The sequence below is a fragment of the Prinia subflava genome, chromosome 18 (assembly GCF_021018805.1).
Source record: "Prinia subflava isolate CZ2003 ecotype Zambia chromosome 18, Cam_Psub_1.2, whole genome shotgun sequence".
Classification (NCBI taxonomy): Eukaryota; Metazoa; Chordata; class Aves; order Passeriformes; family Cisticolidae; genus Prinia; species Prinia subflava.
This window is the reverse complement of record NC_086264.1, coordinates 13,107,444-13,219,856: the sequence shown is the minus strand read 5'-3', so window position 1 is coordinate 13,219,856 and position 112,413 is coordinate 13,107,444. Positions and strand designations below refer to the sequence as shown.

General features: G+C 43.7%; 2 protein-coding genes across 9 annotated transcripts; both read right to left on the bottom strand.

Moving 5' to 3' along the window:
• Nucleotides 1-5,815: 5,815 nt before the first annotated feature.
• On the bottom strand, nucleotides 5,816-11,390 carry LOC134559784 (acrosin-like). Of its 4 annotated transcripts, none has more exons than XM_063414968.1 (6): nucleotides 9,785-11,390; nucleotides 9,279-9,366; nucleotides 8,085-8,291; nucleotides 7,476-7,741; nucleotides 7,097-7,242; nucleotides 5,816-6,642 (listed from the first exon to the last, which is right to left on the bottom strand). In XM_063414968.1, exons 2-6 carry the CDS (start codon nucleotides 9,281-9,283, stop codon nucleotides 6,010-6,012), a joined length of 1,257 nt encoding a protein of 418 aa, XP_063271038.1. In that variant the 5' UTR covers nucleotides 9,284-9,366; nucleotides 9,785-11,390; the 3' UTR covers nucleotides 5,816-6,009. The 4 variants fall into 4 exon arrangements, with proteins under 4 accessions (XP_063271038.1, XP_063271037.1, XP_063271039.1 ...); XM_063414967.1 differs by lacking the exon at nucleotides 9,279-9,366 and adding an exon at nucleotides 9,024-9,231; XM_063414969.1 differs by lacking the exon at nucleotides 9,279-9,366.
• Nucleotides 11,391-11,533: 143 nt separating this feature from the next.
• SLC10A7 (solute carrier family 10 member 7) lies at nucleotides 11,534-112,003 on the bottom strand. Of its 5 annotated transcripts, XM_063414973.1 has the most exons (13): nucleotides 110,350-110,671; nucleotides 109,238-109,387; nucleotides 106,919-107,001; nucleotides 103,975-104,111; nucleotides 102,008-102,083; nucleotides 77,980-78,018; nucleotides 43,406-43,441; nucleotides 40,531-40,614; nucleotides 32,996-33,161; nucleotides 32,479-32,530; nucleotides 30,898-30,971; nucleotides 18,320-18,465; nucleotides 11,534-15,097 (listed from the first exon to the last, which is right to left on the bottom strand). In XM_063414973.1, the coding sequence occupies exons 4-13, from the start codon at nucleotides 104,091-104,093 to the stop codon at nucleotides 15,053-15,055; spliced, it is 837 nt and encodes a 278-aa protein (XP_063271043.1). In that variant the 5' UTR covers nucleotides 104,094-104,111; nucleotides 106,919-107,001; nucleotides 109,238-109,387; nucleotides 110,350-110,671; the 3' UTR covers nucleotides 11,534-15,052. The 5 variants fall into 5 exon arrangements, 4 of the variants coding, with proteins under 4 accessions (XP_063271043.1, XP_063271041.1, XP_063271042.1 ...); XM_063414971.1 differs by lacking the exon at nucleotides 109,238-109,387 and having other exon boundaries at nucleotides 110,350-110,670; XM_063414972.1 differs by lacking the exons at nucleotides 77,980-78,018; nucleotides 109,238-109,387.
• Between the last annotated feature and the right edge of the window lie 410 nt (nucleotides 112,004-112,413).

The window sequence follows — 112,413 nt, the reverse complement described above, 5'->3', positions numbered from 1 at the left end:
GAAGCATGGACTGAGAAGTACCTTCCCAGGTCACTTTGGAGATGCCCTGCAAAAGCTGCATGGGAAGTTAACACATCCTTGTGTTCTGAGTTTGTGCAAACTTCTCTCTGACCGTGTGGTTTTCTGCAGGAGACCCCTAAAGCAACCCCTGGAAAACAGCATGATCCTGGACACCTCCTAAGAAGGAGAGGTGACAACAGCAAGGGTAAAGTTTTATTTTACTGCAGCTTTAAAAGAGCCAGAAATAGACTTGATCATGATCCTCTTGAGATGTACAATTTAGAACCTTTCAGAGAGCAGGACCTGACCCTTCTGGTGTCCTTTTCTAGGGTGGATCAGTTCAGAGCTAATCATTCCCAAGCCATGTAGTGGGGGACAAACCTACATTTTGGTGCTGGAGCCTAATTGACAGCCCACAGCAATGCCCCTGCACCAAGCAGATAATGACAGGACTGTGATGGCTCACCCAGCCCTCCTGGTGACACCTTGCCCTCTGTCAGGAGGGCCCTGTGCCCATCTCTGGATCTCTGGAGAGTCAGTCACAGCCCTGCTCTCACATCCTCTCTTACCCCTGACCTCAGAGCAGAGGTGGGACATGAGCTCTGCTCAGCTCCAGCACGATGCAGAGTGCAGCTTTTGCTACCAGGGCTTCCATTAGCACAGAAAGAGCTGATTTCTGACCACACTGCTGCACTGGGATCACTGACATTTGTGCTGCACACACAGACAAATTTTTACCAACTTCACTTCTAGGCCCAGTGAGCCCTGGGCAAAATAAATGAGTAAGAAAAGAAGTGTACTCACAAATGCAGCTTGCAGAGATGAGCTTGATGCTCTTAACCACTGCACTTTGAAGAGAAGGGCAACTGCACTGTAGCCCTTTGGTGCAGAGGAAACAAGGGCAGTGCTGTAATCAAAAAACAAAGTTTGGTTTAGGACTCAGAAGGATGCCAGGTGAATGGTTTTATATTTACTAATTGAGCTTATGCCCTACCTACTAGTAAGTCTCCAGGTTTTTAAGCACAAACCTAGACACAGTGGCTTTCCTCTGCCGTGTCATGTGCCTTAGAAAGAAATCATGTTTCTGTAACCCAGTGTAGCTGAACTGTGTAGTGACTAAAACAGACTGCATCCAAGTCATTGTTAATGCAGCCAAAAAAAAAAATCCTAATTAACTGAGAAAATAGGTCAACAAACTCTTAAATATTTAAACAACTATCACATATTATTTTAAAAAGTTTCTTCTGATGGCATAGCTGTTTATGAATAAATTACAAATACCTATGGCCTCTTTCACTGTCTCTCTAGGATTAAAGTTTCCAGACTGCTCTGGCTATAAAACCAGAACCTGCCTCTCCTCAGCTCTTTTCCTGCTTCTTCCTAGGCTGATGAGAGCAGGGGAAGGTGTTTGACACCTCAGGGAGGTGTTTGACAGGGGGAGTGGCACTTCAACAACATTCTGCCTTCTGCTAAATTGATGTGCTCCAGTATTATGAGTAGTAAGACCAGTAATGGTGAGATCTGAGGGACACAGCTCCTCTGAATTACTAATGAGTTTTGCTACTTTGTGGCTCTCCTGGCTGAGACCTAAAGCGCCTGTGTTTTATTCCTGACTTCTGAATGATGTTCCGTTTGTTGTAGTTGCCATGACAGGAGGAATGGAGGTCTTATATCTTCTTAAGGTTGTTAAAAACACAAGCACTTGTTAATTTATTATAAGGCAAATCACCCAGACATCCCCATTCTTAACTGACTTACCTTCTACAGAAATTAGCCTGTGCTCATGCTTGTAACAGATTTCTGGGAAAAAAAAAAAAAAAAGACAGAATTAGGAAAACAAAGGCACAAACCATTCTTTTTGCTGGAGAGACTTGCCTTGTTTCCCTCTCTAGGTGTTCTGCTGGAACTGGAGATCTCAGCTCCTCCAGGGCAGCTCAGCCTGCAGTCATCTGTGGCCCACACCAGGCTGTGACTTCATCCCTCAGCAAAGTGACATGATTTGGGGTCAGAAGTACTGAAAGCAGCTAATGCACACCTGTCCTGAGCCCATCTCCCCACCAGCCAAACAGGCATCAAACATAGTTTTGGCAGTAAAAATGTCTAGAGCTATTGCAATGCTTGAGCTATCATAACTCAGGAAAAAAAAATAGAAATAACAAAATGTAATGTGGAGAGGTTGCACTAAGCAAGAAAATTGATCCAAAGCTTGGACATCACAGACATTTCCTGCATAGGTTGAATTGTCACTAGTAAGCAAAAAAAGCCAGCCATGCACTGATTTGGCCAGCTCCAAAAAGGGTGAAAGACTCACAGGAGAAGCCCCAGCGCCCTGTGGGCCCAGCAGTCACGGTCAGCAGGGATGTGTGAGCTCAGACTCCCCCAGGTCAGCGTGGGATGCAGCCCCATTTCAGAGACCTGCCTGGCTGGCTTGGCCAGCCCTTTTGGCACAGCTACTCAGGACAACAAAAAGCAAGGAAGGCAAAGCAGCAAGGTCAGGAACCCGGAGAATAAAACATTCAGCAGATGCATGTGTTATTTATTCACTCAGATTTAAATAATAATGACAAATGCCTGTAAAAAAGAAAAGGAGATGCTCTAACAATCCCTGCAACATTCAGCTCCAAGAAGACATCTGCTTAGCAGCAAAAACAAATGACAGAGTAGCAGCCTGACCTGCAAAGCTGGTGAACAGCAGAACAGACCCTCACTCCTCCTGGCAAGCTGGACCCTCTCACTGCCCCTGCCAGGCCCTGAAGGCTCATTGAGTCCAGACAGCTCTACAGGGCTCCCTTCCTTCCTTGCCTTCCCTTCTCTCTCCTGCCAGCTCATCCAAGGCTAGGAGAGGGCAGAGAAGGACTTGGGGAGGCACAGCTTCTCCTGGATCAGGAGCTGCTCAGAGAGCTTTCCAAACTGCTCCCCCTTCCTTCACAGGCCTTGTCTCGGCAGCCCTCCTTCCTCATCAGTGTGTGTGTGACTCTCTCAATAAAACATTTTGCTACGTGATGTATGAAGGACCGTGTCTCAAACCACATTTTACTGTATATTTAAGTGCATGTTTTGCTGATTTACTACTGCTCTAGAGAACGTCTCCCTCCCTGAGCAGGGCAGGCCTGTAACAGATACATCAGCTCTGACTAATGATTATTAGTACATTCCAAGGTTATGTCCCACAATCAAATAATGTGTAGGAGGGAAGAGAGACTCCAGCTTACTCTGCTGAGGACAAAGATCACAGATAGTCTCTTTCAATCTTCAGATTGCAATATCCATTACAGATTGCCACCTTCTAATGTCAAAGTATAATTTGTTGTGGAGAAAATGTGTCGCTGCTCCAAAGGTGAGTCAAAGATCAGCCTGGCTGTATATCAGCACATGTTGATGCACATTAAGGACTGATGGCCAGGTACCAAGGACATCGGTGCAGAGGGAACGGCAGCAGACGTGACTTGCTGATCCTTCCTGTGCAAACACCCGGCCCGGAGTGGGAAAATATTTAACCCAGTCAAAGTGAGGTGTCACCAATAATTGCCAGTGTCTAAGGCAGCACCAACGCGACGTGTCAGAGCAGCGGCTGCCTGCAGCGGGCTCCGGGCAGGAATCGCACCGTACCTGCGTTCCCGGGCCGTCCTGCGGGCCCAGGCCGCGGGATCCGTCCTCCGAGATCCGAATTCGGGATCAGTCCCACGGGATCCATGCCCGGGATCCTTCCCCCGATCCGTGCCCGGGGACCCATCCCCGCGATCCCTCCCCGACACTCCCTCAGGGCAGCGCCGGCCCCGCTGCGCCGCCAGGGGGCAGCCTTGCCGCAGCGATGGCGGGGCCCGCGCTGAGGGCGGGGCTCGCGCTGAGGGCGGGGCTCGCGCTGAGGGCGGGGCTCGCGCTGAGGGCGGGGCTCGCGCTGAGGGCGGGGCTCGCGCTGAGGGCGGGGCCCGCGCTGAGGGCGGGGCTCGCGCTGAGGGCGGGCTCGCGCTGAGGGCGGGCTCGCGCTGAGGGCCGGGCCCAGCACGGCGGGAAGGTTCGGAACCCTGCTCTGCACTCACCTGAGGCGTTTCAGCTGACGTAGTTTATACCCTATCTTAATTAGCAAGCCATTACAGAGCATACACAGTTGTCCTCAGTGCTATTTTATATTCCCAACTGCAGTTTGTGGGGATTTTTCTTTTCTTCTAGAAATCCCCACACCAACGCTGCTGGGAAACAACAGGCAGGGTGTGTAAGCTGTCTCATGTCCCCTTCTCCCGACAGCTCCCTGCTAACGCAGCGGTTTGTGACAAGGCAAAGCAAACCCCTCTGCATTGCCAGCAGTGCCCCGTGCTCTGTGTGAGCCCAGGTGGCCCCAGCAGGTCACAGCCCTGGCCAGAGAGGGCTGAGGCAGCGCTGTCCTGCTGGGTGGTGCAAGCACAGGCTCCGAGAGCGCTGTTATTTCTCATTGGAAATATCTGCCTGGCACCTGGCATTTGGATGAGCAGTTCCAAGCTGCTGTGGGTGCTTGTGTCACGGTACTGTTACAGGCTTTTCCATCTCTGAGGAGGAGATGGTTGTGACATTTGCTTTGAGTGCAACTCTGAAGTCACTGGGTTCCTCTGGTTGAGAAGTATTTCTTCCTAATATCTATTCTAAACCTACCTTCACTTTAAAGCTATTCCTCCTTATCCCATTACTACTTGTCCCTCTCCAGCTTTACTTTGGCCCCTCTGTTTGCAGGGTTCCCAGAACTTCCTGCTAACAGAAATACCCTATGTGTCATCCTGGTCTCTTTGGGAGGTTCACTGCCACCCTGCTCTCTGCAGCTGCTTGCCAGCAGCCTCTTCCCAAAAAACACCCACTAGAGCACACTGCAGACAGCATGCACGTGTCCAGTGTGGTTACAGCCACGGCAGGCAAGCAGTGCAGCACAAGTCTAATATGCCAGAGGTACCCAAGCAGTGACATCCCTCCTGTGCAAAGCACAGGAAACGTGGGTGCAGCACAGCGCATGCTGCCCATGGCAGACACAGCAACAGCCTCTGGGAGCTCCCTGTCCTTGATCTACAAGGACTAGTGCTGTTCTGGGCCCATGCTGACAAGGGCAGTTGTGACACCTGGCATGCGAGGCCAAGGACACAGCCTGTGTCTGTGAGATTGGCTCCTGGATCCTCCCTTCTCCCTGTCTGCCCTGCTTACACATCCCCCTCATCTTCCTCGACTCCTCTCCTTCTCTGCCCTCCCTGCTCCCCCTGAATCCAAGGTTTGTCCTACCTGTGAACAGCCTTGGTGCTGCAGGTGCTGTTAGCTAGCTCACCTTGGCCTTCCATGGCATTACAGATGCACTTTCCTGGGTCCTTCTGCTCCTACCAGGTTCTTCTCCCCAGAATGACCCCATCTCTTCCTTCCAACATCTCTTAAGTGTGGCCACCTCACTCATCAATGTCCCTTTGCTACCTGTGAAATCTTGCTCTTCCTTAGGGCACTGTAGGTCCTGTCAGCTTCTCCCTGTCCTTGTGACAGTCAGCAATTTTGCTTGTCATGCTCTGGAGCGTCCCAGGCCTGCTCCATGAGCTAAGGCTTTTGCCAGGCCCTAGTCACCAGCCTGTCTGCCTCAATGTGTTCCCCCAAGGTGTCTGCATGTGGCACTGTCTTCTCCTGTCCTCTTCCTAGCCTTGATGTGCCAGTCTTCATCCTGTGGTGGCTCTGAGCACTCTCTGACCAGGCACAGTTCCAGCCCTCTGCAGTGACTCCCTTTCTGCCCAAGAGCTCTGGTGCAGCCTCATTTTGCAGGTTCTGGGCACGGAAGTCCTAGCCTTGCCCAGGAGACCAAATTGGACTGAAAGCATGGTTAACCACAAACATAGGCAACTTTATTACAGCAACTAAGTCAATATTAGCGTTTGCATACATGCAGAGGAGCACCGTGGGCAGGACAGAGCAGGCCTTTGGCACTGAGGCGGCCTTTGGATCAGCAGGCATTGCCTCAGCAGGAAACAGTCATCGTCCCATGCAACCTGCACTGCATCCTGTCCATTCTCCTGCTCAAACTGTAACTCCCTGTAGGCCCTTCAGGAGCTCCCGGATCCGAGAGAAGAATTCTATCAGCTTCTTGAGTGGAAACGGGCAGTTCTGATTCCCCTCCGCTGGTGCTGGTATCGAACTTGGCCTCTGAGTGGGAGTTGGTTGTGTCCATGGCCTCTGAGTGGGCCGTGTTGTTGGCCATGGCCTAGGAGCAGGGAGTGTTGTTTGCCATGGCATCTGAGTGGGCCGTGTTGTTGGCCATGGCCTCTGAGTGGGCCGTGTTGTTGGCCATGGCCTAGGAGCAGGGAGTGTTGTCGGCCGCGGGTTCTGACTGGGGGGTGGTCTTGGCCACGGATTCTGAGTAGGGGGTGGTCTTGGCCACGGCTTCTGAGTGGGGGGTGGTCTTGGCCATGGGGCGTTGGTATGATGAGTCCAGGGCTGTGAGGCGGTTGTATAATGACCCCATGCCCGAGATGCCTCTACGGATGGAGGCAGCTCCATCTGGACCAGGATCCAGTCATAGAAGTCCTGAACAGAGGTGTATATTCCAGGCCGTTGTGCTCTGGCGCAGCCTCTTCCCCAGCTGGTCACTCCAACAACCCAGAAGAAGTCAGCGCCGTTGTCTTTGCACATGAGTGGACCCCCACTGTCACCCTGCACAAGAGCACGGAGGATTAAGGCGGTGCTGGGTGGCCCGTCAGCACTGGGGCTGCCTCCTTCCCTTTCACAGCCCCTGCCAGAGCTGTATTCCCAGCAGAGCAAGGCTCTGCCCAGGTGCTGCAGCCTCCAGAAGCCTGGCTGGGAGCGGGCTGGGGGCCTGTGAAGTCAGGCTCTCTCTCAGCTCTGCACAGTGATCCTGGATGTTCAGAGGACAGATGTTCAACATTGGCATCTGGACCTCTGGGCTGCCAAGAGCACTAGCAGGGCGTTCTGGGCAGAGTGCCAGGAGATGGGGAATGGGCTAGGCCCTGGAGATTGGGAATGGGTGGAAGCCCCAGCAAGGACGGGAAGCCAGGGCTGAGAGAGTGACTGGCCAGGGAAAGCAGGGGCTGGCCTGTGTTGGGGTGGTGCTGCCTGCCCTGCTGAGGGACTCGTCACACACTCTTACCTGGCAGGTGTCGATGCCACCCTCCGGGTAGCCAGCACACAGGTTGTGTGAGTGGATGTCCCCGTCGTACCAGTGGCTGCTGTTGCACAACTGGACATTGATAAGGTGGACCTTGGCCTCCTGCAGGACATCACTTGATCTTTGAGCTGTGAGCAGAGAAAGGAATGAGGGCCCAGCAGCTTGCTGCCACTTTCCCCATCTGAGGGTGATCCCCTGTCCCAGGGCTTGGCTTTGCCTCTACAGAGGGGCTGGAGCTCTCTGTCCCTGCTATCTGCCTGTAGGGAGAGGGCAGCCTGACTCTGGCTTTGGCCTCTACTGTCACAAAGCCCATCTCATCTTCCCAGTGCATGGAGCCTGCCCTCCCTTTCTGGACACTCACATCTCGCAGTGGTGGCCCCCCAGCCAGCGACGTAGCAGGTGTCCAGCAGCTCCACGGCCAGCGCGCCGTCGGGCACGCAGGCCAGCTGGATGTAGGGCCCGCACTGCACGGGCTCGTTGAGCTCCAGCAGCGCGATGTCGTTGCTCTGGTCGGCGGGGCCGTACTCCTGGTGCAGCAGCAGCCGCTTGATGAGGCGCACCTCGGCGCCGGGGCCCGGCTCGCTCAGCTGCGTGGCCCCGATCAGCAGGCGCATGGCGCTGATGTTCCTGAGGGCACGGGAGAGAGCCGTGAGGGGAGCGGGGCCGGGAGCTGGCAGCCCAGCAGGGACCAGCCCTCTGCTTCTCAGGGCAGAGGGGAAGGCAGCACTGTGAAGGCAGTGACTGCTCTAGTGTCCCTCAGGCTCTGGCAATGTCAGCTAGAGGCTGCTAGGAAGTAGTGGCATGTGCCCAGTGGCATGTGCCCAGCCTTCTCCTAAGCAATTTCTCAGCTGGGGTCTGCATTGCCCAGGTACTGGGCACACTGCAAGGAAACGAGAAAGGACAAGCACGTGGCACTGCCGACAGGGCACCTGCTGATGTGGGGATGTCCCTGTCTCCTGTTCCTCCTTACCTGCTGTCGGCAAAGCAGTGGGCTGCTGTGAGGACCCACTGCACGCTGATGAGGGACCCTCCACACAGATGCCCCGTGCCTGCCACTGAGGGGTCCTGGATGCTGACCAGCCAGGGCCAGGCCCCTGCCTCGGCACTGGTGCCACCCACGACGCGGGTCATGCCTTCCTCATCATCAGAAGTCAAGAGCCGGACCCCACAGCTCCCCCTGCAAGTAGAAAGTCATTTCCACCCTGCTCCGTGGCTTGCTGCTGCTCCAGCAGAAGCTCCCCACAAGGCGTGCAGGGGCAGCAGGCCAGGGAAGGCTGTGGGGTGTGCGCCTGCCCACAAGGAACTGGCCTGGCCACAGAGGACAAGCGGGCCCTCTCCAGGAGCCCCAGAGTGCTGCCCAAGCTCCCTCCCAGAGCCACTTACTCGCAGGTGTTCCACGTGGCCTGCACGGGCCTGCACGTGGCCAGCAGCACGAGGAGGCACAGCAGCAGCAGCATGGCTGTCTGTGCTCGTGTCAGCTGCGGGAGCGAGGTCTGCGTGTGCAGCACAGCCGAGCCGCAGTGCCCGCAGTGCCCGCAGTGCCCGCAGTGCCCGCAGTGCCCGCAGCCCGGGCTGATGTCACAGAGCAGCTGGTTCCACGTTCCAGGCACCACGGGCTCTGGCACAGCGTGGAACTATAGAACGGTGTGGGTCAGAACGGACCCCAGCGATCACCCAGTTCCAGCCCCTGCCACGGGCAGGGCCCTCCCACAGCGGCCAGGCCGCACAGAGCCCCGTCCAGCTGGGCCACAGCTCCTCTGGGCAACTCGTGCCTCAGCACCCTCACAGCCGAGAATTTCTTCCTCATAGCTATTTCTAAACCTGCTGTCTTTCAGTTTGAAACCAATCCCTCTTTTTCTGCTGCTACTTGCTCTTACAAAAAGTCCCTCCCCAGCTTTTTTGTAGGCACCTCTGCTTGTGGGACGAGGGTGTGCAGGGCCTGCGGCACAGGGAAGTGCAGCACAAAAAGCTGATTTCTGCTTCCTCAAGCATCAGCTTGGAGAGCTGCCCTGCTTTCTTGGCTACAGGACAGGGTCTCTAGGAGAGCCTGGAGACCAGATGAGAGCATCATCCTGGTGATGACACCAGGTTCAGTTAGGGCAGCTAACTGGGAGAAGCTAAAATTAAAGGAAAAAAAAGGGGAAAAAGACATTTTATCACTTACTTCATCAAGCAGTGTTGACAAGAAGTGGCAAAACTACCCAGGGAAGGCAGCAGGAAATAAAACAATTCTGTGACAGCTTGGGTATGGTCTATGCAGCAGACAAAGGACAGAAACAGGAGAGGACTGCAGTCACAGGGCTAAGGAACAGAGGGAGCACAGAACTGCAAAAGCTTTTGTCAATGGGATTTCATACCCAATTATTGTCACAGGACCCTCAAATTTTATTTCCTGCATTTCTCCTGGCAGAAGGCCAGTTCTCACATGACCTCCATAATTTTTTAATCCTATCAATGAAATTGTCTTTCTTTCAAGGAAGCCCATTTCCCTCCCTTTCAAGACAGCTGATTCCCCTTAGCAGTTGGAATTGTTTCATAGGAAAACTGAATAGGAATAGCAAGTTTTCTCTCACAGAGATGAACCAGCACCAGCAAGCCAACATCTGCAAGTCTTTGATTTTAGCCCACCCACACAGGATGCCACGCAGAGGCTTTTTTCCTTTTTCTTACCTGGGTGTCAAATGGTTGTGCCAGGAGCAGTTTGGAGTGGGTGCTCAGGATCCTCAGGAGATGCACGGCCTCTTCCCTGGGCTGTCCCTCGGAGCACGGGTCACTGCCAGCTCCTAATCTCCAACCTGCTTCTGCCTGGGGCTAGCAACACAGCCAAAGTTCATCTGAACCCACCAGGCAGCCTAAGAATTCACAGGTTATTTCACTGCTTAACAGATCCAGGTGTTCCTATCAGCTCAGCAGGCCTCTTTTCTGCATGATAACTCCAAATAATTCCTTTGATTTACCTGCCCTCCCTGCCCCTGACTGTGGCCAGAAGGGTGCATGGCACAGAGCAAAGCCTGATTCAGCAGCAGCTACTGCTCATCTTCTTGTCACTCTGTAGGTCACTGGCTGGCAGAAATCTCTGTGGAAATGCATCTAAAAATATTTTGAAAACTTGGCCTCCACTGATGAGAAGATGCAGTGGTGACTCATGCTCCCATCAGCTCCACACCCGATTACTGCAGTCTGAGGGACTGAGAAGCTGCTGCTCCACTGAGACTGCAACTGGCTTAGGGGAGCAGCCGAGAGGCCTCACTGGCATTCTTGTTTCCAACACATCTCTCTTGTCCTTTTAATCACTAACAAATTTAATTTCACTCCTCACTGAAGACCTCACTCTCCACCTTCCTGGCAAGAGGAACAACCCAGAGGCTGCTTTCATGACCTCTGCTGCAGCTTTAGATGCCAGCACAAAGCAGCCTTGCCTGGAGCAATGCCTCCAACCTGCATCTCCCAGCACTGCTTCCTCTAGTCCTGCACAGCTCGTCCATGCAGCTCCAGAAGATTCCTTTCCAACCCACAGGGATGTTCAATGAGAATTTTAGAGGAACAGGACACATCCACTTGGAGGGATTTAAGTCAGAATGGCTCCTGGTAGAAGCTGCAGTGTAAAGATCACGAGCAATAATGTGGTTAAAGCCAGAGGACGACAGAGAGGAGAGTGGTTAAAGCAGGAGGATGGCAGAGAGGAGAGTGGTTAAAGCAGGAGGATGGCAGAGAGGAGAGTGGTTAAAGCAGGAGGATGGCAGAGAGGAGAGTGGTGAAAGCAGGAGGATGGCAGAGAGGAGAGTGGTTAAAGCAGGAGGATGGCAGAGAGGAGAGTGGTGAAAGCAGGAGGATGGCAGAGAGGAGAGTGGTTAAAGCCAGAGGATGGCAGAGAGGAGAGCACATCCCTCTCCTGACTGCTCTGACAGGACGCTGTCAGTTTGCTCTGAGACTGGGGCTACCCATGGAAAGAGGGACAAAAGAGAACGGGTTTGTGAGGCGCTGCCCAGGGCAGGCCATCAAATCCGAAGTCAGGGACTCTTCATTTCCTCTCACCGTGTGCTGCATTGTCCCCGAGCTTTGCTGGAATGATGGCAGGGCTCCTCAGACAGCTGCCCTGGGGAGCCTGCTCTGCACTGAACAGCCTCGCACTGGAGATGTGCAAGTGTAACCAAGGGCACAATTTAGTCTCTTGTCTATTTAACGTGTTTGCGAGTGGCTGCCTGTGTTCCTGGCACTTTATAATAATAGTAATATAAATGCATTTGGATTATAACCAAATGGAGACACTATGATTTAGCCCTTTACCGCGTTGTAATTCCCAAATGCATCAACATCTATTTAAGTGCAAAACAGTCTACAGTTTACAAATACAAAGCTGCGATTGTCTGCTGTAAAGCTTCTGTATGAGATTATGATTCAATACAAAACACAATTCGGTCTCTGAAATTTCATTTTTAATGGCAGAATAACATCAAAAAAAGTAGCTCTTTCTCCATATGTAGTCTTGCAAAAAAAAAAGTATCCCAGGGACTTGGCCCTTTCTAGTCATTTCTACATCTATAACTGCTCATCTCTTATGCACGTATGCACTCGCACATAAATCAGTGTGCTTGCAGACAGACCATATTTCATCTTGCCTCCTAACCTCCCGCTGTCAAGATATTTCCACAGAAAAATGTACACAAATAAAACTAACAGCTCCTTTTTCCCTGACTGCCAGAGTAATGCAGGGGACTGCTCCTGTAAAACCCAGCTCCTTCTGCTCTGTGAACAAGCACAACTGTGCAGCTTCTGCTGAGACTGCCTCTCCAGCACACAACCTGCTCACACTGACTAAAGGATCAACCAGGAAAACACAACCACATCTTTGATTTCAACTGCATTAAAAATTGTTTACCTTGATAAGTTACTGGAGTCATCAAAACCGTTTCAATTTAATGCACAAAAAGGGAAATAACACATTTGAGTAACTCAACGCCAAGTGCTAACACTGCCCATGACCTCTGAAGTGCTGTTTTATTGTTTGGGTGGGTTTTTTCTTCTGCTATCGTTAAATGGGATTATAGAGATGCAGAAATAGGAAGTGTTGATGAAAATCTTAATGTCGTAACATTCTCATTTGCCATCATTTCTGTCTGATTGTGTTTAATGTCAGTTAAATTTAAAGACAAGGATTTGAAATGATTCACAACTGTTCTAAGCCTTTACTGAAAACCTGGCTAGGTTCAATGCATTAATTTTCAATTGATGACAACTAGCAGTATTCAGAGGACTTTCTTTCCCCAAGTTCATAAAGTATTTCCAGACAGTTAATGGGCTTTTTTTTAAAGAAAAAAACCAAGCAAACAGTTTAAATGCTCACCCACAAAAGAATAAAACAGATAACAGAGGTAAAAATGTGACTTAGAGGCTAAATAATTTTATCATCTTGTTCTCCTTTTAACAAAATTGAATTCAAAATGATCCTGTTTATTAAAGACATATAACAAACCATAAAACAAACATCTTAACAGTCTTAACAGAATTGATGTGCACAATTCAGTTTCATTATGGATTTAAAATACGTATTTCAGTTTAGCTTGATACTCCCTTTAGACCAACACCTCCAACACTCGTACACAATATTTAATCTGCCCCAAAGCAATCAACAAAGACTTTGTAAAGACTAACAAAACTACATTGTAAAACAGCTTGAAATACTCTTAAATGTATGGAAAAAAACCCCAAACAAAGGATGTGTTCGATGGAATCTAAGCAAGTTGATGGAAGTACTGAAAGGCAGAGATTCAGTACAGAGGTAGCTCAGTAAGGGAACTTGCAGTGTTCTGACTATTTAGCACTGACACAACCACAGTCAGCTGCTGTCTGCTTGGACTCTCTGAATAAAGGGAACACTGCTCTGGGCCTGTCGTCTCACCATCCAAAACCAACAGGAAGGGTCCTCGATTTCAGTGGGATTGGGATAAGGTCTTTATATTCTCTGGAAATTCGGGTTTATGGAAGCAGAACAAAAAGAAACTGTCCTGAGTTTGGAAGCAATCCCCTGCTGCAAGTGGGGTTTTTAAACCCAGAGGAATTTTTTCCCATTTGGAACCAGTTACCACTTTGAATGCTCAAGGAAGTGGAACTGAGAATTTGGCCCAGGAAGTCTCCAGTTCCTCACAGGCCTGTGGGTGGCTCTGCCTGTGCTATCCAGGGATCACTGACCAAACTGAGCTCACTGCTCTGGGGACAGGGGCAGTGTCCTCAGCCCTCCCACAGGGACAGCCTGATCCCCTGCAGGGAAGGAAAGAGCTCAGAATTCATGTGCCACCTCCCCTACCTTTGTCACTGGTCCTTTTTTGGTGTGCCAGTTCTGAACGGGGTGAGGCTCTCTGCCCCCCACAGCTCCTCACACAGATGGAACAGGGAGTGGCCACCAGGTAAAGCACCGAGGATTGGAACCACATTACTCTGTTCCTGCTGTTCACAGGACTGAAGTAACAGACTAGGTAAACCAAGCACAATTATTTGTTTTAGTAAGGCAAAAAGATATGAATTTCACATGCCTGTTGTCACACAGAAGATCTGACAGCCTTGTCAGAGCTCCAGTAATCCACATTTGCTGGAGACTCTCTCCAAGTGTCTGCACTCACCGTTAGCTGCAGTGCTGACCACGACACACACGCGAGCTCTGCACTGATACCGAGCCCACATTGACCTATTCCCTCCTTATTTAAAGTTTTAATGCACGTTTGCCAGCACACTTTTTGCAGATGGGCACACCCCCAGTCTGGACTAGAGCACGTTTCAGGAATCTTCATCCCCCAGACAAGATGCAGTGCTGGCTGCATGTTTAAATATATTCCTGTGGTCCTTTCTCTTCAACATCTACAAATAGAATTTTGTATTCTTTTTTTCTATAAGCTTATTAGAAAGAGTAATACTATTTTTAAAAAAGTTGTGATTGATTGTCAAATGAGCTAGGATAGTTTCTGTTACTATAAGGATCCTTTAAATTAGCAAAAAAACCTCCAAAATTATCAACTTTCTTGTCCTCATAAGCTATTATTCATTACCAATGCAGCAATAGAGAAAACACAGCTTGGCTTACTACAATAAAGGCTCTGTTTCAGCATCCTAAATTCTCCGTGCAGGTCTCTGTGCACTGCACAGGGGAAAGGAAAAGAAAAAAGGGAAACCAGAAATTTGTGATCTTCAGGGGTAAATTATAAAAAGATCTCCTAGCTGCAAACACAAATACTTCACTCATAACCCAAGCACCAGACCATTTCTTTGAAGAAGCTTATGAGGCATTTAAGATATACAATGGCACAATATCATACAATGGAATTAAAAGAATTTTCTTGAGAAACCATTAACTTTGAAGGAATGTCTAGACAACTGTGTCAACAAATGCAAATAATTCATGCTTTTCAGCTTCTATCCATTGGATGGCCCCATGCTGAGTATACACAAACTCAGAAGAAAAAGGCATGTCACAGTCATATGACTAGGGAGTGTAACAGAGTCACACAGAAATTCAAGTCAATCTCAGAAAAACCCCTTCAGAAAGCTCTTCCCCAGGGTAAGCCAGCAGTGGGACAGGCTCCTGGTCATTTTGGCTAGTTTAAAACAGAGACTTGCAGCTGCTGCACCCTGGCTTCAAAGCAGGGGCACTGGAAGAACCAGCTGCCAGTCATGACCATTCACTCGGTTAGAAAAATAAACTAAGGACTCCAAAATACTGTACAACCTCTTAAAGAAACCAACAAGGTGGCTTCTGAAAACAATGCTTTTGCCAAAAATGCATCTGTAAGGCACTTAACAGGTATCTTTTAATATATATATAGATAGATATATATAAAAAAATAAAATATGCACTGAAGCAACATTCACAAACCCCAGGTGTGTCAGCTGTCCGTGTGTGCAGTATAGTACATATCTACATTCACTGTGACACAGCCGCCTCCACAGTCAGACCTTCACGGGGGCTTTGGGCTGCCTGGTTAGCTTCAGTGCCTGTGGACAGGAAACAAGACAGTCACTGTTTTATACCCTCAAAAGACAAGCAACAGCACAAGGGGAGATTCTCATTTACAAGGGGCAACAGAACACTTTGTGTGCCTCTGGGAGAGGAGTGGGTGTGCAGGTGATGGGCTGTGGGTTCTGAGGCGGTGTTTGTGTCTCCCACAGCCCATCACAGCCTCCCCCTGCACACAGAGCCTTGGCACAGGAACCACAGGGACTGTGCCTACAGGGAAAGAAGCACAGATGGCTCTCAGGTGCCTTTAAAAAGCAAAATTTGGACCCCACTGAAGCCACTCGTGGCACAGACAGGAGAGCCTCAGACCCCCTTGAGGAAAGACAGTGAGGAAAATTTTTGCCAACACCTTTGTGTCCCTGGCTGCCTTCCACAGGGCTCAAAGCCTGCTCAGAGGATAATCACTGCTGCAGGGGTGGATGCCAGGCACCTCTGATGTCTGTACCTTCCTTTCTGAGAAGAGTTAGAATGAGCCAAAGTCCATCAGTGCAGAGGTGATCTCAGGGGACACCTGACATCTCTGTAGCTCTATTCCTGCTGAGGAAGAAAGAACCCCTTTTTTTGTGACACGGGGCTGGGCAATCATGTGCTGAGCTGTTTGCTCAGTGTGTGGCAGCAGTGCAGCCCAGGGTCTGCTCCCAGCCTGCAGGACGCAGCCTCTCGCTCTAAGGACAGAACTGTGACCAGGCTGGGAGGTGTTGGGTCCTTACAGCCCTGTGGTCACTGCTGGTGAGCTCAGCACCAAAGGCTCTGTGCCTCCTGAGGTGGGACTGACTGGCCCAGGTGAGAGGGAATTCGAGAAATCAGCACATTCCTGAAATGTGGAACCTCCGTTTTTCTCCTGTCTTTTGGGTTTAGAGCCCTGACAGGCTGGTGTTTGTGTGACTTCTTGTTTCCAGCAGCTTGGCTAAACAGGCAATTTCCAGTCTGAGAGGTGCCTGACGGGGCTTCTTATTGTAGATATTAACCTTTAATATTGTACACTTAAAGCTTGTAAGCACCGCTTGAAAATCACTCCAGCACAAATGTAAACCCTTAAAAAAACCCCAAACCTTGAAAAATAAATGGGCTAGATTCTCTTCAGGAGCACCAGCATTTAACTATCGTTAAATCCAGCCCTTTGAGATTAGTCTTTGGGATATTATTCAGCAAGAGACTTTGGAGAGAGAGACATCATTCCACACTTTGTTTGGGGAAACAATTTTTTAACTTTGTAGTTTGGCAGATTCTGCTGCCATATTTACAAAGTAGAAATACCTTAGTGTAGATGAACCTCTAAATATTTAAATTCAATTTCATACAACCCGATCACATGTACTATCATAATTAAGTAAGAATGTCACTGCAGTTGAGTACTGTGACTGGATAACTGCCTCCCCCTGCAAGAGAGATGCCAAAATGAAGCCAAGGTGTTTGTAGAAAATAAACATCAAGGGTGATGATGACATGTTTATTTTCAAAGCAGGAGACCATTATCCAGTCACAACATTCACTTCTATTATACTTATTGCAACTGTACCAGACCCAAGCTCATTGATTTTTTTCAAAGAGTAATTAAAATAACATTTGTGAATAATACAGAAGACCAACTGAAGAAACTGCTGCAACAGAACAACAATCCCCCAAAGTGGCTCTACAGTGGCATTACAGTCTGCTCAGCACAGGAGGTTTATTTGATGCTTAATGAATAAGAAACTAGTGCTGGTGAACTGTAAATCTCTCCAGTGCTGAGTGACTGGAGTGATGCTCTGTTTAAGGGCTGTTTGAACTGGCAGCAGCTGACAGCAGCCCCCGAAGGCCATTACTGCCCTGAGAATCAGGGAGGGCTGCACCAGCTCCAGCCCCACGCCTGCTGGAGAAATCAGCATTGCAGGGGTTGTTCTGCCACCTGCAGCATGAACTTCAGGCTGTCCTTCTGCAGGAATAGCAGGGAATTTTCTTTATACCACCTGAAAAGTCTCCTGATAATTTCTGATTAAAAGAAAACCCATGATTTTCAGACTGATGGATAATTGCCACTGGATTCACAGATGTTCATTTTCAGATACTCAGACCAGTATATATTAACAAAGTCTGATTTCTAAACAGTTTCTGAAAACTGAGAGTTCCCTGCCTTTTACAGTTCAAGTAACACATGAAAATCACTGATTTGGGGAATTTTAGCATGCAAGACAGCAAGGTGACTTTAGGGGTGTGAAGCTGTAAAATGACAGCTGCTGGTTTTGCTGAGAATTGGAAATAGGAGTGTGATCAATAGAATTTCTCCACAGCTAAGTGGAGAACGCAGGGTGCTGATGGAGCTGGGCTTCCCACAGCAGGTCTCAGCCAGCACCAAAACTGGCTGCCAAAGGTTGCTGCAGCTTCTTCATCTTTATTATCTCAGAACATTAAAAGACAGCATTACAGTGGATTTCATGGACCAGCTTTTTGCAGGGTGGTTATTCTGAGGACCTGGCTAAAACCATGCAATTATTTCCCATAGATCACAGAATGGCTGTCAGATGTCAATACCTTCAATTTGTACTAATTTGAAATAAGCATAATTGAATATACTAAATTATTATATAGATATTTGCATATACCTAATTTGAAATGAGCATAATTTGAATGAGTGATGTTGATTCCAAACCCTCTGGGTTATAGTCTCTAATCCTACAAGTCATCCCATACTTTAATTTTGGCATGAAATGGGATGCCCCAGACTGCTGTAGGCTTCTTGCTATTGTCAAGGGTGACCCAAGTGGAAGGGAAGGAGAAAAAAAGTTTTCATCCTTCTTCAATCCAGCTCAGAAAGTGTCTTTATTTCACCTCACTTCCTCAGCTCCCATGCCAGCCAACACATCTTTGTCACTTCTCCATAAAGGAGATCCAAAGCTGTGATCATCAGTCAGAGAATGGATGGAGACATTCGTATGGACATATTCTGAATTCATAATTTAAATGAATTTGTATTTGAATTAACTGTAGAGGTCTAACTTCATGCTTTGAACTTTCCCAGAGTCTTTTCAATTCCCTTTTCAAGTGGGATAAAGTTCTGCACTTTTAATTTGATACTGCTGTGATTATCACTGTTATAGGGCAAGGAAGGGAATAGAAAAATCCCTCCCACAGAAGGAGCCCCAGGAGTTTAGGACACGTGTTTAGGTATTGCTCCCCTCACAATCCACTTGCCATTCTAAATCAAATCCAGCAATCCTTACCTTTTGCCTAGAAACCATCCAGGATTTTATCGTTGGTACCAACAGGCTGCCAAGAAGGATCTGAGCAGGATGATAGATGAGCAAAGGGACGGAAATTAAGGACAGGTGCTCATAACCTGCAAACACTATCTTCAGCATGGGAATCCCTGCAGGCAGAAAAACAGGAGACACACTCTCACCTCAGACTTTGAGCTCCAGATAAAAGCAAAGCATTTTATGCTGCACTGACATTTCACAAAAGAAAAAAATCCCAAAAATCCCAAAATGAACTGAAATGTTTTATACATTAAAAATCCAACCCAAACGAGCAAGAACGTGAAAACAAAAAATACACGGCAGAGAAAGTTCTGTGGCAGAAAGGGAGGAGGAGCAGGGAATGCCATAAAAGATCTTTTCTAATTTTGCTAATACTGCAGTAAATAAAACCTACTGCTGAAGGCTTGATACACAATCCATTCTGCACAGCTCTGAGCTGCTCATTCACTGCTCCCCTCACTGGGCTGCTCTGTGTTGGCACCAGTGCCCTCCACCAACCTGCCCAGCTCTGCCTGTGGCCTCTGCCACCTCCTGCTCCCCACTGCAGCAGGGTCACCCTGCCCCTGCACATTCCTTGCTCCTTGGAGCTGCTCCCCACTGCAGCAGGGTCACGCTGCCCCTGCAATCCCCCAGCTGGGAGCACCCAAAGGAGAGCCTGCCCTGCCCTGCCTGATGCACGAGACAGAAAATGTTCAGTCAGCTAGGTGGGCAGGAGGGAGGGATCCTGCCCACAGCCAGGCAGCAGCTGGAGGACAGAAGTTGCTGGGTGCTGGGAGAAGGGAGTGCTCAGGCCCAGAGATGGGCCATTTTCCCTAATTAGCACTCAGCAGTGCTAATTCTATCAGACATCTCCGTGCACAATCTTCCCGCTGGTGTGATATGTAAAATTAAGTTTCATTCCCTTTTGCAGTAACAAAACCAACTATGCCTACTTTGAGCACATTACCACTCAATATAATCTGTTTAAATCTTTGCTACCACACTGCACAGGTACAGGTGTGGGCAGAACCTGCAGCCAGCTCTGTCTTTCCTGCCCGGATATTTGCAGTGCTGCCAACAGGAGCAGCTGCGATGCCTCAGGAGCCTCCTGAGAATGCACCTTCTTTTCTCTTTCCTCTTAAATGCCACTCCAGGAATCCCCTGCCAGCGTCAGCCTTGAAGTGAGGCAGACTCCTCACAGTCTGCACAGCCACGGAGGGGTTTGGGTGGAAGGGACCTCAAGGACTGTCCCAGCTCCCTGCCACAGGAGCAGGCTGCTCCCACCCCACCCAGCCGGGCTCTGCCTGTCCCCTTTCTCAGCAATGATAAATAAAACTCTGAGCTTTGTGCCACATACCCTCCATTTCCCCGGGAGATGCTTCTGATCAGCCAAAGCTGTCGTATTTATGGAAGCCTTTCTTTATATCTCGGATAAACTCCCATTCTCAACACCATTTCAGGTTTCCTTTAATATAGTTGATGCCTCCCTATGTGAGCAAACATTTTATTTGTTGAATATTACCACTTTACACTGCCCCACTATTACTGACATGTGTCTAGGCTTGCTGAAACCTTCATGATATTCCCACAGCACCATTTCTTCTTCTTCTTCTTCTTCTTCTTAGCTTCACCCCATTTCACCACCAAAAATCTCATGCCTACGCTAGTAGCCTTTACCTATGTGTATATTTGCAGGGATGGATTAAATCAAATAAATAAAGGCTTCATTTCAGTATTATAATTCCCTTCAAAACAACATCACGGACCAATCACACAGTTGCTTATTATTAACACTAATTTCTGGGGCTTGGGAATAAATAGTATTTAGACAGAAATTAAATGGGCATTTGAATTATATTAAGGCATATAATTTACCTCATATGCCCATCATTCTGTTTTTGTAAACAGATTAAAGTCTTATTGCCTGTTCCTACATCTCAAATTGACCCTCGTAGGTCCTTTTCTGTTTTCCAACCACAGAAAAACACACCAGAGTCCCAAGCTGTGAACATGCTGTATTTCTGTTTGTAAGACAGTACCTGGTGTTTTGGCAGTGCAATTTCATCCACAGATCCAAAAACATTTTAGAAAGCTGAGGTGGGCTCCTACAGAGAATCAGAAACACTACAATGACCAGCCTAAGATCACACAGAAACTAATGGCACAGACTGAACAGAGTGCATCCAAAGTGACTGAGACATGCTTTAGGTAACTGTGCATTTTCTGAAAGAAAAAGAAGAAATTCCAGCCTAAAAGGTGAATTCTCTAGAGGAAAACTACTTTTGTAAACTAGGAAAAGAAAATGAAAGTTGTCAAATATAAATACAAAATACTATAATTAGCGTGACAATATAATTAGATCACTGGGTAGAGAGAGGTTTAATTTACAGCTTGTTTAAATACTTGTCACAACAATAGGTTCCTGGAAGCTACAGGAACCTATTGCACATTTAATGTGCAATTAAAGTTCCTATTAGTTACCAAGAAATGCTAACTCATGAAAAGAAGAAATAATAATCATTTTTGCAGGTAAGGACTAGTCTAATGGAAAGAAAAAAACCCCAACCTTGTTGCCTTTTTCTGCACTTTCTGATCTTTATAATTCAAACTTTGCCAGCTGCAACTCTCTCAGAAAATATTTCGTGACAGAGATCCCCATAGTGTAGTCACAAGTGCCTGTGTCAGTAACGTTACCACAAAGCTAAACCAAACAGGAGGAGTTGTATTTATTTTTAAAAATGCCATCTAAACTTTTTTAGTAGCAATATGCAGCAGCTGCAAGCATCAGTACGACTGCTAATGTTCTCAAAACATATAAACCCCATGCACACATCTCGTTAGGAAAACATGCTCTAATGGTTACTTTTACCTCTTTTCAAATGAAACACAGGAATAACTACATTTTTTCATATCTATATGATATATACAGCAGAGGGGAAAACACAAAGATCCTTCTACAGGTCTCCCTTTCCAACAAGATCATTGGTATTCCCAGATTTTACCCCAAATTTCCCTCTTCCCTTCTTTGGGTGTTTCTCCTACCAGTGCTCCCCATGGTCCCATTTTCCTCCTTGCTCTTTGGCCCTGCTATTCAGAGGATCTTTTTCTGTTTATGTTTTCTCCCTTCCTCCTTTTCCCCCCTGCACTCCCAAATGTTTCCTTCCCAAGACCTTTGATTTTACTCATTGCAGCCCTGTAAGTTTTGGGTACTTCCACTAAAATCCCTCAGCTCCACCAAGGCCACCAACATCACTGCAGCTGAGAGGAGCCAGGCCCGTGACAGGGAGCACGTTGCATTTTCTCCCTTTTTTGTGTCCTCACTCACTCTTTTTTGTTTTTTTCCACATTAAGCACTTGCAAACCTGAGGAAAGCAAAGGAAACGCTGTTCATCCATGACCCTCAACAGAGCACTGCTCCTGCAGGGCAGGAAAGCCCTCCCAGGAGTTCCAGTTTGGCTCGAGGTTACCAGCCCTGGCCAAAGGCCACTGCCCCTCCAAAAACCTGCTCAGCTCAAAGCTACTTCATCCCTGCCCCAGTCTGCACCAGTACAGCCCCCCACAACCTCCCCTTTCCCCTTTGCTGCTTGCACATTTCCTAAAAGGCCCGTGAAAATATTATGCTGCACTTCACTACACTTAGTTAACTGTAAAATAATAATAATAAAAAACCCTAAAAGATTTGAAGGTATTTTTAAGATAATTTAAATATAGGACTCTTTTCATCTAGCTATCACTGCAGTAATATAAATGAAGCAAATTAATTTTAATGCTCCAAGGTACTGATTCTGTGTCACTGTCACTGACAGGATCCAACCAGACTTTATGAGATGGCATTTGACTTTATGGAAGTGAGCACTGTGCACGCATTTACAATTTTACAGGGACTTTAAGCTGTCATGCTGAAAAATGTTTATAAAACATTAATCAAAAAATGCCTCTTTAATACAATGCATTGTCTGAAAGATGTTGGAAGGCACATATTGTAAATGGATTCTTTTTCTGACTAAAGTAATTTCTACCAAAAGCCTTTCCCCACTGCTGTACAAGTACACAGTGTGGAGAGATAAAGAGCACTTTCTCAGCACATTACTACCTGATCCAAACACTTGGGAAATCACTAATGTACAGCATGCCATATTTCCATGTCACACATGACACATTTGTCTAAAATTACCCAACAGAGTTTGACATTGCAGCACATTCCTTAGCAGAGCTTTCAACTGACATCTGCCAAGTAAGAACTTCAAGTGGCAGCTTTCTTCTTCTAACAAGCAAGTAAGAGTTTTCTTTTATCCTATGCCCATGATGGAAATGATAAAACAATAAGTACTGGAAATCAGGGGTTTTTTTCTGTTTTAATATGTTTATTTTATGCTTGCTGGATGTGTAGGCTCCCCTTAATGCACTGTTTCATCATTTGCTGTTTTCTATCACATTGCAATGGGTTCAGAGAATTTAACAGAATATTTTTATTACCACCAAAGCACAGGCCATTATCTCTCACACCCAAAGCTGAATTATTGCTCTACTTCACTGTATAGGTTTTTTCTCTTCAATGTCTCCAGAACAAACAATTTATCCTAAACCTTGATTGCCTACATTTCTGAAACACATTCCACATCACAAAACACTGCAGCATTTCTTCTGGGGAAAAGAGATTTGGGGCAAAACAACGGGGTCATGCTAGGGCTATGGAACCACCAGGCATTCAGGAATCAGAATGCCAAAAACCCTCACAAAGAGGCAGTGGAAACACTTGGAAGAAAAGCTTCAGCCTCTCAATTTTCACCTCTCCCTTGTACTTGCCAACGCATTTCAGAACCCTCAATTGCCTCAATCTTCAAGTGTAATACACAAAATGAATCAAGTGTATGATGGTGGCTTCCCTGATGCTCCCCACGCTGCTCTCCCTCTGAAGGATCTCTCAGGGACTGATGTGAGAGGAGCATTATTGGGCAAACAGCCATTTCTTTTCTCATCTGAGAAAAGGCCTGGAAAGAGGGAGATTTGCACTGAGCCTCTCCCAGACCAGGGGATTCTGAATTCATGCTGCAAACACAGAGCCAAATCAGCACCTGAAATCCACTGCCAAGTTTCAGAACAGCTCTGTGTGGAGCCCAGCGAGTGCACGGTGGGAAGGGCTGCTGAGAGTCAGGCAGAATTCCCCAATTTAAAGGGTTAGAAAAGAGTTGTTCATGCAGAGAGCTGCCAGAACAGCACGATACTGCTCATCTCACCTGAAAACTTCCTGAAGGGTCTCCCTGTTTCTTCCCAGGCACATCATTGCCGTGGTTGGTTCTGAGGAGGTGACACACACTGTGCCTGTCCCCAGTGAAGCCAGAGCAGGGACAGGAGCTTTGTGCCCTGTTCAGACTGTGCTATGACATAGGAGTCACGATAGGAGAAGAAGCTTTTGACAAACCAACTGGATTCTTTTTCCTTTTTCTTTTCCTGCCATCTCCTGCTCTAAAACTCTGTGGAGAGGGTTTTGTGCTTGCAGTGGCCGTGGCAGCTTTCAGAGCTGCTCCCTGTTCCAAACTCCCAAACTCTCCTGCAACAGGAGATTTCCAGATTTCGCTGCTGCTGTTGATTTCTCCAGTGTTTGCACCCAGTGCTGCAGAAGTGTCTGGAGTCAGCAGCTCAGACTGGCTGCCAGAAGGTGCACTGAGAGCAGCAAATACAGATACAACTCTCCCAGGGACACTCAACATCACCTTCAATAGTCACCAGCTTTAGTATGGGTGACACTTGTAGCCTCTGCCAGCTTGAGGTAAAAAAACCAACTTGAGTCATGTCCAAACAAGGATCTTCCCACGGGTAACCTGTCAGCTGTCTGCTGAATATAATGTAGTTTCTTAAAGCAGATAAATTAACTTTAACTGTTTTAGGTGGGGAGGCAGAGCTCCTGTGTCATTATCATTTTACAGATGGATATGTGTGTTTACTTTTTTTTATTTCATTATAAAGAGGTATGAGCTTGCTGTCATTAAAAACCTGCAGTCTGGTTTTTAGTGTCTGATCCAATTACGTGTGCTTCTGGAAAGACACACAACCAAATAAATAATTGGAGAGGTGCACCTCTGAAATGACAATTGTTATTCATCGATTTCTTTCTGCAAGTCGAGATTGAGGGATGTAAACTTCAAGTGAATGAGATCTCCTGGGTGAGATTCTTCAGTTCAAACACAGTAAACAACTGTTGTTCTCTGATGCACATTTTAGTACTGCTGCAGGCAAACTTTCTAAATATTAATAAAAAACCTATACAGATGAAAAGGAAGCCCTGGGAGCTGGTACAGAATTTCTTGCCACATTCTAGGTCTAATCAAAGAAACATATGTTGCAGGTCAGAAAGGAAAGGAGATTCCCTAATTTGCTCTAGTATTTCCCCTTCTGGAATCACAGAGAGGTCAAAATTGTCTAAACTGCAAGAGATTAAATGTACTAGACTGTGATACTCGTGGTTAAAAAAACCAAGGGAGGGCCAGGCATTCTGTGCAAGCAGGAAACTCACCCAGGTACAGAAACTTCTGTCCACATTTCAGTTTGCTAATATTCTGATACAGATACACACATCTCTATAAAACCTTGCACTATCTATATCCAGATGTACCTGGGGTGGCAGCTGCACTGGAAATAGGTAGCAGCATTTCCCAGGCATTTTGGGGGTCTACTGAGAAAGAAGACACGACAGTTCCTTGGTGATAACCTGACTGATAACACTGTAAGAACCAAATGCTGGCTCTAGAAAAGTGCCAAGCTAGGAGATGTGACTCACCTACCCACAAGAGAAGGATGCTATCATGAGAAAAGAGCAGCAGATCAAGATGCTTCTGTTCTCCCCACTGTCATCTCCTTTAACATAAATCCCTTGGTTCTTATTTTCCAGAATCACAGAGCTGAGGGAAAAACCCAGACAAGAACTTGCTGTTCCTTTCAAGCAAATGCTGGGCAAAGACTGAAGTGATGAGAAAAAGATTTCATTCTGCCCCAAAGAATCACTGCATCAAAACCAAAAAGAGGTTCCAGCAGTCCCTAATCGCACTCTGAGGGGTCTCAGAAGCAGAAATGGGGGCACTGAGGGGTCCAGGCACAGCCTGTAGTCACACTCCCTCTCTGAAGCATCCTCCTGCCATCAGCCTCCCCCTGCCCCGAGGGCAGCACCCACAGCTCCAGGCAGGAGTACCAGGATCATTTTTACTGCATCACCCTCTCACACACCTAGGGAAGGAACAGACTGAGAGCCTGTGAAGATACAAATGCAAATCCAGGCATTACCAACACGGAGAATTAGGACAGATGCAGTAACTCATCCTGACCAACACTCATGGGAAATTGTGGAGGTAAAAAACAGCACCCAAAGTCTTACTCTTGGAAACTTTCAGAGAGCACTTACCCAGGATTATTTTCTATATCTCCAAGTGAAAGGCAGAGAGCCTTGATGAATAACTGCCTTAGAGGAAAGTTCTGTGCCAGGAGCAGAGAAAAACCACTACACTCCCAAAATACCAGAGAATAGCCTGAATACTTGCTCAGGGCAACACACATGATTTTGCCATCTTACCTTTCTATTACAGAATGATTAAGAGATGCCTCCTTTTTAAAACCATCCACCTTTTATCTTAGCACAAGCTAGAACATTTTAGCATTTTTCTGTTTAAAGGAGGAAGGCGATTATCACCATACAATAAAAATAAATAAAATATTTCAATATATTATTTATCCTGAAAAACCTTACGAGGTGGTATCTGTAGAAAGCATGACAGAAAATCAGAGATAGCTGGGAGCAGGTAGGGGCTGGTTAATCCAGCCTGGGTGAGCCCCTCGCAGACATTCCCCTCTCAATCTGCTTCTGCACCACCTCAGGCCTTTCAGAATTGTTCAAGTTTAAGAACTGCTCAAGTACTTGAGCAGGAAGAGGCTGAGTATTAAAAAAACTAAATTTGAATTAAATTCAAACAAGACAAAAGAAAGTTGGCTTTTATATCTAGAATGAACTCTATTCTTGTATGAAAGTATTTGGTAGGCTAGAAACTTTGATTGCATTACTTGAAGAGTTTCATGGTGAGAGAACTGCTATGCTGCTGAATCCAAATGAGGAAAAATACATCCTCCATCACAAACAATAGCCTGATCTTATTATTAGGTAGGGTTATTTTCCTCTTTTGTTTTACCAATCTGCTGTTCATCCAGGATTAATACCTCCATTATTAATATTCATACCTCCAGTTTTAATATTTGCCCCTTCTGGCAGCCAAAATAGGTAACAGTACTTGGATTTTTGCTGATAAAATAATTTCACATAGTAAATACCAAGAATTAAAGCAAATAAATATATATTTTTTGATAATCCTGAATTTTCCTTTCAGAGTTGTAACTTCTACCCAGCAATTCAGTCTCTGAGAAAAATAAAATCACGTTCTGTATTTGCCTGCAACTTTTGTGTAAGTGCAAGCAACAACTGCAGTGTTTTTTTAAATGAGCCACAGTGATAGCTCTGCACTTCCTTGAGGCCTCTCCTCTCCTCCTCTCACTGAATGAACTCCAGGGAATGGCATCACGTCGGGCTTTCCAGATGGATTATGTGAAGCCATAGCTCAATGTCATTTTCAATAGCAAGGCTCATAATTAAAGGTCAAATAGTCACTTCATCTGCAATCAATCAATAGAAGAAGTACTAATACTAAGTACTAATCAATCAATGGCAAATGCACTAATAAAAGCCATGCATCAACTGTCTGCATATGTGTGTGCTCACATGTACCGTGCATATATGTGAGCAGGGGAAGGAGAGAGAGGGAACAACACGGGGGGGAAATGCCAGAGGCCATTGTGGATACTGCATTTATCTTGGCTTCCTTGCAAGTTTAAATCCTGCCTTACTCATTAGGTGAGATGCAAATAAACATTTATAAACATTGGTTTTCCTGCATGTGTGATGGGTGCATTGGAACCCCACCTCTGTGCAGAGGTACCCAGCCAAGGAACACAAAAACACCCACCCTGTGTGATTTGTCCTCACACAAACACCCCTGCACTCTGATCCTTGAGACAAAAAGTGTGTCAGCTGTTCTGTGTACAAAATAAACCCAGCATATGGGAACAGCCCTCATCCCTGTGCAGAGCAGGAACTTACTCATGGATGCAGCACTGGAAGTGGCAGTTGGCCTCATGAGCACGCCCTGCCTGGGAATTAGCTGGTTTCATAATATGGTGTGGGAGAAAGTGACTTACAAAAGTCTCCTCATGCCTCTTATTACCACTTCTAAAGCTTCAGAGCTGTCAGCTCCTCTCCCCCTTTAGCTGGTGCCACTCTCAGCTCCCCAGGGAACGGGCCAGGCGTACCTATGTGGAGTTTCACCTGCCAAGCTGAGAGAAATCAGTCTCAGAGCGAAAGAACAAGTGTTGGGGGTCATTTATACACTGCCACTGGAATCCTGAACACAAACAAAGCACAGCTCCAGCACGGGTGTGAAATGGGAGCCTGAGCCGTGTTTGTGCTTTCAGGCACTGCAGTGACAGAAGGAGAAGGAGAAGCTCTCTCCACCATAAGCTATCAGAAGATCTCTTTGCATGGTTTGTAACAAACACCTATGGACAAGCAGAAATGGGCCAGAACAAGAGTAAGGGCCAAAATGCCTGTGCTTGTCGTGTTTCTGCTGAGACCAGGGTGGACAGGGAAAGATTTAAGGGCATTCAGAAACAGCTAATCCTTAAAAATGAATTAGATCTACTCTGCTCCCACCTTCAGTGAAGGGAAAATGCTGCATGCTCTGGTTAACATAAGTGTTTACATCATCAGCTCAGGGGCATGCCTCATCATACCCCGGCTTTGTAGAACCCAATACTCCCTATTTTCATACAGATTGGGTTTTATACAGCTCCACATCATCTGGAACTGGTATGAACACCAAACAGAATGACATATCAGCGTTCCCAAACTCAGCCAGCTGGAATGGGACACACAGCAGGCACACCTGGGGCAGGTACAGGAGGAGCAGCACCCCAGGCTCACCAGGCACAGGCTCCCAGGGGGTTGCCAGAAGGAGCAGCATTTCCCCAGCCCTGTGCCAGGACGACTGGAAAGCAGTCTGCCCCAAAGCTGAGAAACGGCCCCACAGGCTCACCTGTGTCCCTTCCACCTGCACACCCAGACACGGGATATCTGCACTAGGGAGAAAAGGTGTCTGTGGCTGGGGAGAAGCTGCAGGAGGCACTGAAGGTGAGGTGGCCAAAGTATTTGAGCTGGTGTACTCGGGCAGAGGAAGCTGCAGGGTACAAAAGCTGGCTCATGAGGCTGTGCTAACAGGAGCAGTACCTTGGAATTGGGAAAATGAGAGCCAAAAGGTCAAGGGAGATAGGAAACCTCAAACCAAGTTCTTCTACAAATGAAAATAAAATAAAAAATTGAGAGTGTAGCAGAAGAAGAGAAGTGAACTGACTCAGCTGTGTGCACAGCCAGGTCAGGACAGGCTGCACAAGGGTGCTTGGTGGAGTGAGTAAAAGAAACCAACAGTCCTCATTTTCTGGGGGGTGATGGCAAGCCCCTTTAGGACTTAAATATTTAAGAAGGCTTTGTGCTTATTTTCTCAGTGTCATGGCAAGCTGGCAGAAATATTCAAGAGAGCATATATAAGACTATTCTCACCAGGGAGAGAAGGGGAAACCTGCACATTGGTGCAGTTAAACACAACCAGCTTCTCCAGCTTTCCCTCTGCAGTGTCCCAGCTGTGCCCTAGGTTCACACACACCTCCAAACAGAAGCACAGCACTGTGCTGTGACTTATGTGTGCACTGCTTTCCACAAATACAAATGTAGCTGTCCTGAATACAAGCTCGTTTATTAGGCCCAGCTCAGTTCCATAGAACATCTGGCTGGAAAAGACCAATGTCATTTAATCTGTGTTCTGCTCCAAGGCAGGATCAGCTCCAGCTATTTAATTCCCATCTGAGCCTTGTCTGCAGTGATAGGAGATTGAAGACATCAATAGGCAGCATATTCCAAAGCTGAACTGTTTTACACTAGACAGGTTTCCCTGATTGTTAGCTTAAATCATCATCACTGCACCAAAGTCCTTCCCTTTACAAAGTCCACTGTGGCAGAGTTACTTTCTTCCTTCCTTGCATCAGCCTTTCATGCATTTGAAGATCACTGCAGTATTTCAGTTACCTTCTCTCAACAGCCCCAAGTGCTTCAATGCACCTCTGGGGTCACCTTTCTGAGGTCTGTGATCATTCATGTCACTCTCCTCTGATCCCTTTCCAGTTAGTCCACATCATTTTTGAACTGTGGAGCCCAAAGCATTGTGCAAGTATCAGAAGCCATAAACTCTAAAGCCACACAACTTTTGGTACCTCTCTGTGACCCACAGGACCCTGTGTGGAAGGCAGGTGGGTTAGTTTGGCACGCTGAGTATTTGACAAAGCAATGGGGCTGTTACTCATTTCCTTGTTCTTTCTACTCTGTTAACATAATTTATTTAATGACTTGGTTCAATAGCATTCTACAAAATGAAGTTAAAACTCACTGATCTATAATTCCTTGTCCTCTCCTCATCTCCACTGCAAAAAGAGAGATTTTGTTTGACTTTTCCTTGTCTTCCAGGAACTCCTCCACTTCCCACAGACTTCCAGGGCACTTGCTAACTGCCCTGCAGCTCAGGCCTGGCTGAAGCAAAGAACCCTGAGGTGAGTGAGCTTCACTCCATCAAACCAACCTGGAAAATATCTAAGTCCCAGCCTGTTCTTGCCCTGTTCCAGGCTGTTCTTACCTTTGCCACTGACACTGGCTGTGCTCCTCCTGCACAGATACACTCTTGGAAAGATCCAGGTGTTCAGGCAGACATGCTTTACCAAACATCTGTATTTATAAAAACTGAAAACAGCCCAGGTGTGTCCCTGACTAAGCATGAGGCAGGAACCAGCAGCAATTGCCTGTGAGCTTTTCTCATTTAACCGTGTTTTGTGGATATCCTTCAGAACATTCTATTATCACTATGGGGTCATAAGTGACAAATCTCTCTATGATGTTTTGATAAAGGAATTCCAAGAAATAAAGCTATCCAAAGCAGCTGCAGCCTTCAACACATGCATTTTGCTCCTGTTAAGCAAAAGAGTATTGTCTATTTGTGATTTTTGATTACACAGCTTCCTTTGATTTTCACTGGTGCACCCCAGCTTTCAGATGTAAGATTTCACTGTCAAACTGGGCAGATACACCTCACAATCTCTCCAGAAACAAACCTGAAATTTTATCAGCATTGGATTAGGCAACAGAACAGAGTAAGAACAGAAAGAAAAATACAGCTTTCCACAAATGGGGTGGTCTTACTCTACAACCACTAAAGGCTCAGCTGAGAAGATTGTGTTCTGTGCCCTGTAGGAGGCATTTATTTCATCTGTGCAAGAATATTATCCTACCATTAGTATCATACTGGTAGCAATACTTGTCACACTAAACCCAAAAACATTTAAGCAGAAAAACCAGCAACTAAACCGATTTTTTTTGCAACACAGCATGAATGTTACTGTTGTTTTGCTCACAAGCTCATCCCCTGACTTACCCAGCGTGAGGGATTTGTGTGTGGAACAGAAGACAATAGCCACTGTGTCTGCTGGTGTGAAAGTAGAGTTACTCCTACAAAACAAAAGAGTTTTAATAACCTCTGATAGCAAAAACCTTCTTAAAACAGCATCTATCAAATTTGCTACTTTGAGGATCCATATACACGTTCACATCACTTTGATCAGTCTGGTGATAGAAATAATTCCACCCCTAAATGAACAGTAGTGTTTGATTCACTGTTTTTAGCAGAATTGTTTCTCTGTTGTGGCAAGCTCTCTAATGATTCCTGTATAAAGGAAAGGAATTTGGAAGGCATGGTGTGTAGGACACAGCTTTATTCCAGCCAAGTTTATTTTGTCAAACATGCAAAAATACCACAGCATTGGCCACTTGCCTCCCCAAAACAAGAGAGGACGACCTAGGATTTCTTTTCCTAGTGTGGAACAGTAACAAAATGCTCAGTTTGGACAATGTATTGAGTCTACACTAAGGAATTAGCTTCCACTTCAGAGAAAAACTACATCTAAGGCTTTAAACACTCGGACCAAGGGCAGGAGGGGTGGGAAAATGATATTTATATATACAGAGAGAGATGAGTGGCCAGTGGATCACTCTTTGGTCCAAATCAGGAGTAATTCTATTAGATTCTACATATCCATCTTACTGAGTTGGTCACTGCTTGAGGCATTTTAGATTTCACAGTTGGGGCATATCTTCCCCCCAGGTTAGGTCTAGCAGTTCAGAAGTTATTTAAAAATGCCTTTTAAGGCCAGGACATGATCTTGTCACAGAGATATTTTCTTGTGGCACTATGAAAAGCCTACGCAGCTCTAAGACACTGCACCCTTCTTTGTGATTCCCCCCCATGGATTTTGTATAATTTATACAAAGCATATGCCTGGATCTGCTGTACTGTGGCACTCCCCTTGCAGCAGAGTGCTGCTAAAACAAATCCTCAGCAATATCCTCAGTGAGAGGACAGCTGTGGCACTCCAAGCAGCACCAGTGGCCAACACCCTTCTCACAGCATCGGCTTTTGAGAAGTGAATGTATAACTGTCCTTCCTGGCTGATATTTTAAAAAAGAAAATAAAAAACCCTCAAAACCGCTCTACCAAACATTAGTTCAGGACAACTGACTTTTAAGAACCAGCATATAAATGTAACAAATTTGACATCTACAGAGAGGAGTGAATTGCCAGCCCAGCAAATGTATCTTGAGATGTAAGAAGTCACACTGAGTTCTCTCTCTCATATGTCATCAGCATGTCTGCAGGGCAAATTATACCTCCAGTGACATCTGTGCAAATCCATTTTATTCAGTGGATGAGGTAGAGCAGTGATTGATTGAGATTTAACAACTCTGTAATTAACACACAAGAAAGGACAGAATTCAGGTCCTGCTCTCTCAGCCTATGAAACTCTAACAGAAAATGCAGTAAGTGCAACACGAAATACCAAAATGAGGTCACCCCTATTCAGAAACCTGCCTTCACACATTTGAGTAAACTCTGTCACCCAAACCAAAGATATCACACAAAAGAAATACTCAAAGGTCGTGATTCAGCACATAAAATTACCTTGTGGAGAAGAGGAAAGTCAAAAACATGAAGCTCATCTGAATAGAAAATACTGAAAGAGAAACAAGCTAAAATCAGACCACAACAGTAATTATTGCCTTTTGTTCCCAGACTACAGAAACAAGGCTGGACCAAGCCAGGGAAATGCACTGACAGACAACCTTTAAAGAGTGCCTGGGAGAACGATCCAGATCATTATATCCAGGGAAGCCAGAATCAAAGTTCTGGCTGCACAAGCTCTTCCTGGGGTAACTCCTTTGAATCAGGCATTTCTCAACACGATGAATGGCACGGGCTGCACACCTCTGTCCTTACTGAGCTGACAATAAAATCTGCCAGACATGCTCTGGTTGCTGGGCATTTCGATTTGCTATTTTACAGGAGAAAGCACAGTGTGTAAGGATGAGCCAAATAAACATTCTCAGCCCTGGGTATATTAATCATGATCGTTCATGGGGACAGGAAGAGAAGTTGATCAGAGCTGTTTGCATTCAGCCCAGCTCAGGAATGAACTTACTGATGAACACGATCACAACCAGGCTGAATTTATCCAGGTCGATGTTGGGGTTGGCGAAGGTGTCGCAGAAGGTGGAGTAGATGATCATGAGGAGCACACAGCTGCTGATGGCACCGAAGGGAGGCTTCCTCCTCTCCAGCCAGTCCTTGCTGTACCTCCGGACAGTCTGGAACACACAAACCAACAGGTTGCCTCTTTTCCAGGGTGCGGGGAGCCAAGTTGGGCAGCACAAAGCGAATGTGACAGCGGAAAGACACAAAGAGAGGAGAGTAATTTGGATGACGGCCACAGCGGATTTCAAAGCTTCCCTGCCACACAACTCTTCTTCTGGGGAATTTAACATTTGTAGTGCAACTTCCACTGGGCGTCCATAATGAGAGTATATTTTCAAGTACATTCAAATCCATCCTTAATCATGCCAAATGTTCTTTGCTAGCTGTCACTGAGACATGCCCATTAAGCCTCCCCAAAGTTTATCTCCTCTGCTGATACTAATGGATGTATGTAATTATCACAGTCCCCTTTGCATCAACAGACAATTCCAAGTGCAACTTTGGGAATCTTAAAAATCTGACATCTTCAGGAATTTCATGACGGTAGATAATCGAAAGTGATCCATGGAACATTTTAATATTTAAATAGCTAGCGATGCACCAGAAGTTTTTAATTAAATTATAACTCAAGCTTGAAAAGCAAAAGTGCATGTGTTGTGGGAGTTTAAATAATTCAAACTCTGAATATCTGGAGTTTTTGTAAATCCAAAGACAAATGCCATTTGCACGCTTTTAGAATAGCAGAATTAACACATGAAAACAAGGAAACCTCCTGTACTTAGTGGAACTTCTGCACTTTCAGGAAACAGAATATGTAGCAGTTTTTCAAGATATTTTTAAAGAAACTACTATAAATTCTAAAGCAACCTCAACTTTCCAATGATGCTGAATACCACAGCACTAAGCCTCAGCAGATACAATGCATCTATTTTAGTCCTGCCTGGGGAGTCGCTTTCAGTTTTTCTGTTTACTTTATCGCTTTGAAAAAACTTTTTAAAGCTTTTATCATACAGCTGCAACTTGTGTTAATTTTTCAGCAATCGCATTATCTTGCCTAATTCCTCCTGAGGCCTCCTGATGTTCTCTGTTCCCTCTCTCTTTTGGAAATCACAGCCTGGGATCCTGAACCACTCCTGCCAAAGCTCCAGAGTGACCTTCCCTTAGAGGTGCCATCAGAAAACATCACCACCACTGGTTTGATAAGACAGAAAACATCACCACCACTGGTTTGATAACACAGAAAACATCACCACCACTGGTTTGATAACACAGAAAACATCACCACCGCTGGTTTGATAAGACAGAAAATCTTAGGGGTGTTCAAGAGTGACACCAGGGCATCATCAGCAACGCTGCCACAGGGTAGATTTAATACACAGAAAATCTTAGGGGTGTTCAAGAGTGATACCAGGGCATCATCACCAGTGCTACCACAGAGTAGATGTAATACACAGAAAATCTTAGGGGTGTTCAAGAGTGATACCAGGGCATCAACAGCAATGGTACCACAGGATAGTTTTAATAACACAGGAAATCTTAATGGTATTCAAGAGTAATACCAGGACATCATCAGCAGTGCTGCCACAGGGCAGGTTTATTACACAGAAAACCTTAGGAGTATTTAAGAGTGATACCAGGGCATCATCAGCAACGCTGCCACAGGGTAGATTTAATACACAGAAAATCTTAGAGGTGTTCCAATAATACCAGGGCATCATCAGCAGTGCTACCACAGATTAGGTTTGATAACACAGAAAATCTTAGAGGTGTTCCAGTGATACCAGGGCATCACCACCAGTGCTGCCCAGGACCCTTTCACAGAACAAATGCCAAAGCCAGGGGATGCACTGCTCTCTGTTTTCCTCTGTGCTTTCCTGCAGGGAGGCCGTGGGGCAGCTATCCCAGCCACCACAGCCACGAGTCTCACCAGGCACACACTGAAACTTTGGCACGTGGGCTTCGTGCCAAGCTCAGCAGCCTGGAGAGCAGCACTCACCTCCCAGCACAGGGGGCTTCCTGCTGAGGAAAAATAACAAACTTGCAGGAAAATATCTAAGGGGACGCTCAATGCCTTGGTGGAAACACTGAGCTTTAAAATGTCACACTTGCCAGATGTTAAAGAGGGAAAATAACAATAAATAGCAGGCCAGACTTCTGGAAGAGCCTCCAGTGGAGCTCCTTCAGCTGCTGGGTAGGAACAGGACACGGCATCGATGGAGAGACACAAGAAAGCAAAGACATGCAGAGAGCAGTGGGAAAGACATCTAACAGGAAATTCAGGTTAGCCTGAGCAAATTTGGGACTCTAAAGTCTTTCACTTCTAAAGTGAGTGGGTTTTTTTAAAGAGAGTTAAGGAAAAAAAAATCCTATTATCCCTTAAATTGTCATATTGGGGAAGAAGAAAAACTACTTAAAACTACTTAAGGCCATCTATTAATTTATGGTCCTTCCAGAAGATTTATACTGAAAGTAACAAGATGTTGAAAAAGAAAAGTGATGGTTCATTATGCCACGGTACAATTTCTAGTAGAAGTATTTAATACAAAAACTATAACCCTGTGCTTGTTCAGGCCCTAATTCTAACAGACATGACAATAACATAATACACATATTTATCCTTGACTGACATAGAAGAGAAAAATAAAACGTTTAAAAAATGAAATGGCAATTATTGCCTCATAATCTTCAACTGAGTGATGCCTTCTTTAAATACCCACCTCTGCCTAGCCTGGAATTTTTGTGAATCAGCAACCATAAATACCAGTACAGCTTCTTACTGCAAACTGAATTTTTAAAAAAAGTTCATAGTCAGACTCTGAAGAATTAAATTGTGGCTTTGGGAAATTATCTAATCAACCCAGTGTCATGCTAGATGTGCACAGAACACAGACAAAGACATCTTCTCTAACACAGAATCCCTTACATTTTGATCTTCTCACAATGTTCAACATAATCTCTAATTTCAGAGGTCAGTTCAGCCTATAATCACTGATTCAAGGTAACCTAAATTCTTGTATAACTTGAGGGGAGAAATACAACCCTACAGAAGCTCCTGTCAGCTGATTCACTTTGACTGCAAAACAATCCATTTGTTATTCATGCCTGGCAGAGTTGCTTCAGGACAAGGATGCTTTGAAAGCTTTTTTAATTCTTAACCCAATTCTATAACTTTTCTGGGTAAACACAGAACTACAAAAAAACCTCTGACTATCTGCGTGAAATAATGATAAATGGCACAAATACAATAAAGACAACACACATTCAGAGCCGGGGCTGAGGTACTGAAGCTTCATTTGTGTGAAATGCAGTGAGAGTCATATTTGAATGTTAATCTGAACTGCTGGGATCCAAAATAGCTGCATGGCACTGGTGGGAAAGAGCAAACAGGGGCTGCAGGGGTTTGTGGCAAGGTTTGGAGCAGAGCAGGCAACAGGAGAGGCTGCCACAGGCTCCCCTGTAGGCTCCACGGGAGGTTATTTATAAATAACCCCCATGATGAACAATGCTGATAAACTCACAGAAAAGTCAGACAATCAAAGAACAGGAATGTGTCCAGCAGGCAGCCACCTCCTGAAAACCACATTCTGCCAATCTCCAAAGGTTTTGGAAAGGCATCAGCTCAAATTTGCTTCAAAACACAGTTTCAGGCTCAAACTTTCCTCTTGCCCAGGATTTAATTTTTAACAACAAAGAAATGTAATTACACTTGAATTAACAGTAGTGTCCCCATTTCAATTGAGTTCTTCTACCAGAATAGTTGTATCCACAGTGTTTCTCCTCCAGACTGCTCTGTATCCTGCCATAACCTCCCCAAGCAAACGGGCTCCCTGCTCAAATGCTCATTTCACTCGACATCCTTGGGCACAGAACACGATCTGCCATTGCAGGAAAGCAGGTAAATAATGCTCACCTGCATTAGACCACACAGGCAAACAGCAGAAGGTGTGCTACAGAAAAACAATTCACTTCTGTGGCTGTGCCTTCAGAACAGCCACCCCGTGTGCCCAGAGAAAGCTGTCAGGAAAATACAGCTGGGCTCTTTCCACCTGTCTGCCCCAGCGCTGGACACACGAGTAAAAAATGCAGGGAGCAATGTAATTCATTAATGTTCATTATTAATTGAACTAAATAGGGCAAGGAGCTTCCCCCCTCCCACAACTTATATGGAATGGAATAATTTGTGACATTAGTCATGCAGTACATCTGCTAAAAATTATCTAGATCTAATTTATTTGTTTATTTAATCCAAGAAATGACAAAAAAACCCCAAAACAAACCCTCCCCCCCCCCACCAAAACCCAAAAACAAACGCACAAAAAAACCCCTAAAAACCAAAAAACCCCAAAACACCCAAACAAACAACCCAAGCCCCCAAACCCCAATGGAATAGATGGGAAGTCACCTTTTCTGTTTCCATTACACACAAGAGTGTCTACTGCTATTTACATCATTGTGTAAAACAGATTTTTCCTGATTCTACCAACTCCTTTGGACTGACCTCCTGTTTAACAGAATTTACACTGGTTTTACTGCACTTCTGCTCCTTTTGTTTATTGGTATCTTCTTCTAAACACCTGGGGCTTTACCATCCCCACAAGGAAACACCAAACAAGCTGAAACTCTGGATCATCACCACACCTAAACGCAGCAGTTACCTACCTTAATTTGTCTTCTAAGGTAAGATTCCTAACCCGTTCTTAATTAATGTTATTAGCACCTTCAGCAACAGACTTTTGCAATGAACTTAAAATAGCAAAATTTCCTTTTGAAAATCTTTGAGTCAGGCCAGATATTTTCAACAATACCTCGCTAGGCTTTTTAGTTTCAATTTCACTTACAGCTTGTATTGCAACGCAGCATCCTTTCAGACTTGTGTTTATAAACCCAGCTCCCAAATGCTGATAGGGCTCCTCTGGAACATTTTGGGCAACCATGCAGAAGGCACTTAAAATCCTTTACTTGTAGGACATCAAGATATTTTGTGTGTGTGACTAGGTTCAGTGAGGATTCCTGTACAACTGGTTTCATTTCATAGATTTGGGAAGAAGAACTGCACAGAATCATAACATTAATTTTAGCTTTAGTTAAGGTCTGTTTAATGTGAAGTGCCCACTTTAGGCTGGCAGACAAATTACCAATGGGGCAACTAGAGAATGCATGAATGATAATGTACAGACAAGCTTTTTATTATTTATTCATAGAAAACAGTGGGTTTTGGTGTGCTGCTTTGAAAAATGTTCAAACTAGTAGAATATAATGAAAGCACGGTGAAAATTCTATTTCATTAACATTTAATCATAAATCACTCTTTAATATAAAACATAAAATAAAAGTCTGTCATAAGCACTTAGGTGTAGGGAATGGAGAAAGTCTGCAAAAAGGGGAAAGGAAACATTGCAGTGGGTTTCACTGTTCCTGTTATCTGTCACTTCAGAAGGAAAAAATAAGCAAAGAAACAACAGTCTCCAGCTAAATCTCACAACTGGTCGTGACAAAACCACTGGGGTATTTCTCAAAATCTTACATTTGATGACTACAAGTATTACTAACACCTATGGACAGGGAAACAATGAGTGTAGGCAAATCACAACAGCTCGAGAGCAGCAATCTCACCCAGGACTCTGCTACCCAGATAAAAAATGATCAGAACTTCAAGCTGCCAGAGCAGATTCAGAAATCTTTTCCAAGAAATATCTATTACCGTGTTTATAGTACAATAAGTATTCTCAGATTCCCCTCAGATGTACACAGGAGTGATGCACAAAGAACAAGCTCTTACCCACTACAGATCTTCAAGGCCTACAGTAATGAGATCTTTATAAAATACTGGAGATTGTGTCCCTTTTCCAGACTCTTGTCAGAGGGGTCTGATTGGTCACTCCACAAATACAAATGCAGAATTATCCTATCAATACTGATTTGAGTATCAATCAGCAGAACATGTCTGCAGACACTGAGGACACAGGCCATGACATTTTCTAGGTTCTGCACGTCTCTGACACAGAACAGAGCCATTCTCCTTTCTGGGGACCGTCACCACCAGTGAGACTCGGTGCCTTTTTGCTCACACAGGACCTTCCCCCTCTCCTCCTCCTCCTCTTTCCCTCCCTGAAGAATGGGCCCCCCCTGAGCAGAGCCTGCACCTGCAGCCCTCTGCACACTGCAATGCCAGCAGCTGGAGGAGCACGTTCCACTCCTGTCAATAGTAGTCCTACACAGCTAAAAAACTGTTCAAAAACCAGTGGAAAATAAGCAACATTTACACTACTGTGGCTTCTTTCTTCCAGCCATCATCAAAAATTCTGACAAGCCAGCCAAGCAACCAAAACTCTTGCTACGTTTTGCCATAAAGCAAACAAAAAACCCCAAACAAAACAAATCTAAAAGCACCTTCTTATCTGCTCTGCTGATATCCCAGGGGCTGCTCAGCCAGCCAGCTCTGCAGCCTGCTCAGGAAATGAGTGTTTAGGCAACACAGGTTTTCCAGAGGCAGGGTTTTTAGGGAAAATAAAGCCCTTGGAGATCTCTTCCTTTAAGCAGCCTCCTGTTTTACTCTGGTTTGAGCATAAAGCCCCTGCTGATCACAGATGGGTGAGGAAGCTGAGGAGGAACCATCCTCCAAGCAGGCTGGTTCACCTTTGTACAGCTCTGCCCAATGCAGACAATGGATACAAACGCCTGCCCTTTCTGATCTGTACCCTTCATCTGCATTTCCTCTCCTCTACATCTCTGAACAGGCACAGTCAGGTGCAGTAACTTCAGACACAAAGTCTTTGTGCTTAGAGGAACGTGAGCTACTTTTGGTCTTACTGTTGTGGTTTCCCGCCATGACACGGGAGAAAAAATAACTGATATTAACATTTGTGAACAAGCAGACACCACAGAGACAAGGATCACAGGAAACCTTACATATGTAATTAATATTTTTTACATTCAGTGGAAGTTTTCTATCATATGCCATGAATAATAAGGCTTTGTGTGAACATATGAACCATGAGTATAAAGTTTAATATATTGAATAACAACTCACAAATATCTTCCACCCAGTGAAACATGATAGAGAATTCATGTAAAAACAGTTTGCAGTTGTGCAAATAAACCCCTTATTGCAAAGCACAAGCAAAATGGCTTGAGCAGCCTTAATTTTATGATTTCTTAACCTGTGATGGCTTAGCCTTTATATGTCTATTAACGCTGAGATTTTCTTATTCCTGTAATTACTAGTAGATAACACACTTGTGTTCTCCCAGCTCATTTGGGCTGGAATCTCCCCTCTGCTCAGCTCCCTCTGGCCCTGCACAGGCGCTGGATCCCAGCACAGACCAGTGTGGATCCAGGCAGCCCTGCAGCCTCTCCTCCCTGATTCTGGCCTGCACCGTCCCCAGGCTGCTCCTCTGTGGCAGCTCATCGGGCACTCTGTCTTTCAGAGAGCTCTCTTTATCTTCTTTATTTTAAATAAGAATGTATATTTAATAGACATACCTGTCCAATGATAAGAGGGACTACAACAGTCATGAACAGCTGCGAGAAAATGGATGTAAAAGGCACAGAGGAGGATGATCCAAGCTACAAAACAAAGGTACACCATTAACATTTTCTTAGTATCTGCACTTTTTCTTAGTATCTGCAAATTTCATACACAGACATCACACATTAATATGCATTTTATTTCACACATAAAAACTGGGAACTGTGTGCACTGGAAGTAGCTGCACACAGGTTTAATAGTTAAGTCACAATAAACATTTGGTGTTCCACAAAACAGAGCTAAACCAATCTCTGATTATTTTATAACCTGGGGTAATATTTCCATCAATATTCCTTTAATTGAAGACCTGCTACACATATATGCCAGGTAAATTATATAAGCATTTGTAGGATAGTCTAAAGAGACAGGGAGTGAATCCTCCTAACTAAACAGTTAGCTCAACTTACTTTACCATTTATACAAACATCAAGCAACACAAGTCAGTGTAGTTATTTCAATAAATAAATGAAAATAATGAAATAGTGAAGACACCATTCAAATGTTTTATTTCAGTGCTGTTAAAAAAGAGATATACTGGAAGTATATATCTATATGTGTGTGTGTGTATATAAGAGGTATATACCTATATATCCTCCAGTTCTGTTGTCAAATTAAAAAAAAAAAAATCAAAGTTTCACATTCAGAAGTATGGAAAAACAAAAGCTGACAATCTTGACTTCTTTTTTATTCCCTGCCCTGGGCAATGAGCCTGTGTATTTTGGGTTTCCCCTGTTACAGTGATCACAGATGCCTAATGCCCTTTGGGTTCCCCTATGACACATTAAATACCAAGCCAACCCAAACACACCTGTGGATTTTAAAGCCTTTTAGAGAGCTTTAAAAACAACCACAGGTATTCTTCATCTGAAATACACCAGGGCTGCTCCTCTGCTTAGCTGTGGTGCAGTGATCTGGGGTAATGCACAAAACAAGATCAAGTTTACAAGCCAGAAACACCCAGATGGGAATTAGATTATTACCCTTGGAGAGCTGGGATTTAAGGACTAGCATCCAAAAACCCTGCTGCAAACAAGGGGCTGACCAGCTGGAAAGACACAGACTGGTGAATACAGGGTAGTTGAGAACCATAAATATTATTTATCCATGAAAAAGGAAACTGTGATGTCCCAGAAGAAATAAATCAGTCGAGACAGGGGATACCAGAGACATTGCATGAGGCTGCACAAGCCCTCGGTGAAGCCAAGTGCAGGATTTGTATTACCTGGGCTGAAGGAGGAATTCACCTGGAGCAGGTGCACAAAACCCTTCAGATGAAGGGATTTGTGTTATGAATTTAATGAGTAGAACTGCATGGCTTGTTTAGCCTGGCTGACTGAAGGCTGGCAAAGGGGAGCCAGGGTGATAAACTTCAGAGAGGGGCTACTCAGATGTGTAACACTGGCAACAAACACAAATGGATTATACATCTTTAACCAGGACCTACTGAAAATTACTTCTCTGTTTATCAGAGGCACAAGTTTCTAGTACTGCAAGGGTGGAGGGAGAGAAAAATCCTTATTTTTAGCTTGGCTCATGCTCAGTTCTGGGTGAGTCAGGATGGGATTCTCCTGCTAGCCTGGCTCTGTGACCCTGTTAAAGATGTGTGGATAACTTCTACCCATGTTGAAGCAGGTCGTGTCCCTATTATTCTCTGTTACTTGTTCCAATTTAAATAACAAAGCCATAAAAGTGAATATGAAAAAAAGCAGTAAAATGATGAAGTAAATATTACACAGCAGTCATTGAGAAGTTCTAGTTAACTGCGAAGAGTTTGGATCAGATCAGAGAATTTTGTTTTCCCAACGATTAAAGAAGAAAGGAAACAGTGAGGTAAATAACCAGGTAGAAATAATGATGCACTTTAAATCTTCCACGTGAACGGGTTGATCTGTTAATAGCTAATGCACTGTGCTGCTGCCCCTGCCTTCCCCCACTGTAATCAGCCTTTTGTCACATACCAGTGAAATCCATTAGCTGCAACTTCCTTATCAACTTGCCAGGCTCTCCAGCTACTAAGATATTTGCATAATTAACGATTCGTTTGACTCTCATTTACCAACTGCTTGAGAAGAAAATCAAGGCAGAGTGTGTAGAAGTTCTGCTTAAAAACAAAAAAGTACTGACAGCTCCTTTCAATAAACAGATTTATCTGAATTAATGGGATTGGAGTAGACCTGGTTAAAAATCTGAGAAGCATCAACAACTTTTGGACCCATATTTTAATTTAAAGATTGGGAATACAAGTGAAAGCTCTTCAGCATTTAAATCAGCTTCTAATTGCACTTGCTTTATTTATTTCACTTTTCTCTGCTCTACTTGCACCGAATTTCCTTCACTTGTCCACTCATTTATCACCAGAGGAAACCCAGAGGAAAACTGGAGAGGTTCACAGGAAAGAAGGAAAATCCCCAAGCACCAAGAGTTCCCATCTGAGAAGGGATTTACCAAACACCACCTCCCCCCTGCCAAAGCCTCTCCATTGCACACTAACATCCCTGCCTCTATAAAACATGAAAATAAAGCTTTGTGTCCTCCCTTTCCTTCTGCCATGAGCTGCAGCATGCCAGGCCCTCACTAACAGGAATGAGCAGCATTGCATTAGTGATGCACAGGGCTCCAGTAACCTGCCTTGCCAACCTCTGCCACAAAAATACCCAAAAATACCTTAGCTGCCCTAAAGCAAGGCTCTGTTTATCTGAACAGTGCTTTTGCAGTTGTTCTTCTTCATTATTTATGCACTGTGAAAACCATCCCAACTTAGATCTTAAATATAATGGCTAATAGGTGTAGATTACCCAGTAAAAGATACATTAATTTCATGATACTTACAAAAAGCAAAAGCAGAAGTGGAGTTATAACAATGCCCTGGAAGAGACAAACAAAAAGTCTGTTAGTCAGGAGGCAGAATAATCTTTACTTTCTTACCCTAGTACATGGAAATACACAGACATCATTTAACATCACAGAAATTAAGTAACAGCCTCAACTTTGCTCTTCGCTGAGCGTGTTCTTTAACATTTATACAGCAATAATTTGTAAACTACAATCAGGACCAAGTACCTTTTTTTTTACCTTTTTGCACCTAAGCCCCTCTGTTCTAAAAGAAGCGATTTACAGAAACATGGATCATCTATTTTAAAAAAGACACATCCAAGCTCTCCCCTTGGTGTGCTGCATCTTAACTTCACTAAGCAGCTCCTCCTTAGGGGGAGGCTTGATCAAGTCCCAGGGCACCCAGTCCCAGCCCTCCTGTGAGCCAGAGCTGCCTCAACTGTGATGAATTAGGTGTCGTGAGTGTGTAATGTAAGCAGATATTCCCCAAGGAAAGGAGCTGAGATCTCAAAACTCATTTCACTTGATTAGACTTCATGTCTCCCTGGTAGAAGGCAAGTCTTTCATCTAATTTAATCACACAGGACCACCTCGGCTCTCCACATCCCCCAGGCAGATGCAAGCAAAAAGATTTGTTGTCTTCACTGACAAGGAGCAGGTTTAAAGCTGATGATTGGACAAAACAGAGGATTTTAAGTTTCATGAAAGCAAATCTTCGAATGAGTTGTTTGGGTTGGGAGTTAACATGACATGCATCACTTTCATAGCTGCAAATAGCAATTCCCCATCATCCTTCCATCTGACTTCAATATTTTATTATTGCTCAATAAAATGAGTCCATCATTTAATGCATGCTAATTCATAGAGCTGGCTCAGAACTTCCCTAGGCCAGGACTACTCCTCATCCAGATAGGTCACAACAACAGCTAGCTTTTCAGCTATCCACAAACTTTATTTTTAAAGGACAGGAGTCCAAAACATGCTCACATTTATCTAAAAGGGTGCTTATTTTAGGTTTTGTTTAGCTACAAGCAAAAACAACTGAACAAAAAAACCCCCAGTTGTCCCCTGCTTTTCACTTAAGCTTGAGTAACAGGGCTTTACTTCAACATCTTGGAAGTTAATGTAAAGAAAACCCTTAAACAACAAGTTTTGTATTTGCTTTCTGTGTCCACAAAAAAAATCACAGATCCAGACAGACCATCAGCCACAGAGAGTTCCTACTGTGCTCCTAAAACAAAATGCAACAAATAAATGCCACAAATTACAGCAGACAGGAAGGATCAGGGAGGCAACAGTTAAGCTGTGCAACTTGAAGGCTCTGCAGAATTTAAAAACATATTTCAAAATAAATAATACATGCCATCTCTGACTGCCCCACAGCCCAGCTATCCATAATAATTTATCTTTTTGCAAATGTCACAATTGAGATAGATCATAAAAGACTGAAAAAAAGAAGCAGAAGCAGGAAGAATTGCTTCAGGGAGTCACTCACTATTTACAGGAGGCCCAGACCAAAACGCAGGTAACAGCTATGAAGAAATATAGATGTTCAAGCACAGCAGCTGGAGAGGAAGAAACAAAGTTGAGGAAGGGAGGAGGCAGCAAGGGCTGAACTGACACTGGCACAGAGCAGGTGCAAAGGTAAAAATACAAAGCAAAACAACCTTTATCTTGTGGATAAATCAAGATGGTGCCTTCCTCCTAGGGATGGAGCTGGGATTTGCCACTTAATTACTTTAGGAGCTTGCCCATATTAACACAGTGGGCAACAGGCACTGCTCGTTCAAAGCATGTGCCACAAAAGGAAACTGCACCTCTGTGACAGTAACACTGCTTGTAATTCTGTAAATGGAGAGCAGGAGAATCCTCCTACACATCATAAAGAGATTCCTGGCTGAGCATGCTGCAAATCTAGCACTCAAAAGGTCAATTTTAGCAATTTGTTATTAAATTTTGCTACTAAACCCGGTGATCTTAATAAGCAGAAGTGGGTTTCCTGTTGCCTCGCCACAGAAAGGATTTACAAGGTTGAACTTCTCCATTTGCAACACACACGTAATTCCCTGGGAAGCTAAACAATTACCTGACAGAACAGACAAGTTCATTTTAAAAAATAGATGCTGTTGCTGAATCAGAGTAATTTGATGTTAATGTTTTATTTTGATAGGGAGTGCCAGTTTGAAAAACCACAGGGACTGAAACGACAGGGGCTTTTTCTCCAGTCAGTGGTGGTTTACAAGTGCAGGCAGAGCAGGATTTACTCGGGGAGGGAACCTCTGTTACCCACCCAGCTGGTGGAACTGCTAAAGAATAAACTAGGGGAGGTAAAGCCCAAAGTCTGATTCACTCAGAATAAACAAAATGTGGAAGAAAACAGTGACCCCAGAGCCCAGCTCAGGCTCCAGCAGAGGCTTCACAAAAATGAGAATATTCTGACACTGACACTGTAGCTGCTCTCTAAGATTGCAACTGGCTGAGAAGCACAAAGGAAGCTAAAAATTAAAATAAAGACGACCATTTCTAAGCCCATTGGACACTGAGACCATCAAGAGGAAAATGGATCTGAATTTTTCCCTTTTGCCTGCCTTGCTTTCCAGGCGAGCGCTGCCAGATACGCAGTGCATGGAGATAAACAGATTGTAGGTTAGCACTTGCAGCAAAAGTGAGCATCTGCCCTTGAGGATGCAAGGTCAGCACAGTTTTAGCATCTCCAGAGTCGGGGGGAGTGTTGGGCTTCCACTGCTGCCCACAATGGAGCAGAGTTGTAAAGTGACTGCCGTTTGCTATCTGCAGAAAAACTTTCAAGAAATCCATTTACACCTCTGATGTGAAAGACTGACCGAATATATTTCAATGATTTTAGTGGAAAGGGCAGGGAAAGAATCTCAGCCTGACATGAGACACTGATACAACACAGGAGTCTGAAGAGTCAGGTATTTGGAAATAGCTCCCTACAGTAAAGAGCATGAAACTGATTTTATTTAAGAGAGTTTAAGTATAGGTTTGTGTGTGCAAGCATGCACATATTTAATTATTTGCTTTGATGAGATAAAGTTGCTAAGAGGTTTTCTATAGGTTCCATCCAGTACAGCATTGCTGCAGAGCAGTGTTAAGAGGTGTTTATCCTCCCAAAGAATATATAAAACCAATTTGTGGAATTGGCTGCCAAACCAGACAGGGAAGGGAGGTCACCGAGTGAATTTGAAACTACAGTGGCAAATCATTAAGAATGAAATTATGCAAATAGGAAGAGGGAGGTGGGCACAGATCCAGAGGGACACATGGTAGGAGCCAGGTAGGGATTATTGTAATGAGGCATGAAATACGTGTGAAGTTTCCTTCCTTTCCTTCACCCACTGATTTCCCATGCAATTTTTCATTATTCTCACAGGTCACCAGTATGACACACATGTGGCAACTGCCAGTGAGAAAAACCTTCACCAAAGCCACGTCTGATCTGTCTAAAGAACAGGGCTAGAAAGGAAAAAGGGGTTTGTAGTAAAGGTGGAATACACAAATGTGTATTTTCTGATCTCAATTACCCATTCATGCTTAATGCTAGGGAGGTTCCTGAGTGCTTGCCTTTTGTTTTCCAGTTCAATTATTTGCAAAACAATTTCAAGTGTAAAACTCCTACTATACATTCCTCTTCTGCCAGCTACTCTAATGACATTGTTGGTTCTGAGAAGCTTACACTACTGCAATTATTCAAAATAAAGTATGTAATTTAGCTCTTTATGTCTTGTTCTATATGAAATGACTGTTCTGAAAGCTGGGGAGAACAAAGGCTTATGAACTGATGTTTTTATGATGCTTAATACACCCATTCTCCCCATAATAAATAACAGGATAATCTGAAAAGATATTGAAAATAGTATGAAGTTAAGTTCACACAATTTTGGTAACATGATAAATATTGTAGCCACCAAGATAACAAAGTACAATACAAAATCTAAAATACAGTTCAACCCTAGTTGAACCATAGTTCAACTATAATTATAAACAAACACCACAAGAATAGCTGGAACTCATCCAATGAAGTCAATATTAGACATTAACAATAAAACTGTGAAATTAGAAGCACTACTGCAAAATTTATCAGAGGGGGCAAAATAAACCAGATTTCATATCAACTGTGAGATTGTACAGAGGGCATTGTGAGTTGTTCCAGACATTGCACCACCTTTGTTCTGTGGTATTCATCTAGTGCCCCCAGCTGTGGGAATGGACATTAATGTGAAAAAAGAAAGAGTGATGACATGCTGTTAAAAAACTTACCAGCATCACATAACAGCAGAAATCAAAAGCATTTCCAGTATTTATTAATAATTACTATTTGCAGATGTTCCTCTTGCCTACATTATATAAGTGTGAAAAATGGAATCAAAAGGAATGTGAGCAGCCAGAGTTCAGTTCTCTCAACAAAACAGTTCAGAGACACAAGAAACACTGTGATCTGAACTACCAGCAGTAGCTCCTTTGTCACAGATGAGTGTAAAGAATAAAACCAAAAGGAGAGAACATTTTTTTCAGTGAGGTTAAGGGCTGAGTTTCTGCTATTGGATTAAGCGTTAAGCCAAGAATAAGAGAAGAGTATTTCAGAAAGTAAAACTAGAGATGAGCCCAGCTTGCCTGGCTTTCCCAGCAGAGGGCATCTCAAACACGTGAGAAATTTGTTTCTTACACAGCAGTAAGGACCCTGAAGTTCTACAGCAACTCCGAAAACTTCTTGTTGCTGCACAGGTGGCACAGCAGTGAAGCTGGAACAGCTGGAACAGGGCTGGAACAGCTGGAACAGGGCTGGAGCAGGGCTGGAGCAGCTGGAACAGGGCTGGAGCAGGGCTGGAGCAGCTGGAACAGGGCTGGAGCAGGGCTGGAGCAGGGCTGGAAAAGGGCTGGAGCAGGGCTGGAACAGCTGGAACAGGGCTGGAACAGGGCTGGAACAGGGCTGGAACAGGGCTGGAGCAGGGCTGGAGCAGGGCTGGAAAAGGGCTGGAGCAGGGCTGGAACAGCTCCTGCCACGGCCGGGGCCCGGGGCTGCTCCTGGCCACGCTCCCCAGAGCCGCAGCCTCTCCCTGCAGCCCCACAGCTCTGTGGGATGGGGATTCCAGCAGAGCCCGCTGGATTCCACCAGAGTCCTGTCCTGGGACAGGACCAAGCCACAGCCACCAAACCTGTAACACCTTCCTGCAGCTCCTTCCTGCCTCTCCCTTGTGCGAGGCATTGAACTCAGCTCATCTCCACTGAGTTCAAGGACACTGTCGGGCCTGCTGGAGCTACACTTTTCCCATTTCCTCTTCAGCTGCTTTTGCTGGTCATCACTCCTGGACTCCTGGCCTCAAGGCTTTCTTCCTCTTTTACCTTCCACCTCAATGGAGCCTTTTAAAACTTCATCCTATGCAAATATTTTTCCTAATTGCAGCTGATTAAAGCACTGTGTTCCTATTCAAACCATTTCTCATGGGGTGTCAGCAGAGACCAAGATCACTAAGGTATGTCAGGACAGGAGTTTGTACACTGGCATTAGATGGACCTTGGTTAGAGGAGGCATAAAAGTGAGAAAGGAACTTTTCAATCACACCCTTACTCTTTTCAGAGTGACCCCCTTGTCTCTGCAAAAGTCACTTGGACACAGTGCTGTGATTTCCAGCAGGTTCCACACCATGAGCATGACCTCGGTGGGGCTGGGAGGAAAGGCACAGAGCTTTAGGATTAGGGGGTCTGCAGCTGTAAGCACAGCCCTTCCTTGGAAAAGATTTAAGATATAATAAGGATATAATAAAGCTAATTACGTGTGTTGGCGTGTACTTCAAGTGCAAGGTATATTAGTGCAGAGTTAAGGATGTGCCACAGTTTCTCCTTTGTTTTATAGATAGAAAACAAAAATGCGGAAGCAGTAACAAATATATTGCATGAGAAAAGGTAATTTTTGACCAAGTTTTTAAGTCTGTTTTCTTGAAGAAGAAAGTTAAAAAGAATCTGAATTTCCCCTGTATTTGGATCCATGCCAGGTCACAGTTAAATCTTAATTTAGCCATTCCCAGCAAGGCATGGCAGCCTCAGCACCCCTGCTCCCACATGTGGCACTAGGACAGGATGGCACTAGATGGTGCTGTGGGACCTTCCAGGGAGAACAATCCTGATAAAACACAAGTTATTGTGTTGTTCAATTAGCCAGAGAGTTGATTCTGTATTTTGAGACACACTGAAGAGCACCAAGTCCTAACAAAAGCAACCAGGCCCACAGAAATGGAAGAAGACACGAAGTAAACGTTCTCTTTACTGGCAGTGCTTTTTGGAGTGGCTGAGTGCCACTCCTCCCTGCAAGGCTTCCTGCCTCCCCCTCCCAAAGGAAAGGGATGCTGGTTTTATGCTCTGCACCAGCCTTGCTTTAAAGGGCTCTGAACAGAACTGAAGCAGTCCCAAGCCACAGCTCCAACAGGCAAGGTCCCCACAAGAGCATTCCAGCACTCTTTGGGACTGGACCTCACCCCCCTGTAAAAGACACCATTTTATTCTGGTCAACGTTAAAAAAATTATTTTGACACAATAAGACTGGAATTAACAAAACTTTGAATTAACTAATCTGTGCATTTACTTTTCCTGCCATGATGGTCAGTTGTGTGAAAAAAACCTCAGAAGCATAAAGGACTGGTTACAGAAACCTGAGAGAAAAGCTATGGCAAATTCTAGAGAAATGAGCAGTTATAAACTGTTACCAAAATTGATTCTACTTATTTCTTTCTATAGCTTTCCATGTAATTGAAAACTACTCAAGTAGAACAGGTTCTGTATAAAGGCACCACCAATAGCTAAAGTAAAGCACATTTTGTTAACATAAACCCTATGTTTAAATAAATTGATCTCCTTCATTCTTCTTTAAGCCAAGAACCTCAAACAGTGCAAGTATAAACACCGTAAAACCCCTCCTTGACACATGCAAGAAAATAAAAATTTGATACAATGGGCAGGAGAGTTGTGCCAATAAAAACCTGTAAGGGTCAATTATGCATCAGTAGAAACAAAATATTTTCTCAGCATTGCAGAGGTTTCTTGGTACCCTGCCATTCAGAAACAGCACTTAAAACAAACATAATTCTCCACTCTCCCAATGTGGGTTTATCTGCAGTGTCCATTAAATGAGATACGATCCCCCCACCCCAAATCCAACCCACAGCATAGTCTGTCTGTAATTATTGTTATGAATTAGACAGGTTACATTGGCTTAATCAGAAAAATGTCTCAGCCAAAGCGTTACCTGCACTGTGTAAGGTGAGAAATGCCCTCCAGATCCCCCAGGGTCCCTCAGGATCATCTCCAAGCCTGCTGGAAAGTTAAGCTACTGCCAATTAGTTTGAGAGCAGTGAGCTCATACACTCCTTTTTATCTCCGTGCAAGTGCCCTGAACTGTTTAATAAAATGCAGGACAAAGCTCATTCAATGTTCCCACTGTATTCCCAGGTATGATTCCCACTCAGCACTGAGTGTTTCCAGACCCAACCCAAGAGCACAGCAGCCCCTGCACAGCCACGAGCCCCCAGCCCCAGGATGGAAATCCACAGTGCCCGTGCTCTGTGCAGCCCCAGTACAGAAATCCACAGTGCCCGTGCTCTGTGAGTCCCCAGTACAGAAATCCACAGTGCCTGTGCTCTGTGCAGCCCCAGTACAGAAATCCACAGTGCCCGTGCTCTGTGCAGCCCCAGTACAGAAATCCACAGTGCCCGTGCTCTGTGCAGCCCCAGTACAGAAATCCACAGTGCCCGTGCTCTGTGCAGCCCCAGTACAGAAATCCACAGTGCCCGTGCTCTGTGCAGCCCCAGTACAGAAATCCACAGTGCCCGTGCTCTGTGAGCCCCCAGACCCCAGTACAGAAATCCACAGTGCCTGTGCTCTGTGAGCCCCCAGGATGGAAATCCACAGTGCCTGTGCTCTGTGGAGCCCCAGTACAGAAATCCACAGTGCCCGTGCTCTGTGAGCCCCCAGTACAGAAATCCACAGTGCCCGTGCTCTGTGAGCCCCCAGTACAGAAATCCACAGTGCCTGTGCTCTGTGAGCCCCAGTACAGAAATCCACAGTGCCTGTGCTCTGTGAGCCCCAGTACAGAAATCCACAGTGCCCGTGCTCTGTGAGCCCCCAGACCCCAGTACAGAAATCCACAGTGCCTGTGCTCTGTGAGCCCCAGTACAGAAATCCACAGTGCCCGTGCTCTGTGAGCCCCAGTACAGAAATCCACAGTGCCCGTGCTCTGTGAGCCCCCAGACCCCAGTACAGAAATCCACAGTGCCTGTGCTCTGTGAGCCCCAGTACAGAAATCCACAGTGCCCGTGCTCTGTGGAGCCCCAGTACAGAAATCCACAGTGCCTGTGCTCTGTGGAGCCCCAGTACAGAAATCCACAGTGCCTGTGCTCTGTGCAGCCCCCAGACCCCAGTACAGAAATCCACAGTGCCCGTGCTCTGTGAGCCCCCAGACCCCAGTACAGAAATCCACAGTGCCCGTGCTCCGTGCTGCCTGCCCGGCCCCAGGTCATCAATAATGAATAGCAATGTACAGCTACAGCAGTGGCCTGTGTCAGGGGCTTGTCTGGGGTTTCAGAAAAGGAACAAAAACACAGCTCTGCCATTTGATTGTGGCTTCTTCTGCAAACGCAGGAAGGGCACAGCAAAGAGGTATTTAAAAATATAATATGATCAACCCTTTTTGTATGATATGAACCGTTTCCTCAGCCATATAGATCAGGAAATTATTTGCTTGCAATGCAACCAGCATTCTTCTAGGCCTGAAAATTCAACAATAATGTTGATTCTGAGCCCGGGGAGGAGAGGTGTTTTCCTATTTTAAGATAATGAATACATACTCAAGAGGAGTCAAATACCACAGTTTGCATAGAGGGGGAAAAGGATTTCTTTTCTTAGGAATCCAGCAAGTTCAGTATCAAATAAATTTTGTTCTTGAAGAAGAAACTTAATGCATGCACATATACACACAGTCAGGGAAAGCCATAGCATCATTAAAAAATAAGCAGATCCTCATGAATGGGCTAGAAAACATGAAGAAAAAGAATGGTACTTGTATTTATTATTTCTTTTCAAATGTTGCCAGATACATTTCTACAGACACTAGGACAGGTCTTACAGGAGTGATTATCTCACATTTTACAAACAGAACATTCCAGCTGGTACACCACAACCCACCCCCGGGGAGGGGGTTGGCAGACTACAAAATGTCTGCAGGACACACAAACTAAACTGACTGAAAATCCAGCAGTAAACCCAAATCTTCCTTGCTTTCTACATCTGCATGAATTCCAGAAAAAGTCCTGCATTAATATATTAATGAATAGAAACATTCACATCAGCAGTAGTGAGTACGTATTCTCCCCTTTGGAAGACTCAACTGAAGATGCTCCCTTGTCTTCAAAAAACCTGGAACTACACAAATTGAGGTAATTTACCTAAGATATGAAACTATATAAAAAAACCTGCCAACCTGGCATCAAAAGCAAGACATCTCTATTCACATTACATGGCCAGGCCTTCCAGAGAAAGCACATGATTTAAACACAACTGAGGAGAATCTTCAGCAAGCAGCAATCAATAACACAATTTAAGCAGCCCAGTCTGCCTCCTGACCTGACGTTATCTTGTGATAACTGTTTTTAATGGCTAGAGCTGGATATTACAGAACTCAGCTGAGCTCAAGTGTGCATAAATCGCTGAACGTTCATGCTTGAATATGTTATTAATGACTGTGAATAAGGAAAAAGGACCATAAACCACCTTGCTGTGGCAGATAATAAAATAACTGCCTCAAAATCGTAAGTACACACTCAGGTTAAAAAAACCCCCAAACCACAGAAATGTGATTCTGTTTAATCTGATTAAATTGAAATCATTTACTTACAAAAGAAACATTATCCTATTTAAAGAATTCCAAAATTATTTCATAGCAGAAAAAGTTGCTTCTCAATTCTAATTCCAGCATGACTACACTAAATATCTCCCATTTTGCCAATTCTGTACAGTCAGTAAAAAGTTCTTTTCTCCTGGTGACAAACTCTTTTTGTGTTTTTGTGAGTGCTCAGACACTGCTCCTCCAGCCCAAACACAGGTCTGGCAGCACAAAACTTCTGCCTGGTTTAGAATATCCCCAGGGAACACACAATCTACTCAGCACACATTTAAAGTGCTCAATATGCACATCTGCAACAAGAAAATTCTCATGTGGGGTAGAACGGGCCAAAAGCACTGCCAAGGCTGGGAGGTCACTATGGTTAGACCATTTGTGTACTCAAATTTACAAAAGCCTCAGCCCCTGGATCCGGAATAATTCTCATTCTGCAAGAAGAATATATTCCTTAAAAAGTGGAATCCCTTGTAATTAGTCACTTAAATGACACTTGACACACCTCACAGAGCCTCATCAGCTGAAGGGACACAACATATCCCCAAGGCCTTTGATTTTGGGATGGTCGTTCCCGAGCTGCAAGATCTCTAAAGACATTTTTTTTTTAACCACACTGTTTTCCTGAGAAAGCACTGAAGTAAAGAGTTGAAAGATTGCTTGCCAGACGCCTACTGGAGCTTTACATGCACACACACAAAAGATAAAACTGCTGAGTTATTTTTATATATTTTATGTAAGAGGGTTTTTCATCTGTAAATATTATACTTAAATTAACATTTCTTGTTTGCCTACAATCAAAAGCCTCTAACATCACAGATCACGACGAGGTGGCCTAGCAACCCACCCAGACAGACACAGGAAGTTCAGTCAGTCAGTAATAAAAAGCTTTGGCTGTCTGGCTTCAGGGAGAAGAAAATTGCTTGGATGATCACTTCAATATTCGACTAGGTGATGCACTATTTTATTCTTTCTGATAGCTGCAGTTTAAAAGAACTCCAAACAGGAAAATGTACATGTAAAGGCTGAGCAAAGATGTGGACTGAAGCTTTATTTTGTTCCAGATTCACACTTTTGATAGAGCCCAGGGAGCCAGAGAGAGAAGAAAGGAAACTGTCCCCAGAGCCTGACAGCAACAAAAGTGAAAACAGCTGCTGGAGTGGCAAATACCTGCAGAGTGCTCCAGGAGCAAGGGGCATCACTGCAGGCACTGCCAGCAGAACAAAACATGCTATCAAATCAGTCATCGCTGAATTGCTTATGGTGAAACACTGAAAATACACACGTACTTATCAAATCAGTCATTGTTTAATTGTTTATGGTGAGACATTGAAAATACATACATACTTATCAAATCAGTCATCGCTGAATTGCTTATGGTGAGTCACTGAAAATACATACATACTTATCAAATCAGTCATTGTTTAATTGTTTATGGTGAGACACTGAAAATACATACATACTTATCAAACCACAGTCATCATTGAATTGTTTATAGTGAGTCACTGAAAATACACACGTACTTATCAAACCACAGTCATCATTGAATTGTTTATCGTGAGTCAATGAAAATAAACACATACTTATCAAATCACGATCATCATTGAATTGTTTATAGTGAGTCTCTGAAAATGCACTATCATTCTACTCACCAGCAGATCTACATCTCCATTTACCTGTGGTAAATTCCCAGTGCTGCTCAGGAGGGGCCCGGGCCTGACCGCGCTGCTGGGCAGCCACAGCTCCTCCCAGAGAAAGGAGGCTTTGCCCCCAGCAGGAGGGTTTGTTTTTTAAAAGAGGTGTTGTCAGGGCTCAGGATTGTTTCTCCAGCCCTCTTCACTCTAATTCCGTCGAGACAGTAACAGTGCTAAACTCCGTGCTAATGAGAAGCTTTAAATTCTTCTCTCAACATGACTGACTTTTCCCTTCCCCAGTCTTCTTGAGGCTCATTCTTTTCTTTTTTGCCTCGCCTCAAAATCTTTTCCAAAAAGATGACAACTGTAACCCTTCAAGGAGCTGACTTCCAAGTACCTAACATTTAGGTCTGTACTCAGCAGGACACAGAGGCTCTCTGCATTTTTGTCACATGTATGTTTTTTCAGTAACTCCTGCTTAATCACGAGACCAAGAAACACCTAACTCCATTACTAAAAAACTCCCAAACTTAGCTCATCTTCAGTCCCTCACAACTACTGGCAACTCACTCAGACAATTGGCAAATAAATCTGCTTTGGTCATTTATCTAGCAAGCAGTGATTAACAAGATGAACATTTCCAGATTTGACAAGTAATTGCTGTATTAAATACCATAAGAGTACGTTTCTCAGAGCTTGATGGCCCATGCACAGAATTCTGATAATTAGCAGCAATAATCACTCTGGGTAAGTGACTATTCTCTTCCAAGGGTAACAGCATCTGCCTACATAAAGGGGGATTTCTGGCATATTCTCAAGGTCTTCTTTCCTGGGCTCTGCTGTCAGAACTCTCATTATGCACTGCACCTCCACTGCCCTGCATACTCCAGGTAATTAGCCTTGCACTAATCAGAGAGCATCTCTCATTGCTGCAAACACACAGGACACCGATTGTTCCTTAACCCTGAGCTTTCCTCTGCTCATTTCTCACAGAACTGACTCAGCGCTGGGTACCTTGAACTTCTCTTTCAATGCACACAATTCAGAGCTTTCCAAATAAAATCATTTCTGAGTATTTTGCTGGAAGCTGGATTTAAAGACATGAATTATCGATGTTTCAGCTAAAATGTATCCCCGATCTTTCCTTCTAATAGTTAAGAAAATAAAAGCTCCTCATATGTTTCTCTGTGACCATCCTCACATGCCTTTCTGCTAGAAAAATTGATCTCCTTAGATAAAAACTAATTTACACCTGTGATTTATTAAGACAAGAAACTGGTGTTTAGAAGGAAAAAGGCTGCAGTAAGTGTCTATGCTCTGACAAATGGCAAAAAATACAGCTGATTTCACAAATGAGTGCTCAATCAATGATGCACTGAGGCACACGACAAAGGGAAGTCAAAATCCATTACATTCAAGAACCTCCTTTAAATTCCACTTCAGTGCACTGACCCTGTTGCTCAATGCTAAAGACTTTACAAGGTTTTCGGAAACATTTAGAGAAGCTTTTGTTTTGGCATCCATTCAGCTGCACCTCACAATTAACACCGCCAGACTCCTCTCTAATCAATTATTCATTAAGATTGCTCGGTATCTTTGGAGCGCCTTAACTCCACATCAGAAGTGTGCAGGGGATGATACATCCGTGTGTACTTTGCAGAATAAAAGGCAGGCTCTAAGCAGGTTTAACATTAAATGAGAACAAGGCTAAAAGAAGCGAAATCAACACTTTTAGTCAAAGTTGAGCTTCAGGCGAGCTGCAGGCAGTGCACAGCGTGAGAGAATTTGGCTCCAGAAAGTGCCCAAGTGTTGACAGCTGAATGAGAGTTTGAAGGCTTAATGGTAAGAAATGTTCCTTACACTTTACTTACTCAGTTAACTACCCCTCTTCTCCAGCGCTGACAGCTGATGACACAAACCCACTCAATTCAAGTTTTACCAGTTGCTATACAAACATGTTTATTGTGGTTCCCATGGCTAGTATTTTTACCAAACACACAAAAAAGGCAGGAAATAATTTTCAGGTTATAACCATCAAATACAATTGTGCGGAGAAATTAGGAATGCAGAAAAACCTGAAAGCTACTCAAACTATAGAAAAACCCCAAATAATTGGAGCCTATTTCTACAACTATAACAACGTGTGTAAAATAAGCAATTATCAATTTATGCTATGGTACCACCTACTCTGCTAAACACATGTTGGTGAGGAAGATATTTGACCCCTTAACACAATTTAAGCACCTAGGTTAGGAAGGTTCTGTATTTAAAGCCCATGAGAGATCTAACTTGGGCTCTAAAGTTAGAAGGTGTAAATGGTTCTCCCCACAGCACACAGAAAAAACCCCTTTTATCCCCTATTATCACAGAATCCTTTAGGCTGGCTTTTATTCCTGTTCCACTTCCAGGGATTTCAGAGAACTTGGTTACTCAGAAATAATTATTTCAAGCAGAAATAAAGTATTGTATCTCCCAGCAAATACACTGATATTTCAACTGAGGTACAGTCTAGATCCTGACACAATTTCCTTTACTGTCCTGATTTGTTCTTTTTGTTCAGAGGTAGCACTTGCATGTTATCTCTGCTTTTCAAAGAGAAGATAATCATTTAGACTCATATGTAAATCCCATGTTCCTTCATGGGCTGTCACAGTAACAAATGACAGACTGTACAGTATGATCACTGAAAATAAAGTATCTTAAAAGAAAAAGAAAAGAGAACAGAACAGAACAAAACCCACACAGAAGCATTACATCTGTTTAGCACCAGAGGCCTGAGCACAAACTGCAGCTCTGCAGTGCCAAGCTCCCAGCACAGAGCCCCTGGGGCAGTTTGGTGTCAGAATTGCTGCTGAATTCTGTGCTCCAGGAGCAGCTCCCATGGTCTGGAGCACAGATCCGAGGGTCCCAGCCCTGTGCCCAGCCCTGTGCCCACCCTGTGCCCACCCTGTGCCCACCCTGTGCTCACCCCTGTGCTCACCCCTGTGCTCACCCCTGTGCTCACCCTGTGCCCACCCCTGTGCTCACCCCTGTGCCCACCCCTATGCCCACCCTGTGCTCACCCCTATGCCCACCCTGTGCTCACCCTGTGCCCACCCCTATGCCCACCCTGTGCTCACCCCTATGCCCACCCTGTGCTCACCCTGTGCCCACCCCTATGCCCACCCTGTGCTCACCCCTGTGCCCACCCTGTGCCCACCCCTGTGCTCACCCTGTGCTCACCCCTGTGCTCACCCCTGGGCTCACCCTGTGCTCACCCCTGGGCTCACCCTGGGCTCACCCCTGTGCTCACCCCTCTGCTCACCCCTGTGCTCACCCCGTGCTCACCCCTGTGCCCACCCCGTGCTCACCCCTCTGCTCACCCCTCTGCTCACCCCTCTGCCCACCCTGTGCTCACCCTGTGCTCACCCCGTGCTCACCCCGTGCCCACCCTGTGCCCACCCCGTGCCCACCCCCGTGCCCACCCTGCCTCGGGGTGCTCGTGAGCAGCGCTAAAAGGCAGCAACGCTCACGGCTGATCAGAGCAGCAGCTGAGCAGGGTTTAATCACCAAATCCAATAAGGAAACAAATGAGGCACAGCACAGGGGTGGGAAACAAAGGTACCTGGAAAATGGTAAACGAGCCACCCATTTATGGAAGATAAAAGCACTCTCAGAAACAATTTACAAAACAGTTTTCTTTTTACGCATTTAATAAACATTCTGTCAGAGTCAACGGAATATCAGAAGCTGGAAGTTAAAAAAAAAAATCAATTAAAATGAAGTCACAGGGAATGGTGGGGAATTGTTCCTGGCAGTTATTTGATATAGTATGGTTAATATTTCTAGTCAGGCAAATTAACAGTTTGGCTGCTGTAGACTTGCAGTCACACAATACAAAACCTCTGAGGACTTGTTCTAAAAATCACAGAAATATATGCATAAATACTGTCATATAGCTACATTTGAGATGTACACTAACAGTTAGTTACTACACAGACTCTAATACAAAGGAATTCTACACAGCCAAAACCAGCTGAAAAGAATGTCTGCATCTTAAAATAAAAGTAAAGAATACACCGTTCATCCCACAGGGTCCCATTTCACTTGTAAAAAATATTTTGAAAGCTCTTAAATAAAACTCAGTTTCTCTAGCCAACTGCATCAATAGCTGAGTTTGTCTTTAATACCACTGTGCTGTATAATTTGTCCTGTGCCACACTACTGGAGAAAACTCCAGCGAGGCAGTGTCACTTTGTTTCTGCAGGGAAACCACTGAGCTGCACAGCGACGCTCCAGGGGTCACATCGGGATGAAATTGTGCCCGGCTACTTTAAAATTACCTAATTTAAAATTACATGGGGCTACTTTAAAATTACCTAATTTAAAATTACATGGGGCTAGTGAGGAACACAACGGGAGGTTTGCAGACATCAGATAAACATCACTTTTTCTCTTCACTAGCCTGGTATAACGTAACTTGAATAACTACATAAATTAAGGTTTTCACTTTTCATACCTTTCCATGAATAAAGTAATTTATATTTGCAAGCAGAAGCTGTGTTTTCTTCCTATTCTTCAAGTAATTTGCTGTCTCTACTGGGCTGCCAAGTGTGGCCACAGAAAGAATCCATTTATCTTCCAGCTTGTCTTTATCACAGTGCTCTCTGCAAACACATTCCATCTCACAGGGATGGTGAAAGCACAGAAAGGCAACTTGATGCAAACTCGCCTTGCTCAGAGGATGAAAAGGGGAAGAACCAGGAGTGTTCCACAGGAGAGCTCTCGTTTATGTCTGAGCTGTACAAGGTGAATAACTCACTCTCAGCAGTGACAGAGCATCTGCCTGCAGACACCAGGAGTGGAACAGAGAACCTTCAGTTCAGGTGTTTGGACACCTGTGAGTCAGCAAGGAAAGGGAGTTTCAGTCCTGCCCACTCCTCAGAAAAGAAGATTTGTCCTGAGCCGTGGGCCCCTGGAGCCACAGCTCAGCTCGGATGCTTGGAGAAACCTTCGTCCCAGCTCTCCACCTGACACACAGGGTAATTCTGGATCAGAACACGGTGCTGGTGTCATGCTAGGGCTTTGCTCAGATTTCCTGAGCCTGGCACTCCCTATCAGTGACCTTCCCTTATCCTGCAGAGATCAGAATTACAGGTTTGTAATACACAACCCAGAGCCAGCCAGTGAAAAGCTTCCACGCCTTCAGGCTTTTAAGGTCTAAGGTAAAGTTATGAAAACTGAGCTGACAATACAGTGAAACAAAGGAAATGTATCAATAAAAACAGTTGTATTTGAACTAAAGAATGTGCAGAGTAAACCACCTTGATGTTGGCCTGAGGCACTTCAGGTATGTCATCCTTCCTGCCCTCTCACAGATCACACAAGGTATTTATGAGTTCTGTTAGCAACACACGCTCAAAACAGTGAGCACAGACTGAAAGGATCAGAAATGGTTTTTACAAGCACTGTGCTTCATTGTATCTTATTATTTAGTCATTAGTGGATAAAAAAACCCAAACAAAGCTATTATCTCAGCTTGCTCAGTGCCTCAGAAAGACTAAATGAGCACAAAACTGAGAAGTATCTCCCACCCCAGTAAGAGCATGAAAAATGTCAGAAGTAATGCAATGAAAAGAGCCACCTATTAAAATAACACCACCTCACAACTAGCTAACCTTGATTTAAATGAGCAAAATAATTTAGCAGAGAACAGTGCAGACTTGCTAACCTTCCATACCATGTTAACAGGTGGCAGAGCATTCTTCTTTGATGTTTGTTGTGAAGTCAAAGAACCTGTTCAATTATTCTTTCTTACATTTATATCCCCCTCTGCTATCAATAGCTTACATTAAAAACCAAACCCCCCCACATATTTTAACCTTATGAGATAAAGCCTGTCAGTGCACACAAGCATCATGTGACCTTTTTTAAAGTTATAATTGACATTACATGCTTTTGACTGCTAGATAGAGTTTTGTACAGAAGTTTTGTTTGCAAAATCAAGATATATAGCTGAAATTGTCATAAGGGATGTAGTTAAAGGAACAAATGGACAAAGCAGAGTAAGGACAGGTTACATACAGATGGCTTTTTTTTAACGGTACCATGAAAACAAATCCTCTTTTTTGTAGCAAAGCACCAACACATCTTTAAAGGGAATACTCTTTTTCAAAAAGCTTGAGCACAAGTTCTGTTTAATAACTTCCACAGCTATGGACAATTCATTAGGCTGCTGTGACTGAAACAGGCTAAAGAGCCCCTCTCCTTTCTGTTCAGTTTAGTATGCAAATGCTTGTCAAAGTGCCAGAGTGGCTGGGTGCACTGATTTTTCTACACTGCCAGTTAATCAGTCTCCTATTTCATCTGTATGCAACCTTCATACACACACACAGGAGAAACAAAACCTGAAAACACCCAGATAAGAGCTTACCTGAAAATTATCAGGGAAGACTCAGCACTAGAACAGTTATTTACGTTATTTGTTTTACAGCAGCCCTAAATGGTTAGACGAGCCAATGTGCAGTGAACTCATGTATTTATCAGGCAGCCTCTTCCTCCAAAGTCTATAAGCTGGCTTATGAGACACACATTAAAAAATCCCAGAGGACAGCAAAGGAAGCCAGGAGACAGAGAGATATATGATGGGGTTTGTCTGGTTTGTTGGTGCCCCCTCCCCCTGCTTTTTAATAAAGATCCCTGAAGAGTCACAGAAGTTGCAAGTGATGGCACGAAGTGAACAGGCACTCCTGTGTGCTCCTGGGCTCCAGAACAGAATGGATTCAGGAGATATTTACAGACAGAGTTCAAGGAATTGAGACAGAGATTTGTAAAGTGCACACCCAGAGCATTCAAAGCATTTAACACGAAATCACGTGTAACAGGCTGGCAGAGACAAAGGCAGCTTTAAACACCAAGTGTTATTGTTGTGCTGACTGCCACTGCTTGATCATCGGCATTTGATAAAGCTGGGTACTAGAAGGAGAAACAAAGAACACTCCATCTGTGTCACACGTATGCCACAGCTCGTATTAGCAATGAGAAATACAGAGAAGATTGTCCTTTATTCATATTTAGGGGATAAAAAGACCTGGCTGTAAATAAGTAAGGGTTGACAATTCTTCCACTCTGCTTCACTGAGCAGATAAGACAGAACAGAGCAGCACAGCCCACACTCAGCTGATCCATCACTGGTACCCACAAAGGGCTTTTCTCCCCTGATTTCTTACACAAAAAGCAGAAGAGTCCAGGCCCCATTTGATTCAGGTGCTCTAGAACACTTTTCTCTGGATTCTTCCTTGTAATATCCACACCTTTCAGAAGCATTACCGAGTCTTAGCTTTGCTATCAAACTGTGTGACAAATCTCACAGATATTCAACAATGAAACTGGAACCCTTAAACAGCTAAAAAAAAGGCAGTGTCAATAATAATTGAGTGCTACTTGTACCTCCATTTGGTACTACATCTATTTTATCTAAACTCTTAACTTCAGCATTTGAAAAGTAAGTGATTTCATGTAACTTCATCTTAAAAATATTTGCAGTTGTTCCATTCAAGCGAAAGGGCTTTGAAAGCAGTAACATTTCCCCAGCTGGAAGGTACTCATCCTATCTATAAAAATACAGAATATTGTGTACATGATTTGTTATTAGTACCAGGGAGGGAACCCAGTAGAATCATGAGAAGGACATTATCCTCCTCTCCTTTGGCCACAGTTAACCACCTTCTCTTCAGTCACACACGAGACCATCTCTAAAATGGATCACAGACGTGACTGAGCGGGGGAAATAAACTCCTGGTTTTTGTTTTAAAACTCAGCCATTTCACTCTTCTGGTCTGAAACACGGCCCAACAAACCAACATGTTGGCACCTTTTTTTGCAGCATGAGAGGAGCATAAAGCAGGGTTGTCACCTCTTAAACTGACTTTGTCACCAGAGAGGTCTGTGAGGAATTGCACCTCAGATTAAAAAAGAAGAAAAAAAAGAAAATATATCCCATTTTGCTGGATCACACTTTCCTTTTGAAAGTGCTGTTAAAAAAAACAACAAACCAAAACTGTCTGTAAAAAAACTCTGACAGTCACTGGACACAAACATTTGTCCTTCTGAGCACCCTGCTACTGTCTACCAAAAAATCCTGAGAACCTGGTTCACTAGAAGTGTGCCAATAACCACATTTAGGAAAATATATTTACTTGAAGCATAATCCCTCACAACTGCAGCATTTATAGCACATTTCTTGCTGTAAGCAGCAAAGAGAGAAGCTGAGTGATCTTGAGTGATTGCAGGCATCAGCAGAGAGCTGTGACCCACTGGGATGCCCTCACCAAGACACACAGAACTGCCAAACGCCCCTTTGGAGCCAGGACCCATCCTCCTGCCACATTTTCTCCAAACAAGGTTGGTTCCAAACTCATAACATTTCTTTTAAAAGCTCAAGTTTGCTTTTTGACTTGTGCTTGATGGTTTTTCACTTTTTGCAATTCCACTCCCCTGAACAACCCACAGAAATCAATGACCCTAAATTCATCTTGAAGTGACTCTGGTTTGACCATCCAGAGCATTCCATGAAAGATCTCTCCTCCAGCCATTTCACCACAGTTTAGGGCTGCACAAAACAATCCATGCACCCCTCAAGCCTCCTGCAGGAGCCCAGGAAAAGACCTGACTGTGCACCATAAAATCAGCAATGTCTGGCCCAAGAATCTGCAGTTACACTGACAAGAAAGGACAGACCTCAAACCTGCTCCCCAGCTCGGCTGTGAACAGTAGGATTCCTACCACACCTTTATTTAATGCTCACACCAGGGCTGTATCCAGCCCTGTCCCACTGCTAATTGCAGTACAACAACTCTGCTTTTGCTTCTCCACAATTAAAACAAAGCTTCACTTCCCATGTTAAAACAAGATTGCCAGCAGCAGAAGCCAAAGGAAAGAAAGATATCCCTAAACCACATAAAAACTAAAATGAAAGGGAAAGAAAAATCTTTAAACTGTCTCTTCTGCACAAGTGTTAAACTGATCTCTCAATTATTGATATCTTGCGATCTCGCTTTCTCGAGTGGCCACTAAACTGGAAGCTGCCCAGATCTTTATTTTTACTTCAAGACAACCGTCAATGAGAGGTCTCACAGCCTGGCTTGAAAAAAGTGAGCAGGCCCCTTGCAAAGCAAGTTTGCAATCCGGGACCACAAGCAGAATCACTGTTTTTCAATAGTGATTTCAACAGTGAACAGTAATTTAATCTGATTGAAACCTGGACCAAAGATAAAACCTACTCCTATTTAAAATCAACAGCCTCATATTAAAATGGCATTTATACTAGCATTTTAAGAGAAAAATGAAGCTTTTGTGAACAGGCTTGCTTAACATGGCAGTGAAATATTCAGTGTGAAGTACTTTTATCTTGTTACATAAAACAAATGCAACTTGTACAACATCACTTCAAATACGAAATTGCTATGAAAAAGAACATGTGAATGCGCCTATACAAATTCAGAAATAAAATAGAGTGAAAAATTCTATCTGCTGAAGTTACATATTAACTGAATAAAATTAACTGAATAAAAACTCTCTGTGGCAATGCTTCAGCAGCCTCACCAGTCAGCCCAGCAGCTGAGAAGGCTGGGGGGAGGAAGGAGAGATATTGTATAAAGTGAAAATACAAGTCTTCTCTTATAAAAGTCAATACATCATCTTAAGATGAAAAAAAATGGTCCCTAAACATCCGTAACTACAATCAGTAATTGTCATTAAAAGCTCTCATTATACAGGCTAGGTGTAATTAGAGCATCTTGCCCGCACAGGGTGCAGCACACAGAGAATGCTGGAAGGATTCATAAATTAGTGCCAAATCAGTCTCATTCCCAGCTACCAAACAATCTGCTGTGAACCAGAAAAATTCTATTTACACACATTAAGGCAAAGCCCACTGGCCTCTACAAAATTAGCCTAAACACAAAATGCAGTTATTTGAGGGACTCCCTATTTCATTATGTGTCCTAGGAATAAAGGGATAAAGTTTGCCATCAATAACGCTGAGCATATCTGCTGAACCCCGCAGATTCCAGGGCATTAATAATTTAAACTCTTATGGGAATTTTGTCATGGTGGAGATAGGACTTGTCTGCAAACGGAGCTCAGGGGATGTTCAGTGTGATCTATTCTAGTATACACACACAATTGCTACATTTATCATGATGCAGAGGAAAATTGTTCCTTCTTAAGGACTTCAGGAATGTTTCTTGTGTAATTTACACAACAAAAACTTTAGGCGTTTCTAATAAAAAAAAATCCCAGGACCTATAAAGATATTATTGTAAGAATTACACTGAAAGGCTTCTTCTCTCCCCCTCTCTATTATGATGTTTTCCACACATTATAAAATGGGATGGGAAGAAAGGAATCCAGCTCCTGAGAGTACTGTTGTCTCTGCAAGCTGCTGCTGCCAGCACAGACAGTGTAGGAGCTTATGACCTCAGAAATAAAACTGAGTGACTCAAAGCTTCATTCTGGTGCAAAGCCAATAGCTCTGTACCTAACACAGCCAGTTACACACACAACTGCTGGATGGCAGAGCAAAAATCCCCTTTTGCACATGTCAGCATGGAAAGAACAAACCCTTTTGAAATGGTGTTTGTGTAATACAGAGCAAATTCAGGCATTTCTACAGTAGCCAGTCTGAGGCAAACTCCAGGTATGGACACATCCACTCAAACATGATTTGAAATAATTAGACAAGAAAAACCTTCGTCTCACAACCAAGCCCTAATTCTTAGACTGCATTTTGCAGAAAAAAAAACTTTAAATACATTTCTGTGCACATGTTTTGGTGTGCCCACACTGTACCTTCACTGTGCCAGGCATGCACAGCCTGGTGTGCACCACAAATGTTCCCCTACAAAAATCAGGCACTGGTGTGCAGGAAAACACCTCAAAATAATCTTAATTTGCTAAATTGGCTATATTTCTATTGAAATAATATGAATATATAGGTGATCAGAAAGAACCTTAATGGCACAAGGAATGCCTCAACATGTTAGTCCAGCTGATTAGCTTCTCACCATGATTTAAAATAGTCCCTGTAAAACCTGGAGAACAGCATCCAAATCCTCTACAAGGTTATTGCCTGACTGCCCATGAAAACTGAACTCTGAGTTCAGTTCAAGTATTTTATCATGTAATGTCATAAAATAATTATTTTCTGTTGGGATATTTGTAAACAGGATCAGTCTGGATACTGGAATTCAAAAGTTTTTCACCGTAGCAGCTTTTACTTGGTGTTAACACCCCGAAGAGCTGTGTTCCCATCTCTGCATAAACCAGTTCTGCTAGAGCTGGCTCTCACATGATTATTTGGATGAGGCCTCCTGTGTTTCTGATAAAAAAAAGAAGCAGCCACAGAAGCAAGAACAACGGGGAGGCAGAGGATGCGTGGCAGTGGTGCAGGGGAATAAATCTGCAGAGGGTTGAGGTGGGTGCACCCTGCTGCTCAAACAGGAGCCCCGGCTCGGGGCTGCCTCAGGACAAGCCCGGTTCAGCCTGGGCCAGGACTTGCTGCTCTTCACTCTGCATGGAAGCCAGCCCAGTCCCCAGAGAGCTGCCCATCCTCTCTTCCTCATCCAGTGGATCATGTTAATGCAGACCTCCTGCTCTCCAGGGCTCTCCTGTCCCAAAACCCTGCTGTGCACAAAGCTCTCTTTAATCTGCTTGGACATGTCAGTGCTCCCTGATGTCTGATGGATCACTCCCTGCCAGTTCTCCAAAGAGAAAGAAACTTCTTACTCTGACAGGCTCGAACAAATCCATGGCCCATTGCCAAAACATTTACAGGCCAGCCTAGGGACAGCGAGCACCCCTGCAGGAAAACATTCACCTGCAAGTGCTGTTTCTCCCTGTTCCAGAGTGTTTGAACAGCTTTAGAAACAGATTGGTAAGATTGGAGTGGGGTTTTTGTACAGCCATGGCCCTTTACTGCTCCTACAGGAAAGCACAGTAACTATTTGGAAGAGGCTGTGGAGGGTTTTTAACAGCTTATAAAATAATACCAGCAGCAAATAAAACAAATTGTACCTCCTACCATATATTACAGACTTCATAGTTTCCTCTGTATTATTTGGTAACACTGGCTTGGGATGGGCTCACTCCAAGTTCAGCTGGCACCGGACTGTGCAGTTGTCTGAATCAGCATTACAATTTTCATCCCAAGAGTTAAGAGAAATCAGATTGAAAGATAAAAAAGGATCCAGCATAATGCTTTGTAAGCATTTATAGTGCAATAATTGTGCCACAGCTTCATGTAGTAGGACTCTCACAATATATTTTTCCAAATGTCTTAGGAGTGACACATTCCAATTTGACAGATATTCATGAATGAGGGGAGGAACATCCTCCCTTCCTCTGCTTTGGAGTAAGCAAACTGAAATGATAGTAATGATGAAATTCTAATTTAATTCTCTGACTAGAATACACATACACACTGACCGGATTTTAAACTGCAAGACAAAATGGGCCAGCCTTGCTGGGAAGCCCCCACTGGAGCTAGGAAGGGAGAGAGGGAAGAGGAAAAAGCAAAAGCATGCAGCAAAACCATACTTACACTTTTATTAACTGACTGAACTAGGCAGTAAGGCAGTGCTCTATAAATACCAGGCTTCATCTAGATTTTATTATTTAGCAAGCTGTTTGTGTTATAGTGATGCTCTTAGCTTGTATTTTAACTACCTACTAAAAATATGGAAAGCAATAGTAATAAATATATTTTATACATGAGTTCATGTACCAGTTCTTTGTGGGGACACCACACAGTCTGTGAAATGAATCTGTAGTCTGTTTGTTAATTGGCCTGCCAAGTCAGGGAGATGGACAGAAGCTGTTTCTCAAAGTCCATGACCACAAAATCCTTACCAAAATGCTAAAAAATGAGTTAAGGCTACAGTAGAATTGGCACAGTCATTTTGCTAAATGCTTCATTGCAGTGCATTATCCGTGTTACAAATGCACCAAGGGGCCTCTCTGGGGACTGAACACAACTTCTCATGATTCTGCACCCACTGCACAGAAGCACAAGACAGTGATCACCACTGAAGGAACAAAAACGTGTCTCTAAGCACCAGTTATCAGAAATAAGAAAGAAATTGAGCCATGTCTAGGTGCTTAAGGAAAACAGTGCAACCTCGGGGATTTATTTGTTCTTATGGGAAAAAAAAAGTACATGCATGTAAAAAACTTGGACCCATTTGTATCCTTTTGAAATTTCCAAAGACTGGTTTGCCAGCTGCATGCTGTCTGCTTTCCAGGACGCACTGGACACACTCTTGAATATCTGTTTCACTTATTACAACCAGGCTTTCACCATCTACAGAATATTTACAGAGCATGGACAAGTTCCTCCAGCCAGAGCAGAACTGCTGCCAATGCAAATACCATGCCCTGTGAGCTGATGGACAAAACAGTATTGTCTGTGTAAATAAACCACCAAAAACAAAACCCACAAAACAGACAAAAAACCGAAACCAAAGAGGCAGTTCTTGCATAACAGCATGCTTTTAGAACCAGCAGATCCAGGGACTGCTTCACAAATAAATCCTGCAAGGTTTCCCCTTCCCTTGCAGTCATTCCAGGTGACAAAGGCCAGCACCATGTGTCAGGTTTTGGGCTGTTTGAGGTGCCCAACTCCTCTAAGAGCAGTGCAGAGTGAGAACGGCACTGGCTGAGCACAGCCTCAGCCCTGCTCCTCCCTTTAAGAGACTCCGTCTTCCAATCCACTTCCAATTTTAATTTGTCCAAGAATTAGACCTCTTACAGATTGATTACTAGCTCCAGGCACCTGATAAGTCATGACAAAATTAAATTCACAGTCTAGTACAGTTTATTAGCAGGTTACTGAGCTGTTGGAGGAAAACACGCTCACTGCTCTCCCAGTGCCTTCCTGCCATGCCTCACACCACACACACAAGGCACTGCACCTCACGGAGCACAAGGTCTACACAAAAACTGTGAAGTCCAAAAAACACTGCCCAGCAAATTAACACCCTGTGTCACTGTGTGTGAAGGACCAGACTCAGATTTCCCAGTGTCTGCAGATTTGTACAGCAGCACTGCTGACATTGTCTCCCTCCTTTCCAGAAATTGTGTTTATCCACAGCTGTGTATTTGCACTGCACGCTCCTGTAAAACACCCAACTGGCAAAAAAGCTTCACTGTGGATTCACCTACCTGCACGATGTATTCTCTTTCCAAGCAGAACTCACAGAGGGAAGCAAATTCTGTCAGTAATATTCAAAAGATTACAGGGGGAAAGTGAAATCATAAATGCACAAGGACCTTCTTCCTAACTGCTGCTCTGTCTCACACAATAAAATTAATAATTTAGCTATCTGAAACTTCACATGTGCAGGGCACTGCAAGTAGACCAGTGGCATTTTCACTTCAAATTTATATAGTCTTTAGTCAGTGTACTTAATCTGCATTTCTAACACCTGCTTCAGTCAGCTGTGAAGTGCAATGTTATCTATAAAATCTTCTTTCATCTTTGTACTGTCCATCCAGCAAAGAAAAAAATTATGATAGCAGATAATTATTTGACTTATAAAAGGATATGAAACTTTTCACATGTTTTTTGATCACTGCTTGAAAGACAAGCTCCTGTATTTGCCATTCCATTTTATTAAAAGGTTGGAGTTTTTGTCTCAGTCCAGTTAAACACTCAATACCAACAGAGACATCCAAGGAACGTGTCCCATGTCGAGCTTTCAACACACTGGTTGAAAGACAAAAGATAATATGAAAAAACCAACCTTCATATGTCAATGTACAGAATTTTCCATCTGACACTTATATCTAATTTAGATATAAGTATAAATAGTTCTTGCACTTGTGAAGTTAAAAGTGGGAAGGTTTCAATCATTTGAAATCATTCATACACCCATTGCAGAGCGTACTGAGGCTGTCACAGATAAAATCAGATGTTCCTCTGCTCTGACCTTCCACCAGCTCTGGGGAAAGGACATCACATGAACATCCCTGCAACAACCGCAGTGACCAGGAAGGTACCATCACAAAATAATTGGGAAAGGAATTCTGTCATACAATCTTTTCTTAGGAAGTAGAAGCAACAAATGCAACTATTTACTTATCATTGTAGGGAGGTGATCAGGAGGAGGCGGGTGGGGAATTGGAATGAAGTGGAGGAAACACGATGCTGGGAAGTGCATTTGTTCACATGCCATGCCAAAGAAGGTGATAACCTGTATGAGCAAGCCCGAGCCTCACTACCTCCAAGATGGTTTGGATTTTGCTGGGCTGGTGTTTTGAAATGCCTTTTTTTTGTTGGGCATTTATGTTTATTTTTTGGCTTTACAGGAAGTTAAAATGAAAATTCTATGCTACTGACAGGACACTGTTAAAAGAAGCCAAATAATACAGATCATAAACTAAAGAATCCCTCCCTCCTCCACAGTCACTGGTCTTTTCAAATATGTGCCATTGAGGATGGAAGATTGTTCGGATACCTATAAAGATGATAAGGCAAAATAATAATGAATGGAGCCTCTCCACAACAACACAAGTACAGCTATTAAAAATAAAAAGAACTCATGAACTGCTCCTGGCTCATAGTGAAGGGTCATGATGGTTTCCCAAAACTGACTTTTATAAAACCAACAGTAAATAATAAACACAATTTCCAAAGGAAGCTCCAGTTTTATAACCATGCCTTGCTCGCTAGTTGAGTTAAAGACTCTGCGAGAGCTTTTGACCTAACCTCTGGCACCTCCACTAAGACAGTATTTGTCACCCTGACAGCAAGGGGAATGATTTCCAGCCCTCAGCTTCCAGCAATAATGACATCAGTCTTGTTTGCACCCCTAGAGACTGAGGACTGCTGAGGTTTGAACACTCAGATAGAGAAGAACCACAGGAAAAAAAATCCAGGCAGAGATTTAACCTGTTCTGGGCTAAAAATCACAAAGCTTAATAAATTGATGTGTTTAGGACATTAGCACCGCTTCTACCTGCTAATTAAATATCCCTGTTCCAAGGAAGGGATGAGCTCCCTCCACTGCCTCTCTTTTCTTAAGCAGCACTGAGGAAAGAACATTGCTCCATTTCAATCAGAAGCTGAAACTTTGGGGGAGAACATTAACAGCAGATTCTAAAAACATTTTCATTTCCTTTTGATGAATTTTTTAAAAGTGAGGGAGAAAATTACATATTTTGTGCATTTCCAAATGTGTCTGCAGGGAACATTTACCCTTAAATCAGGCCAAATGACTTCATGTTTGTGCACAACCACAGCCCTGGAGAAATGCAGAGGAATGCTTCTCCCAGCATTAAGAGATACTAGAGAGGGCAAAATAAAAACCAAATTGTCTTTCACACTGCCTCCCTTCTCAATTTCTCCTCGATGCACCAACCTACCTAACATAAAGAACCAATAAATTCAAACATTTGGTTCCCACAGACACAACTAAATTCTTGCAAGAATTTTAAATCTCTTCCTTTACAAATAAACTGTTCAAAGTTTTGTAGTGTACATTTTCACCTTTTTTTAAAAAAGCATGCATTTCTCCAAGTAGTTGTCAGAAACAAATAAAGCAGCTTCTCAATGCAAACATTCTTTAAAACTAATTTTAAGTGATGTGACACCATTCCATGATACAAAGTTCAATGATTTAACCAGAAGTCAGACACCTTGATCTTACCTTGTAACAGATTAGGGTGCAAGAAAAAAAAATCCTACCTGTCTGCTGTGATATGAGGAAGTGGGAAAAGCAGAATACACAAATATATTTCTCTTTAGAAAGGCTGCAGTTATGCACTTTTCGGCCTCAAAGATAATACAAAGAGATGTATTTAATGGCCTACTTATTGCTATCTTTAAACAAACTTTTTTTGGCAGAACTGACTGCTTGAGTCCCATGAGACTAAGCAAGATTAATTAAATGATCAGTAGCAAAAGCTAATGGGAAAACTGAGAAAGCCCCAAGACCAGCTACAGCCCACATAATTTCTGTGCATTTGACAGCTAATGGTTTCATTTTTTCTTATTAGGTAGATTTCAAGGCATTTTCCTCTTGGCTACTGTAAAAAAATTTAAAAATACAGGGACTAATCATTGGCCTTCTAGAGGACACTGTTTTCTGAGACCTTGACAGCTCATTTTCTTTCCTCTTGGTTACTGTTCCCTACCCTCCTTCCCTGGAACTTTCAAAGTTAACCAGCAGCAGTGTTTTTATTTGTTACTGGTTCTTTCTCTGTGCTGGCTCTGCAATCCCCACTGCCTTTAATGTCTTTTCAGACCAACTGTGCCACGGGTGAGCTCACAGTGGTGTTACAACACTCACATTTCCACATTTCCAGTTACCCCTCTGCCTCATTTCTCTCAATCCCTAGGGAGCCAGATCCCATTCACTTCTTTTGGAGTATTACACCTTTATACTTACTCTTTTTTATTTTTTAAAGGAGTTTAGCCTTAGTCATAGACAGACAGTTTTTAAATTATTATTTTATTTTCATTCTCATTCTCTCTGACACCCACGCTGTCAGTTTGGCTTTGGGAGTGAGAGAAATGACAAATAAAGGAATACTGGGATGGGTGCACATGCTTAGCAATCCCTCAAAATAATCATGTGTCAAGGCTCTTTTTAAAAGCCCCTGCTAAAGGTTGCCTTTCACAGGGAGCTTTGTTTTTCTGCTGTACTTGTACCAAATAGTACAAACTAACTAAAATTTAGGTATTCAACTGAGCCTGCCAACACTGGAAATTTAAGTACACAGTAAGAGTGAAGGCCTACACCCTTTGAAAAGTTACCTGGCAAACCTGGAAACAGCCAAGGATGGCCAATATTGTGTTGAGATTTCAGCTCCAGCCAGCAGAAATCAAAATGAGGATGTTAAATAACAACAAGAGAGCTGAGCACCAACCATGAAAAAGTTACAGTAAGGCAACAGAAGCGGCTGCCAAGGTGATTTAAATTCCATGGAATACAAACTTCTCCTGCCTGGTCCGTGCTGTCTGTCCTAAACACTGGCTGCTGCTGAGACCTGCCAGCCCTTCCACTCATGCAGAGCAGTCCTTGGAGGATAAGGTGCCCTCCCCAGAGGCTGACTGGGAGGGAGAACTCACCCAGGCCTTGCAGAGCTACCCCAGAGATGAGATCCGGAGCACAGAGCAGCAGCACCCCTGCACTGCCCACAGAGCAAGGGCAGATCCCAGCGAGGGCACTGGCTCACCACAAAGCAGCTCCACTCTGAAATTAAACAGGACTCAATCCAGAATTCAGCACCTGTTGTGAACAGACTTCCTGGCAAGGTTTCCTCATAAACAGCTAGCACAGTAAAAAGGGAATCCCCGAGGACTGCTCTGCCCCTTTTCATACTGCAGACACAATTAAAAGGGAACAAAGGGGTACACAAACATGTGCCTCATTTTAGAAAAATATTTACAATGTTTGTACTAGAAATACTTCAGGCAGATAAGGATATTTATCCTAGAAATAACTAAGATTCAAAAAAAAAGTGATAATAAAAAAAGCTCCAAATGAACCTAGACCATTCAACATCCATTAAGGTAAAATAAAGTAAATAAATTCAGCCAATTGGTTATTTCCATACGGTTGGATTTCTTTAAATAGTAATGAAATCATTGCTAAAAAATCCATTGTTATTAAAATAAAAAAGTTGGCTCAGCCTACCAAAATTAGATTTGTAAGTTGCTGGTCATTCCCATAATTAAATCTGTGTCACAAATTTGCAAGAAAAATGGACAGTATGACTAATGCATTTACTTGCAGCACTAGTGCTGTCAGGCTGTGTAAATCATTATGCCTGCTAAGGCAGACTAGATAAGAATTCCATACATTTTCATTAACCAGCTAAGCTTTGTGTGTATATGAGAAGCCAACTTTATTCTCTGCTAGCTCCAGCTTGCATTTGGAAGAGAATGTAAACAAAACCACTGGCCTTGATTTGCTGAGCCATGTGGCTGCTCCAGAAGTTATCTGAGCTTTTTGAACAGCATGAAGCAGCTCCCTCCCCTCTGAGAGATGGCCAGGTAAAAGAACAAGCTCATACACACTTAGTGTGGACAGAGGAGAGGAATGGAACGATGGGCACCTGAAATGGGTCTTGTTTCAGTTATTGTGTTTCAACAGAGAAAGAAAAGCTAATCTGAGACAGCACTGGAGGAAGTCTTAACCAACGCTCTGCTGTTTCTCAGGAGTGCAGCGGCCACCAGAGCAGGGGCCCTGGAATCCTTTCTTCTACTCCTGATTCTGTCACCACAGACCTGCAGATCCCAGGGACAGCTCTCTGTTCAAGCTGGAGCTGGTGGCTGTTCCTGTGAGCACACACCTGCAGATCCCAGAGACAGCTCTCTGTTCAAGCTGGAGCTGGTGGCTGTTCCTGTCACCACACACCTGCAGATCCCAGGGACAGCTCTCTGTTCAAGCTGGAGCTGGTGGCTGTTCCTGTGAGCACAGACCTGCAGATCCCAGGGACAGCTCTCTGTTCAAGCTGGAGCTGGTGGCTGTTCCTGTCACCACACACCTGCAGATCCCAGGGACAGCTCTCTGTCCAAGCTGGAGCTGGTGGCTGTTCCTGTCACCACACACCTGCAGATCCCAGGGACAGCTCTCTGTTCAAGGTGGAGCTGGTGGCTGTTCCTGTCACCACAGACCTGCAGATCCCAGGGACAGCTCTCTGTTCAAGGTGGAGCTGGTGGCTGTTCCTGTGAGCACAGACCTGCAGATCCCAGGGACAGCTCTCTGTTCAAGCTGGAGCTGGTGGCTGTTCCTGTCACCACACACCTGCAGATCCCAGGGACAGCTCTCTGTTCAAGGTGGAGCTGGTGGCTGTTCCTGTGAGCACAGACCTGCAGATCCCAGGGACAGCTCTCTGTTCAAGGTGGAGCTGGTGGCTGTTCCTGTCACACTAACTGCTGCCTTTCACACACATAACTCCAAGGCACAGCCAGCCTACACAGACTGGATATTCCTATGGGATTCCCCGCCCATTGTCTCAAGCACAAATGAGATTAATGAGAGGTGGAAGGATGAGACCAGACTGGTCCAGTCTGGCAGTGCAGAGCACTTGGTGAGGACAGAGTCCTGCAAGCCCCTCTCCCACACACTGGCGTTGCACTGGCACTGCTGAGTGCAGCTCTCAGCCAAGCACAGCCCCAGGGACAGCAGCACAGAGTCAAAGGAGCTGCACCAGCAGCAAAGGCCATGGCACAACCCTCAGCACGTTCTGCAGTCTCTTGCTTACTGTCTGTGCCTTGGACATGTGCTGGTATTTGTCCTCTTAGAGGCAGGACAGGAATGCTTAGGAAGCATGGCAGTGCATACAACCTTAATTTCAGCAGACCTACACTCAACACCCCAGGCAATTTCTTTAGCCTTTAGGTACAGAAGTCTCTTCTCCTCCAGGTGGAGGCAGCTAACTCAGTGCTTTCCATCTTAGCATGTGCGTGTAACTTAATGATAACCAGCCACACTGTCTGAGTAAAACACGACCAGATTACATTAAAACCCCATTAAGAGGAAAATCTGAAATCACTTCTTACATTCCACAATTATTGTAAACCAAACTGCTTAAATGAGGGGAGGAGATAATGATATTAACTACCCAACTCAGAGCAATCCTCTGTGGTATGAGCCTAAATATTCTCTTGGCTGAAATTTATGTAAATTGAATTCATCTATCGTTAGTTATTACTAATCTAGCTATATAAAAACACTTTTCTGTAACAATTAGTTTTTTCAAACACTGTGTTTTAATTAGACCTGGGACGTTATTAAACTAAGTCAATAAAATAAATATGTACAGTATCATTCCATGCACTGTTTTGCTTGTGTATTTTAGGAATATTATAGGAATATGGGCTTTGGTGGAGTTAAAAAGGAATTACTTTGTGGTTGGCTGGTAGTTTTAGTAAATCTCTTCACCAGTAAAAACACCCCCAGGTCCTTAATCTAAGTACATTTGTCATCAATATCATCAAGACATATTTGGCATTTCTACATTTTGTGTATCGCAAGAAGTTCCATTTCATCTGAATAAGCTGATCTCAGGATCATTCTAACATTATACTGAGCATTTTCCTGCAGACATTTTGTTCCACAACTTACTTGAATTTAACTTCTCGAGCACTATTTCCTAGTCTTAAGGGAATAAAAAACAAGAAGTTGTGGGGGCAGGAGAGCAATGAGCAGAGCACATCTTTCAGCCCTTTTAAATCAGCCTGTTTGACACTATCACACACAGGCACTGCCCACAGGGCACAAGCTGAAAAGAGAAACCCCTGTCCTGCCTTTGTCACGAGTGCCACAACCTGCCCGAGGTAAGACAAGGAACATTAAAAACCTCAGCCTTGCTGGGGTCAGAGCCTTCAAATGACCTCCAGGACACATGGGAGTGTCAGGCTTTGGTCACAAAGGGCTGTGACTCCATCTAAGCCTGCCCACGTACAGATCATCATTAGAACTCCTATGAAAAATGCAAATGTGATTTAGATTTATCATTAATTGAAGGTACAGGATACAGCTTCTCCACCCATAGCCAAATCCACAGTTAGGCACCAGTATAAACTGATGGATTCCCAAAACCACTTCCACCAGGGCCTTCCATTATCTTCTCAGGAACAAGCCAATTAATTCTACATTTTATACAACAGGTTTGACTTCAAACAAATATATATACACATATATACACACACACAAACATATTTGTATTTAATGCTTTGCCAGTTCTTCAAACTTCCTTTGTATTCACAGAAACCTCTTGAACTGAGAGCTGGAGACAGCAGAGAAACCAGGAGCTCATGCCAAGCAACGAGAGAAAATATCACACACAGACTTCAGAGTTTTTCCAACACTTCCACAGTTTGAGGAGGACTTAACAGGCAACAAAAAGAGGACAAGTATTTGGGAACTGATATTTTAAATATGTGAGTGGTCATCTATACCCCAAAAAAACTTACATCCACCCTCCCAACCTCAGCCTAGCCCCTCAAAAATTCAGCAGCACAAATTCAAAATGCCATGTGTGCAGTTCCATATAGTTAAGCCATTAAAAGTCAGCTTTTCATTTAAAACACCCAAAAAACAAGCCATGAATAAAAAGTGAGTTATTTTGTACTCGCAGTTTTGATTTCAATTTCCTAATCTGAATTCTTTTATCATTCATTCATTTTATCCATCACAGTGTAAAATGGGGACATAAGACTGGAGTCACAAACATACTTCTAAACATGCATCAATTTGAGTAAGAACAAATTCAAATATTGGCTGCCTAAATAAACAATCAGTCACAGTAGTTTGCCAACCCATAAAATATTTTTTTTATTTAATACTCATTAGTATCTCTCCAAACAACACATCAGTAAAAGAAATCTATTCTTCCTTTCCTCACAAACATATTTAGAGCTCTTTGCAGTGTCCCTTCCAATGTTTGTAACCATCAGGACCACAAATGGTGCTTTTGCTTCTGGAGGAACAGTTATATTTACAGCTGGATTGATCACTTCCCCATACCCAGCTATTTCAGTGTGCTCCTCAGAGACCTGAGTGGCTCCACTGACAGTAAAATATGCTAAACAAACGACAAGGCACTGAGTAAATTAGCATCTCCTCTCTGATCAGCTGGGTCATGTTTTCTTTTCACAATCCATGGCCTCTTGATAGAAAATAATGAGTATTTGATGGGCCTTATTAGAAAAATCAATATATTGATGCCCATGTCTGAAACATCTGCATAATAATAGATTCTGTTAACCCATTAAGGAGAAAATTAAGATGTGTTTACATGTTATTAATTTACCATGAGCAGAGAATTTATTCAGTACCTTTCTCAAGAGTTTAACAAAAAGAAAAGAAATTGCAATATCCATATTTAAGGGCATGGTGATGTAAACTGAAAGATTATTCAATTTTTTGCCAGCTGAATGGCAAAATTTCACCAACAATAATGCGAAAAAAATACAAACACACCAAGGATACTGTTAAAAATGAGACTATTAAAGCACTTGCTATAAATACTGTGTTACTTACCAAAAAACTTCCAAAAGCAGAATTAAATATAGCAGCTGCCTGGAGAGAAAAAAGGATAAATATCACCAATGGTAAAATAACTAGAGTGTGAGAACAAAATGTTCTCCCCCACCCACCGAGCGATTGGATTCTCCAAACACACACACAGAGCCCATCAGGCACTGCTCCAAACACTGCCTGTGACCCAGGAACTGATGGATTCTGGTTTGTGCATCCATAAATAACAGCTGGAATGGACAGCAGCAGCAGGAGAAAATCCTCGCTGACAGACTGAACAGGAATATCCTCCAGAATCACAAATATTCCACAGGAGCTCGGTCTCACTGCTCTAATGTGCCAAGAACATTTTTATATACTGATCTATTAACTAAAATAAACATTACCTGATTTAACTAAAATACTGCATTTTCATGCCCTTTGAACAATTTTAATGAAATATTCATCTGGTAAATAAACTACTTTAATAGCTCATTGTAATAAAGTATTGACAGAGAGAATTTCCTGTAGCTTGAGAAACAAATTTAAAATAGGAATAACAAAAGACCCAACCAAAAAACCCCACAATGACTCCATAGTTCTGAGGCCAAACTGTCATTACTTTTCACTCCACAGTCTTTTAACATAAGAAAATAAACAGTTTTGATAATGACTTAAGAAGTCTTTGTGCTTACCTAAACATCCAGGAAATACAAGGTAGCAGTATTATTTCTTAACATGAACTCATTAAATTCCAGGAAGTTCAAACTCGAGTCTTGCACTGCTCTCCCCATTTACCAAGAAAGAACAGAAACTCCTGTATGGAGCCAGTGTGATGATGAAAACCTCCCAGCACAGGGAAGAGGAAAGGGAAATCTACCATTTACGTGCTGATTTAAGTCAAATTAATCACCCTGGACCATGCAGCCACAGATTAACACCAAGAGGCTGCTGGTGATGTGAGCAAGTTTGAATAAAGTCCAAAAGCAGGGCGGGAGCAGTAGCTGAACCTGCCTTCTGCTCCATAAGAGGATGCAATGGAAATGAATGGGTAATGAGATCCTTGGCTCTAGAGAGCTCAGCTTTCTTATTCAAGTTCATCATTAATTCAAAGCTTTGATAATTTCATTAGATTCCTCCTCTGCTGGCCCTATCAATAAAAGATGGCACTGGACCACAGCTCCTCAGTGGCCCAAATACAAAAACAAATGCAAACCTTTGCTGACTTGCTTACTAACAGGGACAATGGCATATGGCACTCCATGTTGTGGAGGCAGCATCTGAATAGATCCAGCTAAATAAAACATTATAGTTGACAGTTGTAAACTACAGTAACATATTTCAACACCTCTTTCCCATCAGCCTTTCTTTTTTGAACGTAAAAAAAAAAAAAAGGCACAAGTCCAAACAGCTTCTCTTGCCAGAGATCATAGCTGAAAGGAAGCGTGAGTATTATAAACAATTCTTCAACAAGTGCGAATTAAATCAGGGTTTTCTACTCGTATTTGAAGCTGTGCAACTGATAATTTCATGTAGCAAGGTAAAAAAATCATTACACCCACCCCCACAAACCTGGGGCATGGCTACCAATCCTGATTTGGGGATCATCTAGAGATATGACATTATCTTCCTTAAAACAGGCTGCAATCCCACTGCCAGGAGAAATTCTGTATCTGTTAAGGAGAGATACTGGATGGTGGTATTTTGTCCATTATTATCAAACTCCTTTTATTCTTTCCTGATCCATCTGGAAGATACCTGGATTTTTAAAATGCTCTCAAGCATGTAACAGAGACTAAGACAACAATCTTGGACAAATGTTATGCTTCAGTTGCTTAGCCTGTCATAATTCACAACCACTTCCAGAGTACACTGGTTTACAATTTTTAACTCCCTTTCTCTGAAGTGTCAGAAATTATCCATAGCAGATGATTAAACACTCATTACAGGCAAAAGAAGAGAAAAAAATCAGGAAGGCTGCAAATTAAGATACAATCATCCATTTGCCTCAGTGAGGGAGGACTACATGTATCAATAACTCTATCTGCAGTTTTCTTTGTAAACACTTTCCCTGCAAAATAAATTCAGAAGTCATTTCTTCCCATACACACAAACCCAGGGCTTATATTTGTGACTCTGGTTCAGTTTAAACAAACTGAGTAACTGAAAGAGTAAACAGTAAACTGAATCAGCTGCTCCAATTTGTAATTAAACATACCTAGTAGCATAACCCTCTAGAATTTAAACACTTTGGTGCTTCCAACTCCCTTCTGTCAAAGGGATACATACCTCACAGGGCATTGTCAAAATTAATTCATTCCTGAAAAGCACTCTGAAATCCTTAGAGGAATGATGCAAATAAACATTAGTGCTGACACATGATACAGCCAGGCTCTTCATTTTCTATTTGAAACATTTATTAGTCACTATTATTGCATCACTTTTTTCAGTGCTTGCTCTTTTTGTGCTTCGACTGTCTGCAGTCAGCTTAAATGAAACAATAAAACATGAAAACATTTGCATGTGTTTATAATACTCCACGTTCAGATTTGCATGTGTTTGCAAACAATTGTTTACCACTAGCATGAGGGGAGAGCTCTTTATAAAATCCACAGTGAAGCCCTGTCAAAAGGAAAGTGCACAGACGTGTATTGAAATGCAAGGTCAGGCCACATTCAAAATCAACAATCAGACAAATTTTCTGTGTTTGTATCACCTCAAGAGATGTGACTGAAAGTCACTGCCAGGACTCTTAACAGGGCAAGTACAGCAGAGCAGGGCCAGCATCACGAGTTAACAATTGTACATATTAGCTCCATTACCAAATTCACTTATTATTGGCCAGGTACAGTTTCAGTGCACTCTGTACAGCACTGGGCTTGAGGGAATGCTCTGTGCTCCACATTGCCAGGGAGAATCCCAACTGAGAAATCCCAGGCCAGCTCTGGAGGACGCCTGTCAGGCAGCACTGGGCAGAAACTTCCCTCTTCTCACACCAGATCTAGCACAAAGCTTCAGCCCTTCCTCTCTAACCTTATCCTGGAATACATGTGTGGAAAACACTGCTAGGATTTCTACAGTGACAGCAGCAAGATCCAAGACAGTCCTCCCGGCAATAAAGGCTGGTAAAAGGTGGAAGAAAAAGGCAAAGCCACTGCCAGGGGCCTGAGCATTTCCCCCAGGTGTGGATCCAAATGCAGCAGCAAGTACAAACAAGTGAGCAGCAAATCAAACAAATGTGTTTAGAATTCAAGTATTAAATGCAGAACACACTCTGAGCTTTGCTCCATTGCCTTGGTTTTGGTACCAAGTTAAACTATCTTGGAATTTATTAGACTAGATATTGTTTTGTTAATAAGATCGCCAGCCTACATTAAACAGCAGGAAAAGACACCCTGGCCTCATTTGGAACACCTGGGTCAAGCAGCAACATTTTATCATTACCAGCGGGATTTCAAAGAAATTGTTATGCAAAACTAAACTGGAACTTTACTGCAGAGCACAGGAAAAAAAAAAAAAAAAGAGATTTTCTCAGCACTATGTGTGCCGCTTCAATAGCAGGACATTTGATTCTGGAGTGCCTTTGGCAGTCCTTAGGGACACAACCTCTCTAGATGTGTTTAAGGCTGTGCTCGCCCCCAGGCACCCACAGCTGGGGCAGCACACGCTATGGAACCAGAGTCACCCCTGCTCTGGGGAAAGGACCCTGCAGGGTCAGGGCCACAGATGCAGAGCAGTGACAGCAAAGAGCCCCTGCCCAGCCTGGCAGGGAGCGCTGGGCATCACAGAGCTGCTCTGTGTGCCTGCCACTCCCTGCAGGCACACCAGCACCAGGGCACCTACCACACACCACTGGCACACACAGCTCAAGGGCCTGCAGTGAGAATAATTATCCTGTTAACACACCAGGCACAGCGAAGAGGAAAGAAAAACCCAGAAGAGCAGAAAAGAGCTGTGGATAGACAAGGATTCTTGCAATTCTAGTGCAGAAGGACAGAGAACACAATGTGGTAGGATAACATTTTACAGCATCCATACTATTACTGAAAATTTTAATATAGGCATGTCTCCTATTGACAGAAGAAGAAAGGGAAAAAAATGAAAAGAGAGAGAGTGAAGAAAATGATGGAAATGGTTTGATCAAAAGCGACAGTAAAGGAAATTTTATGTACCCAAAGAGATCAGTGTAGCTCGAAAAGGTGGAAGAAGGCAGGATTGTCATTAGTAACTTGAAGGAGTTGGCAGAGTCCCTTTAAACAACTCCTTCAATCTCCTATTTAAAAATAAAATCTCATGTGTTAGCACAGCTCATGTCTTAACCGCTGTTTCCAATAACAAGATGTTACGTCTCTGTAGAAAGCTACTTGCCACAGCACTGTTACTGCAAACAGAATATAAATATACCTAATAAGGTTTAATCTGTGTTGCTGTTCATAACTATTCATCTGGGTTCAGACAGGAAATATATATATATATATTCAAGTTCCTGGTTTTGAGCACTAAATTGAATCAGGTGTCCTCCTCTCTTAAGAAAATTAAGTTGCTTTTGTGCAAGAGTGTTTTAATGAGAACAAAGCCTGCCGACATTGATGAATGGGAATGACACCAGAGAGAGCATGTAAGCAGGACAATATGTGCATGTTACAGTCTTACAGGCTATTTTTCACTGACTATCCTGAATGACTTCGCTGTTTCTTAAGGGGCCTATTAATCTCAAATTTAGTTATTACACAACGTTTATTTGAACATATATTCTGTGGATGATGACAGTTAATAAAGGAAATCTTTTACAAGCTGTATTTTTACATATTGTTCCAACTGCAGCTCCCAGTCATTCTACTGTATTGATGGAATAACCTGGTTATGATGCAGCTTTAAAAAAGGCACATATATTCAGATTCCTTTCTAAGCATATGGGGACTCTTAAATAACTGTTAAAATGCACATAAAAATCCTGCTCCAGCAGGGCAAAAATGAAAGAGGCAGTGTTAACTGCTCAGCCAAATCTCCAGAAGCCCAGTTGCCCCCTCCAAGGCAAAGCCTTTTTAACACTCCAGCATCATCTCTGGGAAACAAACAGGGTCTGGATTTGACTCTGGTGTATGCACACTGAATGAAAAGAAAGGCTTTTGTCATCAGAAAGGTCACAGGAATGAAGCCAGGAGGAAAGAACCGCTGTCAGGAGCTGGAATGTCCATTTTCACCCTGAAAGAACCAAGGTTTGGTCTCCTCAGGTACAGAGGAGGTGAGAGGTTCCGTGAGCAGTGCACAGTGCCTGACTAGCCCACGCCATCAGCTGCACAATGTCATCACTTTGTTCATAGTTTCTTTGCTTTATCCTAAATGGCAAAGATTTACCCACACCAGGTGCTCCTGTGGCTGTGGAGCAAACAAAACTCGTGTGATGTTCACAAGAGGAGCAGAAAAACCCCCATCCAGGCCACATTCAGAAACACAAAGGTAGCAACACAGAAAACCTGTGCAAAGCCTCATCTACTCCTCCAGGCTGCCAAGGTTAAGGGAGCCCTCCTCTTTCTAGAAACCGTGATCCTCTTCCTTTTGACAGAGAGAAGGGCTGTAAGCAGAGACAGCAACGCTCTCACCTCATCCTGGTGTGACAGTCACACCCCAAGCCCAGGAGCACCCTGAAAATCTAATTTAATTGTCCCATCCTCCTGTCAGCCCCAACTCAAACCACAAATCACTCTCACAGGACACAGAGCCTTCCCCTGTTGGCTCCCACGTCACACACCCCAACGGGGCACTGACCCGAGCACCTACAGTGGACTTGTGAATACCAGCATGAATAAACAGGGGCAGCTTCTCTTTTATTCCTCCTCTACTTAAAAACTGCAAATGCAAACACTGAGATGAGTGCCCAGTGCCAGTGTAAACCCTGGCACAAGCAGTGATTTAAAGCTGACAGGCTCCTTACAGCACAGCCTTTCTCATTGCAAATGCACTCGTGCATAAACACCAGGCCCCAGCACCTGACTCGGGCCTCCTCAAACTTCCTGTGGCTCTGACACACCAGAGAGCCCTGAGCTCCTGCAAAGGCATCCAGACAAACTTTTTGTGTGTGTTTTTCCCAGATGGAAAGCTCATTCTCTAATCAGGGAAAACAAGGTAACTTCTTCTCCCTTGTACTCACATATTGTGAAGTGGAAGCCTCAGCTGCCACTCACTTGGCCTGTGAAATGTGGTTAGAGGACAAAAGTTAAGAATTCAACCAGTCCCTGGCACTTTGGTGTCACAACTACCCACAAGCCTTATGCACATCATGCATTTCTCAGAGACTCCAGGTTTGTTACCTCGGCAGTGAAGACACTGGGTTTTACCCCAGAACAAACAGATTGCTGAACAATGATTTAATAAAGGAGGCTCAGCTGAGCGGCGGCAAAAAAATACTGCCAGCTTGTTCCTCTCTTATGGTCAAACACTTCAAAACTGTAAGAGACTTTCCAAAAAAAAGAAAGACTGTGGAAGGTATCCTCAAAGGGATACAGAGCAATAACAACCTCCCAAACATACTTTTATTTAAGTTCACATTTTCAGAGATCTTAAGCTGTGATAAAAACACTTAAAGGTCTCGTCCCCTGATTCTCCTGGAGACACATCATCCATAACATGATTAGAGGTCTGGTTAAACAATGCATCCCACAACTCCAAAGAGTATTACCTCCCTGTTGAAGTGAAATGAAAGCACAAGGCCACTTTTTAAAAGGTGCCCTTTGCATTAACTGTAAGGCTGTGCCTGCACCAGTATTTTTCTATAAATATCCCACTGTCAGGTTGCTTCCTGGGCAGTTAGTGGCAGAACCAGGCATTTTAACTGCTGTGCCTTCAGAACCAGCTCGGAATATCACTGTTATGAAATCCCTGGCGCTGCTGCCACTGACAGCAGCCTCACCATCAGCTGTGTAATGCCAGGAGATGGGAAACAACACCAGTGCAAGGAAGGCCACGGCATGGGGAGGCTGGCTGGAACAGCAGCTCTGGAAAACATAAATTAACTGTGGCCCTTTGCACAGATCCATGAATCCTGAGCTCTGGAGCGCGTGTCAGAATTTGTCATCTCATCAACAAACGTCCGTATTTCCAAGAAGGACAATTTGTTTTTTCTTAACCTAGCCCAAAGGTTAGGCTTTACCATAAGCCTGTATTATATGGTACTGGAAATTCCCTTTTTACGAGCCCAGCCAAAGCTCTGCACACTGCAGTATTGTGGCAGAGGTAGAGGAGGAAAAGGTGCATACAATAAGCAAGAGACCAACGTAACGGCCACTGCATGAAAGATAAAAAGGAACAATCTTGAGGCATGCAACTGCATTCTTTGGAATGCTGCTCAGCTACTTTCACCCTCTAGATTAGCAATTCACATTGCACAGAGTGAGAAAGTGCCTAAATGTGCATTTTTATATATTACATATCCCCAGAAAATGCCCAAGGAATTCAGCGGTGGATCAGTAACAACTGAAGGTCCAAGGTACTTTTCACTGACAACAAATTAACTACAGCACTGGTTAATTACCACCACCCTTCTTCAGAATCGTGCCCAAAACTTCTTTAAATTCTACTCAGATGGTTGCCCCCATTTTTCAAGCAGACTGCTACATCCTCTAATCTAAAGATGGTAGAAGGGGCTTCTCTTCCAGGCAGTGCAAGTATTGATACTCAAATGCCAAGCAAGTCTAGGTCAGGAACTTAATTTCACAATTGCTTGACAAGCAGCATGAGTACATCATGAACTACAAAGATGCTGAAACTGTTCTTTAGAATTTTCCTTCATATATGCATGTATTTGTTATGTAAACAACACAACATTGTCACCATCTTGTCAAATCAAATTTCAATTTGCTCTAACAGTGTAACAAATGTATTCCTGTAATCTGTATCTATATCTGACTCTCCAAGTACCAACAAAATTCAGAGTGATATACTTATCTACAATACATAAAAGAATCATATCACCACTGTAAGCTGTAGTGCAGCAATATAGCGGCAAAGCATGAAACAGTAATCAAAGTCCTGAAAAATACACCATTGTCAGCACTGCACACTGGTACCAGTGTATTACAGCACCTCGGCTTCACATAAATCAACCTAAGTGCCTGCTTTGGTAAGCACTTCAAATTCACTGTACATCAGCATTAGGGGGTAATGCACCAAGAAACAAATCAGGGAACGGGACTTGTAAATAACAACTCAATTAGCAGATTTATACGACTCATTTCCTAATAAACCTTCTACCCACACCTACGTGCAAACCCTCCCAGAGCCTCCCCCCTCATTTGCATCTCTGTGCAGCCCCTCTGCCCTTTCAATCACGGAGTGTATTAGTGCACTGTCAGAGCAAAGCAGCTCCTGCCCAGGGGACCCAGCTGGGATGGCGAGGGCAGAGGCTCCGGCATTACCATAATAATCCAACTGCGCTCGCAGCCCTCGGGCACTCGGCACACCGGGCAGCGCCAGGCGGCCGGATCGCATCCCCGCCCGTCAACCTGTGGCACCCGGCCCGGCTCCTGCCAAGCCCCGTCCCCATCGCCCTCCCAAAAAAGGCACGTGTCTGTTTGCCAGCCCTCAGCCTGCCTGCTGCACATCCTTATTTACCCCTTATTTACCCCATTGGAATGCACCCTGCTGCAGCTCCCTGCCCTCTAACCTCAGCAAACGCCAGGGATTGGAACTGCTGCTGCCACCAGCACCCAGAGCTGGGGACAAGAATTCAGACACAGAGCACTGCTCTCCAGATCCAACCCTCAGCCCCATCTATCATCCCCTGGATTCTTCCTGAAAGAAAGAGCAGGGAAAACCAAGGAGGCAGAGACGTGCCGTGGTTATTTCTGTGCTGTGCCATCCAAGGAAACCAGACTAGGGCGGGCTCGCTTGTTCTGGCTGGGGTTTGGGATGTGCAGGATTTTCTGCAGCAAAGTTATTTCACCACCTTTGGTACAAGGCTGCCACCCCACAGGACACAGCCACTGAGTAAGGAACAGAGCCCAGAACAGGACTTGGGTGTGCACACATACCTGTTATTTCCAAGAATCACTGTAATGCTCATTTCAGACACAAGATCTATGAAATGGTCCCATTTAAAGAAGGCTTAGACTTGTACTATCCTTCCCAACCAACATTTCTTAACACCTAAAAAATATTCCTACATTTCAAATGTTTTTTGTAGCACACAACTCAGAATATTAATTTGCACATACCCTCTTATTAAGCCCTTAAAAATATAGTGTATTTTACTTACTATGCAGTGTATTTCAGTCCAATTCTATAAAAACCCTTTATTTACAGTTGTACAAAGTACTTAACAAAAAGAAAAATAAACACACTTGCCAGTAAAACCAGTATTTTCCTCATATTGTACAAGACAACCTCAGAGACTACTAGGAGAAAAGCTTTTGGTTCTAATATAAGTTTTATTCTCATTAAAACATACATATTCTTTAATTACCCTTAACAATGGAAGGCACAACAGAAATGTAATACAGTCTTGTTAAAATAATGTTTCGCAGACTGTGCAAAGCCCAATTTACTTGATCACTTGTGAAGCAAAATTTCCCTAACCTCATTAATTTTCATTAATCTAGCCCTCTCAAAGAAGGAAATATTCAGCAGCAAATGTGCACTTTATTTTAAATGCTCAGTTGTTATATTATCAGTACAAAGAAGTGTTAAGCACAGTAATCCATGTCACAATAGCCTGTCAGAGAAAGACCACAGGAAACAACATTAGCTATGTAATTTAAATATTTTAGAAAGCAATCTTTAGGCAAGTTCTGCCTATTACTATTCCTCAAATACATAACACTAACAAAAAGTATACATTATGAAAACCGTGTCACACGTTAAAAACATTTGCTTACAAGCAGTTAATTTTCCCAGCGCAGAGGTTCTTTTGTGACTCGTTAGCAGCACGGCCCTCTGAGCTGGGGAGGGGGCACGGTTAAAACAGCCCCTGGCCCTGAATTTCTGCTGGGTCACAGGGGCACCAATAAAACACAGCATCACCCAGGGCTTTGCTAAGTACCTTGGATGGGCAGGACACTGCTTGTGCAGCCACAAGATATATATATATATATTCCTGTGCCTTGATTTAGAGTGTTATGATCTGCAGTTCAGAGAGGAAGGGCTTTGTCAAGCAGCTTCTGATCCTTCCGTCATCTCTTCTCCCATCACTGCTGGCATAAAACTGAATAGCGCTTGGAAAATTCACTACAGCTTTTCTCCTGCCCACAGACCATGCCCTGTAGCAGCCTGGCTTTGCCACACAAATCCACTACACTTGTATAAGGTATTTACACCTATTTCTGAGTCCACTCTTTGCTCTAAAGCCAGTTTTCTGTAAATCCAAATAAAGAATTGCTTTACAGGTCCTCATGACATTTCGTGGTACAGAAATGTGCCACAAAGCAGGGGACAACTACTTGCAGAAGGTATCAGTAATTTCACCAGTTCCAAACTCCAAGTACTTGTTTAATAACAACTGCATCTCATAACTTCACCTCTCAACATAAAAAGTTGTTGGCATGTGAGAAGAAGTAGCTCTGCACTGCTTTTCTCTGCTCCTGCACTGCACTGGAATCTCCCACATCACCTCAGATCCAGTCACCTTTTAACTTAAACTGGTGAGGCGGCACTAGTGATCAAAACACGTGGATTTTACCAGCCTGAAAACACAGGGAGATGGCTGTGCCTCCACTTCTATAAACTCATCTAGAATTTGCTGACTGTGTCACGCTCTTGCTAGTCAGCAGTAGTGGGATGGCTTCCAAGAGCTCTGGGCGGGTAACAAGAGAATGAACAAGGAATTCTGTTTCAGATGCTGCAAATCCATCCAGCAGGGCTCTCCCCAGAACCTCATCTCGGGATTCCCCACCCTCCTGGGAAGCTCCCTGCTGCCTGTGTGGGGTAACCCAAGGGGAGGCACTTTCACACCCACTGCCTTTGCAGACACAGCTCCATGCACACCTGGATTTCACCTGTCCCAGTCCTGACTGCAGCCTTCAGCAGAGCAGTGCAGACAAACCAAACTGCTGCAACGCCTCCCAAGGGAATGGTGGAGAAGGAAAAGCAGGAAAAACGCAGCCCACAAGGGCTGAGCAAAACAGAACTGGAATGTTACAGAGACCTCATTTCTTCATGTCAGGATAGCCAGGCAGGATCTTTTGGGCAGCAGGCAGCTGCCAAGCACAGAATGCTTGTGCCTGGATTATGGCATATGAATGCAAAAAAGATCTAAAATCCAGGGTGCCAGCATGCTTATGAAAACAGCCACTGCCTGCAGAGCCCTCCTGTGCAGCTCCCTGCCCCAGCACCTCTGTCTCCATCCTGTTCACACTACAAACCTCACTGAAATGTTCAGACAATGATCCTCTATACCTGCTATAGGTTAAATACCCCTGGTTCACCAGAAAGCTTTTCCCTCCCGTTTCTTTAGATGGTGATTTGTTTTAAACAAAGCTCTGGGAGTGCAGCTGGACAGGAATGGGGACAATGGAGCAGCAGCCATGGCTGTGTTGGAAGATGCAGGCAGATCCTGTCACCCACCTGTGACAGAAGGGAAAGTACAAAAAACCACAACAGACTCTCAGGCAGGTCAGCTTTTGGGGCTTCTTGCTCAAATAAAATGGTCTGAAGTGAGACTGTCAAGACAGAGACAGACAAATCAATTCAAGCCTTTAAAGCACTCCAGGGATCTTTTCTTCACTTACTGCTCACTCCAAAATGCCTGTTAGAATGGTTAAACACCTGAAATACAGACATTAACCACACACAAACTTAGTGTGACCAGAAACCAGACTGCACACACAGCATTTGCCACACATAATATTGTATAATGTTAAAGACCATGATTTCTAGTGATCAGAAAAAACAACAGGTATCTCTGATGACTATACATTATTATTTAAAAGTCAGAAAATTGTTCTGTCTTCAATTCTATAACAACACAGAATGTTATTACTTAGTAAAATAGATACCAAACTCACAACCTTCCTATTTCCACCTGAGGATAAAAAAAGAGAAGCACAGAAGGCCACAATCAGGTTTTCCTCTCTCTTTTCTCTCTCTAGGAGTCACTCATTCCTAAAGCACTACCAGAATTCAGAGTCAGCACTTAGTCTCAGTTTGTTATTTCAAAATGTATAACACAGACAACTGTCAATCACTAAAAATATTAATTACCATTTAATTAGAAATACCAGTAAGGGGGAAAGCAATAATATGCAGACATCCCATCCCTGAAATTAGATACTAATTCATTTTAGATTATTAGGAAGCAATAAGCTAAAATCACCGCCCTGACAAGTTAACTATCATTATTGACACAATTCTGGATAAGAATGACACCAGCCCAAAGGATGGCACAGTAAACAAAGAAAAATCATGCTCACTTCTGACATTTACAAAGGACCACGATAAAAAACATCTCAATGAGTTACACAATTTTGCTATTATTAGAGTATTTAATTTACTTTAAAAAAAATCTTTAACTAACATGTAATGGTACCAAAAAGAACAAATAGTTCTTACAGACAGGACTGTACTGGCAAGAAAATTTAACCAACAAAAGGGTTAATTAGGGATACAAATTTTCTCAGACTGTTAATAATGGGAATGACACATAGTGTGTGCCCATCAGTAATTCTCAGGTATCTTTGATCTGCAGCCCCCAGCGATTGCTGTTGCCTACCATGGCCTGGCCTCTGGGACTGGCTCAGAACCAGACATCTGGCTACTTTGTTGTTTTAGACTAATCTCATCCCAGGAGAGCCCAAGAAATGACACCAGGCAAGGAGGGTCCTGGCAAGGGAAAAAACATTACGGTATCAGCAGATTTTTTGAGTGGACTAGAGTATCAAAATTGTCTGCAAATTTCTATAGGGATGCCAGGGCCTCTCAGCTCTCCAGCACAGAACACCAGAACGTACATGATCCTGTCTTAAGGAACTGGTAATCTCTTTGGAGAAGCTAATGAATGATAATCCAAGCAAGAACATGTGACAAAGGCAAACAGAAATTTTAAAAAAAACAAAACAAAACAAAAACAAAAAAACAAAAAACAAAAAAACAAAACAAAACAAAACAAAAAAAACAAAAACAAAAAAAAACAAAAAAAAAAAACAACAACAAAAAAAAAACAACCAACCCAAACAAACAAAAAATAACCCTCAAAAAAACCTTTAACGAACGGGTGGATTTAATGAAAATTTTATTGAAAGACCAAGACATGCTGCATGATCAAACAATGTTTTTCAAAGCCTGTTAAAAATTACCCCAACACCTCAAACACTCTATTTCTGAGTCATTTGTAGGTTTTGGCTGCCAGCAGTGTTATCCCTGAAGAATGACCCCTGACCACTGCAGCACATCCAGCTGAGTGCCCGGCTGGCTGCTCTGGCCTTAGAGCCCCTCTCCATCCACAGGGTCAAACGGGCAGCACACACGGACAAAGGAGGGTTTAAACCCAAAGCCAAAGGCAGGTTTAAGTCCAGCTTAACAGGTTGCACCAGGGCAACATACACTGGTTTTATGCTCTCTGTAGGTAACACGTGCTGAACAAATGTTTGTCTTAAAAGCTTTGCTGTGATATCAGCCTGTTAGAGTTTAATTCATGACTTCTGTGACTGCTGAATCTTCCAAGCAGCTATGATGTTTCACACAACAGAAACGAGAAAAGTCATAAAATATTCCATACCATCACAGTAAAAACTTGTATTGGACTTATCAACACAGTGTCTACTGCAGAACAATCCAGACTGAAGCGTAACAACAAAAGTGCTCTAAGGCAGAACAGGTCAAACGAAGGCGTTTTTAAAAAGTGACTTTATTGGTGAGTTGGCATCAATATAAGTAACAGAAGAATGAAGTGCAAACTAAGCAGAATTTTAATTTTTTTATTTATGCACTGTAGATACCAAATACCTTCTGTCTTCACCAGCCATAGAATTCAAATAGGGTGCATCCCACACAGCTGCCTTTCCTCTGCTCCTTTTAAATCAACAGTAAACAAAACTCCACAAAACCCCACGTTATCTACTTCACAAAAACACACAGAAAAAGGCAGTCAAAAAGCAAAGAAATCTCTCACGAATTCTACATCTCAATTATAGTAAATTCACACTACATCCATGGTCTAATGAACATCTCTCATAGTGCCTAAAGGCCCATTTTTGTAAGACTGTGTTCAATACTGCAGTTACAGCCTAGACACAGGTACTGCAGCCTTATTCCAAGGCCACCACCAGGACCCCAACAGCAAATGAGCAAATGCTCCAGAACATAAATACTCCTCTGTTTAAGTATTGCTTTCTGTTCTGTGGGCATCCAAGCATCAGTGGCTAATGCTGCCTGGCACTGTCTATTATGAAATTACAGCTCTTCAGTGAGGTTTTCTAAGAGTGGATAAAGCTCCCCTCAGCCCTTCTCCAAAAGCTCCACAGCTGCAAGCACAAAGCACTGCAGCATGACAGGAACGCCAAGATGTCCACACAAAAGCAGATCAAATATTAAACACTCCAGAGAAAAGGGTCTTCAAACAAAATCATGTTAACACTTCTCATAATTTGGGAATGGAATAGTTCCCATTTTTCTGTCATTACAGTGGAACAGAGAGAGGAAAAGCCATTCTGGACATGAGTAACACCACCATGAACAGGAACTCCTCCAAGAACCGAGTTGGCCTCCACCAAAAAGGTTTAATGAGTAATATTTTAAATGGCACACAGCTCAAGCATTGATCTCACTGCAGAACCATTAATCCCCCCTAAGCACTGAATCCTAACTAGGATTCAACCCACATATTTGAAATGCTGTCTGTATAATCTGTACAACTGGTACACGTTCCCTCCTCTTTCCCAGTCCAGGGCATTTAACAGTACAGCTCTGTAGTTCTGACTGCTGACTACATGTATGCTATGCCCTTTTCCTTGGTTTAGGTATTTTATTTCTGTGTTTACTTCCTGTCTGTATGAACAAACCCAGGAGAAAACATCCATAAACCACTTTGATTAAACTCTCCTGGGTTTTGGAGGCTGCCTTTGCCTCCAGTGAAAGCCAGAGGAATTGGCTTCTGAATGCAGATGGAAGAACTACACACTTCCTGCACTGGGCAAAGCTCTGCTCCTTATCTTGTGATTGCACAGTTTGTCAGCTAATAAAATGATTTTACAGTCCTCTAATACCTGCATAAGGAGATAGCAGAGGGAAAGCTCAGTGATGTTTCCTGAGGAACACACTTCCTAGAGATAAGTAGGGACTTATCTGACTTCAAGGGAATGACATAAACTTAGCCCATAAAGAGAGCTCCATCTCTAGAAGCATTTTCAGCATGAGCAATACTGATGCTTGTTTTTACTTCTCTATTTTAAAATTACAGGCAGTTTCGGTTATTTGAAATAATGACTGTATTTTCAAAAAGACAGTATTTAACCTGAGAATACAGTGGATAAAAATGCAGTGCTCTACTTATTTATGCATCTGCTGGGCATTTATGTCAGCTGCACACTTTTGCACGAGGACACCAATTACAGCCTCTGGGATCCACCTACCAGAAACCACACAGATCCAGTTTTCCTTTGTGACTCTCACCTGCACTGATCCAGCCCACTGCCTTGAGTTCAACAGAGGAATATCAGATTTACCCCAGGATAAAAGAGAAGGATCATGCCCAAGTTTCCAGGTACCTTCACCAGCAGCACAGGTGTTCTTTTGCTGGCAGCAGCTGGCACGTGCTAATTGGAAGGAAAAGCCAATTCAACTATTTCTAGTTTCGTAAAAACATCTAAGAAATTAGATGGTTCAGAATAAAGTCTCAGCATGTTACAATATGTTCCACAGGAGGAAATAACCTTAAAAAATTAAATTTTCCATTGCCTTGCATCACACAATTTAGAAGGAAATTGAAGCCTGAAAGACAGGAAATCTCTTTAAAATCTGCTTGTATGGCAGATCTGCATTAGGCTGCATAAAAATATTAAGAGTATTTAAAGACACTCTTGCCTGCCACTGCTGAGAAACCAAACAAAAACACCCACAAGCTGATAAAGCAAGCATGAACACAGCCTGGAAGTGTTCTAAATGAGCCATCCACCTCACAAGATACTGTGTGATACATTAGCATGACAAGTATGAGCGTAAAATCCTCTTGCAAGTGGGAAGCACTGCCTGAAATTAAAACCAGACAGTCAGGGAAACAGAAGACTACTACAGATTTACACTGTGTTTTATACTAGCAGGGAAGATGACACAGAGCATGCTGCAACTGGCTGATGATTTGGAAGAGGAGAGGGATTAAAATCAGCCTGATCACTTTGAGATATGACAGAATGCTCACACATGGTGCACAAGGGCTTATGTCATGCAGAAATACCAGGGGGGAAGAACTGGGAGGGTGCTGAGCACAACTGTGCTGCTACAACAGTGAGGAGGGTTTTACACACTTTAAACACAAACAGGCACATCTGAATCCTGATCGCAGAGAGAGCACAGCTCTCACCAAGTACCTCAGTTATAAAGTATCCTTATGTCCATATTTACATAAAACAAAGTTACACACAATTCCTGCACAGGCTAGCATTTTAAATTTGTATCCATGTATACATTGTTACCTATAGAACTGAGGTTACAGTTATATAATACATATAATTAAATAGTCTAAATTTCAAGAGAACTGCATTGTAATGATGAGGAATCAACTCAAACAAAGAAATCAAGGTTACAAGGTAGTATTTTGTGGTTATTTGCAGAAGAGATGAGATAAAACCCTGAGTTTTATCTACTGGGAGTTTCAGGAAGGTGCATTTTTGGTGATGGGTTGTTTAATGCTCATCTTTCAAGTGCAGCCCATCACTGGCAGATTTCACCACCAGTCCCGAGTGCAGGCACAGAGTTCAGGCTCTGCTCTTGGGCAGGTTCCCGCTGCTCATTGGTACCACTGGGATGCGTGTACACACACAGAGTTTAGCAAAACAGAACAGTGTTGAATCAACAGACAAATGAATATCTCTTTCCACCGACAGAATAACAATCTGGGTCTCTAAGAACCTCAGCTCTACTTATGCTTTTCTGTCTGTTTCCCTTCACCATTTGTTCTTTGTGATTTATGTGAGCTATCAGCAGATAAGGACATGCATGCACATGTGCTTTGATGGATTCATTAAGATCACTCAGGTTTACTAAATTATCTTCCTACGGAGGGATTATTATTATTATTAAATAGCCTGTGTGCAATGGCAGAGACTGACACATCTGAAAATTTAGGATTTTTTTTTTAAAGTCTTTACAATATAATTTAAATTAAATTTTTTCCCCCTTTGCCAAGGTTGAAATAAAGTCATAACAGTAGCAATGATTACAGCCATTCTGATCTTCCGTATCCGGATTCCAGGCTGTAAACTCAATAATGTGGAAACCTCAGTGAGTGTTTCACACCCCAGTATGATGTCTCAGAAATAACTTTTCAGACTCCATTATGTCCGCCATGAAGTTGATCTTTCACCTCTAGTGAAAATCCTCTTACAACTATAATTCTAAAGTTAATGATGAGAGATTTCATTTGCTTTCCAAGCACAGATAAAACCTTTTTGAAATACACTCTCACTGCCATGACCTTGGTCTATGACTTAAGAGTTCACCACATGTAATAATTTACTCTGTCCCACAGGGCTCATTGAGATTTCCTTTTAAAAGGTTTTGGATATGCAGCTGGAGCACTCACACAGCGTGCCTCAAGTATACATCCCCATATAGATTACAGATTTTTACAACCATACCATTAAAGATCATTTAAAAATGTAACAAAAAAATTGGTCTAACTAAGCAGAGTCATCCACACACTGGAAATTCAACACTTTGGGAATCCTGGTGCAATAATGCACAATATGTGCTAGAACAGGGAGTTACAAAATTTCACTACAGTAACACACACAAACTGGCAAACTAATTGAGGAAATGCACTGTTGCTCCCACCTTAGCAGCTCACACACAGTTCAGTTCAAGGCCAGTAATTCTCTCTTTAGCTCGTAATTACCAGAATGACTGCATCAGCCTACCTGGTTAGCTGAGCTCTGAAATGTTCAGTTAAAAATGCTCCCTTTGCATACACAATGCATTTCATACAGCACTCACTGCTAAATAAAGGAAGCTCCTGCACAGTCTAACTTCACACTGAATTAACCTGCAGAACAAGACAAATTCAAACCACCTTTCTGTAAAAGGCCACTTTTGTCAAGCGTGAGAGCGAGACTCTCCTGTCCTGGCATCTTTATGCCACAAACAGCTTTCAGGGTCAGTGACTGTGCCACAGCAGACAAAAATCAGACAGTGCTGGCCTCCCAGCCAGGCACTGCACAACAGCACCAGCAGAGCCTCTAAAACACTCCCACAAAGTCACATCCAGGACAGCTGTGGCTGTAAAAACACAGGGCTGTGAGGATTCCAGGGAGCCTCCACCACAGCCCAGCTCAGTGCAATTTAAACACCGTTTTACAGTGCTCTAGATGAAGGCAGAACTGCCACAGGGGAAGGCTGAACATACCCAGGACTGCAAGTTCTGTTTTACACATCTGAACTGCACAGCTCTAAGAGTCCTGTCCTTCCCTACTCTCCTGCACTGCCAGGAGTTTTTCCACTGGACACCTTACGAGCCATAGGAAAGACCCTCAGTCAGTGGTAATGGCAACGAGGGCCAAAATTAAATCTTACCCCATGTCAACCACTGACACCTTGGGTTGGTAAATCAGCTGCTTTTCAAGGTGCTGGAGAATCTGAAACTCTGTACAAAGTGAAGAGCTTGGAGCTGAAGTGGGGATTTCACACACCTCTGTTAGCCCGGATTTGCTCTGCTGAATTAAGAGCAGAGCTGCGTGCCTTTGAAAATCCCCTTCCCTCTCAACCAGTGGGTTTGTTACAACTGCTACTGATAAACAAAAGGAGATCAGTGAGAGAATTAAAAACCTCAAAGACTCCCACTTGCTTTGGGTTACAGACTTGGGAGGATCTGAGGAACTCGAGATAGCTAATGGAGCTGCACGACTGGAACACATTACAGAGATAAAATTCATATTGTAAGTAATAATTTGGGCTCCTCCTATGCATCGATGGATATAAAATGCACTCACCACTCAGGGAAGGAAAAGACCCGAAATATCAATAAATAGTTCAATAAAAACCATCTGCTCAAAGCACAGCAACCATAAAAGAAAAGTAAACTCTTAGGATACATCAAAAATCAGATTGCAATACTAGAATAGAGTGAGTGAATTTCATACCACAACAGGTCCTATGTACATACAAAGGTAATTCTTTGTATTTTACAGGTGGAGTACAGGCATCTTGCCCTCCAACCCTCATACACTTTTAAAGTGAATTCAGTGTAGTATCTAATAGTAGAATTATTTAATTTTCATTTAAAATTGTTTAATCTGTGTAGGCAGACAAAATTTACTACTTAGGAAAGAAAAAAAAGAATCATGATAATGCTTTTCCTTTTACATTATCACATTTCAAAACAACAGAATTAAATTATTTACCCTTTCATAAACAAACACTGGACACATGAATATTTTAAGTGCAATCTGGAAATCAAATTTTAGACAACACTACTGACTTAGAGAAGAAAAACTACATTATAAAAGACAACTAAACACCATGACACATTTAGTTTCTTTGAAGATCTTAAACAATTTTGTTTCCCAATGTTCATGTGTTACCTTCCAAGGGTGAACACTCATGGTACACTGGTGCATCAGTGAATGAATCACAAACCATTAGAGCTTGCACTTCTTTTTATTCATTTTATTTTGTTTTCTAAAAGGTTAATGTACATGTATATACAGTTCAAAGAACTTCAGATATTTTTAGAGAAATCAATATCTTTCCTGTGGCTTTACAGTAGTGTTAGAGTTCACTTTTTCTTTATTTCTACTAAAAAAAAAATCCAAAAAAACACAGAGACAAACAAAGGAATTTTCCAGTCTTCATTTCTCAGAAACTACCCATGTGTTATGTTTTTCAAAATACCATTTAAAACTATTGCATATTATTTGTTGGCTAATTTTTGCTGCTCTCCCTTGACTCTTTCCCAGATAGCTGTGGACCTTGCAAATTTGTACTCAGTTTTATGTTCTATATCTGCTTCAAAAAACAAATCTAAAAATCAATAATAGAACTATTTCTTTACTTTATGCCTTATTTCACGAACACCTTTCTGGCTTTCTTTATTGTAGCCTATTTGTCTTGCATATGCAGCTCCTTGTTTTACAAAAGGGCATAACAGAGCCACAGTAAAGTTGAAAAAAAAATTAAAACATAAGATCACATTGATGAAGAGGATTTGTACAACCCATAGCTCAACTGAACAATAACAAAAAACCCTCAGTGGTTGTGTGGTGTATGAGATAGCAAAATAGCCAAAGTATTCCTCAACAAAATGAGCTGTCTGCAACGATTTATCTGTACAATTCCATCACAGCTCCTGCCTGTTATGTTACACTTTTCAAAAGCATGTCATTAAGCTGCCATAAAAGTCATCACAAATTGCTTTTTCTCCCAAACTGATAATAGACTTATAGATCTAATTTTCAATCTCTTTTCTTCATTACTTTGATTCTTAAGGAGAGTATGACATTTGCTGTCTGAATACTTTGTAGTAATATCTGGCATCTCTACAGCACTTCTGTCTCAGTATCTCTGAGCTTTTAATAGATTTGTCTTCACAGTGCCCTGAAATGTTGACATATTTATTTGTCTCTATTGCAGACTTTTGAAGAAATTATTTTTATAATTTCACCGAAAAACTACAAGACTTGTTGAAAAAAAAAATGACACAACAAAGCCTTGGGTGCTGTGTCAAGTTACACCATTAAAATCCTGACCCTTCACAGTACAACAGCAAAGAACAAATGTGAGACCTTCTGCTTTTCATTCCAATTGTTTTAGCTTCATGGACCGTCCTCTACACAAAACTGACTGACTGTCAGAAACAACTAAATAATTGAGAAAACATCAACAAATTAAAAATCAGATTTTGATTCTTATGGAGATCCCTCCTCATTTATCACCAGTCAAGACATGAACCTTTTTTTTATTCATAGAGGGCTTTGTATGTATCAGACTAACATTCAGTGCCTGAAAGTGGCTTTGCTAATGAACTAAGAGTATTTGTGACAAAAGCCAGGAACAGGCTGCTTTAGAAAGATGCTTGCAGGGTTAATGAAAGTAAAATAGGAAAAGACAACAGGAGCAATGATGGACAATCAGGGTGAGGGAGAAACAGAGAGAAGAAAGAAAGTCTCCCTTTTATTATCTCACAACCAAATTTTCTAATTATGCAGCAAAACCCACCACCCAAGTAGCCTCTAATGATGTGGGTCACTTTCTAAGCACTTGACCAAATACTTAATTACCCAATAAAATATAGATCTCAGACCAGACTTTTTCAGCACTGATCTTCAAACACTTCACAAATGTGCCATGATGCATCACAGCCAACCCCAGAGACACAATAACTCACTCTGTTTTACCCAAATGATGACAGAGCTAAAAACAGAGACCGTGTTTGCCCAGCCCAGATGCACTGCTTCCACCATGACCAGGACCTGATATTTCTCAGAGAATAATCCACATTCAAACTGACAAGTAACAGTCACTTCTACTCAGACAAAGAAATCTCAACCCCTCTACACTGTCCTAACACAGGCAACCACCACAGCTCTGAAGTGCTGGGTTTTGAGCCATGCAAAGAGGTGTTCAGAGCAGTTACTGAGGGTGTGCCTGCACTCTGCAGCAGCAGGACCCTTCTCACACTAATTAGCTCACGTGCAGCTTCCTTGCTCTATTCCTTCTCAGCAAGCTCATTTATCTCCATATTACATTATGCAGTGTAGATACATCCTCAGACAAATCAATTTCTCTAGGTAAGGGATAAGGCAAAAAGCAGTTTAAGAAGCATTATTATGAACAAATGCTCTCACAGTGTAACCATTTGTATTTCCAGTTGACTCCCAGGTTTAAATTCTTCATCTATCAGAATGGATTCAAACCAAAATGGGAAAAAATGCAGTGTTCTGCTTAAATCAGAAAAAGAAATACATCAGTAACAGCTCAGGTGAAGTGCAGCAAGGAGAGATGTGAGACTGTTTTTCTCCCTTAGCATGAGGGATGTGATTTGCTGATCTTCAGAAGAAAAATTAGTCTGAACGAGAAAGAAACATCAAATTCCAAACATATGCTTGCATTTGGAAACCTGCTCAGGTTTGGCAATAACTCTGCCACACGCTTTGACTACACTGAGCTCTTTAAAGGAGTTTTTCCTTTACAGACTCTCTTTGAGCCTGACTGGGAGCCCTCAGTTCCCAAGACCCAGTTCTGCTGTCAGTAACTATCTGTAGAACTCACTACCAGGCAGACATCTTTACATTCCTCCAATGCCAGTTTGGCACAGAAGAATCAGAGTTTAAAGCTTACCTTTCTGTTCCATGGTTTGTACAATCATGTAATAGGAAACAACCATTTTTCAGCTGGTGTAAAATGCACACGCCCTCACCACCCCTGAAGGACATCACCATAAAAAAGTGCATTTTAATGGTCAAGAAACTGAAGTCCCTCTTTTCCTCCTGCACACTGTATTACACTGCTTTAACTAACCAATCTCAGTGTAGTTTGTTCCAGAGGATCTTCACCCTGCTCAAAGGATAGCACCAACAGTGCTGAATGAGCACTCACTCCATACCTCATTTAATCCTCACTGTGTGGGATCCTGCTGTAATTTACAGCATCTACATGCAGAATCCTAACTGGAAAACCTCTCATTTCTCTGCTGATCACCATTAGGTACTTGAATTATTTCTTTATACTAACTACTCCCCACACCCCCATCAGACAGTTTGATGGTTCTCTTTCCAAGGTAGCAAACTGGCAGACAGTGACGTGCATCAGGATTGCCCATAATTAGAGATGGTTGACTTGAAATGCTTTGGGTCTCTCTTCAGAGGATAAAGCAATTAAACAGCACTTTGTCAGTACAAAGTACAACTTCAATCTCTTCCAGGCTAGCATGTGTTTTCAAAGCTGACATTAATCGGTCCCAAGAGCCTGAACTCAGAAAATGAGAAGTTCACAACTAATGGCCGTATTTAAAACGTGTGGTTGGAGTGAACCACCCAACCTCACACTGGAGCTCTGTGGCTGAATTAAGATCTGCCTTTAACCCTTCAGAACAGCACCCAGCAGCCCTAGGTGTAAATCCCACCTGTCAATGTTAATTCCCTCCTTTCTTCACCTACCAGGTCTCCGCCACTTTCAGCAGCTATGAGGAAGCAAAACTAAAGGAAACAAGCTCATTAATTAGCACAGCTGGATTAATTTCCTAAATGCCATTGAGCTGGCCTTCCTGAAAACAGCAAGAGCTGTGTGGAGAAATAAAGAGTCTGAAATTATACCAGAATATGCCATTTTACAGCAGAAATTTATCACGACCAAACAGAGTTTACACCAACAACTTCCACTCCAGCATTTCCTGTCTGTTGAGAACTTTGCATTGCATCACCACGTTCCCTGAATTTTCACTTCATGCATTCTCAAATAACAATTTAAGATTTAAATCCATGTTTGTATTGCCACATCACTTGCTACGTTTGCAGCTTCAAACTTGAGAAATTCCTGCTACAGGGCTTCTTAATACTGAACACATCCAAAGAATCCTTGCAAGGGCACGACTTCACTGCAATCTATTGGTCCATGCAATAGCAACAACACAGCACAAGAACATCACAGTGAAGCAACCACCAGAAATCTCTCAACTCTAATTTCTATCAGAAGCCCCTATATCACCTCAGAAAAGTGAGTTTCTTTCAGTTTCACCAATGCCAGCACATAATATATCACTATTTTTCTTCTTTGACACCAAGACAATCCAAGCACTAATTCCAGAATGCTTTACAAACCACACCAGCATCACATTTCTGTCTGTGCTTTGCCACTTGCGTTCACCATAAATAAAAACTTGTTTGAAAGCCTGTTTAAAAAAGCCAAAATGCAAACTCACCTCATTCCCACCAACAGCTTTGGTTAAAATCACAGCAGAAGACACAGGAGGTGGCATGCAGCCCACTGTCTGCAAGCTGGAAACAACAAAAACAATGTTACATTCCATATAGGAGGCCAAACTAAGCAACCTACAGCCTTAAAATACCAAACAGCTGAGTGGAAACTTCTCACCTGAGCAGTGCAATCAGTTGCCAAGCAGTTACAGCCCTGCACAGGACGGGCACTGCTGCTGGCAGCATTTCTGTGCCATCTCTCACCACGTGGAGAGTCATGTCACCGTGTAAAAGCACAAACACTCAGTGACACCACTCCCCATCTGCAGCACTGCAGCTCTCATTCACAAAGGTCTCTACACATCTATCACAGACTTCCAGATAAAATCGCCTGACTGCCATCAAATCATCAACAGCTTTCTCTTACACTTTAGAAATCCAAGATACTTTTTTATTATTGTCTTCTCTCTGAAGAAAAGCTGTGTTGACTTGGAAGGAACAGTAATGCATGGAATAAAATAAATTGTAAAATCCCCAGATGTGCTGAATCTACATATGATTTCAAGTATTGGAGCTTGAGATTGTGATTCAGAACCATCAATTACTAGTGGTGAACTGCTTTGCATTCGTAACTATGTCAGCAGAACCCCTGAGAAAGGCAGTGTCAAAAAGCTGCAGCAAACAGAAGTATTAAATCCAGGCACCAGGGTGCACATTACAGTGCAATTGATATTCTGGAAATACACAAAAAAGCTTAAAGAGAAGAAACAGGTAAGTGACAATGACAGTATTCCCTTTGTCAGCTACAGGCACTGTGGGAAAGGAAGAGGCAACCAACGTAATATTATATAAATCCAACCACAAGTTGTCAATGCAAAACATGGTCAGCTAACAAAAAAATTAACTTTTAAGATCCTTGGGAGGATGTCAGTTTCTCCTCTATTTTATACATTTCAAAATAATTGCAAAGCAACAAACCTTATTTTCCTTTGAAGAATACCCTGTACTACAAACAGCTAAATGTAAATGATCACACAGCAATCTTGTTACTTCCTTGCTTTACTGACCCTGTTAAGCAAAAGAGTGTTAACTTTTATTGATGTTGTCTCAATGTCACCTTCTCACCATCATCTGGACCAACCCACATTGGATGGAGCACCAGGAGAAGCCTCTTACAAACAGAATGAAATGCTCCTTTAGGTTTAGGCCTTGTAGAAACATAAGCATGAGCAGCTTTTTCATTAAACTTTTAAGACAAGGAACTCCCCAAGCAATGCTTCACCAAGCAGTAAGAAACAATGGGGGTTCTTTCAGTAGTTTTCTGAAATAATTGATTTTTACATCCAAACATTCCAGTATACCTGCGTGGCACTAAGTATTGACCTCCCACTGAAAAAAAACCCTTTTAACTTTTTTTTATTTCACACAGCACCTATCCCTAGTACACCATCAACGCAGCTTTGCACACTGGCAGTGTCCACCCAAGATTTAAAACACAGTTTTCATGGTAACTCAGCTTCTGCTCATCACAAGGTTCTTGTCCTGCAAAAACTTTACTCTTTTTCCTCCCATAATTTAGCTGGAAGCAGATCCTGAACCCACTCAATGCCAACTACTTAAAAACAGAAGACCAGCATGTGGCACACACAATATTTATTCACTGATGTATGCTTTTTCTTCAGTATTCCTTGTCTTTCCTCCCCACCTCCCTTGAGACCCAGCACAGCACTTCAGCTGGTTTGTGAAAAAGAAAACTAACCTGGTGCAGCTGCCCTGCACATCAGACTGTCCAGCCTTCCTAAAAATGAGCCCAGGTTCCTGAAGGGATGACCCTGTGCATGCACTTTGTGCAGAAGCACAAAGAACAACCAGCAAAATCTGTTCACAATACAACAAAACACCAGTTGCAGGATAAGCAGCCCTTTAGGACAACAGCTACAAATATATTTCACTGCATTATGGTTAAACATACCCTTTTAAAAGCCATTCGTTTATAGGTGTGATTGATAAGAGCTGAAGAAAGACCCATATTGCTGTTGGGAAGAACACAAGTGTAAAAAGCTGGACAAAAAGGTGCAGTTTCACATGCATCAAAGCACTTGTCAGCTCCTGCAAAAGAAAAGAAGAGAGGAAGTTGCAGTCATAACAGCTGAGGCAAGATCACGTTTGTGCTTTTAAAACTGGGAGCAGCTTTACAATACAAAAGGAGTGCATGTCAAAAAGCACCTGTAGGGATCATCTGATCTCCTCTTGAATAATGAAGCACATCCAGACAACATAAAAGCTGTCTGCTCCTGGGCATTTTTCCACAGAATTGTCCACCACTTCAATGAGAGTGCAGCTCTCAGAACACAGCTTTTCAGCAGGCAGCCTTAGCACTTTGTCACGGCTTCAAAACCTGTGTTAACTGCACTGATGGCTGTTTACTCTACTGACTTTTGATATCAAGAGGCATGAAAACTTGTCATGAGCACAGGAATTCAGGTTCCTCTGTCTAAAGAGAGCCACAAAGTGTGATTCTCATTTATACTGGGGGAAAAAAAGGATGTTTATGGATGTTTGTATTACCAAGCTTTCATTTGTGGTGTTGGGGTTTTTTAATGTTTGTTATTTTTTTCCTTAAAAGCAAAGTAATCTGTAGCAGACTTTGATTATTTATTGTATCAACAGATAGGAAATCAATAGGAAAAAAAAATTGACTGATGAAGAATAACAAAGAAAGAACACCAAGACTATAAAAAGCTAGAAACTGTTAAGTCATAAATTTCAGAGAAATAAATGTAAAGCACCACTGGAGACTCAGAAAACAACAAAGAAAAATTTAATTTTATATAGTGTAAGAGCACTCCAGAGAGGTGATCAAGTACCCTTAAAGAAAAAAATCTCTTCAGCTCACTCTGTGTCTCTCAGTCTGTGCCTTTTCAGGCACTTCAAGGACCTTTACACAGGTTTTTGAGTACAAGGAAAGAGCCTTGCACATTTCAACTCACTTCAAACCTTGCAGACTGAGAATAAAAATTCCTCCTCCTTTCACAGTAACTCACACTCTTTTCAAGTAAGCAGTGCAAAAGAACTGATGGCACTCATTCAAAATGTAATTTGCTGGGATTCTCCAGCTGATGCTCCAGATGCATTAAACATCTTTATCTAGATCTCACGTACAGAAGCACCCTTTCAATTTCATATTTTTACAACTGGAAAGTGCCTCAAAACCAGAGGGTTTCAAGAAGATTCTGTTGTAACTTCCAGGGAGCAAGGAAGGTGATACTACACAGCCAACCTACTGCGTGGAGGGATGCTGTATTCATGGAACAAAATCTTTGCAGATCTAAATCACCACTCTTGAAAATGTCTCCAGTGATTGCCTTTGAGAACAGTAACAGTTATTCAGAATAGTTATTAGTATAAAAGTATGCCCTAGACTGGATGATCACAGGACAAACGCTGAGGAAACAGCCTTCACCCTCTTAAACAATTTACAAGGGTCGTCCAAAAATACATCAGGCACCTCAAAAACAGTTGGTGGAAGCTGCCAGCTCTGGCTCTGTCCCTGCACCCCAGACAGAACAGGTCACCTTGTGTTCCCCAGCATTTCACACCCCTCAGGGAGCTCATCCCAGCCCCTCCTGCCTGCTGTGGGTCCCTGCTGCCACCCAGCCCCGGCCGGACCCCTCTGAGCAAACACCCACACAGAGCAAGCAGTGTTCTCAGTGCTTGCCAAACTCCTCCTTGGAATGGATAACTCAAGGATTGATTTAATTTCTGGGGCCCTACGGGAGGCATTTGCTTTAAAAGAGCAAGCTAGCCAGCCACTGCAAACTGAAATAGCATTATATTAAGGTGGAATCAAATGTTCTTGTCAAGGGAACACAGAGTATTTCTACAAATGTGAGAGGACCTTGGTCACCTCTGGTTCTGGAAGTGTAACAAGGCTATGCACAGACAGGCTTTCCTTGAATGCTGCCAATTATTCTGTAAAATGCTTTCTGAACATGTTAGCAAAATATTTTGAGCATGCACTTACACAGGAGATTAAATCAGAAGTGTAACCTTAAAAGAGCATCAGTTATTTCTGAGTTTGTCAGATTAATCAGAAGGTCTCTGTTAACACTTATAAACTTTCCATCCTGTCATAAGGTACAGCAAACACTAGTTTCCATCTAACTAAGACATTATCTCAGGTAGAACAGCTGATACACAGGTCAAGAACAAATAAAGCCAAAAGCAGAAGCCATATACTTTGCAATCCAATAAAAAAGGCATATTGAGTAATAACACGAACTTTAGGATGTACCTTAAACAACTAAAACTAAAACATGCCTCAGAGTATTTTAATAAAAACACGACCTGGCCACCTAACACATGTAAGGATTGTTTTCAATGTACACTTAAGAAAGTAATAGCACAAGGTAAAAGGTGAGAAATTATTTTCTTCCTCTGTGTTCTACCCCACGGCAGAAATTCAGGAAAGGCCTAGCTTCTTCACAAAGCTGGATAACAGCACCAGCCCCAACTGCTGCTCCCAAAACAATCTGAGATCAGCTACCTGCACAGAAACATCAGCTCCTGTACTGATTTACATCAGTATATTGCTTTTGGTACCACAGATGGAAAAAAGTGATGCAAGTTCAAGGTAAGACATGGCACACTGCCCAAAATACTGTCAGTCACTTCACCTCAGTGGGTGACATTTATTCACACTATCCTTCTCTCCAGCACCTTTGTTACTCTGTGAAGCATTTCCTGAAATTGAGGAGGGTTATTCCTTAAACACCTAAGAAGATAAACACATTTATCTTCTCTTGCTAGCCATCCTCCCAGCACCACCACCACTGCAGTTACATTCAAATCTGATCAAAAGGAACACAAAAATCTTTAGAGCGTAACAGGAACAAAGCAATGAGAAGTTACTGTACCTCGGTCTTTAAGGAGAGTCCACTGTTAAAGAATATAGCTGAAACGGCAATGTAAGTTATGGTAATTTCTGGTTTCAAGGGTCCTAAAAAATACAGACATAGAGAACAAAGTGAACTACAGTCAAAGGGATAATGGCATGCATATACTGTATCAGAGTAAATGAGAATACTTTAAAAACTACCTGGAGAAAGACTAATCAGTACAGCCTCTAATAAAAAGAATGGTATTTCTATCAAGTTACAGAAAGTATGCTATTCATTTTTAAACAAAAGTAAACCAGTGAGCACAGAGTGAGTTATGTCATATAAATGCGATTTCCATGATCAGAGGCTACTGGGAACTCACAGGTAAATTCTGGACATTTCAAAGTGGGGAGTGTTTCACAGTTGTGCCGTCAGAGTATCCCTACAGCATAAGAAAACTCACACCATGCACTCAAATAAAAAATATTAGCCGGTACCTTTACAGGGCCATTGACACCCCTCACACAGCTTTGTTGCCCTACAACACTCACAGGTGTGTCTGCCTGCACAGAGAACCCAAATCACACCTTGTGATTTCCTCAGGGCAATACAATTCTGTGTCATTCCCTCACTGCAGACAATGGTTCAAAGTGGTTCATTCCAGCCCCACAGTGACACATTTCAGACACTGCCTGCACCACCAAGGGTTCCTCTGTATTAAAGGCTTACATTTGTATATATTTATATACTTTTTCCAGGGAGATTAAAATATAGTCTTTCTTACGCTCCTATAAAAATGATGAATTCTCTTAATACACTTTGCCTTTGGAGGCCACCAGGCATAAAATGTATGTGCTCATTTTTTCATGAGCATTCCACCAGATATTATGTTAGAAAGAAAATATTAGCAGCCTACTTAGGACCAAAGTAACACCTCCACTCTACAAGTGACCCTAAATTGCCATGAGCAAAACTGCAGCAGCAAACAAAGCAGCCTTGACTCGGCCCTCCAGAGGAGAGCAGGAACCTTTCTGCCCCCTGGGATGGAGGATACAGGGATGGTCCCACTCGAGTAAGGTCAATAATCCTTAAATCAGAGGGACTTGATTGCACAAGTCAAACGTGCATCTCAATTTTAACCCAGAGAGAACTCTGGTGACAGGACACTAAAACTGTGTGTGCACCAAAAAAAGCAAAAAACCCCAAACCAACAAACAAAAAACCCCCCAAAAACCACACTCTCCCCCCAGAAAACCAAAAAACAACAAAACCCAAGCAACATATATGAAGACTAAGGTAAAAATAAGACAGGAAATGCAAGAGTTACAGTTGCAATAAAGCACATGACTAGTTGCAAAATTATGGCATGTTAACTGAATAGTTGCAGGAAAAAAACCCCAAAAGATTATATAAATATATAGCTCTACAGAAAGCGACATTTTATAGACACAATTACCTCTTTTCTCTAATCTTTCAGCAGATTAGAGTATCTGTGTACATGCACATACAGCAGACAGGCAGTGGGTTAGTCTGGCTAAAATCGGGGTTCATCCAGGACTCAGATTTTTCTGGTTTATGGTTTTTCACTGGGCTACCTGAACTCCTTCTCCCAGGAGAAGCCTCCGCCACCAGAGCAACCACACACTCTGGAGCACAGGGAACTCTGGTCACAACAGAAACATTCTTTTCACAAAGGAACTAAATGGGCTCATTTATCAAACAGGAAAACACAAAAAAATGGCTTGGCTGATGTCGTGAAGGTGACAACAACACAAATCTTTGTTATTTATGGCACAATCTTCCACAGGAATGGATGCTGGACCATCCATTCACTAAGGCCCTGCAAATTACCGTGCATGGCTTTGTCAGCTGGAAGATGACAAACTAAGGTTTTTTCTTGTGTTGATACTTCCCACCCCTCCCGTCTTTCTGCTTTTAAAAAGAAGTATTTTTCTTCATTTCAGAGAAGGGGACACCACTATGGGGAGCATGTGCTCACTACTTTCAATCAATGCTTCCAAGATTTTTCAAGCAAGTTGTCCCAGGAACAATGCTGTGTCAAAGCCTGACGTGTCTTTGCAGCAGGATAATTTAATGAAGTGCTTCCATGCAGGAAGTGAGCCAAAGAAAAATCGTCTATTCTAGTTAAAAGGATCTCCCACACGGCTGCTAACAATTAGCACAGCACTCAAAGCAGAAAGGGACAGAGCACCTGATCCTCTCAATTTGGAATTGTCTCAGGTGTGCTGCAAACACAGCACGGATCCTGCAGGAAGCCCCCCGTGGGTTCTATTCCCCTCTGCAGAGCAGCACACGATGTTAGAAGGGATCCTGGCACAGCAGGAACTTGCCTACCCTCAACTCCATGAAGTACCGGAGCCTTAGTTGCCACAGCACGTGTTCAGAGCCACATTTTTTTTAATCACTTTCTTTTTTTCCCAGAACCTAAGAGGTGGGGAAAGTTTGGCTCCTCAGTGAGAAGCTGTCTATCCTCAAACTTCAGCTCTGTTAAGAAGGAAAAAAAAAAAAAAAAAGAAATTAAAAAAACCCCACCCTGTGCCTATAAAAGCACAGATAGATTCTTCCTCCTCTCACATAACACAGAACAGCTAGAGGAATTCTATTGCAGTGTTCTACATCCCTTCTCTTAAGCCACCACAGAACAATTAGGAAGAAGAAATACATAATTTAATTTGTTCTTGAAATCTGTGACCATCTGGAGCTGAAGTTCCAATGGAAACTAGCCGGCAGACACCCCCAGCGTTTATTCGCAAAGATACATAGTTTATGTTTAAATACAGTGGATATTTCATCAGCCCTTGTTCCGGGAAACACAAGCCCTCCCTGCTTAGCAGAGCACAGATCTGCTTTGCCCCCTGTACGCATTTTTCACACCACCACTTTCCACAGAATCAGTTTCGCTGTTTCCCCCCACCTTTCATGAGGGAGTAAGAGCGAACAACAACGAGACCAAAAAAAAAAAAAAAAAAAATCCAAAACTTTAAACGACAAGTGTTCTACTATAAAGCGAAAGAAAAGGTCTGGCCGAAACACAGCACCTGAGAGTTTACCACAAGACACCTTCAGCTACCCCTCCGGGGAGGCTCCCACACGGCAGACATCCAGACCCGGAGCTGCCAGGACCTCACGCCCACAGCTCTGAAGTTATGACTTAGCTGAACTGGAGCACGTTCAGAGCCAGTCTCTGCTTGGCTTCCATCAGTTCCAGTCCCCGAAGAGCAGGACACTCCTCCCGCCACCGGCACAGCGCCGAGCACAGACACGGGAACGCTCCCGGGAGCAGCTCCCGGCTCCTGAGGGGCAGCGGGGGAGAGGAGGAGCCCCCGGAGGCTGGGACCCGGCACGGGCGGGACGGGGCGCGGGCAGCGCGGCCGCCGGGAGTTGGCAAAGTCCCGGGGGCTCCCGGTGCCCCCGCCGGGCTGCCGGGGCACAGCGCCCGCACTCACCGCCTTTGACGCCGACGCCGGGCTCCAGCCGCGCCACGGCGATGACCAGCACGATGCCGAGGATGAACCACTCCTTCCGCAGCCGCTCCAGCGGCCCCATGGCGCTGCCCGCCGCCGCCCGCTGCCCGGCGCGGCGCGGATCGGCTCCGCCCGGCGCCGCTGGGTCCGGCTGGGCCGGGCTCGGTGCCGGTCCGGTGCCGCTCGGCTGCTCGGGGCTGCTGCGGGCGCGGGGCGGGGCGCGGCCCCACCGCCCGCCGGCAGGGCCAGCCGGATCCGCTGACGGGGAAAGTCTCACCCACAGCCGCCATCGCTACCACGCAGCTCCTAATAGGCGCGCACACCCGCGCTGCCGCCCGCCCGCCCACCCGGCTACGGGCGGCTGCGGTCCCCCGCCGGCTCCGGCCGCGCCCGCCCCGCATGCCCTCGCCGAGGCGGACACCGCGGGCGGCGGTGGCGGGAACGGGCCAGCGCCGTGGCTGCCGTGGTCGGGCGGCTCGGGGAGAGCGCGGGCACGGAGCGGGTGCCGGCGGGCGGGCGCAGGGCTGGGCGGGCGCGGCGCGGCGGTGCGCGCTGTTTTGGTACATTACAACGCGCTCGTGACGGCCGCAGTTTGACGCGCGGCGGGGCGGGCGCGCGCCGGGGCGGGACCCGGGATCGCTCCGTGAGGGCGGCGCGGGCCGGGGCCGGCGGGGCGGGCACCGCCAGCGCCGCTCCCGCAGCCCCGGGCACCGCCAGCGCCGCTCCCCGCAGCCCCGGGCACCGCCAGCGCCGCTCCCCGCAGCCCCGGGCACCGCCAGCGCCGCTCCCCGCAGCCCCGGGCACCGCCAGCGCCGCTCCCCGCAGCCCCGGGCACCGCCAGCGCCGCTCCCCGCAGCCCCGGGCACCGCCAGCGCCGCTCCCCGCAGCCCCGGGCACCGCCAGCGCCGCTCCCCGCAGCCCCGGGCACGGCCAGCGCCGCGCCACGCACCTGTTACCGGGGTGCGCTCACACCCGCCCGTCCCGGCGCTGCGCCGCCGCCGCCAGGGACACGTGGACCTCAGAGATCGCCCTGAGTTCCCACTGAGCCTGTCGGTTCGGGGCAGACCCACCTGATCAGCCCCTGTCGCGACACGCCGACAGCAGCGCCCGAGGCGGGCTAGCCCCTTCCCAGCGGCGGGCGGTTCCCGGTGTGGCTCAGTGCTAAACCCACTGCAAAGCCCCATCGTGGTGCTCCACCCGCGCTTTCCAGTCCCCGTTCCCTCCCGTGGCGCTTCCCCTGCATCCACCATCCTGCCCGGCCACCGCGCTCCAAGTCGCATTAACAGGGACATTTGTACGTGGTAGTAATCCTGCTCCTCACTCTTTGCAGGTGGACACTAATCATGAATTTCTAATCTTGCTCACTGTTCAAGCTAACTCCGGTTAATCTTGCCAACAAATTTCAGCTATTTGCTCACAGCAGATCTAACTGGCAAAAGGTAAAATCCTCAGGTTCAGTCCTAGGCTCTGTAAGGTGCTTCTCAATTTCCCCTCCAAAGGGTCTGTTCCTGTGCACAGTCCCAAGCCTGGTTCTCCTTCTCCAAAGAAGGATGAGATATCTCACTGGGTTTCTTAACATTTAGTTAAGAAATATATAAACTAAAAACCACAAACAAGAAAATCCCCCAAAACCTAGTGGTTATCAGATATAACAGAACTCCTGTCTACACTAAAGAAGAAAAAAAAAAAAGCTTTAATGAGGCTCTCTTGCTATTGAGTGGACTCTTTGCCTTTGAATTTTTTCTAAGAGATCTGAAGTTTGTAATAAACATCTTTTGCCATCTGAGTTACAAATACCCAGGTTCACGAGGCTCTGTTCTTCTGTAATCTTTAAAATCATATGCAGGTATTCTGTGTGTTGAAAGACTTATACAAACACATTTTAGCTGTTTTTTAAGGCTGTCCTGCTATGACTGTGGTAAGCACATATGCCTCTTAGATTAAATAGGTGAAACTGTTCCTGCTTTTCAATGAGAGGCCTCTAAGCCCCGCTGTGTGCACCAGAATGGAGCAGCAGGGAAGCAAACACTACCTGTGAATTTTACA

Excerpts from the sequence above, each read along its gene's own strand:
- LOC134559784 (XM_063414967.1), bottom strand. The coding sequence starts at position 9,106 with ATGCTTGAGGAAGCAGAAATCAGCTTTTTGTGCTGCACTTCCCTGTGC. Across the intron at positions 8,292-9,023 it reads CCCTCGTCCCACAAGCAGAG|GGGGAGCTGTGGGGTCCGGC; the intron begins GTGCCTACAAAA and ends TTCTACTTGCAG. Across the intron at positions 7,243-7,475 it reads GGGGGCCACCACTGCGAGAT|CTCAAAGATCAAGTGATGTC; the intron begins GTGAGTGTCCAG and ends CTCTGCTCACAG.
- SLC10A7 (XM_063414971.1), bottom strand. The coding sequence starts at position 110,449 with ATGGGGCCGCTGGAGCGGCTGCGGAAGGAGTGGTTCATCCTCGGCATC. Across the intron at positions 78,019-102,007 it reads AAGCTGTTGGTGGGAATGAG|GCAGCTGCTATATTTAATTC; the intron begins GTGAGTTTGCAT and ends TTTTCTCTCCAG. Across the intron at positions 32,531-32,995 it reads GGTTGTGATCGTGTTCATCA|TATTTTCTATTCAGATGAGC; the intron begins GTAAGTTCATTC and ends TTTCTCTTTCAG.